Genomic DNA, 144,179 nt, shown 5'->3' with positions numbered 1-144,179 from the left:
TCATGTATGGATGTGAGAGTTGGACTATAAAGAAAGCTGAGTGCCAAAGAATTGATGCTCTGAACTGTGGTGTTGGAGAAGACTCTTGAGAGTCCCTTGGACTGAAAGGAGGTCCAACCAGTCCATCCTAATGGAAATCATTCCTGAATGTTCATTGGAAGGACTGATGTTGAAGCTGAAACTCCAATACTTTGGCCCCCTGATGCGAAGAGCTGACTCATCTGAAAAGACCCTGATGCTGGAAAAGATTGAGGGTAGGTGGAGAAGGGGACAACAGAGGATGAGATGGTTGAATGGCATCACCGACTCGATGGACATGAGTTTGGGTAAACTTTGGGAGTTGGTGATGGACAGGGAGGCCTGGCGTGCTGTGGTCCATGGGGTCGCAAAGAGTCAGACACGACTGAGTGACTGAACTGAACTGACTATGTATCACTAATGGCAACACCCTCTCAGGATGTAGACCATTTTCAGTGCCAATATAATATATTCAACATTTCTTGGTACCAGACTCATGAAAGTCAACTACTTCATGTAGAATTGTCAGATAAAGAAAGCATCATAAATTAAATGATGCTTTAATTTAAGCACCAGATCAAACCATCTTAAATCAAGTATTCAGAATCTGAAAATTAAATTTTGTATCCAAATTCTTCTTCCTTTACTCATCACATGATTCCCACATTCAATATATAAATTTGAATTAATTAACCCAGGCATCTCATTCCTTGGGAGCATGCCTTCTCTCCTTTAATCAAGGCAAGCTGTTTTCTCAGGAAGATTTACACAATGGGTCTAATGTTTTGTGAAAACTTTGGCGATTTTTCCATAGTTTTATGCAATAATGGAGGCTCAGTAGTGTATTTATTAATATTTGCGCCCAGGGTAACATGTGTTGCCAAGTGGCCTGGCTCTGGTGGAAAGCCCAGGTTAAGAAAAATGTGCAGGACAAACTGGATAAGAAACAGCTGGAACTCTCTGAGGACACTCAGATTGAGGTTATGAGAACCTGACCCAGGGCAATAGCATACCAGAAATTTTAATGAGGAGGAAAATATGAGATAAAATGGGACTTGGTAAGTAATTGGATGTATAAATAATTAAAGGGCAAAGGACTCAAATTTGCCTCTATGATTCTCCTTGGAAGCAATAGTAATAACACTCCATTAATTAAAAGTAAAGGCCTCAGGGACTTCCCTGGTGGTCTAGTGGTTAAGAATCCCCTGCCCTGGTCAGGGAGCTAAGATCCCACATGTGCAACTCGGTCCCGTGTGGCACAACTGGAGAAGCACTGGGTCACAGCAAAGACCCAGCACAGCCAAAATACATAATAGTAATAAATAAAGGCCTCAAAGCTACTAAGTCCAGTTAAAAGGCATAAATCCACTTCATGAGATGAGTTGGCCTGAATGAAGTGGGAGGGTATGGGAGCCTGCGGAGAGAAGGACGACAGCTCAAGAAGTGATCTATGAAACAAGCAAGAGAAAAAAATGTAGTGATGAAAGCCCAGTTGAAACACCATGGATCTTCAATGTAATAAATCACTTCGCCATTAAATGACTTTTTGGGCAACATTATACTGCTACTGCTACTGCTGCTAAGTCACTTCAGTCGTGTCCGACTCTGTGCGACCCCATAGACCGCAGCCCACCAGGCTCCCCCGTCCCTGGGATTCTCCAAGCAAGAACACTGGAGTGGGTTGCCATTTCCTTCTCCAATGCATGAAAGTGAAAAGTGAAAGTGAAGTCGCTCAGTTGTGTCCAAATTTAGCGACCCCATGGACTGCAGCCTACCAGGCTCCTCCATTCATTTGATTTTCCAGGCAAGAGTACTGGAGTGGGGTGCCATTGCCTTCTCCCAACATTATACTACCTAGATGCAAAAGAAGATAAAACAGAAGTTGCTGAGAAATGGTATCACAGAAAGTCAAAGAGGTATACAAACCCATGTGTTCAAATGTATTACAAAAGTAGCTCTATTAATACTCACCAAAGACTGTATAGTAGACTCTGGTCAGACCTACACTGGTCAGATTTCCTAAAACTTCCATAAGCTATTGGTTGCAGCCTTCTTATGTGTTTCCTGGACATCATCTGAAATCTGCCCCCATACATGGGGAGCAGAGAGAGACCAAAGAAAGAGGCAAATCACTCCACATTGGTAGCTTTTACAAGCAAGGGAACTTATTTGTGCAGCTTGTCTTCAGCATCCTCAAGACAAGTAAATTTCCATGCCCCACCAAATCTTAAAAATTTATATGGAGGCTTTAAGGGTTCAGTCATATACAGTTTGGATGGTTGAAAATCACAGTACTGTCTCAAAACTGTATCTTTGGGTAGTTTCTAGGGAGGGGAAGGTAGATGGAGCACACATTCCAAGGGCAGGCTGGGGAGTGAGCAGTCTTCCAATACCAGGTTCAGCTCACAGGTCAAACTAATGATCACATCTCTCTTTTTTTTTTAATTGGAGTACAATTGCTTTATAATGTTGTGTTAGTTTCTGCTGTACAACAAAGTGAATCAGCTATATGTATACATATATCCTCTCAGTCTTGAACCTCTCTCCCATCCCTCCCATCCCACCCCTCTAGGTCACCACAGTACTGTGCTGAACTCCCTGTGCTATACAGCAGGTTCCCACTAGCTATCTCTTTTATGGTCATATCTTCTTGATGACCTTTCCCAACACACATCTACAAAGATGTCATCATTTTATGGTTACAATATGACTGGGCATGCTAGATGACTACTCATTATGATATTTTGTTATAAATGTTCCTTTTGTTCTTATAACAGCAAACAATAACCTCAAGAAGATTTATATGTTCAATAATCTTCAACTCAGTCCTTCGAGAATTCACTTCATCTTGTGAAATAGGTTTTTATTTTGTTTCCGTTGTACAAAAAAAGAAGCTGCAATCCCAAGAACTTGGAAGTCAGCTAAGGTCGTGTAGGTACCACGCAGTGGAAGAAGAGTGAGACAGGCCTTCTGCCTCTTTCTCTTTCTACTGCGCCAACTTACGCAAAGGGGGTGAGGATGGAGAGAGAGAATGCTTATTCATGAAAAGGGTAAGGGTGAGATTTAGTGAATGTGAAGAAATGTCAGCTAAGTAGCACATAAAAACAAGTCAGCAATCTGTAGGATGGAGCTGGGTTGGTAATGGCAAAATCCAGGATATGAGAGTAATAAGAGCAATGTGAGGAAATGGAAGTTAGGGTCAGTGGCATTATATTGAGTAAGGAACTTTGATTCAGCATCTCATAAACTGTGGATATTAAAGAAACTGTTTAGTGGGAGGTAAGCAATATGAAGAGTTACTAAGTATAAAACAGATAAGTAGTGAGAACCTACTATAGAGCACAGGGAACTCTACTCAGTGCTCCATGGTGACCTTAAGGGGAAGGAAATCCAAAAAAGAGGGGGTATATGTATAGCTTATTCACTTTCCTGTACAGTAGAAATTAACACAGCATGGTAAAGCTACTGTACTCCAATAAAAAAATTTTCAAGAAAAAAATATGAAGAGAGTAATATAAGAAGTGCCTTCCCTTTGCCAAGAGAGTACACTGGTCACAGCAAACACCCTCTTCCAACAACAAAACAGAAGACTATGCATGGACATCACCAGATGGTCAATACTAAAATCAGATTAATTATATTCTTTATAGCCAAAGATGGAGACTCTATACAGTCAGCAAAAACAATACTGGGAGCTGACTGTGGCTCAGATCATGGACACCTTATTGCCAAGTTCACATTTAAATTGAAGAAAGTAGGGAAAACCACTAGATCATTCAGGTATGACCTTAATCAAATTGCTTACGATTATACCGTGGAAGTGACAAATAGATTCAAGGGATTAGATCTGATAGAGTGCCTGAAGAACTATGGATGGAGGTTCGTGATATTGTAGATGAGGCAGTGATCAAGACCATCTCCAAGAAAAAGAAATGCAAAAAGGCAAAATGGTTGTTTGAGGAGGCCTTACAAATAGCTGTGAAAAGAAGAGAAGTGAAAGGCAAAAGAAAAAAGGAAAGATATACCCATTTGAATGCAGAGTTCCAAAGACTAGCAAGGAAAGATAAGAAAGCCTTCCTCAGAGATCAATGCAAAGAAATGGAGGAAAACAATAGAATGGGAAAGACTAAAGGTCTCTTCAAGAAAATTAGAGATATCAAGGGAACATTTCATGCAAAGATGAGCACAATAAAGGACAGAAATGGTATGGACCTAGCAGAAGATATTAAGAAGAGGTGTCAAGAATACACAGAAAAACCAAACAAAAAAAAGATCTTCACGATGCAGATAAACATGATGGTGTGATCACTCACCTAGAGCCAGACATCCTGGAGTGTAAAGTCAAGTAGGGCTTAGGAAGCATCTCGATGAACAAAGTTAGTAGAGGTGATGGGATTCCAGTTGAGCTATTGCAAAAGATAATGCTATGAAAGTGCTGCACTCAATATGCCAGGAAATTTGGAAAGCTCAGCAGTGGCCACAGGACTGGAAAAGGTCAGTTTTCATTCCAATCCCAAAGAAAAGCAATGCCAAAGAATGCTCAAACAACCACACGATTGCACTCATTTCACACACTAGCAAAGTAATGCTCAAAATTCTTCAAGCCAGGCTTCAACAGTACATGAACTACGAACTTCCAGGTGTTCAAGCTGGATTTAGAAAAGGCAGAGGAACCAGAGATCAAATTGCCAACATCCATTGGATCATCCAAAAAACAAGAGAGTTTCAGAAAAATATCTACTTCTGTGTTATTCACTATGCCAAAGCCTTTGACTGTGTGGATCACAACAAACTGTGGGAAATTCTTAAGAAGTTGGGAATACCAGACCATTTGACCTGCCTCTTGAGAAATCTGTATGCAGGTCAGGAAACAACAGCTAGAACTGGACATGGAACAACACACTGGTTTTAAATCAGGAAAGAAGTACATCAAGGCTGTATATTGTCACTCTGCTTATTTAACTTATATGCAGAGTACATCATGAGAAACACTGGGCGGGATGAAGCACAAGCTGGAATCAAGATTGCTGGGAGAAGTATCAATAACCTCAGATATGCAGATGACACCACTCATGGCAGAAAGTGAAGAAGAACTAAGAGTCTCTTGATGAAAGTGAAAGAGGAGAGTGAAAAAGTAGCCTTAAAACTCAACATTCAGAAAACTAAGGTCATGGCAAATTGATGGAGAAACAGTGAAAACAGTGAGAAACTATTTTTTTGGCCTCCAAAATCACTGCAGATGGTGACTGCAGCCATGAAATTAAAAGACACTTGCTGCTTGTAAGAAGTTATGACCAACCTAGAGAGCATATTAAAAAGCAGAGACATTACTTTACCAACAAAGGTCCATCTAGTCAAAGCTATGGTTTTTCCCGTAGTCATGTATGGATGTGAGAGTTGGAATATGAAGAAACCTGAGTGCCGGAAGAATTGGTGCTTTTGAACTGTGGTGTTGGAGAAGACTCTTGAGAGTCCCTTGGACTGAAAGGAGATCCAACCAGGCCATCCTAAAGAAAATCAGTCCTGAATATTCATTGGGAGGACTGATGTTGATCTGAAACTCCAATACTTTGGCCACCTGATGTGAAAAACTGACTCATTGGAAAAGACCCTGATGCTGGGAAAGATTGAAGGCAGGAGGAGAAGGGGACGACAGAGGATGAGATGGTTGTAATGGCATCACTGACTCAATGGACATGAGCTTCAGTAGGCTCTGCGAGTTGGTGATGGACAGGGAGGCCTGGCATGCTGCAGTCCATGGGGTCACAAAGAGCTGGACACAACTGAGCAACTGAACTGAACTAACTGAACTGAATATGAGAAGTAGCATATAGAATAAGCAAAGGCAGGAAATAGTTGAAATGCAAAAAGCACTGAAATGCAGAGAATGAGTCAAGCCTTCCTGAGTTCACAAGAATCACAAAAGAAAGCAAAAAATCTATCATCTTTGTTCGTATCTAAACATCCATGTTGTTTTCTTTGCGGTTCAGTCACTAAGTCATCTCCGACTCTGAGACTCCATGGACCACAACACACCAGGCTCCCCTGTCCATCACTATCTCCCAGAGTTTGCTCAAATTCATGTCCATTTAGTTGGTGATGCTATCTAATTGTCATCCTCTGCCCCCGACCCCATTCTCTTGCCTCCAATCTTTCCCAGCATCAGGGTGTTTTCCAATGAGTCAGGTCTTCACATCAGATGGCCAAAGTATTGGAGCTTCAGCTTCAGCACCAGTCTTTCCAATGACTATTTAAGGTTGGTTTTCTTTAGGATGGATTAGTTTGACCTCTTTGTGTCTATATTTATGCCTATGTCTATATCTATAGTGTTATTGAGGAAGTCACACAGAGTCGGACATGACTGAGCAACTGAACAACAGCAACATTTCCACTGAACCCATAAAGAAAGTCTGAAGATGAAGGAAAGTTTCTAGTAGTGAAGTAAAGCTCACATAAAAAAGCATGGGAGAAGATAGCTAAGGGACAGGCATGGACAGCCCATGAGTGGAATTAATGGGTAAGCTGAACTAAAATGAGTACTGCAGTGTGGAGAAAGCAAGAAAAAGGATAGACCAGGGAGATAGAAATGGGTGATGTCAGAGCTTGGGAACTATAGAGATAAAAAGGAGTAGTTTTGTGATGTTTTAATTTCAAAGTAAGTGGATGATCACAAGAGTAGAGTTAGGCAGAGACTCCCATCAAATTTCACATAAGGTATTTTTTTACTTTAATGAGCTCTCTTTGGTCATGTACTTTGTACTTTATAGAAAGATCAAGCATTTTATCCTGCCTGTCTTGTTCTTAAATATACCTCAAATTAGAATCAAGGTGTGTGTGCTTACCAGAAATATGCGACACATCAAACTCAAACCATGAATTTTTTATAGGCACAGAAGAATTAAAAGATCAGATTAAATTCAGAGCAATAACTGAAACCCTGCTTAGAATTAATGTCCCTCATTACTTGAGTGAAGTTTTCAAGAGTAAATACTGCTCATTTCACAGTCAGAGCACTGAACTGGTGACATGTTTCTAGTTCGCTTGAGCAATATACTCACACTTTAATATGATATTTCTTAATTATGATAAAATATTCTAGGATGGAAATTATGTTTGGCCATTTATGCAAACTTTCATTTTGTGCAAATTAATACAATTCATGACCTGGTATGCCTCAGGGCTTAAATATTTAAATGATGTTTAATATAATCTTTCCCAGTAGACAAAACCATTCTGGGGAGGAAAAAAAGCAAACTTTGAATGATATTAAGAAAATGTTTACTTAAATCTCTATCTGTTAATGTTGAGAATAAATGCTTCAATTTATTTTACAACCTTCTACTCTGCTTCTCTGTGCTATTTTATTTATTCTTAAGCTATTTGTCATTTGGATTTCTCTGGGCTTTAAATAATCATATACAAATTTTTTTCTATCTGTGGTCAGTCATTTTCAAAGAGAACCTCTCATATACATGCACTATCAAGAGGTGAAGGTTTTTGTTTTTGTTCTTTTCTTCTTCACCTTTTGAATCTAGGCTTGGCCATTTGACTTGCTTTGGCCAATGAGATATTAGCAAGCATGAGATAAACAAAGACTTCAAAAGTACTTGCCCATTAGAGCTTTCTCTATTCCATGCCCAGTTGGGACCTGAAGACTATAATGTGAAAGATCCTGAACTCACCTACTAAGCAGATGATTTAGAGTAGAGCAGAGTACACAAGCTGGACAGTCTACTAACCACCTCCCTTGTGTTGAGGCCATCTTAGACAATCTAGTCCCAGTTAGGCCACTGGAAGACTACAGATAAGTGAATGGCTCCAGGAAGACAATGAGAACTACCCAGCAGAACTCAAAAACTGCCCAAATTGATGACCCATTGAATGGAACTCATGGAATCATTAGCAAATAAAACTTTTGTTGTTTCAGGCTAATAAGTCTTATAGAATTTCTTACACAGCAATAGATAAGTGATAACACTAATACCAATTATCCTCTGAAATAAGTAGCATTCATTTTATAAGGCTGATAGAGAAGAGTCATGGTAAACAAAGTAATGCTCTAACTGGAAGAAAATGAGGAAATTAAAATATGAGCATTATGTTCATTCTCAGTCTGATTCTATTGCCATTTATATCACCACTGACCCTGTTTAGCAAATTCTTAATCTTCTAAATTGGCTTACAGAGTGCCAAAATGATAGAAATATGTAACTTCCAAATGGTTTCAATTCCTATCCTGCCATCTGAGTAATCCATATAGTAAACCCCATTTCCTAATTTGTTAACAATGGGATCCTGGAAAACAGTCTCAGTAGTAGATTAGTTTATGACTGCCTGGCTAGACTGATCACAACACACCTGCCCCACTACCATTCACCTCATATCATGAATAGGAAAGGCTGCCAGGGAACATGGTGCTACCATGAGTTAAACTGAGTTTGGGCCAAGACTGCCTCTAAGACCAGATCTTTAAGACAAGAAAAAGTAATTACTTATCAGGATTTGTGCTAATGGTTTTTAACCTGGGACAGGCATAATAACCACCAGTGAACTTTTTTAAAAACTACCATTTATTCCCCATCTATTGGAAATTTCAATTCATTCAATCTGAGATAGGGTGCTAACATAGGCTTTGGGGTTTTTTTATTGAAGTAGTTGCTCTACAGTTTAGTTTCTGCTGTACAGTTAAATGAATCAGCTGTGTGTGTGTGTGTGTGTATACATATATATCCCGTCCCTCTTGGACCTCCCTCCCACTTCCCCCTCCCACCTATCCAGATCATTCCAGAGCACCACTGAGCTGAGTTTCCTGTGCTTCATAGCAGGTTCCCACTAGCTATTTTACAGGTAGTAGTGCGTATACATCAATCCTAACATCACAGGAAATTGCATGCACACTGCTGCATAAGAATAACCAGTAAAAGCAAAGGAGGACATTAACAATGTGATATGATTTGAGGGGTAACAAGGTGATTGCTTTAATAATACAACTCCCACTTGCTTAATATAATGCTTGAAGTTACACTGTATCTTCTTTGGCTGAAAATATATTATCCAGAGTCAGGGATCTTACAGTCAAAGGGAAAAGCCTGGAATCAAGAGTCTTGGATTTTCTAATTAGTCACCTAATCTTTCCCCCCCAACCTTGGGCTTCATTCTTTTTTTTAAATTTATTAATTTAAAGAAATTAAATTTATTTCTTTTAATTGGAGGCTAATTACTTTACAATATTGTATTGGTTTGCCATACATTAACATGAATCTCCCACGGATATACATGTGTTCCCCATCCTGAACCCCACTTGATGAAGTCATTTAACCTCTCAGTTTCTTCCACAACAAAACAGGGAAAGACATTTCTGCTTCCTAGGTTTCTGTGAATGTCAAATGAGATACATGGGAAAGTATTTGGCAAACTCTAAAATGCCATCTAAAATAATTATTGCACTTCTATAAGAAAAAGGCAGTAATGTCTCTGAACAAACTTACTTACTTGAATTGCCAGCCTGTTACCTAATAAAGTGATGAAGAAAAGAGATAAGGTACAAGTAACTTTGGATTTCCTGGAAGGGAGGAAACCGCTGATGTGAGATAGTATCTAGGAAGGAAGAATCAAGAGTCACCTCCCCCACTTGGGGGACCATCCCCAAGTGCCAGAGGACAACAGATGAATGGAACAGAATCAGGAGGCTCAAAAAGGATGCTAAGTGCAAGCACTTCCTATTTCCCAATTTAGTCCACAATCAGTTTGACAAATGGCCCTAAATCAAAATGGTTCAATGGGTTCAAATTATTCTTCAATAATAGAACAGGTTAGATAGACAAAGAATAAAATAAGATATACCTTGGAATAAAGCGCTTGATTGGATGTTTGATTTTCATAGGTTTCTCTTTATCATTTTCCATTTTAAAATCAAATTATTGCCATTTTTCATATTTGAAAGCATAGACCTATAAAAACAGAGTCAGAGGAGGAATTCTGCAGATACAGTAAAAATAAAAGTGAACTGCTTTTGTAATTGCCTGGCAGACTTAGCTTATATGAATAATTATTCATAATCTTTTTTGATTCTGCAGTATAATAAGAGGTTTTCTTCTTTTGATGGCAATAAAGTAGGTTCCTTTATTAAGGCTATAATGATCAAAATGAAAATTTGAAAAATTACGGGCTTATGCACCAGGAGAAAAAAGAGTTAGAATATATAAAATACTGAACCATAGAAGCCAAGTTTTTCTTACTATAAGCTTTTGAAAATGTTATATAAATCCCATGCATTTGTTTTTTTTTTAATAATATATTTTATTTAACCCAATATATTCAAACATTATAATTTCAATATGCAGTCAATAGCAAAATTGAGATATTTTACATTCATTTTTCACACTTAGTCTTTGAAATTTAGTATGTATTACTCACCTCATATCTCAAATTGGCTTAGCCACATTTCAAGCGCTCAGAGCTGTGCTGGTACTAGAAAATTGGAAGAACAGGTTCAGAATATAAGTATATTCCTAGAAGAAGGCAACAATTTAGCAAAGAAGCTAAGTCAATTTACATAATAACGAGCTCAGAGGTGTAGGGAACATGAAATAGGAAGAAATGCCTCTGGACTTGAGAGGGAAGGTGTGGTGGGGTGGGGAAGTGAGAGTAGGCGCTAAGGAGATGAGGCACTTGGTTGTCCACTTGAACTGAACAGTCCATGGGAGGAGAAAAGAGGGATTTAAAGAAGTATGGAGGGTTTATGGGTCCTTTTCATAGGGTTAAAGAAAAACTTAATGATTTTGTTATTTTATTTATTTTTTAAACAATTTCTAAAGGTTACATTCCATTTATAGTTACTACAAAATACTGGTTATACTCCCTGTGTTGTAGGATACATACTTGTAGCCTATCTTATATCCAGTAGTTCATACCTCCCACTCCCCCACCTTATACTGCCACTTCCCCCTCCCTGCCTGATAACCACCAGTTTGTTCTCCATGTCTGTGAGCATGCTTCTTTTCTGTTATTTTTTAGGTTCTACACATAACTGACATGTGTGTGCATGCTATGTCACTTCAGTAATGTCTGACTCTTTGCAACCCTTTGGACCATAGCCTGCCAGGCTACTCTGTCCATGAGATTCTCCAGGCAAGAATACTGAGGTAGGTTACAATGCCCTTCTCCAGGGGATTTTCCCAACCCAGGGATAGAACCCGCATCTCTTTCACTTCCTGTGCTGGCAGGAGGGTTCTTTACGACTAGCGCCATCTGGGAAGTCCAACAGTTAAGTCATTTAATACACTATTTGTCTTTCTCTGTATGGTTTATTGCACTTAGCATAATGCTCTCCAAGTCCATCTGCTGCTGCTGCTGCTAAGTCACTTCAGTCGTGTCCGACTATGTGCGACCCCATAGATGGCAGCCCACCAGGCTCACCCGTCCCTGGGATTCTCCAGGCAAGAACACTGGAGTGGGTTGCCATTCCCTTCTCCAATGCATGAAAGTGAAGAGTGAAAGTGAAGTCGCTCAGTCGTGTCCGACTCTTCACGACCCCGTGGACTGCAGCGCACCAGGCTCCTCCATCCACGGGATTTTCCAGGTCCATCTATGTCGCTGCAAACAGCAAACTTTCACTCTTTTCTATGGCTGAGTAGTGTTCCACTGTACATGTGTTCCACATCTCTATCCATTCATCTGTTGATGGACACTTAGGTTGCTTCCACATTCTGGCATATTTACAAATATTGTAAATATGTTTAAATATTTAAATTTCTATGAACTTTATTCTTCGTCAGGTGCACTGCTCTAGAACTGAGCCACAAGGGTGAAAGCTTCAAAATATTAACAAATATTATAAAGGAGGGCTTTAAATCAAAGGGCTGTGTGTGGGGAGATAAAATCCCTAATCCATCCATCTTTTCATTTTCATAGAACATGGCAGTGAATACTTCCTGCTGCCTTCTCCATTGTCACCCACTGCCCTCCATCCAGTGGGTGGGGATCTGACACTCACTGGGTCTCTCATTTCTGGTGGAAGGGTCAGATGTTAACAATCACTGGCCCAATATTCTTCCATCCAAGCTGACAGCCACAACACAGGCTCTCCCTTTGTGTTCACCAAATCCTTGCACACCCTCGCCCATGTGATAATGGACATGTAATTCCAATACAATACAGTAACTGCTTTAGTGGAGCTTTGGTCAAAGAAGCATTAGAGCAAAAAGAAAGGAAGGCCCAGGGTTTGGAGGACATGCTTTGTAATCAATGGGACTCTTTCACTATTCACATCACTTTATATAACGTCATTTTGTCTTTCAACATTACTATGGAAATGCTATTTTCTTCCAGCTTTACTGAGATAAAATTGACATTGCAACATTATATTAAAGCAGTGTATATAAGTTTAAGATTTATAACAGAATGGTTTGATATATGTATACACTGCAGGAAAATTAAAGATTCAATTCACATAGTCACAAAGCTGCAAAATCTTCTGTATAGTAAAACCTTTAAATCTCTCAGTGTGTGCTCAGCTGTGTCCCACTCTTTGCAATCCCATGGACTGTAGCCCGCCAGGCTCCTCTGTCCATGGGGATTCTCCAGGCAAGAATACTGGAGTGGGTTGCCATTTCCCCCTCCAAGGGATCTTCTCGACTCAGGGACTGAACCCAAGTCTCTTGCTTCTTCTGCACTGGCAAGGAGATTCTTTACCACTGCACCACCTGGGACACCATTAAATCTCTTAGTGGCTTTCAAATGTAAAATATACTCTTGTTAGCTATAGTTACCATGCTGAACATTACATCCTCAGAACTTGTAACTGGAAGTTTTACCCTTTGACCAGCTTCACCCATTTCCCCTCCTAGTTCTCACTCCTACCCTTGCAACCATCAATCCATTCTGTTTTTATGAGTTCAGATTTTTTTGTTTTGTGTTTTTTTTTTATATTCCACATAAAGTAAGATCATACAGTATTTGTCTTTTTCCACTTGGTATATTTCACTTAACATAATGTCCTCAAGTTTCATCCATGTTGTTGCAAATGACAGAATTTCCTTACTTTTTAATCCCTGGATAATATTCTATTCATTATTTTCTTTCCATTTACCTTTTTTCAAACCATTTATCTGTTACTGGACATAAGCTGTTTTCATGACTTGCCTATCATAAATAATGCTACAATCAACACAGATATCTGCATAGGGGTGCAGATGTCTCTTCAAGACAGTGAATTTATTTCCTTGGGATATTGCAGGGGCATCTCTGAATCATATGGAAGTTCTATTTCTAATTTTCTGAGGAACCTCTATACTGCTGTCTGTAGTAAGAGTTTCATTTGATCTACATCCTCCCCAGCATTTGTTACCTCATATCTTATTGATAGTAGACATTCTAACAGGCACAGTGCTAATTGTTGTAAGCCCTGACAACCTTCTCTGTTTCTATTTGATTCTCAGTAGTCAAGCCCCATGGATTTCCTCAGCTCTCCCTGGGTCTCTTGGGAAGCACCAAGCAGTGACAAGGAAGCTGGATGTCTACCTTGGGCTCTTGGGAGAAACCATAGACCCTCAGTGTATTATTGTGCAGTGCTGGGAGACGGGCAATGCAGTCAGAGTACAGTTACTCCCTTACCCTTCTAAGGTAAGGTCCTTCAGGATCTCTGTGGTCCCTGGGAGCGCTTCAGCCCCACATCTGGGTTTTTTGGGTTTTCACAATGGTACTTTGCCTGTGGATAATGGATAATTGGTCTGAAGTTGGAAATGAGCTATGTCACCATTTTGATCTGTGCATTTGATTTAATTTTTTAAATAAGATGTCAATTTGGGGGGAAATATGACAAATCTATATTTTCTTAATATAAAAACCAAAAATTATATTTTTTCTTCTAAAAAGAGCTTCACTTATCAAATAAATAAAAATTGTTTACTAATTTTGTGAGGATGTATTTTTTTCTCCATACATTTCTTTGCCCTGTAAACTACCATACATTTCTTTGCCTTGTAAACTACCAAAGAATGTCTTTTTATATCTCTCTCCTTTCTTACAAATGGACACAATGACATGAATTTCTTGTCTCCTGTGATGCAGTTGTGGGTGGGGCTCCCCAGGTGGTGCTAGTGGTAAAGAACCCACCTGCCAGTGCAGGAGACACAGGAGACTCAGGTTCTATTCCTGGGTGGGGAAGATACTCTGCAGGAGGGCATGGCAACCCACTCCGGTATTCTTGCCTGGAGAATTCCATTGACAAAGGAGCCCAGTGGGCTATCATTCATGGGGTTGCAAAGAGTCAGACACATCTGAAGCAACTTAGCATGCAGCAGGCACACACTTGTGTGCAATAGTAAAAGATACTGGATAGCATTGTCCAGCTTTTCTGAGTTAGACAAAGACTGATGTCACCTAGCCCAGTGGTTTTCTCCCCTTTTGGACATGTTCTATGAATGTGCATTGTTATTTATGTCTTGATTCCCTGCTTAGATGTTTCTACATAACCTGCGATCATTAAATCAAGCACAATAAACAGACAAGTTAATGATCAATAACAATATAATTTGACAGATATTATAGCAAAAGTAATATAAAAGTAAAACAATATCACAATACATCATGAAGGCAGTCAGAAACCTGTTACTTACTATGTCCAATGAAGGAGGTGCACATTAAAACAGCTATACCCTCACCCCATAGAAGGAACAAGTTTGCTCCCCTTCAGTGAGTGACCAGCAAGGGAAACTGTTATTTGTTCTTGCTCTCCCCGACGCAGCAGGGGCCCTAGTAAAGCCTTACCTGAAAAAAACAAAAACACCTATTGATTATCTTATGGTCACTATGTGCCAAAGTCTCGGTTTGACTTAGCTGGGTCCTCTGTCCAGTGTCTTATCAGGCTGAAATCCAAATACTGGATGAGCTTCATTCTTGTCTAGAGCTCAGGATTCTCTCCCAGGCTTGTGTGGCTGCTGGCAAAATTCAGCTCTTTGCAGCTGTAGGACTGACATCCCTATTTTCCTGCTGGCTGTCAGTGCCTAGAGGCCACCACAGCCCTCTCACAAGCCTTTTCACACATGGCATTTACTTCTTCAAGGCCAGCAAGAGGATCTCGCTCTCCAGTCCGCTAAGACAATCTTCTATAACTTAAGATAACCATGCAGCAACTATCCCATTACCACTGCCATCTTTTATTAGCTAGAAGTAAATCACAAGTTCTGCCTGCAATTAAGAGGGGAAAATATGAAGAATTGACTCATTTGGGAGTCACCTTAGAGTGTGTCTGCCACAAGATGACATGAAAGTTTCATAAAGATGATGTTTAAGATAAACTTGGAGGTTGCCTCTGATTGGACAGCCAAGGTGAGGAGTGAGGAAAGAGATGAGGCAAAGACATTCCAAGCAAGGAGAAAATCATGAGCAACAGAGCAGTGGGGAAAAGTACAAAACATTCTGAGAGAGTAATTTGTCCACACAATGGAATGAAATGACCTCTGTTCTTTCCACCTTGTGTGAATTTCTAGGAATTCCCAAAAAGAAGGCAGATCTCCTGATAACTCAGATGATATATTTGTGTGAATTAGATAAACACATCCTTCTTCCCAGTAGGTGTGTAAGTGCATGCTTATTCGTGTCCAACTCTGCAACCCTGTGGACTGTAGCCCACCAGGCTCATCTGTTCATGGGATCTTCCTAGCAAGAATACAGGAGTGGGGTGCCATTTCCTCCTCCAAGAGATCTTCTTGACCCAGGGATAGAACCCAAGTCTCCTGCATCTCCTGCATTGCCAGGTGGATTCTTTACCACTGCACCACCTAGGAAGCTATATATACCTCCAAGTATATATAGCATCATAAATAGAGCACAGCTCTGTAAGTCATGAGCAGGCTGGATTTCATGCCCCACTCTTTCAGCCACTGCCCTTATCTATTGAACAGGCTACACAGTAATTGTATGCAGTGGCCTTGAAGGAAGGACTGTAGATAAATTTGGGTAGGGGGTAGCATAGTGCTCGGAGAAGGCAATGGCACCCCACTCCAGTACTCTTGCCTGGAAAATCCCATGGACGGAGGAGCCTGGTAGGCTGCAGTCCATGGGGTTGCTAAGAGTCGGACACGACTGAGCAACTTCACTTTCACTTTTCACTTTCATGCATTGGAGAAGGAAATGGCAACCAGATCCAGTGTTCTTGCCTGGAGAATCCCAGGGACAATGGAGCCTGATGGGCTGCCATCTATGGGGTCACACAGAGTCAGACAGGACTGAATCGACTTAGCAGCAGCAGCAGCATAGTGCTAGGTCTCTGCCCCAAACGCCTGACCATAGATCCCTCTGGAACTTTAATGCAGCTTCTCCTAAGGCTTTCTTGCAGTCACCCAGGTGATGGCACATGGGTTGGTCTTCCCTGAACCTGAGCTGATGCTAGGGCAAATTTCAAAGCTGGCAGGTCTGAGCAGGAAGAAAGATGGCAAAAGAGATGCAAAAAGTGAATACAAACAGGAGGAAAAGTGAACTGGAAATCAAATTATAGAAGATGGTAATAACAGTGTCAAGAAGAAATACAGATGTAAAGAGAAAAAAAATTCAAGTTCAAGAATATTGGGATTTTATCAAAGAGAGGAGTTTTGCATTGGAGAGATTCAAAATAGAATACATCTAACCTACACATCAAGAGTAAGAGACTCTCAAGAAGAAGACTTCAGACCTCCAAGGATTTAAAGAAGAAAAGAACTGGGGGAAATGTCCTTTTCCTGAAGATTATTTTGCTTTTTTTATAAAGCGGAAATTTTCCTCAGGCTTTCATAGTTCTAAAATTACAGTTTTACTTCAAAACCAAGTTAAGTACAATGTATTTCAATATTTATGAACTAAAATGACTTTAGAGCTAACTTTGTACATGGTATTAATTACTAAATATATTTTTATTTTTCCAAAATAATAACTACTTTTCAAGTACCTATCATATGGTAGGCCATGAGTTTCATAAACATTGCCTCAATTAATCCTTCCACCTCTGGAAAGTAATAATTAATATGCACATTTTATACAGAAGAAAATTAAGATGTCAGGATATCAGATCAAGCTCCAAGGGCCTCCATTCTATTGCATATTGTGAAGCATGCTTCCCAGGAGCTACACAACCTGGTCGTTTGAAGTGACTTGCCCAAGTCCACCCTTATAACGAGAAGAGGAAGTCTCGTTCCTGCCACTCTTTGTACTGCACCAAAAAGTAAATTTCCATTGCTTCAAAGTTTTAGGGAATTTTACAGTTGTGACTTGAGTAGCAGTTTATGGAGTTACACAATCATTACGTATTTATTGAATCCTCCCTGTGTATTAAGCACAGTATTTGGTGTTCTGCATGTTATTTTCATTTAGTCTTCACAGCTTTCTGATGTAGATCCTAGCAGTACCCTCATTTCACACACAAGGATACTGAGATGGAGGTTAATCATCCTGCTCATGATAGTCAGGCGGGAAGTGATGGATTGAAGATTGAACCCAGGTATCCCTGACTCATTGTGCAAAGGTAATCACAACATACTCCTCAGGTTGACTTCTCTACAATGGTTAATCTGAAAGTAACTTCCATTTATCTCTTTCCATATAAACTGTCAGGCTATTTTACAATGATTTATCACCATATATCAGATTTTATAGTCACCTCCATACAAACCTGTGGTTGATTAATTAACTAAAATTGGAAGACATTTTGATGATGAAAAGCACTAACTATTCCTATGAATAATAATTAGTGTGGGACTGCAACTAAATTATGTATGTCAGTATTGGGAATCAATCAGAGAGGGAGGGTGAGACCTCAGACTCCAGAACTAGGTAAGATGGATTAGTCAGGGCAACATAGATGACTAGAGCAGATATTAGCAGCAAAAAAGCAAACTTACTAGACTGCTAGTATGTTTCAGGCACCACTCAGGACCCTAGAGATACAATGCTAGATAGATAGCCAACTATCTATTTAGAACAAGATAGAAGCCAACTCTGCCCTCAGGGGTCTTACATATCTCTGCCATCAGGGGTCTTACAGTCCAGAATAGAGCAGACTTCAGAGGTGGCCCTATCACAGGAGAGCACTGCGTCAAGGAAATCTTGCTTGGTCAGCAAGCCAACCAGTAGGAAGCAAGTACATGGACAAGGTGGCTGTGATTTAGGGGCCACACTCCAGTCCCTGGGAGGGTTGAGATGGCATGAGGCAAGGCTGCAGTATCAGAAGAGAACCAGGATGGATGAGGCTATATGAGTGGGACTTGGCTACTGAAATAAGGCAGGGACTTGCCCACAGGAAGTCAGCAAAAGCTTAGTTTCTGGAAACAAATCAGGGACTGCCCATCAGTGAGATGAGAGTAAAGTTGGTCTTCAGGACTAGAATTTCGTAAATCTTCCTGCAACCTTCTGGAAACAGAAATGATCTCAGAGGCTAAGGTACCCATGAGGCTCTGTTTTGTGGTACAGAACTGGAGAGTTGTGAAAGGAGGACTCCAAATCAGCCATCTCCCTCTCCCAGAGGGAGCTTTTTTCTCTCTCAGATGGTTCACAACATTTATGTAGCTGTAATGAGAGATCTGGAAAAGGAGAAGGCAACCCACTCCAGTATTCTTGCCTGGAGAATCCCATGGAGAGAGGTGCCTGGCAGGCTACAGTCCATGGAGTTGCAAAGAGTCAGAGGAGGCTTAGTGACTAAACAACAACAACAACAAGAGATCACACCACCAACTAAGTCCCAAACCAGAAGCTGCCAAATAGTAGGCTCCCATTGGACTTTCCTTCTTCCCTACCAAAGAGATGCTTTTTCTAAGCATCAATTAGAAAGATGGCCCACAAGCTTTCTTGATCAGTAATTCCACTCAGAAGCAATTACAGTCTTCTTTCCTAGAAGCTGGACTCCCATCTTGAAATGGAGCAGGACCCTGGTACTCCTGGGCACAAAAGTTTTTTTGTGCATGCGCTCCCCTCCACCTCCCCATTTTCTTGCTTTCAGGGTAAGCTTCATTCAGCCTCCATGACTTCCCTTGAGTTCCAATGGGCAATGCAGATGACACCACCCTTATGGCAGAAAGTGAAGAGGAACTAAAAAGCCTCTTGATGAAAGTGAAAGTGGAGAGTGAAAAAGTTGGCTTAAAGCTCATCATTCAGAAAACGAAGATCATGGCATCTGGTCCCATCACTTCATGGGAAATAGATGGGGAAACAGTGGAAACGGTGGCTGACTTTATTTTTCTGGGCTCCAAAATCACTGCAGATGGTGACTGCAGCCATGAAATTAAAAGACGCTTACTCCTTGGAAGAAAAGTTATGACCAACCTAGATAGCATATTCAAAAGCAGAGACATTACTTTGCCAACAAAGTTCATCTAGTCAAGGCTATGGTTTTTCCTGTAGTCATGTATGGATGTGAGGGTTGGACTGTGAAGAAGGCTGAGCACCGAAGAATTGATGCTTTTGAACTGTGGTGTTGGAGAAGACTCTTGAGAGTCCCTTGGACTGCAAGGAGATCCAACCAGTCCATTCTGAAGGAGATCAGCCCTGGGATTTCTTTGGAAGGAATGATGCTAAAGCTGAAACTCCAGTACTTTGGGCACCTCATGCGAAGAGTTGACTCACTGGAAAAGACTCTGATGCTGGGAGGGATTGGGGGCAGGAGGAGAAGGGGACGACAGAGGATGAGATGGCTGGATGGCATCACTGACTCGATGGATGTGAGTCTGAGTGAACTCCGGGAGTTGGTGATGGACAGGGAGGCCTGGTGTGCTGCAATTCATGGGGTCGCAAATAGTCAGACACGACTGAGCGACTGATCTGAGGGAAGGGATGGGGTGCAGAAACAAGGGAGAAACAATCAAGAAACAATAATACAGCCTTGGAGCAAGGTTCTGGTTCCCCTCAACGGATATCTATGAAATGAAAGTGAAGTCGCTCAGTTGGGTCCAACTCTTTGCAACCCCATGGACTGCCATGCGACCCCAAGGCAGCCTCCTCCATCCATGGGATTTTCCAGCAAGAATACTGGAGTGGGTTGCCATTTCTCTCTCCAGGGGATCTTCCCGACCCAGGGATCAAACCCAGGTGTCCCACATTGCAGGCAGACTCTGAGCCACCAGGGAATCCCATGTATACTAATACATATCTTTGAGCTATTTTGAAGGCACTGAAGCCCCAACCAAGTGGAAGAAGTTAACGGTATGCTGCCCACAAGCAGAAGACCCCAGACTAGTTGGAACAAGAAGGTTGATGATGCTGACTCCCACTTACCTCACCACCAACCAATCAGAAGAATGTCCACGAGCTGAGCACACAGACAGTCTCTTACGGTCATTTGCTATGAAACTCCCAACAAGACCCCCTGGGTCAGGACTCACAGTTTAGAGTGCATTAGCCCACTGTGGCCCCCCTTTGCCTGGAAAAGCAATAAGGTTCTTTTTTCTACTTCACCCAAAACTCCACAAATAAGATTTAATTCAGTGTTGGAGTACAAAGGGTGGACTCAGCTTAAGTCTTTGCTCTAAGTGATGAACTTGCTTTAAAAAATGAAGCAGCCCTGGTCTTTGGAGCCTTACCATTTCTGGGTGTGAAGAGTTTGACCCCACAGCCCCACAGCCAGAAACACCACCCGCCTGCAATACTACTTTGAAATGAAAATATCTCCTACCATACACAAGAAATGTCAGTGATCTGGTTTCCAAATATGAATGAGGGATCCCAAAACCACAATCCAGCAGATGCCGCCAACTTCCCCCCTCGGTGACTGTTGAGGAGCTCAGGGTATACAGAAACCAGTCATCTGCCACTCCATAAGGTGAACAAGGAAACAGGATTTGGCCCCAGATAGCTGAGGACTCTTGCATCTTCCCACACAGAGAATGTTAAATTTCTTAACTTGATACCTGATCTTTGTTGTTCAGACTGCCTGTCCCCCTTGTCGCAAACTTGTATATAGCTGACTCCTGCCTCCTTGGAGCACTTTTTCACAGGTAGTTCAGCTGGTAAAGAAGATGCCTGCAATGCAGGAGACCCAGGTTTGATTCCTGGGTCAGGAAGATCTGGAGAAGAGTTAAGCTACCCACTTCAGTATTCCTGGGCTTCCCTGGTGGCTCAGACAGTAAAGAATCTGCCTGCAATGCAGGGGACCGGGGTTCGATCTCTGGGTTGGGAAGATCTCCTGGAGGAGGGCCTGGCAATCCACTCCAGTATTCTTGCCTGGAGAATCCCCATGGACAGAGGAGCCTGGTGGGCTGCATCCATGGGGTAGAAAGACTCGGACATGACTGAGCGACCAACCATAGCACTGAGATGCTGTCTCCTGGACTTGGAGTCCTAAACTTTCCCAACTCTCTACTTTCAAGTTGTGACTACATTTTTTAGTCAACGCTGATGTGCCATTCAGAAAACTGAGCTAATGGCATCCGGTCCCATCACTTCATGGCAAATAGATGGGGAAACAGTGGAAACGGTGGCTGGCTTTATTTTTCTGGGCTCCAAAATCACTGCAGATGGTGACTGCAACTGTGAAATTAAAAGATGCTTACTCCTTGGAAGGAAAGTTATGACCAACCTAGACAGCATATTTAAAAGCAGAGACGTTACTTTGCCAACAAAGGTCCGTCTTGTCAAGGCTATGGTTTTTCCAGTAGTCATGTATGGATGTGAGAGTTGGACTATAAAGAAAGCTGAGTGCCAAAGAATTAATACTTTTGAACTGTGGTGTTGGAGAAGACTCCTGGGAGTCCCTTGGACTGCAAGGAGGTCCAACAAGTCCATCCTAAAGGAGATCAGTCCTGAGTGCTCATTGGAAGGACTGATGCTGAAGCTCCAATACTTTGGTCACCTGATGAGAAGAGCTGACTCATTGGAAAAGACCCTGATGCTGGTAAAGATTGAGGACAAGAGGAGAAGGGGATGACAGAGGATGAGATGGTTGGATGGCATCACTGACTCAATGGCCATGGGTTTGGGTGGACTCCAGGAGTTGGTGATGGACAGGGAGGCCTGGCATGCTGCTGTTTGGGATCTCAAAGAGTCAGACACAACTAAGCGACTGAACTGAACTGAACTGATGTGCCCAACACTGCTGTAGTGCTGCATAGCATCACCACAGGGCAGGGCCCAGCCACACCAGAGAGCTACACTGAGCTGGTGTCCAGCTTACTGGTCTGGGCTCCTGACTCTTCCACAGCTGAGACCCTAGAACCCCACCCCCAGGTCCCTTCTCCTTCAGACCCAGAAGTCCAGCACCACACCCTCTTCCCTCAAGATCTAGAAGTCCAGGCTCCCCAGCCCCTGGGCCCCCCAGAACTAGGTGGCAAGGTCCTCAACACCTCCCCACCTTCAACGGAACAGACCTCTCTGCTTGCCTTTCCCTAGGACCAGACTACCCCAGGTTCCTGCTTCCTAGGACCCAGGAGCATGGAGGAAGGCATGGAGCAGGATGCAGTCCTGAAGCAAGAGCTCAAGCCCACTGCCCCTTTTCCCTCCAGGCCTGCCTTCCCACCCAGTCTCCTCTTCCCTCACAACCAAATGTCCTGGATGGAAGCTCCCCACCCCAGTCTCTTTCCATCCCTGAAGGCAGGACTCCAGGTGCCTCAGCCTCTCTCAGGACTCATGGGCCCAGAGCCCTCAGCTCTGTCATCATTTGGTGTTAGTCACCCAGTCATGTCTGACTCTTTGCCACCCCATGGACTGTAGCCCACCAGGCTCCTCTGTCCATTGGATTCTCCCGGCAAGAATACTGGAGTGGGTAGGCATTCCTTTCTCCAGGGGATCTTCCCCACCCAGGGATGGAACCCACGTCTCCTGCATTCCAGGCAGATTCTTTACTATCTGAGACACCAAGGAAGTCCGTGTTCATTCAGAGAACAGAAATTCCAGCCTCCAGTCCCATCTCTGCGAATCCAGAATTCTGCCTGCCGCCCCCAGCCCCCACCCCACATCAGGACCACCTCCACCTCCACAGGTACCCAGTCCAAGCATTCAAACTAGCTGCAACAGGTTCCCCAGAAGCTGGAGCGGTGTGGAAGGGCCCCCTGCATCCGGGTGTTCCGTGCACCCTAAGCCCGCCAGGCTAGTGCCTTAACAGGACCAACAACAGCCACGCTGCCATGCTGGTGATCATCATGCCCTCCATGCCTGTGCTTTTTGGCCTCTATTTGATTTCCTTGGGGCCTTAGGTGGAACAAGGGCGGAGACTGAGAGTGGGAGGGGTGGGCACCTGTGAGATGCTCATTCTGCAATTCCTCAACTCAACGTCCCTAGCCCTAGCATTATTCTGCTTGGCTGCTCCTGGCCTCTGTGTGTGTGTGTGTGTGTGTGTGTGTGTGCGCGCGCCCGCGCACACTCCTCAGCCTGTTTGGCATTATCTTTGCACTGCATAACAGTGCAGAGCCCTGGCAGCCTTAATGCATTAGCACTTCCGTGTGAGCACACCTGGTCAACAGGTGCACCCTCCTGAACCCCTATCACCTTAGGATCCATCTTACCTGGCCTGTGGCTGTGCATTGCTAAATTCCCTAGACACTTCTGAGCGCATGACCACTGAATGCTCTACTTTGTACTTCTGATTCCTAAATACATCCTAAATCCTAAATACACTTGAGGCAGGCCTGACAAAGATGTATACCCAGATGTGCGCTGTCTTGCTTTGCAGAGGGCCTTCCCTAAGACCTACTCAGTTCTCTGACTTGAATTCTTATCAGGGAGTCAGTTTCTTCAAAGGCTCCATTTAAGTCTCTTCCAATTCTGTGATCAGTCCCCTTTCCTACTACAGAGGAATTTTCAAATACAATAAGGGAGTAATTTTCCTTCACTGATGCTACATGTATATCTATAGGCTACAACCTCTAACAGTGAAAGGCACAAATTGCATTTATTTGATCCAACAAATTAGAACTATTATCTTTTGCAAAGCTTTGTTTTTGCAATGTTTTTCCAAAAGATAGGATTTTAAAATAGGATGTTTAAGCTGTCACTTACCCCATTTTCTTTAAAGGCATGTCTTCTCAAGAGAGTAATTAGAAGCTCTCATTTGCATCTAAGCCCGGACCTATACATTGCCAAAGCTGTCAAATATTTCACAATAAGTGTTTGTAAATATTTCCATTTAACATATGTATTAAAAGTCTAAGTGACTCTCCCATGAGCACATGGTAAATATTCAAGAGTCAAATAATCTGCATAACCCTGGATGACTTAGCCAATAACTTTCAAAGTTTTTTCATACTTCCAATTATGTTATGCTTGAAACAGAGCAGTCATGATGCCCAACTGGCAGTGACATCTCATGTGAGACACGCGGAGTGTCTATAGTCAGAGTAACTGTAGCTCAGATCTCCTGGCTGAGTTCAGTGTTCCTCACTCAGGTGTCCTATGCTCAAAACCTGTTATCATTTGTCAATATGTTTCTATCCTTTGAGGAAACTATGCTATATTCTGAATTTTTAATAAATCTTTTCCTATGGAAGCTTTATGGAAGAAATAAATAAGTGAGAGCCGAGTTGTCACTTTTTATGACACGCTTACAGGCAAAGCACAATTAATAGTCCATCTCAGTCTGTTCAGGCAGCTGTAACAGAACACCACAGACTGGGTGGCTAATAAACAACAGAAATTTATTTCCCGCCATTCTGGAGGCTGGGAAGCCCCAGGTCAAGGTGCCAACATGATCACATTCTGCTGAAGTTTCTCTGCCTGTTTCTTTCATGAAGGCACCTTCTCACTGTATCCTCACTGCAAGGAAACGGAGAAGGATTTCTCTGAAGCGTTTTATAAGAGCATTGACTTCAATCATAAGGATTCTGCCTCCTAATCTAATCACCTTCCAAAGAACCCACCTCCTAAAATCATGGCCTTTGGGAGCTGCTGCTGCTGCTGCTAAGTCACTTCAGTCGTGTCCAACTCTGTGAGACCCCATAGACAGCAGCCCACCAGGCTCCCCCATCCCTGGGATTCTCCAGGCAAGAACACTGGAGTGGGTTGCCATTTCCTTATCCAATGCATGAAAGTGAAAAGTGAAAGTGAAGTCGCTCAGTCGTGTCCGACTCTTCGAGACCCCATGGAGTGCAGCCCACCAGTCTCCTCCATCCATGGGATTTTCCAGGCAAGAATACTGGAGTGGGGTGCCATTGCCTTCTCCAGGCCTTTGACAGCTAGGCTTCGACAAATGAATCGGGAGTGGGGGCCTAGGATACTGAACATGAACTTGAGCAAACTCCTGGAGATGGTGAGGGACAGGGAAGCATGGCATGCTACAGTCCATGGGGTCCCAAAGAGTCAGACACAACTTGGTGAGTGAACAACAAGCTAGGATACATTCAGACCACAGCATAGTTCTTTGTAGTCTTCTTTCCAGGCTTTTTTATTTTTAACACTTATTTATTTGGCTGTACTCAGCCAGTCTTAGTTGCCTGTGGCGCACAGAATCTTCACTCTTCATTGCTGTCTGCATGATCTTCATTTTGGCATATGGGATCTAATTCTCTGACCAAGGATCGAACCCAGGTCCCCTGCATTGGGAGCACGGAGCCTTAGCCACTGGACCACCAGGGAAGCTCCTTGCTAGGCTTTTTAGTGTCTTTCATATGTGCACCTCCATATTACCATGAGAGAACTTGAGAGACATCCAGATTTATAGGCATGGGTAAAATACAGATTTGTACGAGAAGTTATGTATATTAAAATAGAGAAAGAGCATAGCAACGAGATAAATTGCTGCTATCCTTAGCGTGGCTGGGGAAATTGAGGCTATCTCTGGGTATACCAGGTCTTGAAAATACTGAATCCTTTTCAAGAATGTTCAGTTGGTTACCTTTTTTCTAACTTGGAAATTTTAAAATGAAAATAGATTCTTGAGGATAACCCAGAGTAGACTGAAAGTCTTATTTTTTCCCCTCTAGGCTGATCAAATCCCTCAGGCAAAGCTGGTAAAGAATCAGATAATGTATGTATAGAGGCCATGAAATATCATGGAGAAATAGCAACCCAGTTTTCTCCTTTCTATATTATACCATAAATGATGGAGAAGGGAGATTATCTGTTAAATGATATTAGTAATTAAATATCTACCAAATAATTACGAATATCAGGTACTACTGCTTTTTGATTTTTACTGTGAATTATCACATTTAATTCTCACACCTTGAGATAGGTACTATTATCTCAATTTTGCAGATGATTAAACTACATACAATGTGGTTAGGAAGGTAGCTCAAAGTCACAGTTACTATATGATGTTGCCTGGATTTGAACCAAGTAAGTATAGCTCCAGAGGCCAGACTCCTAACCACTAGACCACCTGCTCCTCACTGATAAGGCAACACACACAGACACCCACACACAATGTGATTTCTACATGCCAATCACCACAATCAGGACTTTTACATGTAATCTCACTGTGTCACCATAATAAATGAGGCATAATTTCATTATTACCTTGTTCTATTTTTGTATATAAATTTCCTAATTTCAGAAATACAAGTGTGAGATGTATTGAACTCCCACTTTTCTAGTAGGTGAGATGAATTATTTAAATTGAGTAAATAATTAGGCATTTTTAAAAAGCAAAAAGTGAAATTGCCCAAAGGAATAAAAAGAGAGGAGAATAAATACCTCACAATGAACGAACTTTCATACCTCCAAAGGTAGTAGAGGGGAGTAATTCAAGACACTAGAAAGATGATAGAGGCAGTTTCCATCAGGAAATTAAGGAATAAACAGACAACACTGCAAAAGGCTTTGTCATAAACTTCAGAGAAAATATATCTACAAGTAAGTGCATTTACAAGCTCTAAAGTGTGAATATTTGGAAGAAGCAGATTTCTGAATTTCTATTAAAAATCAGAGACAAACTCAGATGATGAGTGATAGTAAATGGAAGCCTCAACTTCACGATTCTAAAGTGATGGTAAAAAATCTTTATTCTGTCTTGCTATCTCCATCTCTCTCTCTCTCTCTCTCTCTCTCTCTCTCTCTCTCTCTCTCGAACACACACACACACACAAACACATTTTCTACTATGTGCACAAGTGAGTGTCAGTCTGCTAAGGAGAAGGAAATGGAGGAGCCAAGAGAAAGAGAAAGAGCAGAGATACCACGTAAACCCAAGGGAGGGAGACAGAGCAAGGATGGAATGGATGAAAATGACTTTCCACTTCAGGTGTGGTGTCTGACTTCACTTCATTATTGTGGTTGTTGTTTGGTTGCTAAGTCGTGTCTGACTCTTTGCTACCCATGAAACTGCAGGACACCAGGCTTCCCTGTCCTTCATTTCTCCCAGAGTTTTCTCAAACTCATGTCCATTGACTCAGTGATGTCAACCAACCATCTCATCCTCTGTCATCCCCTTCTCCTCTTGCCCTCAATCTTTCCCAGCATCACGGTGCTTTCCCATGAGTCAGCTCTTCACATCAGGTGACCAAAAGTTTTGGAGCTTCAGCTTTAGCTGAATGGACAATGGATTATCAATGGATAATCAGGGTTGATTTCCTTTAGGATTGACTGGTTTGAGATCAAACCCATCAAATCAGTCAGTCCTCTCCCTGGGTCACTGTATCTTTTTAACATATTTCTATTTTTGCTTAAATTAATTTGAGTGGGCTTCAGTAAGTGGCAGGCACCATTCATGAGTCTGAGGATATGACTACAAAAAACAAAATTATGGACTTTTCTACAGATTGGTCTTAGTACATAAGCATGATGAACATTGGTTCTACAGGGAATTGTGTACTAAGTCCCTGGCAACCAACTTATGGGGGTTTCCCTGGTGGCTCAGATAGTAACGAATCTACCTTCAATGCAGGAGACCTGGGTTCAATCCCTGGGTCAGGAAGATCCCCTGGAGAAGGGAATGGCTACCCACTCCAGCATTCTTGCCTGGAGAATTCCATGAACAGAGGAGCCTGGTGGGCTACAGTCTATGGGATCGAAAACAGTTAGACATGACTGAGTGACTAACACACACACACACATACAACCAACTTATAACATGCAACAATCCCATTAGTCAGCTAAGGAATTTTTATATATCTCTATAACTATGCATATATGAACAGCAATTTCTCAGTTAAACATTTACTACCCCATTTATTCATCCATACACACATAGGTAAATAAATCTTGATGTTTATAATCCACACTCCATAGAAACTGGTGTCCAGATCTCAAATTCCTGGTCATGACCTCTTCTCATTCTTCCCGAAGATATTATATCAAATTTCTAATATATATTTTAAGTCTAAAATAAAGTTCTAAATCTAAAATATTTTTAGATTTCTATATAAAGCATAGTTCTAAAGACATATGTTTTGAAATCAGACAGACTGGTGTCCGAATCTTAGCTTTGTTACTTTGCACAGAGTATTAAACTCTCCTAGCCCATAGATTTCACATCTGTAAAAGGAGGATAATCATCTCTATCATATAAGATTAACATGTGGGTTAAATCAAATTAAGTAATATATAGATTAAACCCATCTCTCCTAGTACAAAGTGAGCATTCAAAACTTACTAATGCAGTCACATGCATGCACATGCACACTCGGGCTTAGTGTCTCAGTCATGTCTGATTATTTGCGACCTCACAGACTATATACCACAATAGGCTCCTCTGTCCATGAGATTCTCCAGGCAAGAATACTGTAGTGGGTTGCCATTCTCTTCTCCAGGGGATCTTCCCGACCCAGGGATTGAACCCCGGTCTCCTGAATTGCAGGTGGATTCTTTACTGTCTGAGCCATCAAGGAAGCCTATAAAGGGGCCACACTTTACTATTTGTTGAGCTAAACATCAAAAGAATTAGTTGACTTGGAAGCCCTTGAGAAACAATAGGCTTCTGTATCCTCTTCTGATGAGAATATATCAGAAAGTTAAAGTAGACAAGTCCTATTTTGTAGCTAAGTGGTCAACTTTATTTTTCTTTCCACTCTAATTCTCATGATTTTATTTCATCCCATGATATGTGGGATATTCTCACATTTCTCCTCTACCATATTTTAAGGAAGCAAATACAGTAATTCCATGAATACAAATACAACCTCAACCTGGGAGATCAGCCAAACTGCAAAAGAACAGCTGAAAGTGATATGTATTTTTTAATTAAACCTCTAAATCCATCTTACCAAACCTAGGGGGCAGATGTGGATACAAATGATGTATGAATTGCCATATAACCCCTCCCCATAAATAATCTCCTTACAGGACCTGGAAATGACACTGATTGAGAAATGACATGCTATTTCTCACTTAAGGCTATTAATTAAGACACCTCTTTACCATTCCTCTCTTTCACCTCTCTCCTCAGGGTAGCATTTCAGTATACAATGCTAGTCTGGAATTGACATTTGTTCTGAAGGAGAAATTCATTTACCTGCAGCTCTTCCTGAACAACTTCTACCTTAAGGAAACAACCTCATATCCTTCCTTCAGTTAGCTTCCTCAGCTTCTGACAAATGAGGAAAAGTTTTTCTAATCATTCAAATGCCAAGTAAGAAGGAATAAAATTGATCTTTAATTGACCTTCTTAGTAGAAAATTAGAACTACCCTTTCCCAATAATGAAAGTCCTCTTAAACCTTAAAAAGGGGAGGAGGGGTCAGTTAAAAGTCAAAAAGCTCAGGCAGAAAGCAAGTCCAGGTGACCACGTGGTTAGAAACTATTCCATCTAGTACATTATTGCAGGTCCTGGAGCTGACGATTCACCAAAGGGTAGAAACCTCTGACTAGGTGGGAAAACATTCAGATACAGAGAGAATTCAGAGTTTATGTTTTCATAAAGCACCCTGGCCTTGAATATAAAATGCAGAGTTTCTTCTTCACCAGAATTTATCAACCTTGTGTTCTGCCTTTCACACCAGTAATTTTTTCTTTTTTGCATATTGTTCTTAATCACTGAATCACTCAGTCTGTTAGGGCTATTTTGAAAATATGAACAAACAAGATTAAAAATAAGGAGTAAGCATAAAATAAATACAGTTGTTTTGTCTTCATAGTTTCTTTACATCTTGTTTTTGAAAACCCCAAGTCCACATATATTAATATATCTTTGCAAGTGCTTTGGGCTTCCCTGGCGGCTTAGACTGTAAAGAATCTGCCCATAATGCAGGAGGCCAGGGTTCGATCCCTGGGTCGGGAAGATCCTCTTGTGAGGTAGTTGGAATAGGATAAAGGAGCCCAGAATGGCGATGGCTAAAAGACAAGGAAGGGAAAAATCCACAAAAATAGAATAAAGGAAGGTCCGAGGAGACCTCAGGTAGAACAAACAGCACTTCTGGCTAGCCCAATTTACATAAGGCAGTCCCAGGGACTAAAAAGAGGAGCCAAAGGGCTGGGGGAGGAGGGGTCTCTCTCTCTCTCTCTCTCTCTCTCTCTCTCTCTTCTCTTCAAGTCTTTTGAGTCAGCATGCCCTCACGCCCCAAGGATGTATTTCCTTTATTTTCTAAATAAAACTGAGCTGTAACAGGGAGCTGTAACGCTGGTCCATCTGAAAGCTGTAACACTGGTCCGTCTGAGGGCTGTAACGCTGGTCCATCACTTCAAATTTTTGTTGTGATGAGACGTAACCAAGGAAATTACACCTCCCCCCCCCACCCACCCAACACTCTGAAGGAGGGCATGGCTACCCATTCCAGTATTCTTGCCTGGAGAATCCCACAGACAGAGGAGCCTGGCAGGCTACTACAGTCCATGGAGTCACAAAGAGTCAGACACAACTGAAGCAACTTAGCACACATGACACAAATACTTTATATGGAAAAATATATTAAAATAGTCTTTTTGCATATCCATCTCTCTTATTAAACTATAAGCTCCTAATTACAAAGTCCATGCCTTATACATCTTTGTAGTAGGGTGTAGGATAACATCTTGGAAATTTTACTTCTGTTTTTCATCTATTTGCATTTAAATAAGCAAAATTTAAGGATGAGTTTGAGTTGAAGTTATTTGAATAGAAGGCAGATTATTAAACCGAACACCTATCTTTGATACCAGAAAAGTTTGTATAAACTTTTGACCCTTAAAAGTATATACGATAAAGGTGGCACTGCAAATTTGTGAGAAAAAGACAGACATTTTTATGTAGGGTTGGAGCAAAAGGCAAACATTTGAAAAATGATAAAATTGAATTTTCATTTCACACTCATACCAAATAAATCAAAGATCTAAAATATAAAAATTAATTTTTAAATTATATCATGGAGAAATAAGAATGAACTTCTTTACAACTTGGAAGTTGGAAAAATATTCAAAATTCAGAAACAATAAAATAAATAATGTTTGACTGCACTAAAATATGAGATTTGTATTGAAAAAATATAAACAATGGCAAAGGATATACTAAGAAAAGATATATAATTTACAAAAGGATGACAGTTCCCAGTACAAAGATATTCTAAAAATTGAAGCAAAACAACCACAACCAGATAGAAACATGGGCAAAAGATGTGAACAAACAGTACATACAAGAAGAATGAAACAGATGAGTTTAGCAACATAATCACAAACCAAATTTTATTACGATATCACTTCTCACCTATAAGATTGGCAAAAATCCAAAATTTTGATCCTGTATTCTTTTATTGTGACACAGCAACTCCTTGACAGTGAGAATACAGAAAGAGATAACACTGATAGAAGAGAAGTTGGCAATAACTAGAATTATTCATGCTTTCTTTTTGACTCAGCAATTTTACTTATAGGTATCTGTCAAGAAACGGAAAAATTCAGAATTTTTTATATATAAAATTACTCATTGCAGAATTATTTTTAATACCAAAACCTCAATGGTTATCAGACAACTCAAATGGTCATCAGTAGGGAATGATTACATAAATTATGATAAATTAAATATTACATAGTCTTAAACAGGATTGAAGAAGATCATATCATATACTGATACACTGATACATAACATACACTGATATATACACTAATATATTATTAAGTGGAAACTTAAAATGCAGAATAACATAGATGGTATGCTATCTTTTATATAAGAAAAGAATTCATATTTATTTGGCAAATTGCATTTGAAGTAAGAATTTGTTATAGTAAACTTGTAATGAGCAGCAATTTAAAAAAGAGAGAGAAGGTAGAGGATGGATGAAATTAGAATTGAAGTAAGAGCCCTTAAATATGAAAAACAATGTGAAAGCATGAATTGAATTGTACTTCAAGTTAGAGACATAAGAAAACGCCAAAGAAATTGTTTTCCACAGTTTTTTTAACTTTTCATATTTAGTTGAGTATAACATATTTTGTGAATAAAAAGAGTTTAAAAGAAATCTTAATAGTAGTATACTTACTGGTAGTTTTACCTTGAAATTATAGATATACAGGTAAATATGTAATTAAATTTGATAGCATTACATAGTAAAATACTTCTTGTAAGAGAAGAAGTACAAGTATAAAATCAAAAAATTAAATTATTTTAATGTTTGATCTGAATTTGAAAAATCATTATAAGCTCCTGATTTTTCCTTACTTTGGAAAACAAATTTCCTAGCTCTGTTCACTGAAGGGGCCTAGAACCAATAGAACCAAATAGAACTGAACACAGTTAACACCTAGATTATGGTTCCTAAATGCCATTTGCTATTAAAACATCTTAGCAACTTCAGATGGAGAAGGCAATGGCACCCCACTCCAGCACTCTTGCCTGGAAAATCCCATGGACGGAGGAGCCTGGTAGGCTGCAGTCCATGGGGTCTCTAACAGTTGGACACGACTGAGCGACTTCACTTTCACTTTTCACTTTCATGCATTGGAGAAGGAAATGGCAACCCACTCCAGTGTTCTTGACTGGAGAATCCCAGGGAAGCCGGAGCCTGGAGGGCTGCCATCTATGGGGTTGCACAGAGTCAGACACGACTGAAGTGACTTAGCAGCAGCAGCAGCTTCAGAGGAATCAGATCAGAGCAGTTGCTCAGTCGTGTCTGACTCTGCGACCCCATGAATCGCAGCACGCCAGGCCTCCCTGTCCATCACCAACTCCCGGAGTTCACTCAGACTCACGTCCATCAAGTCAGTGATGCCATCCAGCCATTTCATCCTCTGTCATCCCCTTCTCCTCCTGCCCTCAATCCCTTCCAGCATCAGAGTCTTTTCCAATGAGTCAACTCTTCACATGAGGTGGCCAAAGTACTGGAGTTTCAGCTTCAGCATCATTTCTTCCAAAGAAATCCCAGGGCTGATCTCCTTCAGAATGGACTGGTTGGATCTCCTTGCAGTCCATGGGACTCTCAAGAGTCTTCTCCAACACCACAGTTCAAAAGCATCAATTCTTCGGCGCTCAGCCTTCTTCACAGTCCAACTCTCACATACATACATGACCACAGGAAAAACCATAGCCTTGACTAGACGAACCTTTGTTGGCAAAGTAATGTCTCTGCTTTTGAATATGCTATCTAGGTTGGTCATAACTTTCCTTCCAAGGAGTAAGCATCTTTTAATTTCATGGCTGCAGTCACCATCTGCAGTGATTTTGGAGGCCCCCCCCCCAAAATAAAGTCTGACACTGTTTCCACTGTTTCCCCATCTATTTGCCATGAAGTGATGGGACCGGATACCCTGATCTTCGTTTTCTGAATGTTGACCTTTAAGCCCACTTTTCCACTCTCCACTTTCACTTTCATCAAGAGGCTTTTGAGTTCCTCTTCACTTTCTGCCATAAGGGTGGTGTCATCTGCATATCTGAGGTTATTGATATTTCTCCCAGCAATCTTGATTCCAGCTTGTGTTTCTTCCAGTCCAGCATTTCTCATGATGTACTCTGCATATAAGTTAAATAAACAGGGTGACAATATACAGCCTTGATGTACTTCTTTTCCTATTTGGAACCAATCTGTTGTTCCATGTCCAGTTCTAACTGTTGCTTCCTGACCTGCATACACATTTCTCAAGAGGCAGATCAAGTGGTCTGGTATTCCCATCTCTTTCAGAATTTTCCACAGTTTATTGTGATCCACACAGTCAAAGGCTTTGGCATAGTCAATAAAGCAGAAATAGATGCTTTTCTGGAACTCTCTTGCTTTTTTCATGATCCAGTGGATGTTGGCAATTTGATCTCTGGTTCCTCTGCCTTTTCTAAAACCAGCTTGAACATCAGGAAGTTCACGGTTTGCATATTGCTGAAGCCTGGCTTGGAGAATTTTGAGCATTACTAGCGTGTGAGATCAGTGCAACTGGGTGGTAGTTTGAGCATTCTTTGGCATTGCCTTTCTTTGGGATTGGAATGAAAACTGACCTTTTCCAGTCCTGTGGCCACTGCTGAGTTTTCCAAATTTGCTGGCATATTGAGTGCAGCACTTTCACAGCATCATCTTTCAGGATTTGGAATGGCTCAACTCGAATTCTATCACCTCCACTAGCTTTGTTCGTAGTGATGCTTTCTAAGGCCCACTTGACTTCACATTCCAGCCATGGCTGCGTGGGCACAGGAGGGCCTAGAGGAGCTATCCCATGCTGAAGGTCAGGAAGGGTGGTGGTGAGGAGATACCCCTTGTCCAAGGTAAGGAGCAATGGCTGTGCTTTGCTGGAGCAGCCGTGAAGAGATACCCCACACCCAAGATAAGAGAAACCCAAGTAAGACGGTAGGTGTTGCAAGAGGGCATCAGAGGGCAGACACACTGAAACCATACTTACAGAAAACTAGTCAATCTAATCGCACTAGGACCACAGCCTTGTCTAACTCAATGAAACTAAGCCATGCCTGTGGGGCAACCCAAGATGGGCAGGTCATGGTGGAGAGATCTGACAGAATGTGGTCCACTGGAGAAGGGAATGGCAAACCACTTCAGTATTCTTGCCTTGAGAATCTCATGAACAGTATGAAAAGGCAAAATGATAGGATACTGAAAGAAACTCCCCAGGTCAGTAGGTGCCCAATATGCTACTGGAGATCAGTGGAGAAATAACTCCAGAAAGAATGAAGGGATGGAGCCAAAGCAAAAAGAATACCCAGCTGTGGATGTGACTGGTGATAGAAGCAAGGTCCAATGCTGTAAAGAGCAATATTGCATAGGAACCTGGAATGTCAGGTCCATGAATCAAGGCAAATTGGAAGTGGTCAAACAAGAGATGGCAAGAGTGAATGTTGACATTCTAGGAATCAATGAACTGAAATGGACTGGAATGGGTGAATTTAAGTCAGATGACCATTATATCTACTACTGTGGGCAGGAATCCCTCAGAAGAAATGGAGTAGCCATCATGGTCAACAAAAGAGTCCGAAATGCAGTGCTTGGATGCAATCTCAAAAATGATAGAATGATCTCTGTTCATTTCCAAGGCAAACCATTCAATATCACAGTAATCCAAGTCTATGCCCCAACCAGTAACGCTGAACAAGCTGAAGTTGAACGGTTCTATGAAGACCTACAAGACCTTTTAGAACTAACACCCCAAAAAGATGTCCTTTTCAGAGGAATAGCTGATTCTAAATGTGAATCTGGAAATATACAAGATGAAATTTTTACTGTGCTAAAAAGCAAGGAAATTATCAAAGAATCATTTCCAAAAGTCAAGGAGCCAACGTGAAGGAATGGCTACTGGCCAAATTTGAGATGATTTGATTAGTTAATATAATAATGAGCATAACTGTTCAAAACATATTGAATATAGATATATTTTAAACAAGTAAATAAAGTGAAAAAATGAAACCTAGTTAATATATAGCATTTTAAAAATCCCTACTTCTTTATTATATGTATATACAATGGACTAATACTCAGCCGTAAAAAGGGACGAATTTGTGCCAGTTATAGTGAGGTGGATGAACATAGAGCCTCTTATACAGAGTTAAGTAAACCAGGAAGAGCAAAACAAATATTGTACCTTAATGCATATATATGGAATCTAGAAAAAGGGTACTGACGAGCCTATTTGCAGGACAGGAATAGAGACACAAACATAGAGAAAGGACTTGTGACACAGTGAAGAAAGGAGCTGCTGCTGCTGCTAAGTCGCATCAGTCGTGTCCGACTCTATATGACCCCATAGACTGCAGCCCACCAGGCTCCTCCATCCATGGGATTTTCCAGGCAAGAGTACTGGAGTGGCTTGCCATTGCCTTCTCCAGAAGAAAGGAGAGGGTAGGCCAAATTGAGAAAGTAGCAGCAGCAGCACTGACATATGTACACTACCATATATAAAACAGATAGTTGGCCGGAAGCAGCTGTACTGTACAGGGAGCCCAGCACAGTGCTCTGTGATGACCTGGAGGGGTGGGATGGGGGTTGGGAGGGAGGCTCAAGAAGGAGGGGATATATGTATACTTATAGCTGATTCACAGTGTTATACAGCAAAAACCAGCACAGCATTATAAAGCAATTATCCTACAATTAAAAATAAATTTTAAAAAATGAAAAATAAATACTTACTGCAAAAAATTTCAGTTGAAAATTGTAAAATTAAGTTCCATCTTGCCTTCACTCTGCTAACTATATTTCAAGGATTCAAAATCTTCCCTCTTAATTAGACAAAGTTCTCCTTGATGGCATAATGTGGATGAAAGTATAGAACTGTGATACACAAAGTATGTACACGTGTGCTCAGTCGCTTCAGTCATATCCTACTCCTTGTGACTCCATGGACTGCAGCCTGCCAGGCTCCTCTGACCATGGGATTCTCCAGGCAAGAATAGGGAGTGGGTTGCCATGCCCTCCTCAACATAGAAAGTAGAGAATTTTTTAAATGATGTTTTATGACCCCAGTGAAATAACTGATTTAAACATCATCAACAGATGAAATCATTGGATGAAAGGGACCTTTACAAGGAGGGATCAGGCTACCACCACCCAAAACCCACTGATCAATCTTGGCACCACAAAAACTTAGACAGTCCATGTACCCTAATATGTTGTGACATGGGACACACAGCACTACCCCTGAGGAATCCTTAAAAAAAGTTTGAGGGAATCGATATGAAGGGAAGGAGGCATTCCTGGCTTAACTATGATGGAGACATCAAAAGCAGATGTCCAGCAGCCATTACCCAGAAATCTACATACCACACACATTCCACAGTCACAGGGTATTTTGAAAATAGCTAAAAATGCTTTCCTGATAACTGTCAGTCACCTCCAGGGCAGGTAGCCTTTCCTGAGATCTGCAGTCAAGCAGAAGGAAGGAAATAATAAGGGGGGAAGTACAAATCAACGAGATACGAAGCAGAAAATACTATAGAGAAAATAAATGAAACCAACAGTCAGAACGATTAAGGAAAAAAAAAAAAGGGAGCAAAGACACAAATTACCAATGTCAAGAACGAAAGATAAAACTTAAATAGAAATCCTACAGACATTATAAGGATAATAAGGGAGTAATATAAACATTCACATTACTTGAAAAACAAAAAAAAAACTCTAAATATTTGTACAATTGAGTAAATGCGCTGACAAGAATATGCAGTTGGAATTGGATTTATGGGTTCTGGGTTGTCTGAAGATTCAGGACTTCCTGAAAAGTCTGAATTTCTCTAATTCATGATTTTTTTCTCCTCTCTTCAGAAAAGAAATAGGAATCCCATAGAAATACACAAAAAGAACCAAATCAAGATATAAAGAAAGCATTTCATGCCAACAACAAAATATTAGTAAAACTTGAAGTTGAGCTACCTCTTGCTTAGTTTAGAGAAATAGTACACATTTAAAGAGGAAAAATCCCAATTTTTTATGAGAATGCAATAAGGTTTTTCCATTGAGTGAGTATGAAATACATTAGAAAAAAATATACTGGTATACCTTTGTCCTTTCCAGAGAATATTAATAAGCTAGATTACAAACTCTCAGAGTTTGATAGATCCTACTCCATGATTGGCTTATAAAGGCTCAGTTCAGTTCAGTCACACAGTTGTGTCTGACTCAACTCCTGGAGCTTGAGTCCAACTCATGTCCATCAAGTTGGTGATGCCATCAAACCATCTCATCCTCTATCATCCCTTTCAGTCAAATGCTGCTCAAATCTAAATACAGCTACCTCACTTTCCCTTCTTGGTAAAGGTGAATTCCATGAATATTTAACCATTGTCTAATACTTTATTATATACTTGAAATTTGGTAAGAGAGCAGATCTTAAATGTTCTCACAACCATAGAACCAAACTGAAACGACGAACACTTATGACAAGAACAAAATGGAGATGGTCAACACAAACATATAACAGAATCTTAAACAAACTTTACAGGAATTTACAACTCTCCTCAGAAATTATCAGAGGACAGCAATCAGTTTCCAAACACCAAATCTTTTCACACCATCTTGGAACTTCCTTGCTCTCCTCACTCACTATCCTGATTCAAATAGGGAAGAAAACCACTAGAGAACTAACTAGCTGAAAAAAGCCAAATAAATTCCATGCTTACCTTGCAAAAACTCCTGAGTCTGTGAGTAACTTGGAATTCATTGCTACCATAGCCTTGATTTTCCTGGCTCACAGGTCGAAAGTCTTTCAATAGACTTTCGACTTTATTCTATTCAGTATGCGGAGTTGGGTTTTTGATAATACAAAAAAGAAATGGTAATTAAATCATGTGATGCCATGGAGGTGGTCTCTAACACTTTATGGTAGTAATCATCTTATATATCAAATCAATAAATTGAACACTTTAAACTTATACAATTTATACATCAATTATATCTCAAAAAAGCTGGCAGAAAAAAGAAATCAAAATTAGCAGTTGTCCATAATGACCCATCCTGTTGTGACTAATGTTCTCACAGAAGCCCCAATATATTATTTGTTGATGACACTGCTCAAGAAGCTATACAAGATGCTTACTCTAAAACAAAACTTGACCTATAAGCCTCAAAGCCCTGGAGAAGTAAAATGAATTGATGATATTTTTAAGTTTTTACATTTTTATATTTTTAAATCCAAATTTATAGCAAAGAACAATAATTTCTGTTCAGTTAATTCCTATATACCCTATACCAACATTCACTAATTGTTAACATTTTACACATTGCTTTTTCTCCTTTCTTTAATAATTACTAACACTGATCTATTTGAAAGTTAGTTGTAGATATCATGACTCATTATTCTTTAATATTTCTGTGTTTATCCCCTAAGAATAGGAACATTCTTTCACATAACCACAATATAGTCATCACATTTAGAAAACCCAATATCCATGTGATATCACAATATAACATATTAATTATCTCCTAATGTGGTGCTGGTGATAAAGAACCTGCCTGCCAATGCAAGAGATGTAAGAAACACGTGTTCAATCCCTGAGTAGGGAAAATCCCTTGGAGAAGGAAATGGCAACCCACTCCAGTATTCTTGCCTGGGAAATCCCACGGACAGAGAAGCCTGGTGAGCTGCAGTCCATGGGGTCGCAAAAGAGTCAGACACAACTTAGCAACTAAACACTCATATGCTAAGCACTCATTTGAGCTCATGCTCAGCCAGTAAGCACTATTATCAATCAATCAATCAATGTTCTTCACATATTATTTTCCTGATCCAGAATTCAATCTAGGATGACTTGTTACAATGAGTTGTAGTGTCTCTTTAGTTTCTCTTTGGTTTCTTTAGAGCAGTTTCTCACCTGTGCTTGCCTTTATGACATTAATATTTGTTAAGAGTGCAGGTGGTTGTTTTATGCACTCGGACTTGTTAATGTTTTGTCACAGTTAGTCTTTGCCTGCTTGTCAGGAATACAAAAGTAGCCCATGCTGTGTCAGTGCAACACATCAAGAGTCACAGGATATCAGTTTATCACATTACTAATGATGTTAGCTTGGTGCAGATGGTGTCAACAAGATTTCTCCATGTAATATTATCGATATTCCTTTTGTACTTAATAAGTAATCTGTGGGGAAATACTCTGACACAGTTTAATTCTCTGGTCCCCATCACACTTTTACCTCATGGTGTTAGCATTTATTAATCATTCTTGCCTAAATCAATTATCACTATGGTACTTGCAGATTGGTGGTTTTTTTCCCAACTCTGTAACACTCTGTGATAAAGAAGAGCTTTTTATTTCATAAGTTCTTATCTATTACTGATATATTTGTGTTGATAAGACTGTCCCATCAAGAGCTCCTCAAACTGGCTCCAGTGTCCTTTTTACAACGTTCATTTCTTTTTAGAACTTCCTCAGTTTTTGACACAATGAAGCACTTCAGACTCATCTCAGATTTTTTCTGTTCCAGCCCTGGAGTCAACCATATTTCTAAGATCTTCAGAAACCATTACATGGTTTGTTTAACTCTACCTAGAAGGTTTGTTCTCTACAATATCAATAAATTTACATGCCCTCAATGTGAACCCTTAGGGAATATTTTTGCCCATGTATCTAGATGGCACTCTCATGCTGGCTACATGAAAAGGTGAGCTTGACAAAATCATCCTGCCCTAGTTCCTTTTAGTGGAGAATTATTTTTCAAAACCAAAATCCAGGTAGTATTGCACAGGGGTATAATTGCCTCTAAGCTCATTCAGTGGATAGAACCAAGAAATACAGACTTTCATCATAAATATGGTATATTTCAAATCATGAATTAGTATAAATTCATTTATACTATGAATTCTTATATCCCTAATTCCAATCTGGGGGCTTCCCTGGTAGTTCAGATGGTAAAGAGTCTGCCTGCAATGTAAGAGAATCTAACACCACAAATTCTTCTCTAACTTCCCCAATTCTGTATTTATATCTCTTTCCTACAGAGACGAGCCTGACTCCAACAATAGTACATTTAGTCAGCTTTTCAATCTTATTGTATATGCAAAAGGATTCCAGGATTTTCACACTCTTACTACACTTACAAGAAACTGCATTCAAAGTTCAAGGTTTGAAGGGTTTTTTTACTTTCTTTGGGTGGGGGGGAGTTTTGTTGTCTTTAAATTGAAGATATATAATCATATCACTATATTTTAAAGTTTTGAACTCATAGTATTTTAAATCAGAACAGTTAATATGTACAAAAGAGTTTAATCCTCCTTATCCTAAAGTTCTATCCTAGTCTTTTTTTAAATAGTACCACTATACATTACAATTATTTTTTAAGTAGATAAATTACAAGTTTTAGTTGGAATTTCAATATCAAACTCTCAAAAATTAATAGAGTGAATGTACAGAGAAGTGTAAGTATATGGTAGACCTATGAACCAGTTCAACCCAATGAAGATTTATACAATTTTTAAAGCGACAAAGAATTTGTAGAATACACATTCTGTTTAAGTTCCCATCAAATGTAAACATATCCAGGGACATAAAACAAGGTGTAAAAACTTCATGGTGTAAAGGTGTTGAAATCATACAGAGTCTGTTCTCTTCTCACTGTGGAATTATGTTAGAGATCAATATCAAAGGATATTTGGAAATAATCCACTAATCTTCAAGTGCAATGTGACATTTACCAAGAGAAATCTTTGACTTAGCCATTGAAATCAATAAAGTTATAAGACTGAAAACCACAGATGATTGCAGAGAAGAAAGCATTTAATTGAGAAAATATCTAAATGAGAAACTGATATCAAAGATACTTTAAAAATCTCATGTATTTGGAAATCAAGTGTCCACTTTTAAATGATGGCTGTATCTAAGTAGCCAAAACAAGTAAAATTAGAAAATATTTTTAATAGAATAAAAATGAAAAGAGAATTTATCAAAACTTTTTGCATGCCTACCCTAGTCTTAATTATGCTATAATCTACATTACAAAACCCCCATAAACTCTCATGTTTTTGCTGACTAACATTACTCTTATTACATCCTGATCTTTTCCGCTGTTTTTAAAACCTTGTATCCTATGCAGATAGGATGTGTACCCAATAGGTTCAGACTGCTTTTCCTAAAGAGATTCCGGTGAATACACGCCTAGTAGGCTTTTATTATTGCACAATAAGTAGACTGAGTTATATAGAGAAAGACAGCCATGAAAGTTAGTCTTAAAACTATATTGAAAGGGACCTTTTCAAGTGTTTCTCATCACTAATGCTGTTCTTAAACTCTGAAACACACAACCCATGGATTTATATTTCTCAACACATATGTACTAAGGACCTTATGATCTGGATATCCATTCCCATTAGAGATCAAATCGTGGGCTCCCTAAAACATCTCCAGACACAGGAAATTTGCAGAAACAAACAGACAATTGCCACAGCTGCCAACATGCCCAATTGTGGAAACTCTTACCTTGTCCAGAAGTGTTAACCCAAACATATTTAACACACATGCCCCAGTTGAACTCAAGTGAAAGTCGCTCAGTCATGTCCAACTCTTTGCGACCCCATGAACTATAACCCACCAGGCAACTCTGTCCATGAAATTCTCCAGGCAAGAATACTGGAGTGGATTGTTATTCCCTTCTCCAGGGGATCTTCCCAACCCAGGGATCAAACCCTGGTCTCCTGCATTGCAGGCAGATTCTTTACCATATGAGCCACCAGGGAAGAATTGAACTCTAGGTCTCCCACAATTACTGCTGTCACATATATCTAGACCTCAAAGTCACCCATGGGATGTAAAGGAACAGGTGACTAATAATATAAGTTATGATTCAACTATTTTGTCATAAACTAATTCAGAACCATCACATGGCTTGTTTAAATCTACTGAGAATGCTTGTTCTTTGCAATTAGACTAATTGCAATCAAGCAGCAACTGATATGAACTGATTTATCTTTAAATCCTCTTTAAAATCCCATGGACAGAGGAGCCTGGCAGGCTACAGTGACTTAGAGACTAAATAACAACAATACACATCCAAGGGATTACTTTTTCTCTGTAATTAGACGGACCTCAAAAATGATCTACACTTTGACAAAATCATGTTGCCTTTCTTGGGATTCTAAACAAATCCCTCTTCTCATATTTTTGATGGGGAGCTTCACATGGTAACTCATCAGAAAAGATTCAAGACACCAGACATCATGCAAATTTCTTCCTCAGACTGAAATATGTGATCCATGAAAGTGGAATAACTAGTTTTGAGGGGGGGATAGGCACATGGTTTTTAAGACTGCCTAAACTGATCTATCAGAGAAGGCAGTGGCACCCCATTCCACTACTCTTGCCTGGAAAATCCTATGGATTGAGGAGCCTGGTAGGCTGCAGTCCGTGGGGTCACTGAGAGTCGGACACAACTGAGCGACTTGACTTTCACTTTTCACTTTCATGCATTGGAGAAGGAAATGGCAACCCACTCCAGTGTTCTTGCCTGGAGAATCCCAGGGACGGCAGAGCTTGGTGGGCTGCCATCTATGGGGTCACACAGAGTCGGACACGACTGAAGCGACTTAGCAGCAGCAAACTGATCTATGAGCCTTACACTCCTGGTTGGTTCTAGGCCAATTAAAATCTAGGTACATAAGAAAGCTGTGGTACATATACACAATGGAGTATTACTCAGCCATTAAAAAGAATACATTTGAATCAATTCTAATGAGGTGGATGAAACTGGAGCCTATTATACAGAGTGAAGTAAGCCAGAAAGAAAAACATCAATACAGTATACTAATGCATATATATGGAATTTAGAAAGATGGTAATGATAACCCTGTGTACGAGACAGCAAAAGAGACACTGATGTATAGATCAGTCTTATGGACTCTGTGGGAGAGGGAGAGGGTGGGGAGATTTGGGAGAATGGCATTGAAACATGTATAATATCATGTATGAAACGAGTCACCAGTCCAGGTTCGATGCACAATACTGGATGCTTGGGGCTGGTGCACTGGGACGACCCAGAGGGATGGTATGGGGAGGGAGGAGGGAGGAGGGTTCAGGATGGGGAACACATGTATACCTGTGGCGGATTCATTTCGATATTTGGCAAAACTAATACAATATTGTAAAGTTTAAAAATAAAATAAAATTTTAAATAAATAAATAAAATCTAGGTACAAATAGAGGGATTTCAAATATTTCTTTTGATAGTTAGGATTTATCTTGCCTTTTCAAGTGAATGATATGCAGGTGCCTAAAAATTACCAAAGTGTCGCTATGCCAGGCTGACACTCAGCTGATGCTACTGTATCAAAAAGACTGAACCCATTATGGCTCACTCAGGTTAACTTTGACCAAATGGAGGACCAAGTTATTCTAATAGAGAAATGGTGCAGTCTTACCTTAACGATACAGGAGAGTTCAGCAGAAGTCCAGCTAAGAGTTCAGCAGTAGCCATATTCAGAAATAAGACATATCACTTGCAGTCACAGAATTTCTCAGAAAACTCATAAATAACTAAAGTGGCTTTCCCTGGTAACTGCCAGTCCTGATGAAGGCCACCTTGCTTCAAGAAAAATGTTCCCCCTAATAAATGTTAACTAATAACTTTGCCTAAGAGCCAAAAATAATATTTTATTTTCAGATGTTGTGTGTGTGTGTTTTATAAACCATTCCTGGGACTTCCCTGGTGATCCACTGGCTAAGACTCCATGCTCCCAATGTAGGGGGCCTTGGTTCAGTCCTTAATCAGGGAATTGACTCCCACATGCCACAGCTAACAACTCACGGGCATAAACTAGAAGATCAAAGATCCCACATGTTGCAACTAAGACCTGGCTCAGCCAAATAAATAAATAATAAAACCATCGCTTGCTTTGTTTCCATGGTTGATCTCTATCACATACGAGTAAATATCAGCTATGATTTTAATCAAACTGAATACATCTGAGTTATTCTTTAGCAAGATGATCCTCAATCTAATCAAGACCCAAAAGTTGACTTCCATTTACAGGAAGCTCAAGAAAAAGTTAAGTGACTACATAGAAGCAAAGAGGTATATCCAGAATGGAAAATAGTTCATAGGACAATTAACCCAGTTTCTATAATAACTCAATGCAAGACTTTTTAAAATGAAGGCAGGGTTGCTCCAGATTAAAAGAGATTTGAGAAACTTAAAACTGAATAGAATGTGTGCACCATAGTTAGGTCCCATTTCAAGCAAATAAACTATAAAAAGGCATTTTCAAAGCAATCATGAAAATGTAATTCTGAGCCAGGTATTACATGTTACCAATGGATCATTATAATTAAGTGTGGTATTAGAATTGCATTTATGTAAGAAAAGGGTCATATGTTTAAGAGAGATACCTACTTTAGATATGCAAGAGAAAATGTAAATAATGTCTATTTTCTCTTAAAGATTCCAACAAAGGTGGAAAAAAATAAAGAAAAATAAGAATAGAAGCAAGGAAATTCTGATTATTTTTTTAACCTGATTGATATGAGTTCATTATTTGCTTTCTCTTCCTTTGTGTCCATTTGAAATTGTTCATCACAAAAATATTCTTAACTTTGAAATCCTTTTTGAAACTCTTTTTTCCAAAAGAGGACATTTCCTGCATTTCCTAAATAAACTCAAAGAGCAAAACTGTGGGAAATGTTTTTTCTGCCACAATAGGCACCATTTGCTACCTAAATCTGCACATTTATCCCTTGTCACTGACCTGAATTCCTGAAAAGTTAGATGTAATTACTTACATTATGATTGAGGAAGCAGTTGCAGGGGGAAAAAAGGACAAATCCATCAAGATATAAAAAGATGAGAAAATACAGAATGAAATTCTACTGTCTATATGAGAACTCAAGGTTAATGTTATGGTAAAATTGAATTCTTAATGAAATCACTTTTAAAAAATTCTACCTATATCTATTAATTCAATTCCATCTGATAATAAAGCAGGATGGGGTGGGGGAAGTTCAGAGGATAAGAGAATGAGTTAATAAATGATTAGTGGGAAAGTATCTTTGTGTTTTTGTTTGTTTTGTTTTTTTAATTGAATTTTTCTTTTATATTGGCATATAGCCAATTAACAATGTTGTGATAGTTTCAGGTGGACAGCAAAGGAACTCAGCCATGAACAAACTCCCTTCCCATTCAGGCTGCCATATAGTATTAAGCAGAGTTCCCTGTGCTATACAGTAGGCCCTTGCAGTTATCCCTTTTAAATATAGCAGTGTGTACATGTCAATCCCAAACTCCCTAACTATCCCTTCTGGAAAAGTATCTTCAGAAGGCAGTACAATAAATTGCTTTTTCTTTTCTCGTTCCTAATTTCCCCTCCTCCTCCTTCCAGATGTGATTTGAATAAGACCAAGATCTTAGGCAACTAATGTTACCTGTATGTATAGTGCAATGCTTATGATGAGGTTTCTATTTAAAAAGCAAAATAAAAAATAAGGCCTGTGGGATAAATGGAGTGAGTCATATTTCTCCTAGATTTCTCTTCCAGGCACTTCAATATTTTGTGTCCACGGTGTTCTCACTAGAGTATTGTAAGCTAAAATGCTGAGTGGAATCCCAAGAGGAATCAATTTCCCAGCTTCAGTGGTATCCTACTAATGTTCTCCTTGGACTCAAACTGCAAATCAGCTCACAGAAAGAAGGAAAACAGTACAGTAGCTGCTGTCAAGATAGCAAATAATTTTCAACATTATCAATTTAATGTAAAAATTCAACTTATTAAATTTATATTAAGTCCTTCTTATGATCAAAGTAAATTCATGTCCCAAAAAGTTCAATTATAAAATTATCAATAAGACTTACTAATTTCAATAAGTCACTTTGCTTCTGGGTAAATTATTCTAATTACTAATATGTATAAGTCCCATTCGGACATAAAAAGAAATCATAGGTACAAAAAAGGAGATAATAATTAACTAAGCATTCTTCTTTTTCCCTGTTTTGGCCACACTGTGCAGCATGTGGGATCCTAGTTCCCTAACCAGGGCTCAAGCCCATGCCCCCTGCACTGGAAGCACAGAGTTTTCACCACTGGACTGCCAGGCAAGTCCCAGCATTCTCCATTATTAATAACCAATCTAAGAGGAAAATAATAAGGTATGTTAATTCACCACTGCAGAATCAACTATAACTCACCAAACAATATAGATTTCATTGAATGAAAATATATTTTTTCATTATATTTTCATTCATTAAATATACATTTCTATTAATGAAAAAATATATTTTTTCATTAATAAAGAACATAAACTCCCTCCGTGGAATGACTTTCCCTTTAAATAAACCATATCGGTGGTTCTTTTAAAGGACATCACTACAAACAATAAATGCTGGAGAGAATGTGGAGAAAAGGGAACCCTCTGACCGTGTTGGTGGGGATGTAAGTTGGTATAGCCTCTATTGAGAATAGTTATGGAGGTCCCTTAAAAAATTAGAAATAGAGCTCCCATATGATCCAGCAATCCCCTTCCTTGGCATATATCTGGAGAAGAATATCATTTGAAAGGATACAAGTACCCCAATGTTCATTGTGGTACTGTTTACAATAGCGAAGATACAGAAGCAACCTAAATGTCCACTGACAGATAAATGGATAAAGAAGATGTGGTACATGTGTACAATGGAACATTACTCATCCACTGAAAGGAATGGAATAATGCCATTTGCTGCAACATGGATGGATCTAGAGATGATCATAACAGTGTGTTAGAGAAAGACAAACATCATATGATACCACTCATATGCAGAATCTTTAAAAAACTGATACCAATGAAGTTATTTACAAAACAGACTCACAGACTTAGAGAACAAATTTATGGTAACCAGGGGGGAAGGATGGAGGGAGGGACAGACTGGGAGTTGGAAATGACATAAGCACACTGCGATATTTAAACAGAAAATCAACAAGGACTTACTGTATAGCACAGGGACCTTTGCTTAATATTCTGTAATAACCAAATGGGAAAAGAATTTGAAAAGGAATGTGGTGGTGGTTTAGTTGCTAAGTCGTGTCTGACTCTTGCGACCCCATGGACTGTAGCCCACCGGGATCCTCTGTCCATGGGATTTCTCAGGCAAGAATACTGGAGTGGGTTGCCATTTTCTTTTCCAGGGTATCTTCCCGACCCAGAGAATGAACCCAGGTCTCCTACATTGTAGGCAGGTTCTTTACCAACTGAGCCATCAGGGAAGCCTGAAAAAGAATAGATACATGTATACATATAATTGAATCACTTTGCTGTGCCCCTGAAACTAATAAAACATTATAAACCAACTACACTCCACTACAAAATAAAAAATAAGGGACTTTCCTTGGTGTTCCACTGGTTAAGACTCTGGGCTTTCACTATAAGGGACACAGGTTCAATTCATGGCCAGGGAACTGGATCCCACACGCTGCAACTAAGCGTTAGAATGCCTCAACTAAAGAGTCCACAAGCCATAAATAGGACCCAGTATGACCAAATAAATAAATAAAAACATTTTTTTAAATAAATTTAAAAAAAAACAAAAAATAATAAAGGATGTCAAATCCTTTTCATTTTTAATTAATCTACAAGAATATGGCAAAATCATCAAAATGTTAGTCAATTAACTTTTTTCATGTGTTACTATTTTAGGTACATCTCTAGATATTTTCAACTTTAACTGAATTTCCAACCACCTAAAAAAATTCTATGATTTTTTTATAAGTTTTCTTTGTGATCAACTGAATTTCAGTCAAAACAATTAATTCAATTCTCACAATATTTTTCCTATCTCACTCACGTTTAATAATTACTTTAAGATTCTTTCCCAGACAGATTATTCTTAGCATAAAATCACCTGAGTATATTAGATGACATCAGTTAAATACTCCAAAGAAACTGTTCTCTTCAGTTTGGAAAGATATCAACACCTCAGGCCTCCTTGAAGAGAGAATACACAATACACCAAAACTCACAGTAATTAAATCTCTGTTAGCACACCTTTGATTTTCACAACTTCCTCTGACTAATGCTAAAGATTTTAAAAATTGCCAAGGATCTTCTATTAACATGAGCTTTATCCCTCTATGACCTTTTGGGAGTAGGGCAGGATATGAATAAAGATACAATAGTAAACAGCTTAGTACCTGCTCCCCAGATGAGCTAAGAAAAGAAAGGTGGTTGAAAGTATTGCTATGGCTTCACTGGGTTTAATCGTTTTGATTTATTTTCAACAGCTTTGAAAACTGTTGTTATTTCACAAACATTTATTGACTATCCACCCATGCTGCAGTCCATGGGGTCACAAAGAGTCGGACATGACTGAGTGACCAAACTGAACTGACCATGTGAATCGTGTAGCCAAGCACTAAAAGGGATCCAAAGATACACACCACCCAGTATCTAACTTTAAAAGTTTAAATGTGTTGAAAACTAAAACATAGTAGCTATAGCTTATTAAATATCCATGGTGGTTCAGGCAGCTTACACATGGCAGCCCTTCAATTTACTCCAAATGCTGTAACATAAGAATTGTTGTCCTTATCTGCATGGCACAGATCTAGTACTTATTGTTTCATTTGGTATCCATCCATTCCCATCAAGGGCTTCCCTGGTGGCTCAGTAGTAAAGAACCTGCCTGCCAATGCAGGAGATGCACGTTCAGTCCCTGGGTCAGGAGGATTCCCTGGAGAAGGAAATGGCAACCCACTCCAGTATTCTTGCTTGGGAAATCCCATGGACAGAGTAGCCTGGTGGGCTACAGTTCATGGGGTCACCAAAGAGTTGACCATGACTCAGCAACTAACAGAGAAGGCAATGGCACCCCACTCCAGTACTCTTGCTTGTAAAATCCCATGGACGGAGGAGCCTGTTAGGCTGCAGTCCATGGGGTCGCTAAGAGTCGGACACGACTGAGCAACTTCACTTTCACTTTTATGCATTGGAGAAGGAAATGGCAACCCACTCCAGTGTTCTTGCCTGGAGAATCCCAGGGATGGGGGAGCCTGGTGGGCTGCCGTCTATGGGGTCGCACAGAGTTGGACACGACTGAAGCGACTTAGCAGCAGCAGCAGCAGCAGCAACTAAACAACAAAAACATCCCCATCAAAACCATTTGCTTCAAGGAAAGCTGATTCTCATCTTCTGACCTCTGGGACCCACTCAATCTCTGTAGTTAGATGAGCCAACCAATCCCCTTTTATTATCAAAGTCAGTTTGCATTTTTTTTCTATTCTTTGCAACCAAAGCATTCTAACTGATACACAGGATAATAACAATCATCCTCCAAAATTAGTAACATTTTCTTAAAGAGGTGGCAGTTAATTGATTTTATAATTTTTATATTTTATAATTTTTAGACAATAAGGAAAAAATTAGCTGATTTCACAATATAAAAGCCTGAAATTTCATTAAATATTTACTGAATGAATTAGCAGAACAAAAGAATGAGTAATGACTGAGCTAGTGATTATGAAATAATTTCTCTGTTCCTATTTTGCCCCTATCATCTCAGGCTATAATGTGTTGAGTTAAAACATTGTTAAGACATTGTTATGCTAAAAGAAAATACAAAACAATAATTGATGCAACTCAGCTCTTTTAACTTAGTTTTTATTAGCCAGTTGATGATGGTCTCCTATCTTTATATTCCACAGTGCTGTGTGCTGTACAGTGCCAAGTCACTTCAGTTGTGTCCGACTCTTTTCAACCCTATGGATTATAGTCTTCCAGGCTCCTCTGTCCATAGGATTCTCTAGGCAAGAATACTGGAGTAGTTGCCATTTCCTTCTCCAGGGGATCTTCCCAACCCAGGGATCTAACGCACGTCTCCTGCATTAGCAGGTAGATTCTTTACCACTAGTGCCACCTGGGAAGCCCGTATTCTATACTAAGTCATATTAACCTACTACCTCCCCTGCTTGACATTATTTGAAAATAATACATAACTTTAGGTTAAGTAGGTAGCTAGGTAAGTAGATGCTAGGTAGCATCTGGAAAGTCAGAAATAGAAAAGATTTACACATTTGATACTTGTCCCTGTGTATACTGACCTCAATCTCACATTCCTATCCATCAGTAGGTAAAGTTCACCAGAGATTGAGAGATTAGACCGTAAAATGTGTGTTTTATTTTGTGTTATTGATAGTGATCAAAAGTGCAATAGATCTTGTTCAGCTGCCAGTGGTGGTTGTTAAAGGCATTAACACCATGACTTAGGGACCTTTTCTCCAAGGACGCTAATAATGGGTAGAGATGACACACATTCTAAGGGGAAAGGGTGTGGTGGGAAGAAGAGGAACACTTTAAAGATATTAATCACACAGACCTACTGTAATCCCTTATCTCATGACTAGTAGCTACTTCACTGAGAAGGAATTAGCTCTCACATTTAAAATGGGAGATGACTATAAAGAAGGAGAAAAAGGTTATTTATTTCCAGACACTGCCAACTTCCATATTGCTCTCTTGCTGTGTCATAGTCACAGACCTGTACAACGACAGGAAAAATAACTTCTAATCTTCCTGTTCAAGAAATGATTTTATTGATCTCAACTCTATCTTTTATTTTTCTTATGATTCAGCAGGTCAGAACTGCACGTGCTCCTGTAGCTTTCTATCATTCAGCAAGATATCCATTGAGTTAAAAATGTCTTACAATAGGAAAGGAAGATATTTATTTCAGCACCAAGGAGAGTACCCTGTTCGTTTCAAATGGTGTTATGCATTCAAAACTGCATATTATTCATGAGGCTAGAAAGAAATTGAAAGGCGGTTTGACAGAAAGCTGCTAAAAACTTATCTCATAAGATAGCTTATGAGAAAAATTCTAACCATTTCTATAAAATTAAAAACTTGCCAAAGTTTTGTACATGTATCTGATTTCAACAACACACTAATCTTTTAGCTTTAAAATACAACAGGATTAGAGATTATTTGTCTATTTTTCAAATGTCAAAACCACAGACTCTGGATGGACTTAGGTTTAAGGAAGTTTCAGTGAAGTCACAGAAGAGTTAAATTAACCGTAATTAAAAACTCCATGATGCAATGAGAGATTATCATCCTAAGTGAAGTCAGTCAGAAAAACAAAGTAAAAACCATGATAGGAATCCAACGAAACTGTCTATGAAACAGAAACAAAATCAGGGACATAAAGAATAAGACTGGTGGTTGCTGATGGGGAGATGGGTAGGAGAGGGTAGGAGAGGGGGCTTTGGATTAGCAGATGCAAAATGGTGTATATAAGGTGGATAAACAACAAGGTCCTGCTATATAGCACAGGGAACTATATTCAATATGCTGTGATAAACCATAATGGAAATCATATGAAAAAGAATGTATATATATGTGTGTGTGTGTGTACATATATAACTGTATATATATATATACACATATATAACTGAGTTTCTTTGTTGCACAACAGTAATAAGCCCAATATTGCAATTCAAATATACTTAAATAAAAAAAAAAAGTCCATGAGGTCCATGTGAACAAGTCCTAAAATCTTGCTCACTGCTGTGTCCTTAGAGCTTGGTACATAGTAAATGCTCAATAAATATTCATGGGAGTCAAGTGAGAAAGAATGAATTAATGAATGGCATTCATTTAGTGAGTAGGAAGGAATTAATGAACAGCTGGCTCATAATGAAAAATCACTTTCTGCAACCGATCTCAGAGGTCCTCATACTGCTCAGCCTGAAACATGGACCCACTTTTCTCTGCCCTGTATCAACAGTGACTCTGGCTCTCAGGCCAAAAATCTTGCTCCAGATCACATTTTTCAACTCCACTAAGCTTTCAGTGTAAAGGGTTGTCCTTAGAGCCCTGGAAAGGTCACTGAGGTTTCAATCGGTGTAATCCTATATCTCCAGGGCACCATAGCATCCACCCACCTGTGGCTCCTCCAATGCTCAAGTCAGCCAGTCAATCTGGGTCTGCCCTGTTACCCGTTGGACAGGAGGTTAACTCATCTTCCCAAAGTCCCCAGAGAGACGATAACTACTTGTCCCTATTCCCTAGCAACCCAGCAGCCCCTTCCTTGTGTGCCAAAAGTAGAAAGCAGCAGATCTTGCTCTGCTGAGAGATCCCCAGGAGTCCAGAGACATTTAAGTTCAGCTGTGCTAGGAGACAAATGACAATCGTGCCTTTCTGCTTTTAGTTGTCACCACAGCCAGACATGGGGTCACCCTGAGAGACTAGAATCTACCAAAGATATGGCCAAAGGTGAAAGAGAAAACACGAACAAGTAAAAACAACGTTTAAATAGACGTTTCCAACAGTCAGCAGGTTGTGAAGACTTCTCAGGCCTCTGAAACCCTTTCCTTTTTCCTACGTCTATTTGTGCAATGAAACAAGTGTGAATCAAGTCAAGCCTCCTGGCTCCTAGGTAGGTACAGCCCAGTTCTTAGCTCGTAGAAGGATTCTGGGCTAAGGCTCCACTCTACTTGGACTGTACTATCAGGCCCCCAAAACGGGGGGAGCTGCCTGGGAAGGACTGATTTCCATTTCAAACTGCATTCTGGTACTTTGTACTCCAGCACCATTGGCCGATCAATATTTAATGCTTGGAGATTCTGACTCTGCGGGAGTCATGTCAGGGGACCTTGGGAGCCAATCTGCTTGAGCTTCTGAGTGATAATTATTCATGGGCTCCTGCCTCTTGCTCTTTCTCTCGCACGGTCCCACTCTGCAGACTCAGTGCCTTATTCAGTCTTCTCTCTCGCTCTCTGCGCTGCTGTAGCCGGACCCTCCGCCTTCGCCACCGCTCAGCATCTGCACCTCCCTACAATGGCTAAAACAGCAATGGGTAAGGCATCGCGCCTCGTTCTTTCTCGGCTCCACCTGAAGCCCACCTCTTACCTTTTCTCTTAGAGCTTGGAAGGCATTCGGAGATATTTTCTAGAAGAAAAGACATTATTGGTAACACAGGAATCGGGAAGGATGGAGGCAGCTCCGGGGTATGAGGGAGGGCAAAGAGGGGATCTTTGAAAATCTAAAGCTAAGGATTTTTTTTTTTTAAGGTGGAAGCAGGTAAGTTGCCGTCCCATGGGGAGCGAATTTATTGTTTCCATATTTAAAATTAAGGCTTAGCCATGGGGGGAGGGGGTTACCTTAACTATATGCCTCAAATGGGTTTAAGGGACATTTTGGAAAGTGCTTTGTAACGTCCTTTATTTCTTCTCTAGTTAAAGATTAAGAAAGTAGGAAAATAGGGAAGAGGAAAGAGGATGGGAGAAAGGAAAAAGAAAAATGTAAAGTCAAAGTGGTCCCATCTAGGCTGTTCGGAAGATGGGTGGAGACGAGGAGAGGCGGGTGAAGAACCGGGCAAATTTTATGGTATTGTCTGGTGGCAAAAACCGCTAGTCCTGGGGCGCGGTGTGGGGAGGCAAGGGCGCGGGGCGGGGTTGCAGGGAGACCTACACTCCTTTGTTTTAGGGAGAGGGAGGGGATGGAGAAAGGAAGTCGGGAGGGCACAGAGGGCGCGGGTGGGCAGCTGCAGGGGCGGGGAAGCGCGCGGTTAGGGAGGGACAGCGGTTTCGCAGGCGCTGGGGTGGGGTTTCTTTGTGTGAAGACAAGCCGTCCCGGGGTGGGGGGGCGGGGGGAAGGCACCTGCAGCGCGGGGCACACAATGCGGACTGCCCCACCCTGTGCGAGCCGCGCCGGCGCCCTCCCCCCACCCCCACCCGGTGCAGCATCTCCCGCGTAAAGGGGGGCACGGGTGCGGAGCGCAGCGCGAAGCCTGGAGCCCGGCCCTGGGTAGACAGCGACGCCACGCCCCGCGCCTCGCGCTCCAGACTCCCAGCCTCGGCTTCCAAGTGAGACCTGACCATTACCCCCGCCTTCCCCACCCTGGCCTCATTGTTCTGTCTATAGAGAGAAGAGGAGAAAAGTGGGTTAAACATTTTTCTTTTCAAAACCACATCACCTAGGGTGATTAGACTTAAACGCGATAAATTCTTCCTTCACTCATTTGATCGGTGCGGGGAAAAGCTTTTGGAAGCTAGATATGAGTACACATAATAATTCAGATACAAAAGAGGTCAAGGTCTTTAACTGAGCCAAGTGATATAACAGTTTTGTAGGTCAAACAGTGCCAAATATCCGCAATTTTCATAGGCTCAGCCGGTATCAAGAGACAGATACCAAACGAGGTTCCGGATCCAAGGCCTCCAACCCCAACCCCTGGGTCTTGCGCCTCCAGGGCCCTTCGGCGGCCCCCGGGGACAGGCAGGGAGGGGCTGGAGCTCGGGCGGCGGCTGGAAGCACCCCTCCCCCGGAGCGGGATGCGTAGAAGGGAAAAGAGGCGAAAGAGGTTTGCTCTGGACCACTCCGCCCTGCCCCACCCTCCCAGGCGCAGCCGGGGAGACCTCCGGCTCAGATTCTTGGGCAAAGGGAAGGGGGCTGGGGAGGGGGGCCCTAGAGCGATCTGCAGTCCTAGTGCCCTCTTTTCCAGCCCCGAGGTCTAGAACAGACAGGACGCCCCTCGATGTGCCCAGACCCCGGACGTTGCTCAAATACGGGCTCGGAGCCGCTCCCAGCCCACCGAGTGGCTCTGCAGAGAGGCCGGCCCGAGCCCTGCCCGGCCACACAAAGGCGCGGCCCCACCCCTGCCGGCCGCCGGGCCGCAGAGGTGACCCCTTTCCAGGAGTGCGAGGGGCGCTTCTCTTGCCCTCCCACAGTCCTGGGAGCCTGGGATTGCTTCCCCCAGCCGAAGCACACGACTCACGCCCTGTTCAGGTGGAGACCCCTTGGGTGGTCTTGGTGCGAGAGACCCTCGCTCCTCGAGCGAGGGCTCGGCCCCACCCTTCCCAGCTGGGGCGCAGACCCGACAGCGGCTGGCCAGATGGGGGCGCACTTGGCGAGCAGGCGCGTGGATCGCAGCCAGCCCTGCAGAGCCCCGCGCCGCGCCCTGCGCGCCCCTCCCCGGAGCTGGGCGCTCGCCCCCCGCGGGTGCAGCCCAGGAGACCGGTTTCTACGCAGTGTCCTGAACTACCCCAACTCCCCACAGGCGTGGTTCACCCTCAAGTCGGGCAAGTGTCTGAGAATGGGGGATGGGGGCGATCTGGCTCTGCGCTCTGCACCCCCACCGAGAGGTTTCTGCTGCAGGAGGACTTCTGCAAACTCATCACCATCATCAGTATTACTGCTGTTATTTCAAATTATTATTGTTTGATGACTCAGGTGCCGTATTTGTTCAAACGGTTTGAATGATCGCATTTCAATGAGGATTAACCCTTGCTGCGCTAGCTTTTCTTCCTTCTATTCCCAACTCCCCTCTCCCAGAAAAGAATGCATTTCTTCTTTAATTATACTTTATAAAACAAGTATATGTTTGGTTGTTGTAGGGATTTTGTATGTTCATAAGTGAAGGTGCTTGCTAAGGGCAGGGCTTGTGTGCCAAAGATTGCTGGAATATTCTCCGCAGAGAATTGTTTGTGGCTGCAATATGCATATATATATATAATTGAAATATTATGATCTTAGCACTTGTATTCCATAGGCCATATCTATAAACATATCAACGTACTTTATGCACAAAATTTTAATTGTTTCTTTTTTATTTTCGAAACTCAATTTTGCACAGAAATGTGGGTCGTGAAACAGTAGCCATCGTTCCATTAATAAAAATTCCACCCCAAATATGATCAATGCAAGGGCCCTTTCTGCCATGAGTAAGCAAATCAGGAAAAGAAGTACAACCTCTGCATTATTAAAATAATGGATTTTGAAATCATTCCAGTTGCAACGCATAATCAATTAATCACCAGGGCGGATGCTTTCTCCTGATTCATTAAACAATTATTGTATTCAGCATGATTGTACTAGATGCGTATAATACTCTCTGTTATCGTCTCTAATGAAGTGGACACCGTCTAAATGGATACATAAATAACTAGAAGTCGAAAGAGGAGGATTTGGTCAAAATTTCAGGATAAGATGGAAAGAGAAATAGCAGTAGCTTATCATTTAATCTTATATGTATAGTTCATACCAGGTGAGTAAGCTGAGCCTACAGTAAGCATTACTGACCCAGTGTAGCCAAAGGCAAGTAACTGTTTTAATGATATAAATTAATACATTTGCTGGTGGTTGTCTTACCTGAAAGAAAATAATTTTTTCAGTGGTGATTAAGATTGGATGGTTTGTCATATTAAAATCTACAACTTTTAAATTAAAGTTAATTAAAATTAATCATGCCTTTGTGGTGTGACTTACAGATTTGTACTAAATTATTCTAAGGAGAAAAGGAGTGTTTTTATTGTCAGAGGAATTGTCTCTGCCCTTAATCATTAACATTTTTAGCCGAGTTGTATAGTTACATTCAAAATGCATTTGCTTACTTTCCTATTTTTTCATTATTAATGGATAGAACCCGGAATAAGCATTTGACACATTGTATCTTCCATCAAATAATTGGTTCTCAGTGGTGAAATGCTGCAAGAGGTTACATTTTCCTCAGATTCAAGAAATGTCCTCTCCCAGTGTCATAAAGCCGGTTCATGCAATGAAATAGTCTTCCTCCCTGTAATTTAGGATCAAAATAATTACTCAATTCTGTGATTATCTAGTTGTAGCTATCAAGCAGAATTTTTAAGCTAAATTTGTAAAATTAAAAATGAAATGGAAGATAAATCAATTGCATAATGAGGATTTTTGTCATTGATAAAGCCAAACCATTTTTAAGAAAATGCCTGATTTATCAATAACTGTGTTTTTTATTCCAGCCAACTATACATCCACCCCACCCCAGCCCCACTCCCACCAGCTCATTGCTCACATAGGCCACCAGCTCATTGCTCACATAGGCTGGAGGAAGCTGGTCTCAGAGCCGAGGGCTACCTTTTTTGGGTGTGGTCACCCCAGGCTGCTGATATTTAACTCCAATTCACTCTAGTTTCCCCTGTGGTCTTAGACAAATACACATTATTCTGTTGTCACACAATCTGTGACCTTGTATAAAAAAAACGCAAGAAATTTTCGGGGAAAAAAAAAAATTTAATTAGCCAGCGACCCAGATGTTTCCAGAACCGAGGCTCTTTGCTGGTTCTTCGAACTGTGAAAGCTTAGTGCCTGCATTAACTTTTCACACCACTAGAGGGCAATCATGTTCTCAAAAAAGTAGATTTGCCTTTTTAAGCAAATTTTACTTGCTTATTTAAGCCCTGTTTCAAATACTTGCTATTTATTATAATAACTTCTTTTGCCTGAAGGATTCACTTGCTTACTGGATAAGTTAATGTCATGCTTCACCTAGTGAATGAAAAGGGTTTGTGCACTTTTTCAAGGAGACATGAAATGAGCCATCTTAACAATCTGAGAGTAGGTGTTCAGTTCAGGAAGTAGGTGTACCTCCTGGTTAATTCTCTGATGATTTTACTTTTCTGGTATCATTACATTGTTATTGTAATGTAATTTATATTATTTGGGGAGTGGATACATAGTAGACAGTGGTCAGTAGTAATATCAAGATTATATAGGTACAGAATGTTTCAACGTTTAAATAAATTAATTAAACAAAAACATTGTTTACTTATTCATTTATTTAAAATGTGCTCATTGTTGTGGACGCATCTGAATGCCACTCTCCACCTTCAGGGATCTTGCAAGTTAGTGGCTAAAGCAGACAGATACAATGTGATACTGAGAGGGCTCCCCCACCCCCCAATTGGCTGTTACTGTTTCCTACTTTTTCAGCTTTTTTCCATTTAAAGGATATCTCTTTTAAATTAAATCCAGTGTGATTTCAGCTCGAATATTTAAATCTAATGTTTTGTCAGCTTTCAATAATTATTGAGTATCCCCTTGTAGTAGTTTTATTAGTTTAGTAGAAAATTGATGTTAATTTTAATGAAATAAGAAGAAACAGATAAGCATAAGCCAATTTTTAGGATTATCAAAATTGGATTTTTTAAATGTTTGCATTGGTAGGGAATTCTTTTTCTCTTATATTTCATGTAACTATAATCCAACCGTAAAATATTTAATCAGTTCATATTACTATGTTCCCCAGATATAATATGCATGTGAATTACCCCCGACTTTCATTAAAATGCAAATTTTAATACTGTAGGTCTGGTTGAAGCCAGATATGCTGCATTCCTAACAAGTTCCCAGAAGATGCTGATTCTAACCACCAAATACATTGATTTAAGAAATATAAAACTGTAATATATACGTACCTTCCACAGTAAGCTCTGACATTATGTCTTAACATTTTCAAGGCTATGGCAATCTTTACAAAATATTTCACCTCCAATCTCATACACTTAGGGATTTTATTCCTCTGGGAGTTATGTGTTCTGTGCCATCCATTCTCTTTTAATTGGACTTTTAAAATATATTCGTATTGCAGGACTCAGCAGAAGACCTTCAGGAGAATGTGGAAATAAGAATTTGTGCATGTGTATGTGCCTGTGTGTGTGTGAGAACAGAATGTAACCTGTGGTACAGCTGAGAAGGATCACAATAATGCTCGTTCCTGTCATTCGCAAAACAACATGCAGAACAAAAAGTTCAATTCAGAACCTTTACTTGTGGAATGTTGTGCAAAAGTCTGTAACCCCATTTACCACATTGACTAATTCATTGCCAGTATTCCACACACTAAAGAAATTAACAAGGAGGATCTAGCAGCACTAAAATTTTCTCTCAATACATCCTGCATTTATCACTTACCAAATTATCTAAGAGCATTTCTTCCTGGACACCATATTAGCAAATTATTAATAATCTACTGAGTATGGATGGATATTTGAAAACAAATTATGTGTGTGTTATCTGCTTATGTAAACTAATAAGGGACTTCTGTTATTCAATGCAGACTTTCTAAAAAGGTGACCTAGAGGTAAAGAAATGTGCCGTCAAGGAATATCATCAAAGATATCCTATGTCAATCCTTCCATGCAGTGGGTTGCTGACCATCCAAACATTACCACATCTCTGGAAATGCTATCCTGATACTATGCATAGAAAAGATACTATGCATGAAATATCTCAAATTATAAATTTACTATTTCCCAAATAGGGCATTAAAAACATGGTCCCAAAATAGAGCTGACCAGAGACAGTACAATACACTGTTTTTCTCCGTGAAATTAGAGTAAGCCTCAAGGTTATCCATTTTTTTGTTCCTCCTGTCCATTTCAGGGTCTCTCAAAAGCTAGGAAACTTTCCATTTTTGCAACTCCTAGTACATTTCAAAAGGAAGAAGACAGCATTATTAAAGTAATACATGTTTTGAACATTTAATCCTAGCAGTCTTGATAGCTGGATGTGTACTTCATCAGGACATAACAAAAAAATCTAAACTAGTGGTCCTTGAAGACTGAGCCAAAAAAACTTGCTGATTGGTCCTTCAATCAATAGTTTTCCTATGATGCTGGTTGTTTTCAAGAGTCATTCTTCTGGCACAGAAGTAAATTTCAGAGTGTCTATAAGAAATTCCTTTATTGATTTCATCCTTACATAGCATATATAACATGCTAGACACTAAACACTTCACACATTTCATTATCCAGGCCTCCTCAACAGTCAGTACCATTATAGATGAGGAAACTGAGGCCCAGAGAAGAGGAATGGCTTTCCCAAGGTCACATAGTTCCTCAGACCCAGAATTTGAACCCACGTGTCCTGGCTCCAGAATCTTCATCTTTAATGGGTAACCTTACATGTCAGAGGTTTTCTCAGTGGGGTTTGAGCCAGTGATACTGCCATTTTGTTTAACAGGCCCAATGGGCTCATCCTTTCTGAGCACAGATGCACCTTGAAGATGAAACACCTTCAAATTAATGACTCGCTATAATAGCTAACCTGGGGCTTATTACAGTAATTGCCATGATTCAGGCTTTTGGAGAAAGAGAGCTATGAGACCTTGGGGGCTGTAATACATGGCACCACCTGGCTCGCTGAAGGCTCAGCTGAGAGCACAGCAGGGACTTCTTATGTGGACACAATGATTTTCTTTCTGGAAAAAAAAAATCTTATCAGTATCATCCCAGTTGACATATTTCAAATGGACTCTCAGCTGTCTCCATAGGCCCTAGATGTATAATTTTAATATTTTGTTTTATAAAATATATCTAGGGCTAAAAGAGATACAGCAGTGGTACCCACATTGAGTATAACCGTTAGACATTACCTGAAGATTTCTCCATCACATTGTCTCAAAAGCAGGCAGGCAGGCAAGACTGATCTGTGAGAAGGTTCTGAATCACCTGTGAAACATTTTAAATTATCTTTTAATAAAGGAATCAGGTCCTGTCATTTGTCAAGGAGACATTTGCAGTAGTAAAATCTGTGTTTATATAGCCCATTTTTATTAGTCGTGATTAAAGATAACAATTTGTGTTCATTTGTTCTTGCAAAACACTTTTATGTGAATATAAAGGTTAATTAATGCATCTCAGCAATCATTTTGCTAGTCATCTGGAAATACAGCTTCTCGAGGAATTGTACTTAAGAAAAGAAGCCACATACTCTACCATAAAACCATAACCAAAATTTTAAGGTTTTTCTCATTTGTAATTTTGTTGACCTCCAGATTAAAATATTTAATACTTTGAAAAATTATAAGATTCCAAAAATTTGTTTTTGTGACCAAACATAGATAATTATAGTTCTTGTATAGTACATTAAATGTAATGCTTTCTGGAATTGATTTTTTAAATTATAAAGTGGTGGCTATAAGAACGCTTATTTAGCAGTTATTCTTCTGGAATAATTGTACTTTAGATGTCTGATTGTTTATCATTCATTAGCACAAGTACTTAGTATAACAATAAATCCTCAGTGATATGAATCTGTCAATCTCTTGGTTATATGTCTATATCAGTATAAAAAGAAATTGATGACATTCATCTAGACATAGTTCCACAAATACTTGTACAAGAAAGTATTTTAAAGTTTAGATTTTCCTTCTACTCCCTATCTTGGAAGATTTTTTTTTCGCCCTTTTAAAAGCAACCATAATGGAGCCAGTTTTGTTCCACTGAACAAAACTGATTACAGTAAGCCTAATAACAGTCTTTCAGTTTGGGCTTTCTAATAAATAGAAGCCTAACTCACATGATAAAGTTCAATCTATAAAATGATGTTTCAGAACTGAGACGAGAAGACGAGAATATCATATCAAGATGTTACTTCTTAACAGTTCTAGACTCTAATGGAGAGGAGCACCAATCATGTCAAGCAATTGGAGGGAGGCTATGCAGCCTGCCTTGGAACCCTGCTTCAGAACATTCAGACTTGTCTTTACTACTCCGTGCTTCTTTTCTTTCCTAACACACTAATGTCTATTGTTACTTAAGTCTTAGCTTTATCTGAGCAGTGTCAGTTAGCATCCTTCTCACTGTAGTTGTTCAAACACAGGAAATATCACGAGTCGATTCTAGCCTTTTGATGTCCCGGTTACATGATCCAAGACTCCTGTCACTTTAAAAATCATCTGTTCATTCTACTTCTGACCTACTTTTTCCTTTTAGAATTAAAAAAGAAGCACATAAACATAGGAGATTGAAAATGTTCAAAAGAAGAATTAGCATGGGACCTTGTGGTTTTCAGAAAATATTCACAAGCTCCATCCTTTTTAACTTTCAAATACTCCCTATGAAATGATCATAGTATACATGTTACTCTGTTTAAAAATGCTCAAAAAACTTACTTAAGCAAGTTTACATATGATAAGTTTTAGAGCTAGAGCCAGAACACATTGCATTATATATGTAATAGTATATATAACATATATATGGTATATATAATATATATTTTTATTATACATATTTATATGTGTAATAAAGATATGTATATGTCTTTATTAGACCTTTATATACATATTTCTTTATTAGAACACAGGTCTAGTAAAAATACACATCTTTATTAGACCTGTATATGACTTTATTGATATATGAAATCTACAAAACAAAATAGAAATTCATAGATAGGTGAGGGGGTGCAGGATTGGGCAAAATAGGTGAGAAACATTAAGTACAAGTTTTCAGTTATAAAAAATAAGCCACAAGGATATAATGTACAGCATAGGTAATATAGTCAATAATATTGTAATAACTTTGTGTTATACATGATGACAGATGGTAACTAAACTTATTGTGGGAATCATTTTATAATGTGTAAAAATATTGAATCAATAGGTTGTTTACCTGACATTAATATAATATTAAAGTGAATTATACTTTGATAAAAAGATGTAGATATCTAATATACATTGTATATCTTAATATTATATGATTAGGTAGAATTAGATTAGATATGATATCTATGATATATATCATATATATTACACCTGTATTAGATATGTTATGATAATATATAATTAAGTAAGCTAATAAAGCTTAGCACTTTCTCCTGTCCAGTAATGAAATATGCACAAGTGAAGAAAGGCAGGCATTGAGTGGGTTTGCCTTCAGTCTAAAGTTATTAATGGTTAATGGCATTAATTAAAATAGATTCAAGCACCCATTCCATTCTGAAGCCTATGCAAGGTGTTGTGAAAATATAAATAATCATGGTCTGCACCCTTGGAGAATTTAGTTTTTTGAAGAAAACAGGACCCTGAACATACAAAAAAATAATAATAACCAGTAATAATAGCTTATAACTATAAATAGAAGTATCTGCCATTTTAACAATTGTACTATACCACCCTGCAGTATCATCACAAGACAGAACATGATACACTAAGACCATCGATTAGGAAGCACAGAGATGCACCCAAAGGCTGTTAAGGCAACTCTGGTAAATCAGAAGTGGATATGCGGGTTAGATGGACATAGTTTTAAGTCTTGCCCCATCTACTCACTATCTGATAATCCTTGAGTGAATTATCATCTCTATACTGCCATTTTCTCAATTATATCTCACAATATATCTCAGGGAAAAATAATACCACCTAAATTACATGGTTGTTGACAGAAAAAGGCAAATACTGTATGGTATCACTTATATGTGGAATCTAAAAAAAGTACAAATAATATTATTTTTGCATACATGCAAAACAGAAACAAACTCACAGACATAGAAGGCAAGTTCATGGTTACCAAAGGAGAAAGGGGAGAGCGGAGGGACAAATTAGGGGTTTGGGATGAACAGATACAGACTACTATGTATAAAATAGGTAAGCAACAAGGAATTACAGCCATTATCCTATAACCTATAATGGAGTATAATATGAAAAAATACTAAATCCCTATACTGTACACCCGAAACTATTGCAATGTTGGAAATCAACTATACTTTGATTTTTTAGAAAATCACATGGTTGTTGAGAGGATTAAGTAAACAATTCAATATTAAGCATTTCATAATCCAAATCCATCACGGCCTTCCCTTGTGGCTCAGACAGTAGAGAATCTGCCTGCAATGCGAGAGACCTGGGTTCGATCCCCTAGAGAAGGGAACAGCTACCCACAACATTATTCTTGCCTGGAGAATTCCATGGACAGGAGCCTGGCAGGCTACAGTCCATGGGGTTGCAAAGAATCGGACACGACTAAGCGACTTTCACTTCACAATCCAAATAGTAATCCCCTTCCCTGCCACCTTCAATGGATGATGAAAACGGTAAACAAAAATATTAATTTAAACAACTAAATTTGTTTACTTTGTAAATTTTACATGTAATAACAAATTTACTACAATTACTTGGAATTTAGAAAATTATCATTACTAAATAATTCCTTGTGGTAGAGGGAGAACTGATAACACTATTTAAGAAACAGCTGCCAATATCATATATCTCTAAGATAAATCCATTCCAGGAAATGCCAGAATCAAAAGTATTGGGTAGGCCAAAAAGTTCATTCAGGTTTTTCCATAAGATGTTAGAGAAAACCTGAGCAAACTTTTTGGCCAATCCAATACATTTCTTCTGAATTTATTTCTCATCTCATGTTTCTCTGTTGTATTTCATATCTCCTCCTCCCTCAAATAAATAAAACTAACCCTCTTGCCTACCTAGTAAGGCTCATCAACATAAAATATCATATTCAATAGAAATAAAAACTGATTCCAGAAGCATTAAAATGTAAAAGTCTTCACTGAATTTTCTTGGAGAGCAGTCTCTTGTTCTTAAAAAGGTTATTAACCTATCAGTTTGGGGGGAAATTATATCACATTCCACACTCAGACACACACACAGAGTCTCTTGTTCTTAAAATCTTATTAGCCCATCAGTTTTATCCAAATTTGACATCACTTGACTATTTCATAATCTCTCTTTCCTGTTTCTTCAATTTGCTCCCTACCTGGAACTCTCCTGCTCTCCTCCATTTTCAACACCCATCCTTTAGCTACATCTTTTCTTTCAGGAATAACTTCAGATATTTCTTACCTGGACCATTTTAGCCTTCCTATTCTCCACCCATTAGTAAATAAGCACAACAGAAATAACTAAAGCCAAGCAGTAAAAACAGAATGCTCCTTAGATAACTCTGGTGGGGAAATGGATACAGAAATGTACAGTTTAGTATTGTTCTCCAAGTCATCCATAAAAATAATACCTTTTCAATCAGTAGTGTTCCAAGTACTGATCAGTAAAATACTGTAAAATATTAGTCAAATGTTATTATTTAAATAATTAAGATAAGTAAGATTAGCATTCATCTGACATCTGATGTTACAGAGACTTAAGGGAGCATAATTGACTACTGACTTAAAGGGGCATTATCACTATTTTGATTTGCCTCCAATCCATCAATTCATATAAATATATGGTACATAAACCTGAAATTATATTTATGACATAATTGCAGGCATATTAATAGAAACGTTTATATTTACAAGTGTAGTGTAGTCCTTTTACAAATTAGATTCTGTTGATGACTACCATCTACATATAAAAATGCTTCATATTGTTCACATTTATAGGCCATAAAATGCAGATGATAAAATATACTTTCTCATACTTTCTACTTTCTCATAAATAAGAAATAATGACAAAGGAGGAGCTTTATATGAAAGCATCAATACAATTTAAACACTCACGAGGTCATAATATATTACACTGAGTAGAAAAGTTCAGCTGTAAAGAAAATGTAGACATTCTCTCCCCTTAAAAAGTCAAACAAGGTTCCAAATGCCTAACCAAAACACAAAAGTACAGAGAAAAGACCTACATCTCTTCCATTAACAAAACACTTGGTTTTAAAAAGAGCTTAGTAGTAGAACATACAAAAGAAAATGCAATTCAGTGTCTAGGATGAACATTTTTTATAAGTTCAGCATTAACACTGAAGAAATATTGAATTAAGCTGCTTTGAAAGAATTGAATTCCATCTGCTGAAATTTTTCTTAAAATGAATTTTTTAAGCATACACAGTAGCAGTCTGTATTGGTTTTGAGTTTCAGAAAGCTATATTCCAACATATGCAAGAGAAGAGTCACAGAAAAATGTAACTTGGGAGAGAAGAATGAATTTTATGACCTGCTTGCAGAGCTGAAAAGAATAAACGCATACCCACTTTTGCTGCTGTGTGTGTGTTGGGGTTTCCCTGGTGGCTCAGGTGGTAAAGAATCTGCCTGCAATTCAAGAGGCGTGAATTCAATCCCTGGTTTATGTAGATCCCCTGAAGAAGGAAACGGCAGCACATTCCAGTATTCTTACCTGGAGAGTTCATGGACAGATGAGCCTGGCAGGCTACAATCCATAGGGTTGCAAAGAGTTGGACATGACTGAGTGACTAACGCACACACACACTTCATTGTCAGTAAAAGAATTGCAGAAAAATATATAAATTGGGAGAGAGCAATGAATTTTATGGCTTGCTTACATAGCTGAAAAGAATAAATGCCTACCCATTTTTGCTGCTACTGACAACAAATAGCCAACATTTTATCACTTTGATAAATTTTAGAAGTGAATACATGGAGTGAGGACCAGTCAGCGAAGTCAAATAAGGTTTCTCAGAACTGCTTCTGAAAAAGAGTTTGGTCTCCTAGAAACAAAGAGTAAGCAGGCTTTGCAAATCAACTTCAAATCTAGCTCTCCTTGATCTTTCTTCCTGTGAACTCTACAGGTTTACCATCTAGCAATGCACTGGGCAATTAGCCACATACTGACTTGTAGCACCTTTTTGTGGTCATCATATTCCCTGTCATTTATTGTCCTCCTACTACGCATGAACCAGTGACATGTATACTCCTCTGCCCTTTTTCCTATTTCATTGTTATGTCAACTCTTAAACAGGTTTCATTATCCCCCCTTGACAAGGAAGGAAGGAAGAAGCCACAGGAAGTTCTGTAACTTTGTCGAAGTCACACACATTGTTCAGGGCAGAGGTGGGTTTCAGGCTTCAAGCTCTCTCTATTCGCTCCAACTGCCTTCCAAGAATGGTTGTTGACTTTGTGTGTTGCTACAGACATTATTTGTCTTATATGCAACTATACCAAGGGTTTCTTTTAGGCCGGAACCACATTTCATGTACCTCATCTCCCCTCATGGCTGGCAGTAATAATACTGTTGGCTAATGTGCATTGAGTATTTAGTGTGCTGAGTGTAGTGAAACTGTGCCAAATACCTTAAGATTATTACCATCCCCATTTCACAGGTGAGCAAGGGAGGGAGGGCAAGCCACCCACAGCTAGTAGGTGCTCGGGCTAGGATTTGAAATAGATCAGTCTGACCCCAGAACCTGCATGGGCAACAGTGCCTACAGCCTCCCTTGGATAGAGCAGGGGCTCCATTTGTGTTCAGTAATTTGATGAGATAAGGATGAAGCTAAGTCTCAGAATTACAAGAAGAAAAATGCCACAGCATTTCACTATAGCCACACTCTGCAGGACTTCAAAAGTCAAAAAGCCAAGAACAAGTTAGAGAGGATTAATCTTTATAACAATATCTTATACTAGTTAGCACTTGAGTTTCACAAAACATCATTTAATTCAGTCTCTACAATGATATCGTATCCTACCCTCATTTTTTGGATTAACTCATATTTAGAAGGTTTAATAAATTTGTTAAAGTCGGATAGATCCTAAAGTAGAGCGTAAGTCTTGAGTTCTTACTCATGTTTTTTCTATTATGCCAAGGAAATATTTACTTATCTTTAGTCAGTATCATGGGCTTCCCTGGTGGCTCAGCTGGTAAAGAGTCTGCCTGTAATGCAGGAGACCCAGGTTCAATCCCTGGGTTGGGAAGATTCCCTGGAGAAGGAAACGGCAACCCACTCCAGTATTCTTGCCTGAAAAATCCCATGGAGTGGATCCTGGCAGTCAGTTCTCCAGGCCAGAATACTGGAGTGGGTTGCCAGTCTCTTCTCCAGAGGATCTTCCCAACCCGAGGATCAAACCAGGGTCTCCTGCATTGCAGGCGGATTCTTTACCAGCTGAGAAAGCAGGTAAAGCCCAGAAAAGCAACAGAACCTATAAATGAATGCAGAGGAAACATTTACCTGCCTCTTTTTTTCTCCTTACATAGAGGGACGTGATTACCAGCTGTGAAGTTGACCTTATGAAAGACAGGGTGAGCTTAAATTTTGCCTGGAAACTGAGCAGTTATTGTTGTGTTACTAACTAGTACCATTTGAAACTATCGCCATAGTTCCAGCTATGGGATAAGAGCTAAGTTACAGAAGCAGGCCACTGCAAAGCACAGAAATTCCTGTCTGTAGCGCAAAAGGAAGTTAATAAATTTACTGGAGAGAATCAGTGAGCTCAGTCTGGGTCAAACATCTGGGCTCTTAACCCCCCACTCTTCAGCTATCCTCTGTGGGGAAGCCAGCTGAGCCACAGAGAGATGGGGGGTGGGGGGTGGGGACAGGGGAACAGTGGGGTGGGGGGGCTGGTATCATTTGCAGCTTGTGACACCTCCTCCCTGCTCAGCCACCAAAAGATTAGAATTTATAGAACACTAACTGCCACATCCCTGGAGAAGGAAATAGCAACCTACTCCAGTATTCTTGCCTGGAAAGTCCCACGGACAGAGGGGCCTGGCAGGCTACAGTCCACAGAGTCGCAAAGAGTCGGACACAACTGAGCAACTGAGCGCAACTGCCTCACACAACTCTGTATGCACACGTTAAATGAGACACCTTCTCTCACCCTCAGAACCTTAAATATGGTTGGGAAGAAATGATTAACAGCAAACACAACAGTAGAGGAATAAGGGCTAAGCTTTGTGAAACAAGCTAGGAATATGACTGTGGCTTTTTTTTTTTACCTGCCATTGCAAAGCCCCTTGCAATGGAAACCATCAAGTTTGAGTCCCTTCTGTGTTTTGGAAGCCACAACCATTAGAGACATTTCTGAATTTTCACCTTAACCTAGTATTCAGATCCTCTGTCCTGCTCTATATATTATTACTTGAACACTTCTTTGAACTTGTGAATAATATCCCAAACCACAAGCACACTTTTTTATGAATGTGTTTAGGCTGAACAAATCTAGGCAAAACAGAACATAAAGGAAAACCCATATTGTGCCTGTAAGTATTATGTATTACCAAGCTGTGATTTTAAAATAATATGAGCAATTTATTATGCCAAATTCTAATTAATATTTATCTATACAGGTCAAATACTAGATACCATTTTGCCTTCAGGTTTTTAATTAGGAATGTTTATGAGCAAGTCAAAGGCCACTTGCTACATAAAATAAGATGCATGTTAGTCTGATCTCACTCAACCAGTTATAATGATATGTAATCTTTCTCATATCTTACGAATGAGTATTAAGAACTCAAAAAGAACTCCAGATGGCATTCAAAACCTTACATTTTATGCATCACCTGGTCTGCCTAATTGTGAAAATAGATACATATTTAAAGCCAAAAACAGATCTTCCATGTACTATGGGGTAAAGTTGTTTGCTTGAATAGTTAGACAATTTGAAATTCAAACCATAAGTAGCTTTATTAATCACATTATATATAACATTTTATGTCTATCATGTAAATATTTATTATGAAATACAAAGTTTTGGTAAGAGGAAAATTTACAAAGCAAAAATATGAAGAGAAAGTTTTCCTTTTCTTTAAGAATGTAATGGCTTAATTTGTTTAAAAGAAGGTAGATAAAGGAAACCCTTAGTGCAGAAAACACAAAAGAATGAATCAGCACATAATGAGAAAGCTAATCCATTTAAAGACAAAATTGCTAAATTTGTAGAATCATAAAATTCCAGAGCTTGGGAATACCAACTATCAATGAGAAGGGAAAAAAAAAAGTCCAGAGACATTAAATAGCTTGTCCAAAGTCTTAACATAAAAATCTTAAGTTCTGAGATGCCTTCAAAATTCTGCTCTTCCTTCCAGTTCTCAGATGCTATGGCTAGTGATTCCAATTGCATTAAACAAAATGCAGACCTAATAATATTTATGTTGATGATCTTAGAGTAAGTTTTTGAGAAAGAGTGCTCACCAATTCAAGTCAACCAGATTTCGTAGAAGCAGAAAAACAATGCATAACCAGAACATAATAATGTTTTGTTACATTATTTCCTCAGTAATAATATATTTTCTCAAAGTATGAACAAACTCTCCTGATCACTCAGTTGTTTTTATTTGTATCTTATAGGTTAAATGGATTGTGAAATCCACCCTTAAGAGAACATAGTTACTTTTTAAATATTTCTGGACTTTTTGTGACATATATTGCTTATTTCAAATAAATCAAAACCCAAATTTCAGTATCTTTAGCCTTTCTGTAGCCATTTGCTTTATTACAAAAAAAAAAAAAAGGCAAAAGGATATTTTGTCACACAAAGAACAATAACTTAACAAAACTACATTTATCTTAGTACAAGCATATAAAACTTTTGTGCCACTGAAAGTGACAATTTCTTAGAAGAGCTTTTATTTCCAGAAGAAACAAAAAGATGTGAAAGAAAATTTGGAAAACTTCTCTTGGACCAAGTTGCCTTTTATATTTTAATCTTGTGTGTAACAGTCATCACCCAAAATTGACTGGGGAATTCAGAACCTTCTGACATTTTACTTACTTGCTTTTTATATTGCTTTTCATCCCTTGCAGAAAATTATACTTATGTAAGTTCAAGTATATGATGGGAAGAATCTTATTTCAGAAAATGAGTCTTTACATGATAAAGCTTGAGAAAGCAGCATTTGATTTTCAAAACAGAAAGCAATTTCCATGGCATATTTAGGTTAACCTCGAAATTCCTTCCATACTCTTTAGCTGCCTCGAAAATAGATGCTGAAGGTAATCACCCAGTGAAAGCTGCACCTTTAAGAGACTTCACATTCATTTCAAATGCTCTGGTACTTTCATCCATTCCCAGAGATATTCAAGAAGAGTATCACTCAATTAGTGTTTTTTAATACTGGTAGGAGTTCTAAATTTTGATAATGTCTATTTTCTGTTTTTCTTTAAATATATATGTGTTCGTTCTATTCTCTGTGACACAGAATGACTGCAGGACATATTACTTAAGTGTGACTAACAAGGTCACAAGATTTGTTTTCATTCAGGGGGAGAAATTTACCTGACTGCTCAGTTTTTGTTCCCTACTCCAGTTACCTAGGCATTTAATACACAGTTTTTGAATGGATGACTAGATTACAACTCTGAGCAACATGCTTTGAAAATCCAGCTTTTAGAGCACCAGTGAGTAAATGTTACAGTCAGACTCTAGCATTCTCCTCAGGTTTTGAGGAACAAACAACATACCGGCTCCTATATGAGGCTTTTGTGGCCTTTTCCTGAAATATTGTCTATTAATCATTTATATACCATTCATTTCCTAAGAAAAACTTTAGAGAGACTGCTGTAAATACAGCATGTGTACTACCCAGATAGGAATTCTAGTCAATGGAAACTTATTAAGTATTATTTAACAATACCAGTAAGTTAAATACTTCTTTTATTCTCAGTTGCAGCTAGTAACTATTACAAGTAGTAAGGGTTTTTTAAGACCCATTCAGAACTAAAACAACAATATGGAACTCTTCAAATGCATAGAAACATTCCAGCATTCCAAGGGAGTAGAGGTTTGTGTGAAAACTTCAAGAACTGTGCTTTCAACTTCTAGCAAATTTTCAGATTGGTAGAGGAATTAAATCAGGATATAACTAACAGGGGACTTCCCAGGTGGCTCATGGCAATCCACTCCAGTATTCTTGCCTGGAGAATCCCATGGAAAGGGGAGCCTAGCAGTCTATAGTCCATAGGGTCACAAAGAGTCAGACATGACTAAAGCGACCAAGCGCACACACACACACACGTAACTAATAGGAATTGTCCCACAAATTATTGCAGAATCCCTGCTTAGTCAGATTGTTTTCTTCTTAATGTTCTGTATAAATTAGCATATTCCATTATCTGAAGATAGGCAACCCCATCTTGTAATGACAGAGAGGACTCCCTTTGAATTCCTTGTATCTTCAGCATCTAAACCATTGATCAATTCAAGGAAAAAGTCAACTGGCCCATTAAGTGAGATAAAGTTATGTGAATCTTATAGATTTTTTTGTTTCTCACTTGTCATAAAAGCCTTGCATTTTTTATTTCTGAAAGTTCTTGCTTGCACTGAGAATATAATAGGAAATTCACCATATATGCAGTTTTATACTTCCTTTTTCAATCTTTGGAAGGAATGATGCTAAAGCTGAAACTCCAGTACTTTGGCCACCTCATGCGAAGAGTTGACTCATTGGAAAAGACTCTGATGCTGGGAGGGATTGGGGGCAGGAGGAGAAGGGGACGACAGAGGATGAGATGGCTGGATGGCATCACTGACTCGATGGACATGAATCTGAGTGAACTCCGGGAGTTGGTGATGGACAGGGAGGCCTGGCGTGCTGCGATTCATGGGGTCGAAAAGAGTCGGACATGACTGAGCAACTGATCTGATCTTGCAATTCAGAAACATGAATCACAGTCAGACTGAATTCTAAAATCCATGGGAAGGGGAACCCAGGGCTTATTTTCTAGAGAAAGGCTACATATTACAAGAAAAAGAATAAAGAAACCAATATCCTCCTCATTGATGACCACAACATTTTTGATTCTAGAATTTATATCATAGTCAGTCTGCATAGGAAGTATGAGTTTTGCTGAATTAAGAATGGGTACAAAGTATCTTTCTACTCTCAGTGAAAAGTTAAAAAGTAATAGGACAAGATTTAAATCAGTTGGGTGTCACATTTGGCCATTTTGGAGACACAATTCAAAAAACATCAAGGCAGCCCCTGAAGGGCCCTTTCATAATGTCTCAGATGGTATAGAATCTGCCTGTGATGCAGGAGACCCAGGTTTGATCCCTGGGTCAGGAAGATCCCCCGCTGAGGGGAATGGCAACCCACTCCAATATTCTTGCCTGGAGAATTCCATGGACAGAGGAGCCTGGTGGGTTACAGTCCATGGGGTTGCAAACAGTCAGACACAGCTGAGCAACTAACACTTTCCACTTCAGGAGACCACAGGGAAGAAGAGAAAAAAAGGGCGAAAAAAAGCCATTGCTCTATGAGAACTTCACTCAGCCAAATGAACAAACTCTCTGTTCTTCCACTCTGGTTTTCTCTCATTTTAGTCCCAACCAATTTAGCTATCAGCCTAGGCTTGTGACTACTGCTGGAGACTTAAGAAAAATATACCCTTTGATACCTAGAATTAGGCTTGGTAATAAAATCTTGACTTGCAGACAAAATAAAGTGCTTCCATTACTCCTGTGTAAACCGTAGTGTAGTTTGGTCTCCATGTAAGACTACAAGAATTTCTTTCATCACGGGGAAAGATAAAAGAACAGCACCCTGCATGATTAAATTCTCATTAAACTCAACGGACGTTTGGCTTGGAAGTAAGAGTAAGGTGAAGTTCCAAGTTGATACAATTTACTGCTTTTATTACAGTTTTGACCACAGGGACTGATTCGGGTCACCCAGTTTCTTTTCCTTGTTACAACTGCTTGACCAATTATCAATGGAATTGTAATTTAAGAGTCTCATATGCTTCTGCAAAATCCAATGATGGGTTGTACAGCTTTGACCTTCTTAAATGTCCCTTGATTTGATTTGATATCTATTCCTACAGAAAAAATATGCTGCTTTGGCTGATCAAAATATTAACCTTTCAAAACCTCCGTGGCTATTATAGCTTAGGAGATCATAATTCTTATGGGGAGATGTGCATGGAATAAATACCAGCTGAATCCATATTTATACTATGCCAATTAGCATTACATCATCATGGCAGAAATATCTAGAACATTACCTCATATCAGAGATCTTCTGGGATGTTAAAATAGATCATGAAAAATCTGAGATTTCTTTTTCATGTAAATGTTAAGTTCTCAATTACATATTCATCAAGCAAAGTTTTTTTAGGGCCCAGATAGAAGCCAATATAGTATGCAAATGTTTTAAATAAAGTCATCTTCATGCATTTCATCCTTCAAGAGGAAAATCAGTGCTGGGGCTCTTGAAAGTATTTCTAAATGGGTTGATAGATTTGACTTTTAGAAAATAATCTGACCTGAGGCTCTAGGACTCCAAAACAATCAGACTACCAAACACAACACACACACACACACACAATATGGTCAAAATCAAGTTAAAGTGAGCAGCAGGAGCTTAATTTATGACATGAATAAAGCATCAAAAAAAGAGCTTATAGGTAACTGATTCTCACCTATTTGAAGACTTATAAAATAGGAGGGCTACAGAGGAAGACAGAGTTAAGAGATCGGTGGTAGAATGTGGGTTCGGTGTTTAATGACTGTGGGTATAAATCTTGAGCCTTTTTAGAACTGATTAGCTTAGGACCCTGTTTCTCCCCTTATGTCATTGAAACCGTGTCACCAGCACCCAAAGGACTACCAAGAATATCCACAACTGTCACCCCCATTGGCCAGATTCTAAAGATGCCCCTACCTGAAAATGCTAGGCCTTTTTTCCTCAAAGAAAGAGGTGTTTTTAATTTACTGTTTATATGTAACAAATTGGAAAACTTCAAATGTTGTCAATGAAATCTCTTAGAAACCAATGCAAATATACTTGCTGTAAACCCAGTGCTAGGGAACTATATCCTACCTTCCGTATATCATCTACCTTGGCCCTTGACTTTCTGCCTAGAGACCTTTCAAAAGAAGAAATTTAGATTGACTCCAAGTTGTGTATTTTAGGACTTGCAAAAAAAAAAAAAAAACCTTTGCTGGACTAAGGTGATCACAGGGAAAACATGAGAAAGGAAAGGAAGAAAGGAAGGTGCTAACAGACCCTGAGCATCCTTCACCAGACCCCCTGAAACACAAGTCCATAGTCAAGTGGTCAGTGCCCTGGATGACTGTTCATACAGATGTTAAGAACACTGTTCTGTGGCGACACAGATAAGCAGCCCATTCAGCAATTATGAAGTATTTCCTCCCAAATGTATATAAATGATATTTCCAGAGCATTCCATAACTGTCATTCATATATTAATAGGAATTCTAATACATATCACTTTATTTTACACTCAGCATTAGCCAAAACTGAAAAGTCAAATAAAATTTTTCTCAGAATGAGTAACCAAATGATATTTTTGTCCAAGCCAAATAACAAAGTGAGTATGAGAAGTCATATTGATGGCCACTCCCACACAAGCCAAGTGAAATACAAAACTGAACATTTTTTAAAAACTCATTTTTAATTATTTGGACCTTTCAAAAACAATGCGGTATATTGCCATGAATAATATACATTATTTTCTTGTTGAAACACAATATGTATAAAATTAAGATGTATTTGAAAGTTTAGGCAAAGGGTTGGAGTCTGATATATATTTAGAAGAATGGGAAAAACAATTTTATACATATATAATATATGTTATATGTTCCCAACCCAGGGACTGAACCCAGGTCTCCTGCACTGCAGGCAGATTCTTTACCACCTGCTTCCCTGGTAGCTCAGACAGTAAAGAATCTCCCTGCAATGCGTGAGACCCAGGTTCGATCCCTGGGTCAGGAAGATCCCCTGGAGAAGGAAATGGCAACCCATTCCAGTATTCTTGCCTGGGAAATCCCATGGACAGAAGAGTCAGCAGGCTACAGTCCATGGGGTCAGAAAAAGTCAGACATGACTGAAGCAACTTAGCATACACATTGCTATTATTCAGAGTTCATTGTAGCCACTTGGAAAAAATGGAAAAACTATGTGTTCATACACCATTAGGTTAAGTGGATATTGCTATAAAATCATTATACATCATGTGGGTTGAATTTTAAATCAATTTACTAGAGAAATACACTTACTTGAAAACATTAATAGTTAATAGCAAATGCAGCCAACAATGAAAACTATTATATGGAATTACCTACCTCTGCCCACATCCTTACAAGCATGTACACTCTGTTTGGTGTTGAGTGTAGTGAAAAGATTAATATATGCTGACTTCCAAAAACCAATGAAGGAAATGATTGTCAATTCAAAGGGTGAAATTTCAATAGTGAAATCTTAATAACATGTTTCTAATAGCCTTTGCCCTTGCTTGGGATTTGTTTTATTGGTAATAAAAAGTTTATCCAAATTATATATATTTCAGTACTTCAACCCATGGTCTGTTTTCTGCAAAGCCAGCTTATCTTACTGGACTCAGTTTTAGCAACACTTTGTCTGGAGAGCTTCCCTTGGCTACCCAGCCATGAGGCTCTCTCACTCTCTTCCCTCTACCCTTGACTCCAGATTTCTATCAATTCACCTTTCATAAAATCCCTTGCATCTTCTCTTTCCTTTCCCTCTGCATTATCATTTCCCAAAGTCACGCTGCCTTCTCTACTGAACTTTATTCAGTTGTTTCTTAACTTTATTCAGTGTGTCTCCTGATGTCTTTCCTGAATAAAATGTCCAAATAGATCTAAGAAGAGCCTTTTATCAGGTAATTCCACTTTCAAAATGTTCAACGACTACCTATTGCTAAGATGACTTGTAACAGACAAATTTTCCAACCGTGAAAGAGGATGTCATTAATGGGCTTCAACCAGGGTGACACAGGCAAACCAGAACTTACAGAAAATCAACCCAATGCCAACTCTGTACTCTCAAACTTTCTCACACAAATATTCCTAAGGGTGGGATCAAACTCTCAAGTTCAAATTTCTTTTAAATTTACACATTTAAAATTCTTAAAATACTAACATTGTAGTATATATTCATTTTTGTTTTAATATAAACATAATGTTTTAAGTCACAACAATCCTTTTACATGAGCAAAAGTTCAAAACATCTTACCCAAAATCCTGGCATACAACCTCAAAGAAGACTTACTATCAGGGCACAACTTCTAACATCCCTCTGTGGCACAGTCTTTGAGAAGGCTGTGTACTGAAACACGGAGAACGCCATTCACAAAGATTAAGTGAATGATGCTCCCTGGAATGAGCTGAGTCATTCATCCTTAAGTGAATTCACTGTTCCACCCATAAAAGTTTTCCATATGGTCTCTTTAGAAGACCATTTCCATGTCAACAATAATAAATTTGGGTTGGTCAAAAAGTCCATTTGGGAACTTGTTATGGAAAAACCCAAATAAGCTTTTTGGAACCCAATAAAATACAAGATAATCAGTTAAAGTTGAATATCAGAAAAGCATAGAATGGCTTTCAGTATGTCCCATGCAATATTTGGATTAAAGTTAACTAGATGTTGGTATTTTTATTTGCTTTACATCTGGCAACTCTAACTATAAAGTCATTCCTGACCACCCTCTCCACAAACCCAGGACTTGGAGGTTCTTCTGAATTTCTAGTACGAATCATCTGTACCTCTATTTGACACTTACCTTATTTTGCATGTGTTTCTGTCGCTTTTTAGCTTCCCTGGTGGCTCAGATGGTAAAGAATATACCTGCAATGAAGGAGACCAGGGTTAGATCCCTGGGTTGGGAAAATCCTCTGGAAAAGGGCATGGCAACCCACTCCAGTATTCTTGCCTAGAGAATTCCATGGACAGAGGAGCCTGGTGGGCTACGGTCCATGGGGTCACAAAAAGTCAGATACAACTGAGCGACTAACATGGTTCAGTTTCACACTATCACTTTTTACATCTGTATACTTCACTTCCCTGACTTGAAAGCTCCTTAAGAATGAGGACACATATATTATATCTCTTTGTAATTCCATAATGCCTCACAGAAACTGTTGACCATGGATAGTGACCATAAATACTTTTTAATTGAGAGACATTCAAAATCAATGAGCAAAATAGCCAACAGTGATTCACAAAGCAACTGCTTTCTGTTCCATTCAGGACTATGCTGTAAATTAGTTTATAAATGAGTAAGATGCAACATTTGCCTTTAAAGAGCTTAGTTTAATAAACAAAAAGTACACATCAAAAACTAGTAATGAAGGAGTCTTGTTGTTCAGTTGCTAAGTCATCTCTGACTCTGTAACCCCGTGGACTATAGCCCACCAGGTTCCTCTGTCCGTGGGATTCTCCAGGCAAAGATACTGGAGTGGGTTGCCATTTCCTCCTTGACGGGATATCTCTGATCCGGGGATCAAACCTAGTGTCTTTTATGTCTCCTGCACTGGCAGGCAGGTTATTTACCACTAGCACCACCTGGAAAGCCCAGAGTTTGCTCTAATTATGTCCATTGAGTCAGAGATGCTATCTAACCATCTCATTCATTCTATACCATCCCATTCTCCTCCTGCCTCCAATCTTTCCCAGCGTCAGAGTCTTTTCCAATGAGTTGGTTCTTTGCATCAGGTGGCCAGAGTACTGGGGCTTCAGCTTCAGCATCAGTCCTTCCAGTGAAGGAGCAGTATATAATCAAGTAGAGCAATATAATAAAGATTAGGTATTACAGCCTACTAAGAACAAGAGGAAATGACAGCCCACTCCAAGTGTTCTTGCCTGGAAAATCCCATGGATGGAGGAGCCTGATAGGCTGCAGTCCATGGGGTTGCGAAGAGTCGGACACGACTGAGCGACTTCACTTTTGCTTTTCACTTTCATGTGTTGGAGAAGGAAATGGCAACCCACTCCAGTGTTCTTGCCTGGAGAATCCCAGAGACGGGGGAGCCTGGTGGGCTGCCGTCTATGGGGTCGCACAGAATCGGACACGACTGAAGTGACTTAGCAGTAGCAGCAAGAACAATAGGAGATCAATGTGGATAGCAGCCCTAAGAGAGGGAAACAGTGAGGAGCGGGGATCTGAATGGAGATTCAGATCTTGGGAAGGATGTAGATGAGAGAGGATTAGAAAGAGCAGTGCCACCTAGGGGAAAGTGTGGGTAGTGCAGCAAGGGAGGAAGAGACCCATCTTCACAGGCTGCCTTTGCTACCTTCCAACTCAGCTGGTGAAGAATCTGCCTGCAGTGCAGGAGACCCGGGCTCGATCCCTGGGTTGGGAAGATCCCCTGGAGAAGGAAATGGCAACCCACTCCAGTATCCTTGCCTGGAAAATCTCATGGACAGAGGAGCCTGGTGGGCTGCAGTCCATGGGGTCGCAAAGAGTCGGGTACGACTGAGCAATTAACATTTAATGACTTACTTTGCTACCTGGCAACAATCAGAATTTCCTTGGGCTGTGGTTTCAACTGGCTTTAAGGGGTTGCCTAGGATTCAGAGCAACTATAGGAATGAAAATCTACGCCATAGCTACTGCCGCTGCTGCTAAGTCGCGTCAGTCATCAGTCAGGCTCCTCTGTCCCTGGGATTCTCTAGGCAAGAACACTGGAATGGGTTGCCATTTCCTTCTCCAGTGCATGAAAGTGAAAGTGAAGTCGCTCAGTCATGTCTGACTCTTAGCGACCCCATGGACTGTAGCCTACGAGGCTCCTCCATCCATGGGATTTCCCAGGCAAGAGTACTGGAGTGGGGTGCCCTTGCCTTCTCCATATCTACTGCTAGACAGAGTCAATTATGCCATGTAGAGTCACAGGCCCTGATTTTTAAAAATAACCAAGTGCACTGTCATGTGTAAAGCAGGTAGCTAGTGGGAACCTACTATATACAGCAGGGAGCTCAGTTCGGTGCTCTGTGATGATCTAGATGGGGGTGGGAGGAAGGTCCGAAAGGGCGGGGATATCTGAACAGACACAGCTGACTCACTTAAATTTACAGCAGAAACTAACAACATTGTAAAGCTACTATACCCCAGTGAAAAAGAAGGATGCTATTAAAGAAATCACACACAAGAAAGAAATCATCCACAGATATCAACTGGAGTTGTCCCCAGAGCACCTTAGAGTAGGAAAAACAGCGTTTCTGTCAGTCACAGTTATACATCACACATGGGCACCAAACGTGCAGGTTCCCGACAACATATACACCCATATCAAGCACAATTAGAGCAGTGAGTGACCTCACTGAAAATTAGTGAGCTGCATTTCCAAGAAACTAAGGACTGATGGTGAAGAGTGTTTTCTTTTGCAGAAAATCTTTTTCTTCTACACCTTTAATCTATTACTGCTATAAGAAGGAAAGTCTCTTTTTTTTAATTGAAGTATAGTTGATTTACAATATTGTGTTAGTTTCAGCTGTACAACAAAGTGATTCCGTTATATTTTTTTCAGATTACTTTCCATTATAGGTTATTACAAGATATTGAATATTGTTTCCTGTGCCATACGGTAAAGCCTTGTTGCTTATCTATTTTATGTGTAGTAGTTTGTACCTGTTAATTCCATACTTATCATTTATCCCTGCCCCCAATTCCTCTCCACTTTGGTAACTGTAAGTTTGTTTTCTGTCTATGAGTCTGTTTTTGTTTTGGATATAGATTCATTTGTATTATTTTTTAGGTTCCACATAAAAGTGATATCATGTAATATTTGTGTTTCTCTGTCTGACTTCACTTAGTTTGATATTCTCTAGGTCTATCTATGTTGCTGCAAATGGCAATGTATCATTCTCTTATATATATATAATGTATTATGGGAATAGTATATAATACATAAATATAGTTGATGGGAACTCGGGTTGTTTCTATGCCTTGGCTATTTGTTGCTATGAACTTTGGGGTGCGTGTATCTTTCCAATTTAGAGTTTTCATCTTTTCTGAATATATGCCCAGGAGAGGGATTGCTGGATCATATGGTAGTTCATTTTCTAGATTTTTTAAAGAAACTCCATACTGTTTTCCATAGTGGCTGCACTTATCCCCACCAACAGTGTAGGAGGGTTCCCTTTCCTATGACACAAAATATCTTTTATTTTGCTTTTGGATTGTCCTTCCCTAATAAGGTTGATATCTTTAACGTGTGTTTCTAATATGTGTTTAATTTTGCAAAGCATTTCAGATACCATATGGCATCCTCTTACTAAAAACCTTACAAGCTACAAAGCCTTGCTGTTTGGTTTTAATCTGTTCATGGAATTATACACAATGAACCACAGAATGTTCTTATGTGATATTGTGATTCACACTGAACATCCATGTGAAGATTGGCTTGAACCTTTATAAGGGACATACTTTTATTAACTAAATAGTCACATAAGACAAAGACACATGGTTTCAGCCTTCTAAAATTCCAGAGGCAATCAATAAAATCTCAGAGAATAGGTATTAGCAGAACTGTTTTGGTACAAGGCAAATTGTGTTGCTTATTATAAGGAAATTAAATAGGGAAGGAGATTCTTTTAGACAGAGGCTCAGGATGTGTTAGGTTGCACCGTATGCAATATGGCAATATTTGACCTTTGTATGCTGTTCACAGGGCTTCCCTGGTGGCTCAGATGGTAAAGAATCTGCCTACAATGCAGGAGATCCAAGTTCGATCCCTGGTTTGGGGAGATCCCCTGGAGAAGGGAATGGCTACCCACTCCAGTATTCTTGCCTAGACAATTTTACAAGTAGCTAGAAACCTCTTGGCAATCTTAAGACCTTGATTTACTACATTTTCTCAAGACCGCAACTTTGTCACTAGTCATATATGACATCAGCCTCTGTGGTCCATTTCCTTTGAAAATTGATGGTAAGGTGGGTGGACAGTTGACTAAATGATCTCTTAGAACCTTCCCAACTTAAATTTGTGTATCTCTAAAGCATCCAAATATTCAATCTATTTTCTACTGGCTAACTGCAGATGCACCTGGCAATAATCCCCAAACAATCTTCTGCGAGTTCTCACCTTCCCAAGGTACTCCTCTCCCATGGGTTGCATAACCATCAGAAGACCCTGCCAAGAGGCACTAGCTCCCTGTGAGGTTCAATATGTTAGGACCTCACCATCTGTTTATATGTTCTCATAAGTTAGTGAACAAAGTCTCTCTATGATTCTTCTTTCATTTTCCTTAATTTATTATTCTTGAGAATTAAGAATCAACAAAGGTTAGAGAATCCCACCTCCTTATCCCCATCTGTTGTCTCAGTGATGGCCAATAGTGATAAGAGGCCCCCACGGTCACCTAGGCAGGAGGCTTCTTGAGGGGAAAAGGGAAAAATGAAATGGGAGTTGTGGGGGCTGAAGGAGGAAGGAGGTCCGAATCCCTGCAGCTGCTTGGCATCCAAACTGAGCGTGCAGAGAGGAAGGGAGATCCTTATCAGATCTCTGGTCCAGGTTTGTTTGTGGAAAGAGGGAGATAAATGAAAGTGCGCTTGGGCATGAAGAGAAGGCAGCAGCACTGGGACCTGGAGGATGTATTTGCTTAATAATTGTCCTGATGAGTTCTCTGCCTCTTCCCAAATGAATATGTGGCCATTCAGATTTAACAAAGCACACCTCCTGAAACTGACTTATATACAACAGACCTGCGCACACATGTATAGAATGAACTTATCTCTGTCCATTTTGTCTGTTTCTGTTTCCTCCATATCTTTCCTGTCTCTCCCTCCTACCTTGCTGGATCTCAATTCCTTCTACCTTCCTGTTTTTCTTTAGCTCCCTTCCCCTCACTTCTTATCTAACCTGCAGTAATTTGCCTTTTATGTCCTCTGTAATAAGAAATATGCACCCCAGAGTTCTGTTTCCATCGAATTTGTGAGAGAGAGTCCCTACCAACATTCATTCTACAGGAGGCTATAACAATCATTCAGGTGAAATGAAGCATTCAGAAGAAATTCAGGAAATGAGAGATACTAATCTTGAGCTGTTTGTTTCAGCCTACAAGGAAAAAATGAAGGAACTGTCCATGCTGTCCCTGATCTGCTCTTGCTTCTACCCGGAACCTCGCAACATCAACATCTACACTTACGATGGTGAGTTGCCTACAAAATGCCCCTGCTGGCTGGACCAGCTTAAAAAGCTTGGATGTGGTTGTTTCTCTTTCACAGCTCCTCATATAATGAAATCAATATTTTGTAGATCTTACTATTGACTTGCCGGATCTAGCTAATGGGTCTTATTGATTGCTATTTGCTGAAAACAATATGAGTTTGATGCTAATAACAGCACATTAATGTCTCTTAAGAAAGATGGCTGAGCTGTTATTAGCCATCTTATCCAGCATATCAATATCCACAATACGTTCAAAGCTTCTCTTTGCAAATAACATAATACACTAAGCTATAATTAGAGATCACCGTTTGCAAGAAAATGCTTTATAGTTAGAAAACTCAGGAAAGAAAATCAGCCACCAACAGTTTATGCTTTAATATAGTCTTTATGAGGGTTTCTCAGGTGGCGCTAGCACCAATGCAGGAGACATAAAAGACGCGGGTTTGATTCCTGGGTTGAGAAGATCCCCTGGAGAAGGACATGGCAACTCACTCCAATATTATTGCCTGGAGTATTATTGCTCCTCTGTCCATAGGACTGGACAGAGGAGCCTTGTAGTCTATAGTCCATGGCATTGCAAAGAGTCGGACGCGACAGAAACAACTTAGTACACATGGTCTTTATAAAATCCCCATATTTTCTGTATGCATCTCAACAACCTAATGTTCCAATAATAAAACTGACTTATGACTGAAGTCCAGATAAAGAGGGTAAATTATTGGCATAGCTGTGAACCTTATTTTGCAGTGAAAACCTTTTGGTTTGATTTATCCTTGTTCATTCTGCTTAGTTTGATGACCATCCTAGTTCTGCCACTATCTGCCTGACCTTGGGTAGGTAACTCAGATTCTTTGAGCCTTATTTAACTCTAGTATCTTCCTACCAGCATTTTTGTGGAGTTTAAATGGTTTAACGCAAGTTTGTGGCATTTAAATGGTTTCATGTTTAGCACAGAGCCTGTCTTCTTGTAAGCATTGAGAATGGTAGCTGTCATTATCAACAATACCATCTTCACTTGACGTGATGTATATGTGCTCAATGCACTCATGTCCCACTCTTTGCGACCCCATGGACCATAGCCCATCAGGCTCCTCTGTCCATGGGATTTCCCAGGCAAGAGTACTGGAGTGGGCTGCCATTTCTTTCTCCAGGGGATCGTCCTGACCCAGGGATCAAACCCACGTCCCTTGCATCTCCTGCATTAGTAGACAAATTCTTTACCACTAGCACCACCTGGGAAGCCCATCTTCACTTATTTCTGTCCACTTATCTAAATGTTTGGTGCTGTTACATGTGTAGTAAAAATGAGGGATGTTTGGCTACCTGTTTGGCTCATGACAATTTTTTCTTTTCTGTGTGTGTAAGGAAATACATTACAGTTAAGGCAAAGGGATGTATGGCAGTTAACGGCTTCTATGCCTTTAAAATACTGCAGGACTCAAAGGAGTTTTTCTTCCAAACTGATTCTATCATGAATATGAATTAACTGTTTCACAAGGGAATGCCTTTCATGCACAAAAGTTTCAGTTTCCAACCAAAATTCTCATTAGCAGGCAGGCCCATGCTTACTTTGCGTAAGTCCATGCAGTCAGCAAATACACTGGACTACTCTTCTGAGGCACTGATGTATCACCGTGTGTTGTCGCTGGGGCTTCAGTGATGACTGTGGCTCAGGAAAGCCAATGACAAGCACGGCTAAGGCCTCTTCCAGGCACTCATGGCCTTGGAGAGGAGAACTACAGCATGCAGATAGCCAGCGAGTAGAGCACAGTGCGGTTAAGACAGAGGTTATACACATTTACTGGTAGGACACAGAAGATAGTGATGGTGTCTGCCTTCTTAGGGATTGCAGAGGGGGAACTGAAAATCAGAAGCTGTATATAAGCTGAGTCTTAGAAGTAAGAAAGACAGTTCACCATGGCTCATGCACTATTTCCTTAAAGAATTGGTAGAGAATTTCAAATTCCCAAAGTCTTTAACCTTGCCTTGTGTTTCTGTACTGGACAATATTTATTGTAGACAACATTACAACAAGCATTTACTGTAGACCAACATTATAATAAGAATTAATAAGAAGAAGAAGAATTGTTTACATTTATAAAGCCTGTGCTTTACATTTAGTATCCTTTAAAATCTTTTTGGAACTTGTTCACAATTGAATTTTTTTAACTGCTGTATTGAGGTAACATACAAAAGCCTGCATATATTTAATGTATGTAATTTGATTGATTTGGACAAGTATCCTTTATCTTTTAATTTCACCATGGTCTTGTGAGAAAGGTGCTTTTCATCTGCATCTTTTAGATGAGGAAAAGAAAATCTTCCCAGTATCACACGCCTAGTAAGAAGGGCTTACTAGTAGTAGTAGTAGTAGTAGAAGTAGTAGCAGTCGCTCAGTCATGTCTGACTCTTTTCGATTCCATGAACTGTAGCCTGCCAGGCTCCTCTGTCCATGGGATTCTCTAGGCAAGAGTACTGGAGAGGGTAGCCATTCCCTTCTCCAGAGGATCTTCCTGACCCAGGGATCGCTATATGGATGCAAATTCAGGCAGTTCTGATTTTGGAGTTTCTAATTCTGTCCATTTAAAATCCCATCACTTTACCAAACAAGTGATTTTTGTTTGCTGCTGTTCTCTTGAAATCCTTTTCCATAAGTTTACATATTTTTTATAGAATTGTACTTAAGGTATAAGTACAAATTTGGATGCCTTCACAAAGATTTTGAATATTTTTATAATTGTGAAAAAACCCACATCATTTTTAATATACTTGTTGAACTGACTTTGTATAAGCACACTTCCCAGGAGGTACTTGTGGTAGAGACATGCCTGCCAATGCAGAAGATGCAGGAGATGCAGGTTCAATCCCTGGATTGCGTAGATCCCCTGGAGAAGGAAATGGCAACCTACTCCAGTATTCTTGCCTGGAGAATCCCGTGGACAGAGGAGCCTGGTGGGCTACAGTCCATGGGGTCACAAAGAGACATGATTAGCAACTGAGCATACACATATGATCTGTTAACATTCACAGATCTAAATAAGTTCAGTTCCTGTTCACCTGGCATCAGTCTAGACCACAACCTCAAAATACGCTAATCAGATTGCTAAAAGAATTTAATGGAAGCAAATAGTCACATCAAGAGAAGTGATATTTCTTCTTTGCTCTGCTCTAGTGAGAACTTGCCTGGAAACCTGGCCAGCTTGGTTACCACAATTTTCAAGGGACATTAATAAATTAGCAAGCCCTGTGAAGTTAGGGAGTGATGTAGCAGTAAGGATCTAAAAACAGTGTCATTTTGGGGCACTGCCAATGTTTTAACCTGGGGAAAAAATTGAAATGGAAGATTGTAACTATTTTAAAATACTTGAAAGATGGTGATGCACAACAGAGAGTAGCCTAAATTTGGGTGGGTTCAGAGGACAGAACAAGAAACAGGGGGCTGAAATGAGAGGGATGCAGTCTGAGGATGAAAATCAAAAACACTGTTGAGAGTTGTCTAATGAGCTTTTTAAAATCAGCATATTTCACTAAGCTGTAAGATGTGTAATTGCATTAATGTCCTAGCAGATGCTAGCTGTCACTCTATTTTATTTTATAAATTATATTTTTATATTTTGAATCATATTATGCATTTATTTTCAGGTTTTTTTCCATTGACTTATTATGCAATTATGCAGTTGTTGAATGTAAATATTGTTCAAAAGTACAGAGTGTACAAATTAGATAACCACCACAATGCTTCTTCCCCCCTGGCTCCTGTCTACAGCGGGGGAATGATGAAGCATTCCAAGTAGCAACAAAGTACAAGCAAAGGCATTACCGTGGGACTCTGCCTTACTGTCTTCATTAGACTGTAAGCACCTTGAAGACAGGGGCTCCCATGACAGTGTCCTCCCCAGGGCTGACGTTATGCTGCTTGATGACTCAGATCAACAGCCACACTGAAAGGCAAAACAGAAACCAGTAGGAAACCCTGCACATTAGCCTTGAATGGGTTGAATATCGTGTTGGCCAAAATGTTTGTTTGGCCAACCCAGTATTTCCAACCATTCAAGGCTAATATTGAATGTAATATTGGTTGTAACCCAGCTCCTGTGATTCCCAACCATAGGATTAGGTGTGAGAACTGGAGGACTTTGCTACTTTCCTCGTTAATTAGTTTCCAACTATGTTTCCAAATGTTTCCAACTAAGGTGATTTCCCAAAAAATAAATAAACCTTAATCTGAGCTACTTGATTTTCACATGAGGCTCCTGTTTATTCAAAAGGAAAATAAAGTTTAGTTTAAAACTGAGTCAGGCTAACTTTTTTCTGGGCATGCCTACCATGATTTAACTCCCTATGGACAGTGTTGAATTTCCTAACACTGTAAGTATTTATTCAGTTAAAATAGATCCTTAAATATACTAAAGAAAGAGGTCTTATATGTTCAAAACAAGGTAGAGCAAATGATCACATGTAGCATTTTATTCATCTTCATCAGAATAACAAGGCCACTTTTCACTGCCAGAGTGCAAATTATTTAAGTAAATGCGTGCCTGTGTTCTGTATGCTTAACCTTCTCAAATATTCATCTCTCAGATATGGAAGTGAAGCAAATCAACAAGCGTGCCTCTGGCCAGGCTTTTGAGCTGATCTTAAAACCACCATCTCCCATCTCAGAAGCTCCACGAACTTTAGCTTCTCCCAAGAAGAAAGACCTGTCCCTGGAGGAGATCCAGAAAAAACTGGAGGCTGCAGAGGAAAGAAGAAAGGTAACTTATTCATAGGTTTTTTTGTTTGTTTTTTAAATTATGAAAGCATAATAACACATTTACAGGAGACTTGGGAAATAGAGGGCTTCACTGGTGGCTCAGGCAGTTAAGAATCTCCCTGCAATGCAGGAGACCCAGGTTCGATCCCTGAGTCAAGTAAATCCCCTGGAGAAGGGCATGGCTGCCCACTCCAGTATTCTTGCCTGGGAAATCCCATGGACGGAAGAGCCTGGAGGTTTATAGGCTGTCGGATCACAAAGTATTGGACACGACTAAGTGGACTAACACTTATTTAACACTGGAAAATACAGAACAAAGTTACATATAGTACTGATATCTATTACAGTTACTTTTTAGGTAGATAAATTAAGATTTTAGTTGGAGCTTCAATATCCATAGGTTTTTTAATTCTGCTCTCCCTTCTTACCTTCTCTCTCTACCCCTCTCTCCCTTCCCTGCCCCCTCCTCTTTCACACACACACACACACACACACACACACACACACACTTCTAGCAGAAGTTCCAAGAGACAATGATGCCTGAACCTGCAGCATTCCAACACATGTAGGTCTTCTAGACGTAGATCCAGACTAGTTCAAGCAAAATCTGCTGCTTTGAGGGTAGTTAAAACCAAAGGTCTCAGACACTGAATTTTAATGCTTTAGTGCCCTTTCCCTATCTTGGGTCCCTTTTGATAAAAGCCTCCCTGCCTTAGCCTATCCTCACTGTCAGGAAAGCACAGCCTTAGATAAGGCGCCTCCAGGGGTTGCATGGGGTGAGGGGCCAAAGCTTTGAGTCCTCCCTCTCAGAGTCCGCATCGTGGATGGTTTTCCTTGGAACAAAAAAGCACCAGGTACCCCGCTAAGATGTTTCCTGCCCAGAAATGCTGTTCACCCCCGGGGCTTGCCCCTGTCCCCTAGGCTTCAGTGCCTGTCCTTGAAGTTAGTTCATCCAAGGTCAGTACCCTCTCTGGAATCTATGAGTATCTTCCTGTATTCATATCTAAGCCTTGATGGCATTTTTTCTCTTTTTTCCATTGTTCTTTATTTGTATCCAGGAGCTTTTCTTACAGAACTAAATCTTTAATTTTCCACAATCAGCTGAATAAAAAAAGCCAAGGGTATTAAAAGTGGAAGACATTCAGAAACCCCAAGGACTATGTACATAGAGACAGAAATTATGCTTGAATATGGGGGTACCAGTTTTGTGATTATGGAAGTCCATCCCATCAAGATGCTCTTGATTAATTCAAATAAAATTACTATGTTGTACTTTTCACTGACTTTATCATGGTACATTTTTAGAACCACATCACTAAAAATATGCTGCATGCATGATCTTATAACGTGACTGGAAATGGCATTTATAATCATTTTAAATTTCATTTAGATGCTTGTAAAAAGTCAGCCAATAAATTAAACACTTCTGTGTTGGATACCTACAAAGAAAATGAAGATAGCTCTTTTCCTAAAAACTGAATTCTTTAACAGGGAGTGCAGAGCAAACCCAAAAGTGTGTGTGTGTTTATGTGCTTGTATATACCTACATATACACACAATCACACAAATGCACACACTTACCTGTGCGTGTGTGCTAAGTCGCTTCAGTTGTATCCGACCCTTTGAGACTCTATGGACTGTAGTCCTCCAGGCCTTTCTGTCCATGGAGTTCTCCAGGCAGGAGTACTGGAGTGGGTTGCCATATATCATCAAATAACAAGACTTAAAGATCGTAAATCCTAGATTAAATTTTCTGAACCCAAAACTACTTTTTGTCTTAACCTTTATAGTTGGAAAGTCTTCCTATATTGTGTCAATCCTGATCACAATTTCAGTTTTTACTCGTGAAGTTCTCTTAACATCCAATGAGTATTTCTTTAAATATTATTTATCGTATTTGGCCAATTATTGTTGTTATACAGTTGGATTTCAAAAGGAGGAAACTAAGTGACTAACCCGAAATATATATATAAGAAGTTGTTTTAGAAAAATTTATCAGACTTTTTGCTGTCCTTTATAACTTTGTTCTCATAGTAAAACTGTATTAATGTAATTACTGTCCTTCGAGTCTGTTTCCAACAGATATTAATAACTAACTACAGTAGTAGAGAACATGTTACAGTCAAGGCAATTTAAAGTTCTCCAAAGCATTGGCATCTTATAGGTAATAGTTATAGGACATAGGTTGAAATATAGGGATGCTATGACTTGATTAGAATTCAAAGCCACTCACTAACCTGAATTTGAAAATTAGAGATGAAAATTCAACATCATGGTTTAAGGTGTTGCTGGCATATTTAATTAGAAGGAAAATATTAAAAGAACACAGAGATGACCAAAATTAACTGGATATTCTCATAAAATTCCCTGAGTTAACTAATTACTGATTATGGTAAAATTCATGTACCCTGAGGACAATAAATTATCAACACTTTTATGTTTGAACAATTGAATTGAACTAGAAATTGGCTGAGTGACTAAAAGACATCTACAAATGTAATCTTTCAACATTGTGACACCCAGGAAAAATGTTCTTTGGAGCCCTTTAAAAATCAGCATTCCTTCACATTTCTGCTCTTATTAAAATTTGCAAGGCAAAAAATTATTATATAGATTACATCCTGGTAGTGTTAATTAGAAGAAAATGTAACTAATAGAAAGTGCCAACTTAAGAAATCATTAAGTGATTTTTTTTTTCTATTGGGTTGTGCTGACTTAATTAGCACTCATTTGAAGAACTTCTAATTCTCTTCAAAGAGCCTTTAGCAAGTGCATATATCTCAGTAACTGAGGACAAGCATATAAGCAAAACACCAACTCAAAGCAGAAGAGACTATGGGACTAAAACCAGCTTGATCCAGGAGATTGATATTTCTTTTTACATTTTTCTTTTCTTTCTGCAACTAATTGGTTTCAATATCAAGGAATTTTTGTTTCAGTCAGTCCCAAATTATTTTTCTCACAAATCAGCAACTCCAGCAGAAAGAGAGCTTCTCTTTCCTAATAGTTCTAACAAAAGTTATAGAACTGAGTCTCAGTGACCTGTCCTGGATCACATGCCCAGCCCAGTAAGATGGTACTAAATAAAGGAGGACAGAGGGAAATGGTAGTTCTGGGGTGAAAAGTGCTCTTCATATGATGTGGTCAGAAAAGGCCTCTTGAATGTAAGAACATTGGAAAGAAACCATGAAGGGAGTGAGGGAGAACATTTGTAAAAAGGCAGGAAGGTGAGGAGTAAGCCACATGACTCTTCTCTGGGGGCAGAATTTGAAGTAAAGAGAATAGTAAGTGCAAAGGTCCTGAGGTAGCAATCTGCTAGGACTATTCTGGAAATAACACAGAGGACAGAATGGCAGGGCAGAAGGAGCAGGGGGAGATGGTAGGAATTGAGGTCAGAAAGTAGCATTTTTAAAGACCGACTTCAAATGAAAAAGGAGGTCATTAGAAAGATAAAAACCAGTTCATTCCCTGTGAATCACAGCATCTTTACAGAGAAATGTCTACTTTAAAAACCTGAGTGACTAGAAAAATAGTTTCAGATAAATAGAGAAGACATGAAAGCATTCTAGAGTAAAGAATGGTTCCCAGAGATGAGAGTACAGAAAGTCTGTTTTCAGGGCAGTGGGAAGACATAGGAGTTTGAGCTAGTGGACTTGGGTAAGGAGTTGGAGAGGAGTGAGGTGAGATTGTAGAGGGCCTTGAATGCCAAGTTAGGTGTTCAAACTCCATTTTATCTGAGAAATGAGGAGTCACTGAAAGCTTTCAAAAATACACAGATGTCCAACCTAGCTAGTGACCAACAACATTTGTTTTGCCCTAGTTCTTTCCTTTCCTACAAGCTGAAAGTTTGTAAAGATTCCGCCAGCCGAACAGGACATTTAAATAGGTATTAAACAGTTCCTTTTGTCATGGTTATGATCAAAGCAATCTATCAATTCAGTTCAGTCACTCAGTCAGTCATGTCCAACTCTTTGCGCCCCCATGAACTGCAGCACGCCAGGCTTCCCTGTCTATCATCAGTTCCCGGAGCTTGCTCAAACTCATGTCCATTGAGTCGGTGATGCCATCCAACCATCTCATCCTCTGTTGTCCCCTTCTCCTCCTGCCTTCAATCTATAACTACCAATTAATATTACTGAATATCATAAAATAAGCATTAACTCACTACACTGACATAATTCTACCTCAAAGTAAATATAGACACAAAGGTGAAATATGATTTTTGATATGGCCTTTAAAACAAAAAGGCTATGAGACCTCTCCCCCTCCATTGGGCTTCCTTGGTGAGTCTCCTGCACTGCAGGCAGATTCTTTACTGTCTGAGCCACCAAGGCCCCTTACCCACTCCAATAATCTTGCCTGGAGAATCCCATGGACAAAGGAGCCTGGCAAGTTATAGTCTATGGGGTCACAAAGAGTTGGACACAACTGACCTATTAACATTGGTACTCATTGGTACTCCCCCTCCATTGGTACTCTTGAAAGATTTGCTCCTGGGACCTGAGTCAAGGGACCACATCTGGGAAGCTGTGACCTAGGCTGTGCTGCTGTAGACTGCTGAATTTAGAACTGGAGGGCTGCCTCTGGGGCATTCCCTGTGGGCTCAAATTCGCTTTGTGTTCAATGCTTTGGCAGTTTCCCCACCTCCCTACTCCATCTGTTGATATGGCAGCACCGACCATCTGGTCACTACATTGAACGCTCCTCCCATCAGGTTCCTCTGAACCAGAATTAATGCTCCATTGGTGAGCTGATAGAAGAGTATTATAAAAGGAAGAAGTCCTTTTCCTGATTTTTTCTTCCTTCTTTGATTATCTCTGAGAATCAGTATTCATCTCCATCAAACCACATTACCTCATGAAGTCAACATAAAGCTCATTATCTGAAGTTAAATATTCCATCCAGCAGCTTACCCACATGGATGCAATGATATGAACACTTCAGTCATCCATCTGTCCATCCATTTATTTATTTACACAGCAAACATTTATTTAGTAAGAGGCAACAGAGCTAAGTCAACCCTAGGTCCCAGTTGGCCCAGGACAACTCCAGCTTATTCCTGCTGTGTAGATATCAGTATTGTCTCAGTTGCATAAGGATCTCAGATTAGACAATAAATTATATGATTATTGTAAGCCGAGCATAGTGTTTAAGAATATCTTTTAAAACATCATGGTTAAGAACACATGGTTAAGAGAATGCCTTTGATCAAAGCCTGGTTTCACCACCTAATGGTTGTGTGACATTGGGCAGGTCACTAATCTCTCTCTGTTTTATTTTGTCCATCCGTAAAATGAGACTAACAGTAGGACCCACATCCTGGAGTCACTGTGTGATTTAGAAGAGTTACTCCACATAAAGGCATACCACAAGCACTGTGAAAGTGTGAGCTACTTTTGTGTAAAAACATACCTAGTTCCCAGCCTCACAGAGATGACAATCTAGTAAACTCATGATTTTATAAATTTTCTCATTAACACAGATATTGAAATGTTACATACATTTTGTGACTATTTTTAAACATTATAAAATACCAGTTATCAAACTATAAGAACAGTTTGATAAGTAACATATATAAATAGTTCAGCCTAACTAAAAGTAGCTGGAAAAAGATTGATATTATGAAAAAATGATGAAAATTTAAGGAATTGGATGACATTGATAAAATCTCATGACAACATAGATTAAATTACAAAGAATACTACTCACCCACTCCAGTAAGCTATAACTGGCACGCAGACGATATCGGCACGATCAACTCCAAAGTCACTGAACCTCTGAAAGAAAGTCGTGTTGCTTATTCTTAATAATATGGCCTCAAAGTGGATCATTTGTCACCAAATCTGATAGGCTTGCCTCTTCTGTCTGCAGGCATCTCACATTGCAGACAGCAATTCAAGTCGAAGTCAGAAAAAGAGGGGGTGCTTTGTATAACAATGGATTGTGAGTCAAAGTGTTAGATTATTCACAATTCAACACTCAGGAAGCATTCTGCTCCTTAGAGAACATAACACGTGCCCTACAGACTCTTCATGCATGTTATCCCCTCTGTGTAGAGTGCCCCCCTCCCCACCTTCTGTGATTCTTTTCCTGGGAGTTAACCGCAGTGAGTGCCTTACAGAGTCTGGCAAAGGGCTCATTCTAAAGGTCTTTGGATTTTAATCATTTTAAATTTCATCTTATACATCTGATTCTTCTACACAAAGTGAATAGTAAACCCTCTATAAAACCCATATTTAACGAGGCTTTATTTGTGACTTTAGCTGGGTTAATACTGTTTTTTCACTGTTAATAGGAAAGCAAATAATAAGATACACATCCTCTAACCTACTACCACAAAAGTACTTAAGAACTAGGATATCTAATGTCTGATAAATGGTTCTAGAAGGCAAGGAATAGTAATATAGCCAAATGATGCAAGGGGACAGGAACATAACAAGTTAGAAATATGCTTACTTCAGAACATACAGAGATAGACACTAGCACTCTCTAAACTATAGTCTTAAATCTGCTCTGTGTACACAAAGTAAAATGAGTTTTATTATACCACTTAACTCAAATTTATCTTCCATTTCATTTATATAGTAATTAAATGCTTATACTCAGTAATATAAGAAATGGTAATGAACCTCTTTGGAAAATTATATAGTTAAAGTGTTCCTAAATGTACAATAACTCTGCTCACTATCTCATTATTTTTCCCTTCACATACCTCTCTTGTAATTATTCCAGCAGTACCAAGTTCAGCGTGAGGAAGTTTATGCCTTGAATAGGCCGTTCATCATTAACAAGCCTCCACTATTACAATAGCAATATGGAGACCATCCGTCCCTTCATCTCCCAGAACGTCATGCTGGATGTCTTAGTTCTGTAAATACTTTGCCTTGACATTTGCATTATACCAGCTGATCATTATCATGCCCTCAGTTTCTATTTCCAAATTTCTGTGACCTTCAACATTAGGTACGTGCTATTCAGAAATGTTTCTCCAGGGTCAGATCTTTTTTCCTTAAGCAATTTATTTTTAACAACTTTCAACAAATCCCGCTTCTCCAGCTTCCCCATCAGGCAATCAAGATTCCTTTCTGCTAATGTGCTCAAGTGAGAAATAAAACAAGAATACCCACTCAACCAGGGCTTCCTAGGGGCACCAGTGGTAAAGAGCCCACCTGCCAATGCAGGAGACATGAGGCATGGGTTCGATCCCTGGGTTGGGAAGGTGGCTTGCCATTCCCCATGGAGGAGGGAATGGCAACCCATTCCAGTATTCTTGCCTAGTGAATCCCAGAGGAGCCTGGTAGGCTATAGTCCATAGGGTTGCAAAGAGTCGGACTTGACTGAAGCGACCGAGCACGCACACACACACACTCAACGATGTAGCAAAATCTTCACTTCTACTGAAATTAAGGAAAGTGTTTCTTCCACTTTTGTGTGCTCGATCCTCACACTCATTTCATGTCATGTTTTAGGGCAGTTCTCTGGACCAAATGCTTATTTGCTCCTTGATAGAAATATGAGAATCAGAACCAGCTAGGCTGTGACTGAGAGATTAAGCTATATTCATGAGAGAAGCAATTTATCCCCAGGAGTAAAGTTAGAGAAGTTATTCTGAATGCCGGGCTTTGTAAGAAGGAAGAATTATGACTTTCTGCAGCAATGCGGTTCCAGAAATCTTAGAAACTGAGCTTGAGGCCCTCAGGTCTGTTAGCTCCGTGGAAGAATTTAAGAGTTGAGTATTTATGAGGAAGGATCAAAATGGGGAGGAAGACATTTTCTCAGTGAGGAATTCTCTCCATAATCATCTCATCCTATATTTGAAACGTATATAATTGTGAGGTCCTACGAATACCTCTGTGAAGGCACTGGTAGCTATAACAGGTGAGCGGCCCTGAAGGGTCGCCTGGCCCAGCTTGGCAGGCCTGCTTCATTTAGCAGCGGCCTCACATGAGAACGCTCTGTTCTGCCTTCTGTTTCTGTTTCACCCCATTAATTGAACTAAAGAAATGCACTTGACACCTAGGCTGGGTAATCTCATTTAGCCCCAAGGACTGCAAAAGTACTAACGCTGTTAATTGAGGCATTTCAAACTGAGCCAAATGCCACACTCCTCTCAGGGCAATAAGCCTGCCTCCATTACTGTTCATGGGCCCCATGGGAAAGTGTGTTCACACAGACCAAATGTGTCCCATTCCGGCAACAGAGTTGAAAAGGAATGTGTTGCTCTATTACCCTTTTAATGCCAAAGGCTTCCCTTCTCCATCCTCTTCCCCTGCTGTCTCCTGGCTGCTTTCAACTCTTTCATAAAAGAAAATTAAAAGTGCAACTATAAACCTCAACCTACAATGCAATTTCACAAAGTTCCAAATTTAAGCATCTGAAATTTAAAAATGATGCAATTGCCTCTTGAAAACTATTAAAACTAGAAATGACACAATTGCCTCTTGATAACTGTCTGTGGTAACTCTCTCCATGAGAAAGGGACACAAAAAAGTCCAGGTAGATCCTCTCTGGGCAGCACTGGAAGCTCTGATCTATGGGAGGAGGTGGAGGGGAAAGGGACTTACTAACTCACTGAGGAGAAGGTTCACGTATCTGCTGCCTTCAGCAGCCTTGGCTGATGGACTTTGTTGTCAGATCAGATCAGATCAGTCACTCAGTCATGTCCGACTCTTTGCGACCCCATGAATCGCAGCACACCAGGCCTCCCTGTCCATCACCAACTCCCGGAGTTCACTGACACTTACATCCATCGAGTCAGTGATGCCATCCAGCCATCTCATCCTCTGTCGTCCCCTTCTCCTCCTGCCCCCAATCCCTCCCAGCATCAGAGTCTTCTCCAATGAGTCAACTCTTTGCATGAGGTGGCCAAACTACTGGAGTTTCAGCTTTAGCATCATTCCTTCCAAAGAAATCCCAGGGCTGATCTCCTTCAGAATGGACTGGTTGGATCTCCTTGCAGTCCAAGGGACTCTCAAGAGTCTTCTCCAACACCACAGTTCAAAAGCATCAGTTCTTCGGCGCTCAACCTTCTTCACAATCCAACTCTCACATCCATGCATGACCACAGGAAAAACCATAGCCTTGACTAGACGAACCTTTGTTGGCAAAGTAATGCTCCGCTTTTGAATATGCTATCTAGGTTGGTCATAACTTTCCTTCCAAGGAGTAAGCGTCTTTTAATTTCATGGCTGCAGTCACCATCTGCAGTGATTTTGGAGCCCAGAAAAATAAAGTCTGACACTGTTTCCACTGTTTCCCCATCTATTTCCCATGAAGTGATGGGACTGGATGCCATGATCTTTGTTTTCTGAATGTTGAGCTTTAAGCCAACTTTTTCACTCTCCACTTTCACTTTCATCAAGAGGCTTTTGAGTTCCTCTTCACTTTCTGCCATAAGGGTGGTGTCATCTGCATATCTGAGGTTATTGATATTTCTCCCAGCAATCTTGATTCCAGCTTGTGCTTCTTCCAGTCCAGCGTTTCTCATGATGTACTCTGCATAGAAGTTAAATAAACAGGGTGACAATATACAGCCTTGACGAACTCCTTTCCCTATTTAGAACCAGTCTGTTGTTCCATGTCCAGTTCTAACTGTTGCTTCCTGACCTGCATACGAATTTCTCAAGAGGCAGGTCAGGTGGTCTGGTATGCCCATCTCTTGAAGAATTTTCCACAGTTTATTGTAATCCACACAGTCAAAGGCTTTGGCATAGTCAATAAAGCAGAAATAGATGCTTTTCTGGAACTCTCTTGCTTTTTCCATGATCCAGTGGATGTTGGCAATTTGATCTCTGGTTCCTCTGCCTTTTCTAAAACCAGCTTGAACATCAGGAAGTTCACAGTTCACATATTGCTGAAGCCTGGCTTGAAGAATTTTGAGCATTACTTTACGAAGGTGTGAGATGAGTGCAATTGTGCAGTAGTTTGAGCATTCTTTGGCATTGCCTTTCTTTGGGATTGGAATGAAAACTGACCTTTTCCAGTCCTGTGGCCACTGCTGAGTTTTCCAAATGTGCTAGCATATTGAGTGCAGCACTTTCACAGCATCATCTTTCAGGATTTGAAATAGCTCAACTGGAATTCCATCACCTCCACTAGCTTTGTTCGTAGTGATGCTTTCTAAGGACCACTTGACTTCACATTCCAGGATGTCTGGCTCTAGGTCAGTGATCACACCATCGTGATTATCAGTCATGAAGATCTTTTTTGTACAGTTCTTCTGTGTATTCTTGCCACCTCTTCTTAATATCTTGTGCTTCTGTTAGGTCCATACCATTTCTGTCCTTTATCGAGCCCATCTTTGCATGAAATGTTCCTTTGGTATCTCTGATTTTCTTGAAGAGATCCCTAGTCTTTCCCATTCTGTTGTTTTCCTCTATTTCTTTGCATTGATCGCTAAAGAAGGCTTTCTTATCTCTTCTTGCTATTCTTTGGAACTCTGCATTCAGATGTTTATATCTTTCCTTTTCTCCTTTGCTTTTTGCTTCTCTTCTTTTCACAGCTATTTGTAAGGCCTCCCCAGACAGCCATTTTGCTTTTTTGCATTTCTTTTCCATGGGGATGGTCTTGATCCCTGTCTCCTGTACAATGTCACAAACCTCATTCCATAGTTCATCAGGCACTCTATCTATCAGATCTAGGCCCTTAAATCTATTTCTCACTTCCACTGTATAATCATAAGGGATTTGATTTAGGTCATACCTGAATGGTCTAGTGGTTTTCCCTACTTTCTTCAATTTAAGTCTGAATTTGACAATAAGGAGTTCACAATGGTCTGAGCCACAGTCAGCTCCTGGTCTTGTTTTTGCTGACTGTATAGAGCTTCTCCATCTTTGGCTGCAAAGAATATAATCAATCTGATTTCGGTGTTGACCATCTGGTGATGTCCATGTATATATATATATATATATATATATATATATATATATGATGTCCATGATATCAGAGGAATACAATCTAAAACCACTGCTGTAGTGGATTTTGAAAAGTTAAGCTTTGTTTTGCTTTATTTTGATTGATTTGGTTTTCTTTGATTTCCTGAAGCTGCCACATGGTTTTCTGCCCAATACAAGAGAAATGTAAGGCTCTAAACTTATCTCTAATTCTTGGATGCATTGCATCCAAGTTTTGTGATAACCCAGACTTCTTTCCCTCTACAAGGTTTTCTGGCTAAGGCTAAGTCACTTCAGTTGTGTCCGACTCTGTGCGACCCCATAGACAGCAGCCCACCAGGCTCCCCCGTCCCTGGGATTCTCAAGGCAAGAACACTGGAGTGGGTTGCCATTTCCTTCTCCAATGCATGAAAGTAAAAAGTGAAAGTGAAGTCGCTCAGTCGCGTCCAACTCTTAGCGACCCCATAGACTGCAGCCCACCAGGCTCCTCCATCCATGAATTTTCCAGGCAAGAGTACTGGAGTGGGATGCCATTGCCTTCTCTGAAGGTTTTCTGGACTGGAGGTTATATAGATTGAATGAACTTTCTGAAATGAAAAATCCAAGTCATTTCCTCTTACTTTTTTGTGGTACTTCCTCAACTGTGACAATTCCTATCAACACAGCCCCATTCAGTGTACTGCAGACAAAGGAGTTAGGGAAGGGCTGGCTGGCACCACGAGGACACCGGAGTCCACTAACTGGTGACAACTAAAGGGATTGGAACAAATATCCTGAACATGTGAGATAACCAAGATTCTACATTTGGGTTTAGTTGTAGCAGGAAGTTCAGTTGCCATCAGCTCCAGTCACAGTGTGTTTTGAGTTTTACTTTCAATAATAATGGCTTCCATTTGCTCAGCACTAACTTACTCGATATGAGACACTGTGCTGAATACTTTGCAAACATTGTTTCATTTGATGCTGGCAAAGAGTCCTATGAAACAGGTACTATCTTTACCAGTATGCAAAAAAATAATAATATAATATAATAATATAATAAATAAATAAAATAATATAATAATACAATAAAATAATAATCCCATGAAGACTTCTCTCAGAGAGAAACTTGAAACACACACACACGTTTAGCCAGTCTCCCTTGCCCCGTGTCGCAATTCTGTAATCCTGGTAGCAAGAGATAAGCAAAATCAATGCAGGATGTTTTACCAATAGTCCCACCTAGAGGCAGGAGGATGAATAAACTAGAAAATATTTTTTGTTTCTTCCAGAAGGATTCCAGAAAGGTTCCATTAGATCTTGAATTTCTATTAATATTTATCATTTTTCATATTAGATTTGTGCAAGCTGTAACACAGCAAGAATGAAATTGGGTCTACTGAAGATGTCAGGAAACTACTATGGGGTTAAACCAAAAAGTGGGGCTAGTCCCCAAAACTGTCTGTTTAATGTCCAGTGAGTCACTAGACATATTCCTGGTAAATGTCAAACACATCCGGAAAGACTCTTAAGGTTATATGATTTTACTGTTCCTGTAGAATTTTATCTGAAGAGAAGTTTCTTCCCCTCTCAGAATTCATATCTTTTATACATCAAAAGCTCTCCAGTAAGGTCCCACAAGCACTCCCATCAACTGAAATGTCTATTAATGTTTTTAATGGTAATCAATACTTAGCCCATGGAATATTTTTTGATCTACCATTGTTTAGATATTCACATTTACAATTACTCCTATGAAAGTTCACCTCAGAGGACCAACTGATCCCAAGGAATTATCCCAGAATTATGAATGTGTAATAATTTAGTCTTAAACCTGGATAGTTCAGTCTTGGGTAAGGCTTCTCTTAGCTGCTTGATTGTGGAGGAAAAGATGAATGTGGAAAGATATTAATGTATCCAGGGCAACCAACACAGGACTGAAACACAGGCTTGACACCAAAGCCCATGCCAGTGTGTTTTTCAGAAAGTAGTCTGAACTGCCTGCATTACAATCACAGGGGATGCTTATCAAAAATATAGATTCCTGGGTCTCACCAAGGAACCACAGAGTTAGAATCTTGAGATGGATACTAGGCCTCTGCATATTTACCAAGCACCCTGTGATGATTAACATACAATCAGCTTCCTGATGCTGCAGGAGAATTACAGTGCACAGAATGTGGGGGCTGTGTGGGAATGGGGTACACAGGGCTCTGATGATTCTTCTGTAATCCCTGAGCAATCTCAGGGTTTCAAAGATGACCCACGTGGCTTTGGCATGTTCAAGACGGGTCCATAAAAGGACTTTCTGTTGTCTGTGGCCACATGGCCATGAAGTTTGCAGTATTCACAAGTCTCCAAAGACAGTTTGGTGCAAGGGAAGAAAGGGTGGAGGTAGGCATGGAATAAAACAAGAAAGAGAATTTGACAATTTTACCGGGGAAAGCTGAAAGGCTCGTTGCAGGGCGGAGCCCACAGCTGATCAAAACAATGAGGCAGGGAAAAGACGGGAACTCGCCCCAGTCCTCACCTAGTTTCCGCAGGCTTCCAGGGATGTTGTCATCCACTGATTGGTTACAGCTTTCCCAGTTACATAGACGCTTAGCAGCAACTCATTAAAACAAAAACAAGAACTCTTTCAGCAGGGTTAAATTCCTTCTTTAAAAGTCTCTTCAAAAGACTCACAGCTGAAAATTCAGCTCACCACTCTTCCCAACTCACTGATTCTATAGAAAACTCAAAGGTGTGAAGATGAGAAGGAAATTGACAATAATGCTCAAGGCTAGAAGCACTATTCATTTGAAAAGAATGCTTTTTTGAATCAGTGGTTGTTCGGCCAGGTTTGTGTCTGGGTGATTCTGAGATGGCTGTGTCTCTCTTCCCCAGTCTCAGGAGGCTCAGGTGCTGAAACAACTGGCGGAGAAGCGGGAACACGAGCGAGAGGTCCTCCAGAAGGCTTTGGAGGAGAACAACAACTTCAGCAAGATGGCAGAGGAGAAGCTGATCCTGAAGATGGAACAAATCAAGGAGAACCGTGAGGCGAATCTAGCTGCTATTATTGAACGTCTGCAGGAAAAGGTAATCGTAACATAGAACCGAGCAGATGCACATTCATATGCAACACACAGCGAGTAAATTCTCAAATACCAGGCATCAGAGACTTAAACTCTGCTGCAGGTGCGGAAGGCACCTAACCCCATGGGCAGTGTCTCCCACTCTGCAATGTGGTTGAGGAATATAAGTGTGACTTACAGCTGGAATTCTCTCAGGTTTTCCAGTACTGAATAGACTGAGGGAGGCTGATTCCTGCTTTTCAAATGTATATGAGGCTTCAGTACAAATCTTAGAAACTCACCTACTGGAAAAATATTAAAATTGGAAATGTTAACTATTTTATATAAACAATAATACATATCAATAATATAATGAATATTTTTTAAAATAACATTATTATAAAACAATAATACAAAATAATATATTTAATATTTGGTCTAATGTTTAATTAATATATAATATTAAATATGTAACTTATTGTCAAAATATATTTGGACATGTTTCCATAGGTTTGGAAAAATATATTTGTCAAAAGAGGACAGAATATTTATGAACAGTGGAAAGCCCTTGTAGGAAAATCTACATGGAAAACTGGGCTTTCTTTGTGGCTCAGTCAGTAAAGAATCTTCCTGCAATGTGGAGACCTGGTTCAATCCCTGGGTTGGGAAGATCCCCTGAGGAAGGGAAAGGCTACCTACTCCAGTATTCTGGCCTGGAGAATTCCATGAAATGTATAGTCCATGGGGTCGCAAAGAGTCAGACACGACTGAGCAACTTTCAAACAAAAAACCATGGAAAACTAGTAGAGGAAGTTCATTACCTCCAGATCTGGCACCCTGGTATTTTTCTTCTCATCAGTCTGAATATACGATGGCCATTCCCATCAGTCAGGATGAGCAGTACTGGAGATCCTCTGGAAATTATTCTCTCAGAACTATAATATCTTTTATTCAGGATAATTATGAGTCAACCTTCATCTCTCATCATAGGCCCTAAAAAAATAAAATAAAACGGCGTTGCTAGGAATGGGGCATGCTGATCTTATCCAGGATTGGCAATTAGACCTCTAATCTCAAGTACAAGATTTATATCACTCCACGGCAATCCAGGAGCATTACTGTTTTTTTTTTAATTACACACACTCGAACACACAGCACATCCTTCTTGATTTCAATTGTAAAAGAGGTCATAAAATTTGCATATTTAACTAGTATTTCCAGAAGTGTTGGTTTTTAATGGGCAATTTGTTTTTCTCTGCATATTTATCTTCACCCACCCACACCCTTCCGCCAGCTCCTTTTTCTGTCTTACCACTGTCACCCAGAATCAGGCTCCTCCATACAGACGAACATACATTCATACGTATATGCATGAATACATACAGTTTGTCCTATAAATATTGAGCCCATGGAATTATTAGTATTCTTCACATCAAGCTGCAGAATCTCCATGGGTGGGACTCAAGCAACCCTATTTTTTTTTAAACTCTCCAGATGATTCCAGTATGCAGCCAAGTCTGAAAACTAGTGGTTTGTAGTCTGTTCTGATATAAATCTCAGCTGACAGCATTCTATCTTGTGCTGAATTATGCAGCTCACATCATATGTAAGGCCACATTTTCCCTTATTCCATGGCTAGTGACACTTGCCGAGATCTGTTATCTTTTTAGTAAAGTGGAGATACTCCTTACAGAATACCAACTTTACTTCCATTTGATGTATTTTAAATACACTGTTTTTTGTTTGCATATGGTATATGTGTTTGTATATACTAAAACTACTTTCCTTTTTCCTAACATAAGAAAAAGTAAATTTTTTATTATGGCCAATATCTAGCCTTTTGTCTGAATGAAATTACTACAGTGAAGTTAGAACTTAAAAAAAAGGGTCAATAATAATACTGAAAGTGTATGAAACTGCCAATATAACATAAGCTCTTCTGTAGTCTCCCACAAAAGATGATCATTACTGAAATGGTACTTAGTAAGTTGTCATGAGGTGACCACACTAAGTGCCTTTTATACATTTTAATTGCCCACCATTTTGACAGTCTTCCCTGGCCCTACCAATTAGCCAAGAGATGTGATAAAATTCCACATGAGGTTTTGCAACAATCTGCCTACCACCCAGCCCTCAGCCCCCCTCCTCCTTAGTGAACTGAACTGAGTATTTGAACAGAGCCTGTCCCTCAGTGGTGGCTACAATGGTGTCCTCCGTGTCATTCGCTCATGAATTCCCACAAACCTCTCAGAGTCCCAGGCATGTTAGCTCAAAGCCTTTATGCTCGTGTTCAGTTACTCAGTCATGTCCAGCTCTTTGCAGCTCCATGGACTGTAGCCCACCAGGTTCCTCTGTCCATGGAATTTTCCAGGCAAGAATACTGGAATGGGTTTCCATTTCCTTCTCCAGGTGATCTTCCTGAGCCAGGGATCCAACTCACGTCTCTTGCATCTCCTGCATTAGCAGGAGGATTCTTTACCAAGAGGGAAGCCCCTCAAAGCCTTTAGCTGAAAGCCTAAAACAAAAACAATTCCAGTTGCACTTTAGAACTTCCTGATGAGCTCTTTTAAATGAGACCTTCTGATGTAATCATCTGGGGCAGAACCCAGAGATCAGCATTATTTTCAAAGCTTACCAGGAGACACTGGTTGGACATGAACAACTCAATGGACATGAGCAAACTCCGGGAGATAGTGAAAGACAGGGAAGCCTGGCATGCTGCAAAGAGTCAGACATGACTTGGCGTCTGAACAACAAACAGCAACAAAGTAGACACTTGTATTTAGCCCGAGTTAAACTCTGAGTTAAAGACTTCTTAAATGTTTTATTTTCTTGTTATAAGTTATCTCGAAATATTTTCATCTTTGTTCCATGAAAGTGTTCTTTCTTCAAAGAATAATGTTACACTCTTTTTTACATATATGACTATTTGTTTATTGAATAAATGAGCAACTATAAAAATATAAAAGCACCAACATGTAAGTAATATGTAGGGAAATCCTGTGTCTATATGGTTCACCACTGAAAACGCAGCACCTAGAATGTTACTTGACACAGAGGAAGAACTCCACAAATATTTTTGAATACATACATACACATCAATGCATACATACACAATTTAGCTCATGGTCCTTCTTTTCTCTCTGTTCTTTTCCGAGGATTCCTCCTGCCCCCCACAATTTCTACTATCTCCTGTATGAGAACTTACCCTCATGATTATTAATCATTAGCTTAAGAATTATTAATGATAATAAATGCAGTTGTAATGATGCTACATTTACCAAACATATATTATGACACATATTAGCCTCGTGCTCAGTACAGTTTTGAATGTTACTCTTTCTAAAATTTCCATTTCTCTTTCCTTAGCACTACATTCTTAACGCTCCCACTTATACAGACAAGAATCAAGTGACAAGGGTGTGGACAAAAAGATACCTGAGCCACAAAGACCTACAGTCGGCTGATGTGTTTTTGTCACTTGAATTGATATAAACGGTCATGCCCAGGACACAATAATGTACCTGGGGATTATGACAAACACTGAGGTGAAATTGAAAATGTTTTTATTCTTTGAATTTCTATTTCTCAAAAAGAGGGGGACGGGGAACACCATGCAGAAAGGATAAGAGACTCTTTCTCCCTCACCCAACACTTCTTTCTTCCCCTCATGCACTAGACTATATCCCTCAGAAAACTCACCGTTTGACACATTAGGCACCATGAGTAGTAGCAGCTTTGTTATCAAACCCGACCAGGAACTGGAGTGAATAGTTAATCATGAAAAATCAGTTAAGGCAGATCTAATCATTTAAGGCATATATTCATTAAGACTTCCCCCGATGGCTCAGTAGTAAAGAATCTGCCTGTAATGCAGGAGATGTGGGTTCAATCCATGGATCTGGAAAATCCCCTGGAAAGGAAATAGCAACCCACTCCAGAATTCTTGCCTGGGAAATCCCATGGACAGAGGAGCCTGGCAGGCTACAGTCCATGGGGTTGCAAAAGAGTCGGACACAATTTAGCAACTAAACAACACCACATAGATGATAGCTAGATTTAGGAGACTGGATAAAGAACATGGAGGGAATGGGGACTACTAACTCACCTAGCAGGTCATTTAAGAAGATTTCTACTGAATCTTGATGAATTCTTCTCTTAATCCAACTTGTAAGACATCTTGGTTTCAAAATTTTACTGAGTCATTCACTAGCCAATGCCAAGACCTCCCAGCCTGAAACTTTGTAACAAATACTGAAGGAGTTTTAGGTGTTTAGGAGTGAAAGAGAAAAAAAGAAAAGAAAACAGACTTCCTTGACAACTACTATAACTTATTCAATCACAAAGTATAGAAATGAGCCTGTTTCGATGTAACTGATACTTTCACCTCTAACAATGGATGAAAGGTCAAGTGAAAGCATAATAGGTACTATCTTAGTGATAATGGTGTTACTAATATGACTTAGTTTAAAAAGATACAAAGATTTTAAGAGAGTAAGATTCTGTGATTCTTTATCTCAGAAGTAATTTTGATAACATATAACTAGGTAGAGATTTCAACCATTATCAATTTCCATTTATTGTAACCTTTCATCCTTCTCATCTGATATTTGGGTTTGGGGGGCGTTTTTTTGTCATTCTGAGTCATGAGTGACATCTATGTAACTATTTCCTACGCAATATGTCTTATAAATGAATCATGAAAGGAAAAAGAGGATCAAAGCTAACCTTCATTGATTTCTCATTGTAAGCCAGGTATTTGGCACATACTATGGAATTTAATTCCAGAAGGAAATATTGTAATCATCCCCATTTCACATCTAAGGAACCCAGTCCTTAGAGAAATCAAGCCATTTGGTCAAGATCACAAAGCTAAGGACTTTGGAGTCTGAACAAGTCTCTCTGACTCCAGACGTTTATGCTAAGTTAAAAATGTAACTTGTGCCAACTCTTCACAGTAAGCAGACTGGATTGAATTTGGCAATAAGGTGTCCATGATCTGAGCCACAGTCAACTCCTGGTCTTGTTTTTGCTGACTGTATAGAGCTTCTCCATCTTTGGCTACAAAGAATATAATCAATCTGATTTTGGTATTGAACATCTGGTGTTGTTCATGTGTAGAGTTATCTCTTGTGCTGTTGGAAGAGGGTGTTTGCTACGACCAGTGCATTCTCTTGGCAAAACTCTGTTGGCCTTTGCCCTGCTTCATTCAGTACTCCAAGACCAAATTTGCCTGTTACTCGAGGTATCTCTTGACTTCCTACTTTTGCATTCCAGTGCCCTATGATGAAAAGGACATCTTTGGGGGATGTTAGTTCTAGAAGGTCTTATAGACAATTACCAACATTTTGCTGATTGAAAAAACAGACTGCTGAAAATGACAAGCCCACTGCATATCTCCATTTGATTCTCCCACATTTTTATATGGAATTGCATTACAATTTTAAGTGTATTTGATGATTTGAATATAAAATTTTCAAATAACAGATTTACTAAAATACCTGAAAATAAACAATATTCTCCCTAGGAGCACAGCCTTTAAATTTCCTGTTTTTCTTTTTTCTTCAGTTCACAGATTATATTTGTTCTCTCCTATGGCAAAATCTATTTCTTTACAACTAATTTTTTAAGTTGAGTAATAAGTGTGCTCCAAAGGAGCCTAATAATACTAATTATAATCTTTCCTGTTATATTGTAAATTTGGGTTTATATGAATCTTTAGACTTGAGGCTGGTTTTTTTTTTCCTAACATAGTGATGGTCTGAGCTTTTTCTCAATTTTTGTCAGAACCGAGCTCTTACTAATTAGTTTCTTCCTGCATGAGAAAAAGATTTTACAGCATCTTTTTCCTCATCAGAGCAGAACAAAAAGAAGAGTCAGCTGCATCCATGCTAATTCCCCCTTGACATTTCCAAACAGGACATGATTTCTCTATACATGCTTTTTTCCCCTTCTCTTCATGGCTTTTGAGTGCAGACAAAAAGCTCATTTAAACCAATTACATAAAATTGCTTTTAAACTCTTTCTCTAGAATCAACTTGCTGCTTACTGTAATTCTGTATTTTTGAAGGAAATGTATGGCTATATATATGCCTTTTTCTCCAAGGACCTACATTTGAAACGACACATTTTTTTCCACACAACTATAAAATTTTCTCTGCTCACTCACACTAAAACTACATAGCAGTGGTTGAGGGGTGGGATTGGCTGCAGAGCCAGGCTCTCTGAGTTTAAGTCTCAGCTCTGCTACTTGTTGGTTATGTGATCTTGGGCAAATGGCTTAGTCTTTTTGTGCCTCAATTTCTTCATCTGTAAAATGGGAACCATAATAGAGTCTCCATCACAGGATTGTTGTGATGATCAAAGGAATTAATACAGGTAAAATCTGTACTTATGCAGAACTGGTACATGTTAAGTGACTAGTAAATGCTTAGTATTATAAAGAACCTATAAGCAAAGACTTCTTGAGATCGATAGAGCTTAATGATAAGATTTACTTTATGGCTGGTCAAGGTCATCGCCTCTAAAGGAATTTGTAGAGCTACAAGAAATTTCTGGAGCTACAGGGGGGAAACAGCAATATAAATAATATTCTAAATAGAAAATACATAATAATAATAATCATTTTCTATTTTAATTTAATAAACATTTAGATCCTATAATAGGCAAGGGACTAAATTAAAATTGAAAAATACTAATATCATTATCAACATTTATTTTTCTATTTAGAATATTAGCTATACCTACCAACACTTATTTAGCCCCTATAATGGACAAGGGGCTTCCCCGGTGGCTCAGTGGTAAAGTGGCTCATTGGCTCCTGCCAATGCAGGAGATGTGGGTTCAATCCCTGTTTCCAGAAGATTCCCTGGAGAAGGAAATGGCAATGCACTCCAGTATTCTTGCCTGGAAAATCTCATGGACAGAAGAGCCTGGTAGGATACAGTCCACAGGGTCCCAAAAGAGTCAGACATAACTTAGAAAATAGACAATAATAGGCAAAACCATGTGCTTAGAAGAACGATGTACCAAAAATAGCATTCCACATTGCCTATCAACTCCCTCCTCAGAAAGTTTAGTTCCCAAGTCAAGTTTAGCACTCAGTTTCTCATGTAAACAAACATTCATTGATCATATACATACGCAAAACACTCTTTTGGGCCCTGCAGATGGAACAAAAGTGAAAAAATACAGCCCTGGCCCTCAGGGAACTTCTAAATAAGCACCTGTCAAAGACAGCAGATGAAACAGGAGCAGCAATGCCCAAAGTACAGGTTAGAATAAAATGGCTGCCCCGTGAAAGAGATTTATGCACATTTACAAATGGAAAGTGAGACAGTTTTCAGTCTAATGAAAATCTTCATGAAGAAAGAGACAACCACTACAGGGATTTAAAGAGTCTTCTGACAGATGGCGATGAGAGACTAGGAATCACAACAATTGAATATCTCATGACAATTCCATTAAACCAAGAAATCAAGTAGGTGTAGGAAAAGAGTAGAGGGTGAGGTTGGAGAGGTCATTTGGACGACTCAAGTTTTGAAAGACTTTGATTAAGGAGTTAAGAATTTAGGAAGCATACATAGGGTCTTCTTCCTACATCTCATCCTCCCAAAGTGTCCATTGGCAGTTACAAATCCCTTAAAGTGTTAGAGAAAAGGAAAAAGACCATCAAAAATCATAGAGAAAACAGTGTGCTATTTTATTGCTATTCTGATAATTTATACAGTAGTCCTAGTAGTCAAAATTCTCTTAACTATATGATCTATATGATCGTTTTGTCATCATTTTAATCAAATACAGGACAAATTTTTTAAAAGACAGACGAGACTGTATGGTATTTCATTGCTGTTCGCTAGATTCAGACAGTAGTCCTGAGAGTCAAAATTCTCTCAATCAAAAAAGAAAAAAAATGAAAAAGAAAATTGTCTTAATCATGTGATCTTTTGGTCACTATTTTAATAAAATACAGGGATAGTTTTTTTTTTTATAGACACTATTAGTTTTCCATGGTCTTCTGTGACATGACGCTTATTGGATGCCATGTTTTACTTTCTTGTGAAATGAGAAAGTTGTCTCCTAAAGGAAATGGCAGCCCACTCCAGTGTTCTTGCCTGGAGAATCCCAGGGACGGTGGAGCCTGATGGGCTGCCGTTTATGGGGTCGCACAGAGTCAGACACGACTGAAGCGACTTAGCAGCAGCAGCAGAGGTAGACACTAAATGGGAAGGAGGTGGGGGTGGGGGAGGAGGAGCTACTTTCTGTCAAGCGCGTAGTATGTAAATTACTGGGAGGGGCGGGCTCTCCTGCTTCTCTGTGGACGAGGCGCGTGATGTCTACTCTCTGGTGTTTTTCAGGAGAGGCATGCGGCGGAGGTGCGCAGGAACAAGGAGCTGCAGGTCGAACTGTCTGGCTGAAGCGACAGAGGGTATGGCACGCCCCACCATTAGTAAACCCCCCTGCCTATATTATAATGGATCATGCGATATCAGTATGGGAAATGTATGACATGGTTTAAAAAAGAACTCATTATAAAAAACAAAAAACAGAATCAAAAATAAAAAAAAAAAATCAATGCGGTCTCTTTGCAGAATGTTTTGCTTGATGTTTAAAAAATACCTTGGATCTTATTTTGTAAATACTTACATTTTTGTTAAAAAATACAAGTATTGCATTATGCAAGTTATTTCATAATCGTACATGCCCTGTAACAGGCTTTCGATGTTGTGTCTTTCCACTCAAATGAATTTGCTAGGTCTGTTCTTTTGGAAGCTCCCCACGTCTGACTCCATTCCCTGCCCTTTACATTCCAACAGAAAAATGAGGTCAGTAGACAGTCTTTGGTGCTAGAAACCCACCATTGCCTAATGACCTAGACAGCTTGGTAATCTTTGGACTTGACTGAGGCCATACTTCGATCACCGGTATTATAACTCCACACAAACCACCACATTTGTTCGCTCATAATCTACTAACTGCCTAGAAACTACAAAACCAGGCTAAGTAACACCACTACTCATAGCATTTACTTCTGCTTCTACTGGATTATGTGCTACAAATGTGCTTTGGCTTTAGAAAGGGATGGATGAAAAAGACAGATCTGAGATCAATCTGGGTAGAAGCAAAAAGCTGAACCTTTTAAAGTGCTGAACACAGATCCCAACCCAAATGGTTCAAGCAGCCGTGAAATTGCTTTTCATGAAGTGGGCTTAATTCTCTAGTTTAAGTTCTTTTGATGGAATGAATTAATGTGTCAGGTGGCTTATTTGTGGATGCCATGGTTGATGATGTTCATTTTAAGCTCTTACCTATAGTACAAGTACATGATGCTACTGAATATTTTTCCACTTGGAAACTGTGAGCTGGTTGTTGCATTCAAACACACACGCAAACACAATCAAAAACACTGCGGATTTTCACTTAAGCTGGTCTTTCTTCCCCAGTGTGAGGCAATCCTGCCAATTAAAAAAAAAAAATTATTCCATCTGTGAGGGCTGATGCAGTCAAGGGGGCTAGGCAGGGCATTTGTGCCAACTAAGAGAATCACCAAATACCCACCGTGAGTACCTATCGCAGTTTTGAAGTCGTTTCTCCCCCAACTCCCAACTCCTGAAGGTTGCTGCCTGCATATTTACTCTTCATTAGTGCTATTTTCCTGTATGTCATTGTGAGCAAGCTGTGATTAATAAAGAATTGGAGTTCTGTGAACTAATACAGGTTTGGTCTGTTCTCTTGCCCTTCTGTGTGTCTGACCCTGGAGTTCAGATTTTACTAGTGTGGCTGTTGGATTAGACGGTCTCAGAAACAGACAATAATTAGAGTTTGAAGGAAACCAGGGCCCCTGCTGATTCACTTCCCTTCTAGAGCAGCAGGAAGCGTCACTTTTCTCTCTCCCTCTGACAGCCCAACACAGCGGGAGAAGTCTTCAATCTGTTCCCCTTGAAAACAGTCAAGATTGAAGGAGACACCACGGTTTCAGACCAGTAAGTCTACGGAAGAGACCCCCTCTCAAAGTGCTTGGAAGGTTCCTGGCACAGCCTCACATTCTCCCACGCGGCCACTGGACACCTTCCGCAGCCTGTTAAAATGCGATTTCCCCGCCACACTGCTAAATTTTGCACTGCCAATAAACACACTGCACACATGGACACAGCAGGGGGCCTGTCAGTGACCCAGATGGATCCTGCAGGACCAAAGGAACCACATCCAGTTCTAGCAGAAAATCATAAATAATTGAAACCACACAGACTTATGAATAAGCAAACTGGGCTGTCATCCATAGGCGTGCTAACAAGCCAAGTTTAAGGTGGAGGCCACCTGGTCCCTATCTTGAATATCCTTTATTTGTGGGAATCTAATACTGCAAACATCGAAGCACATCCTTAAAAACATGAATTCCATGATCTTCCTTTGGGAAATCAATCAGAGCTTCTGATGAGCAGAAAATAAGCTATTTTTTCACAGTGATACTTTTTCCTTATTTATCTACTATTTTTTTTAATTAAAATCCAGTTTGATCTACAATAGTATGTTAGTTTCAGGTGTACTACATAAGACTTGACATTTGCATACATTATAAAATGATCACCACAGAAAGTCTAGTAACCATCTGTCCCCATACAAAGTTATTACAGTATTATTGATTGTTTTCTTTGTGCTATTTGTTAAATCCTTGTGGTTTATTTATTTTTTGTGTGTGATAGCTTTAATAGCACAAAATGTTTGTTGCTACAAGTTATACATGGATTGTAACTGGAGGTTTCTACCTGTTAATCCTCTTTACCTATTTTACACACCCCCAACTTCCTCCCCTCCAGCAACCACTCATTTGTTCTCTGTATCTATGAGTTCTCACAGTAATTTTTATTTCAGTTTGGAAAACATTACTTGAAGGGCTTCCACTGGGGCAGAGCCTATGATTAAGCCCTGGGAATATGAAAACAAATCACTGTGAGAAGCTCATAGTCACATAGCTTGTTTTAGTCCAGAAGTGCTCAGTCCTCAAAATATATTGAGGGAAAGCATAATCCCATCAGTTCTCTGAAACTTTCTGAAATATTAGAAACGATCAACAAACTCCTGGTGTTACTCTGTGGTGCCTAAATTGGAGCTGCCAACCAGCCTGCTGCCTAGTCTCAAAGATGAAGAAACTAAGGCCCTGAGAGGGATAAGTGATTTTGCTCCAGGTCCCAACACCCACTTCTCACAATCTCCTTACTAGTAAGTAGCTCATCAGCAGATCATCCTCAAATCTCACCACGGCGGAGCAGACAGGTTATTTCTGTGTACTTCCCTAGACCAGTGGTCCTTATTTGAGCTTCATTTATGCTTCAGAGTCCTATCTGGAGGGTTTGTTGAAAAAAAAAAAAAAAGTGAGCTTCTGATTCCCGGAATCTGTATAAGCCTGGGGATGTGCACTCTCTCATGGTCCCAGGTGACACTAATGCTACCTGTCTGCACACCCACTTGAGAAGCCCAAGACAATGAAATGGACTTGGTAGTGGAGATTCTTGGTGGCCGCCACACCGAGAGCATCTATTTCGGTCAGGGTATGTTCCATTGGGGAGTGAGGTGGCCATGAAATGAAACATTCGATCCCATTCAAAAAAGTGGGAGTGGAACACAACAGAATCCAAGAAGAAGAAAAAATGAACAATTACACTTAAAAAATAATAAAATGAGAAAGAAAACACCCAGGGGCTGGAGTAGGGTTAAGAGACGAGTGAGGTCAGGGAACCAATGGTCTTGTGTCTTTCATACGACATATGGTTTCAGTAGAGTTCCCTGGTGGCTCAGACAGTAAAGAATACGCCTGTAATGCAGGAGACACAGGTTCGATCCCTGGATCGGGAAGATCCCCTGGAGGAGGGCATGGCAATCCACTCTATCTTGCCTGGAGAATTCCCATGGACAGAGGAGCCTGGAAGGCTACAGTCCATGAGGTCACTAAGAGTTGGACATGACTGAGCGACTCACACACGCTGAAACACCTGAAGATGCCCCTGTCCCTTTAAGAGATGAACTAGGAGCTCTTTGTAGAGATGGTGCCATTTTGTGAAATATGCAGTTTATTTGCCTGGTTACACTTGCAGATTTTTTTTTCATGGAGTCTTGATTTCCTCAGGACTACATTTAAATTGTGTATATGACTTTGAAATGTTCTTTAAAGAAAACTCACATAATCCCATTGATTTGAAGGTTCACCCTCCTTGCATCTCTTCTAGTCTCAATAATGTGTGAAACAGTAGAGGACTGATAAATGTGATTCTCCTCCTTGGATCAGGCATCAGACTTCACAACATTTCAGAGAAGGCAAAGGTAAAAGTGTACTGATCACCATACTCCACCCCTGCCACCACTCTTCCCACTGAAGGAGAGAATGAGAAGGGGGAGACGTGACACCCTTGACTTTAGCAATTAAAGGATCATTCTCAGAATAAGACGAAACAATCATCCTTGATTTCTAATCAGGCAATTTGCTGAAAACCACTAAGGCAAACATGGATCCTAAAGCAAAACTAACAACCCCAAGCTCCCCCAGATTATCTCAGATCATCTTCGATTTCTCACTGTCCCCACCACACACCTCCAAATGATCATAATGTAGCACTGACTGACCTCCAAGTTGCCCCTCTTTCCTTGCTCTTTGACTTCCATGGCCACTGCCCTAACCTGGATACTATTAGACTCTTAAAGCAACCAACTAATAAGTCTCTTGCTCCAGTCTATAGCCTCCGCTACACTCTGATCAAATCTCTCCCATAATCCACTACGTCCTCCCCTTTATCACCAGGATAAAATCTGTACTTCTGTAAGTGTTATTAAAGTGTTCTCAGCATTCCTTTCTTTTCTCAAGAACATCACTCTCCTAAGACACCAAATTATTCATCCTGGCACCAAATTATTCACCAATGACATGCAATTTCTGGCCTCCATGCATAGACTGTACTCTGTCTAGAATCATCTTCCCTACAACATCAGTCTGCAGAGGCTAGATTGAGCTGTGATTTTTAAAAAATCCTTCAAATCTCAGTGAAATAAAACCACAAAAATTCATTTCCTACTCCAGCTGTACAAGTTCAACGTGGGTCATGGTGGACGCTTCTCTGCTGTATTCTTCACTCTGGGGCCAAAGACCTGTGGGGTGACCCATATCTGGAATGTTACCTAAGCATGTCAACTCACACACTGGTTCTCTCAAAGCTTCCACCCAGAAGTAGAACAAGTTATTGATCAAAGTAAGTGATGGCGTGGTGTGTTGTGTGCTCAGTCGTGTCTGACTCTGCAAACCCGTGGACTGTAACCCACCAGGCTCCTCTGTTCATGGAATTTTCCTGGCAAGAAATACTGAAATGGGCTGCCATTTCCTTCTCCGGGGATCTTCCCAACCCAGGGATCAAGCCCTCATCTCTTGTGTCTCCTGCATTGGCAGGTAGACTCTTTACCACTGGCTCTACCAAGTAAGTGACACAACCACATTTAATGCCAAATGAGCAGAAAAGTGTCATTCCATCATAAGCTCAGAAGGAAAGCCAGCATCAATGACTATCACCCTACTGGTCACCAAGTAACAGGTTCACTCTCCTCCCCTCATGTAAACACATTCACTCTGTCCCTAAGATGTAAAATCCCTAAGTCACATTTGGCCATGACATCAAGCTCAATGTCCATTGTGATGCACAGTACCCTCTCCAGCAGATGTGGACATGAGTCCTCTTGTCCAGAGACAAATAAATTAAAAAGACAGCTTATCTTCCCTAACACAGTCAATATACAATGGTGAAATGGGGACAGATAATCAACAATAAACAAGCTTGTTCAAAGGGGAAGCAATAGGGAACACGTGGCATTCACTGATGATAGAAATTCTAGTGTGCTATTGACCAGTCATTGAGAGGCCCCTCTGTCCTTGAGAATAGGGAACACTCCTTGCTTCTATCTTGCTCCCAGAGAGGAGCTTCCCAGTCCATGGCTCTGCTCTGTGACCTAAGCAGATCTTCCTGTTCCTTCATTCTCCTTAGGGCATTGGAGGAAACACCCTCCGTGGAATCTGAGCAGCTCTTAGCCAGCCTGCTGCCCACTAAAACTGTAGATCCAAGAGTCATTACACTTTTACTGATCATATCCCCTGGCAAGAAACAGATAGCATAGTATAAAGGGTAAATGACATATATTTAGTGAAGATTCTCTTTTTATGAGGATATGGACAGATTAAAAGAAATCAGCAAAGGGTGGTAAAGGACCTTGGGTGTACCATCAGAGAGAAGCCATTTCCATCCGAGGACTACAGACCCTAGAGACAGTTGTAGCTATAGAAGAAGCCTGTCTGATTAGGGCCTTTGACCTTGAAGAGAAGAATTCAGCCTCTAACAAATGCAGCCCAGCAAGGAAGGATCCGTAGAATAGATATCCTGGCTTCTTTCCTCCCTAACTCTTCAAACTATAGCCAAAGACTTGCAGTGGTCAAATCCAATGAGAAACCAGAGGGCAAGGGAGCCCAGGAGATGCATTACATAAAAGTCAGCCTCTGGAGCTGAGCAGAGTACAGAAAGACGGAAAGAGAATCAGGAGGGGTGAGCAGAGGCCATGGCCACCTGCAGTCCAGACCACAGTCAGAATCAGAGAATAGTGCAATGACAACTGGGATACCTTCTATTTGTTCGTCATTAGTGCTGTTCACTAAATATTTCTGGCTTCTTTCCTTCTGGGATTGATTCTACTTCCCTGACACTTCTAGTGAGGTGTGGTGTGTGACTTTCTCTGCTCAGTGTTATATGTGCTGGAGTATCTTGTGCCTTTTCCAGGCAGAAACCTTAAAAGTAAATTCACAATTCACCATGCCTGGTTTCCCCCTCCTACGGTGACCTGGAAGAAGATAAAGCAGAGCACAGCTCCCATCTGTGACAGACACATATCAGGAATGGGATGAGCTCTTTTTATTTTATGACCCTTTAACTTTGAGATTACCTGTTATTCACTAATAAATATTAATTAATTGAAATTCTTTTCACAATCACATAACTCATCTCCTAGTCAGCCACATCATCCCTGGTCCAGAATTGAATGTTTCAACCACTTTCAAGTCACTCATATATTTTCAATTCATTTGAATCCTAAATGTCAAAGAAACCAATTAAAGCTGTGATATTGGGAAGCAAACCTGACCTAACCAACTGGACTATTTATCTCAAATACTGAAAGGCAAATTGAATTTCTTCATTGGTTTATTCTGAGCTGTAGTCACCTGCATTGTTTTAAAAGATAACAAAGTGAAAGTTCAAAACCTCGTATGATACACAACATTGTAAAGCAATTATTCTCCAATAAAAAAATCCTTGTATGAATTCTGGCATGCAAAAAGCTTCACATGCATGCTTATACCAACTACCTCTAAAAGTTATACTTTCCTAACCCACATGGAACAACAGACTTTGTTGTTGTACTTTCCCAAATTGGGAAAGGAGTATGTCAAGACTGTATGTTGTCACCCTGCTTATTTAACATATATGCAGAGTACATCATGAGAAACGCTGGGCTGGAAGAAGCACAAGCTGGAATCAAGATTCCTGGGAGAAATATCAATAACCTCAGATATGCAGATGACACCACCCTTATGGCAGAAAGTGAAGAGGAACTCAAAAGCCTCTTGATGAAAGTGAAAGAGGAGAGTGAAAAAGTTGGCTTAAAACTCAATATTCAGAAAACTAAGATCATGGCATCTGGTCCCATTATTTCATGGCAAATAGATGGGGAAACAGGGGAAACAGTGACAGACTTTATTTGGGGGAGCTCCAAAATCATTGCAGATGGTGACTGCAGCCATGAAATCAAAAGATGCTTGCTCCTTAGAAGAAAAGTTATGACCAACCTAGACAGTTTATTAAAAAGCAGAGACATTACTTTGCCAACAAAGGTCCATTTAGTCAAAGCTGTGATTTTTCCAGTAGTCATGTGTGGATGTGAGATTGGACTATAAAGAAAGCTGAGCACCAAAGAATTAACACTTTTGAGGTGGTGTTGGAGAAGACTCTTGAGAGTCCCTTGGACTGCAAGGAGATTCAACCAGTCAATCCTAAAGGAAATCAGTCCAGAATATTCATTGGAAGGACTGATGCTGAAGCTGAAACTTCAATACTTTGGCCACTTGATGTGAAGAACTGACTCATTTGAAAAGACCCTGATGCTGGGCAAGATCGAAAGCAAGAGGAGAAGGGGACGACAGAGGATGAAATGGTTGGATGGCATCACCAATGCAATGGACATGAGTTTGAGTAAAACTCCAGGAGTTGGTGATGGACAGGGAGGCCTGGTGTGCTGCACTCCATGGGGTCGCAAAGAGTCGAACACAACTGAGCAAAGGAACTGAACTGAACTGAACCCGCATAGTTCCATGACTGAGGCTTCAGCAGACCCTTTTGTATGTGAAAGGATGGAGTAAGTTTTACTAACCTACTATAAGCTTGGAATATTGCGTAGGATTCCATTTCAAGCAATGGGGACATCAAGAAAGTCTTCTCAAACCTGCTTGCAATACATATGTTACCTCATATTTATTGTATCTAATGCCAATTAAATAAATGGATCCATTCAGTTCTGTAGGCTAGAAGACAGACACTGAGGGAGATTACATGTTATATGCAAAAGCACACACACTCATTGAACTCATTCCCTCTCCCTCTTTTTTTGAGTCACATTCAACTCTTCTCTAGAGAAGGCAATGGCAACCCACTCCAGTACTCTTGCCTGGAAAATCCCATGGACGGAGGAGCCTGGTAGGCTGCAGTCCATGGGGCCACTAAGAGTTGGACACGACTGAGCGACTTCAGTTTCACTTTTCACTTTTCACTTTCATGCATTGAAGAAGGAAATGGCAGCCCACTCCAGTGTTCTTGCCTGGAGAATCCCAGAGACAGGGAGGCCTGGTGGGCTGCCGTCTATGGGGTCACACAGAGTCAGACACAACTGAGGTGACTTAGCAGCAGCAGCAGCAACTCTTCTCTCTCCTCATTTCCCACCATCCAGCAGGACTATCTTGTACAGAAGGGCAAGGATGTGATGGATATTCTAGAGATCAAACCTTAAGGCAACAGGACCTCTCTACTAACTTTCAGGTCTCTGAAGAAAAAATCCCCAGTGCTAATCTTCTATCTTATTCCCATCCTGTTGTTTTATTTTTTCCCTACCCACCTTAGTCAAGCTTCCAGAGCCTGTTTCTCTTTCTACACCTCCCATGCACCATTTAACCAACCCACCTCCCTTCTGCTCTCACCTCTCCAGTGAAACTGCTTTTACCATTACCTATGCCCCCCTCACTGCTAAACCAGACAGAAACTCCCAATCTGGCCAAATCTTACTTCCTTCCTTACCTACAGATCCTGCTTAAACCCTTTATACCCTTATAGGCTGGTAAGCCACCTCCCCTATGTCCTTCCCAAGTAGCCTGTGCAAAATAGTGTAGTGGTCAAGGGCATGGGATCCAGGGATTAAGGTTCCTAGCTCTTTCACCCTGGGCAAGTTGCTTAACTTCTTTACTTTAAACGTCCTCACTGGCAAGCTGGAGATGACACAATAGTCAGCACCTACGCTTGGTTGAATCACTGTTCTCAGCTCTTCACTCTCATCTTGTGACTGCAGGAACTCTCACTGAAGGAGGCAGAGGACGTCCCCCACCCACTGGTGTTGGGCTTGACCATGCATCAGACCTTGACCAGTGCGGTACTAATGGACTTGCCATGAGTGAGGGCTTTAATATGTCCTGGAGGAACTGCTATAAAAGGGAGAGCACGGGGACACATGAGCAGACCTGAATCCAGTCAGAAGCCTGGAGCCAAGTCCAGATGACCAATAGTCTAAAGCAGAAAAAAAAAAAAAAAAAAAAAACGCAAGAGAAGTAAATATTTATGGTCACGAGCCACTGAGGTTTGAAATGGTTTGTAACACAGCTTTATTATGAGATGATTAACATGGTGTCTGAGAAGACTGCTGACAAGATTAAATGAACCAATGTAAAGGATCTTTACAGAGTACCTAGTGCTTACTAAATATTTTTCAATTTTTAATTATTAACATATGTCCCATTATATTATAATTTCTATTTGCTTAGCTGTTTCTCTCATTTAACCATAAGTTCCTCCAAGGAGGAGAATCTCTGTCTATTTTATTGCTGAATCCCTAGTATTTAGCAAGGATTCGATACACATACTCACAAACACACACTCACACTTTTGGCAAGTTAATGAATGAATGAACAAATGAATCATTCAAATGAGGAAAATATTTACCACAATGCTTGGCATATGTCAGTACTTAATATGAGTTATCTTCTTTCCTTCCTCCATGGTCTAACAGTTTCTTCTTGATTTCAAATTATTTGAGCATGAAATTAATCTTTGCTGCTGCTGCTGCTAAGTCACTTCAGTCGTGCCCGACTCTGTGCAACCCCATAGACAGCAGCCCACCAGGCTCTGCCATCCCTGGGGTTCTCCAGGCAAGAACACTGGAGTGGGTTGCCATTTCCTTCTCCAATGCATGAAAGTGAAAAGTGAAAGTGAAGTCGCTCAGTCATGTCCGACTCTTTGTGACCCCATGGACTGCAGCCCACCAGGCTCCTCCATCCATGGGATTTTCCAGGCAAGAGTACTGGAGTGGGTGGCCATCTTATACAGAAGACCATTTTAGATGATCAGAAAATTAAACCTCTGCAGACAAAGGAAAACTTTTTAACACCAGGTGGTGCTAGTGATAAAGAACCCACCTGCCAATGCAGGAGACATAAGAGACTTGGGTTTGATCCCTGGGTCTGGAAGATCCCTGGGAGGAGGGCATGGCAACCCACTCCAGTATTCTTGCCTAGAGAATCCCCATAGACAGAGGAACCTGGTGGACTGTAGTCCATAGGGACGCAAAGAGTCGGACTCGACTGAAGGGACTTAGCACGCACATAGAGGAAAAACAATAAAATTACTCACAGGCAACTCCTTGATAGGAGTTTAATGGTAACACTTTGAGCAACTGGCACCAATGAAACCAACACTGGTCCCAACAGATCACACCATGTAGGCTGTTGATTCTGTTTGCTCATCATGCCACTTCAGTCAGCAGCTCATCCAGGGCTCTGAAGCCTGAAGCTATCATTTGTTCCTGAGGAAATGGAGTCTAACTGAACTGAGCTCTCTTCCAAAATGGGAAAGTCCAGCACCGGCACAGTTCCCAGGGTTTGGTAACAAAAAGAAAAAGAAAAAAAAATCCCTGGCATTTCTGTGCTGAATACTGTACAAGCATTGTCTCTTTTAAGCCTTAAATTCCCCATGTAAACAATGTCTTTCCCAGTGGAAAGTCCCAGTGGAAACAATGTCTTTCCCTCTCTCCCCTGAGGATTCTGCTTCCCCTGTAGGCTTCTCAAGGACTGCGCTCTTATTTTCCACTTTCAGATCATTCTCACTCCTCCCTAAACACCCACACTTGCACCTCATGTACATGCGTACTAAGTCACTTCAGTCGTGTGCAACTCTCTGCGACCCCATGGACTGTGGCCTGCCAGACTCCTTTGTCCATGGAATTCTCCAGGCAAGAATATTGGAGAAGGTTTCCATGCCCTCCACCCAGGGATCAAACCTTGGTCTCTTATGTCTCCTGCACTGCCAGGCGGGTTCTTTACCGCTAGTGCCACCTGGGAAGCCCCCTTGCATCTCACGTCACCAGACTATTCAACCTCTTATCTTCATTGATAGGGTTCACTACTAACCCCCCAGGGGTGTTTCCCTCATTTCCTGGATCACTGTTGCTCTCTTCAACTCTACTTCTGTGTTAATGGTAATATCCTTCCAGATGAAGTTCCTATATTCTGCTGAGTTCCTTGACCTCCCCTCCTCTAGTGATCTTGCTCCTCAATCATTCAGTCTACAGGTTATTTCCTAGACCTCATCAATAATCATATTATTATCAGTTATTATCAATAATAATATTCCCCCCATTATTTCCATTCTACCAACCTACTCTTTGATCACCACCTCCTGTCTTTCCAGTCTAATCCCTTTGGTACCTGAACTCCTATCTTTCACTCACTCTGAGACTTCAGCTCCTTGATAGAGCCATTCCATGTTCCTTACTTTCCTCAGTCATCCCTTCCCTCCTTACCAGCTTATTTTTCATGGACAACTGCAATCTCTACCTTACACCTCCCTACAACTCCCTCCCTTAATATGTTGTTCTCAGCTGGCCAGACTCACATGCCAGCTAAATTAATTCTATCTAGTCCATGCTTGGACCAACGCAGATGAACACAGCTGTAGATACCACAGAGCTACTCTCACTGGTCTTTCTTTAAATTCATGAACATGAACCCCAAGTGAGCCCTTAATTTTCCCCAGAAATCACACTTTATTTCTCCTGCTTTATTCTCTTTTTTAATTGGAATATAATTGCTTTACAGTGTTGTGTTAGTTTCTGGCTTACAACAAACTGGATCAACTATATATATATCTCGGCTTTCCAGGTAGCCCTCAGTTCAGTTAGTTGCTCAGTTGTGTCCAACTTTTTGCAACCCCATGAATTGCAGCACACCAGGCCTCCCTGTCCATCACCAACTCCCAGAGTTCACTCCAACTCACGTCCATCGAGTCAGTGATGCCATCCAGCCATCTCATCCTCTGGCGTCCCCTTCTCCTCCTGCCCCCAATCCCTCCCAGCATCAGAGTCTTCTCCAATGAGTCAACTCTTCGCATGAGGTGGCCAAAGTACTGGAGTTTCAGCTTTAGCATCATTCCTTCCAAAGAAATCCCAGGGCTGATCTCCTTCAGAATGGACTGGTTGGATCTCCTTGCAGTCCAAGGGACTCTCAAGAGCCTTTTCCAACACCACAGTTCAAAAGCATCAATTCTTCAGCGCTCAGCTTTCTTCACAGTCCAACTCTCACATTCTTACATAACCACTGGAAAAACCATAGCCTTGACTAGATGGACCTTTGTTGACAAAGTAATGTCTCTGCTTTTGAATATGCTATCTAGGTTGGTCATAACTTTTCTTCCAAGGAGTAAGCGTCTTTTAATTTCATGGCTGCAATCACCATCTGCAGTGATTTTGGAGCCCCCAAAAATAAAGTCTGACACTGTTTCCACTGTTTCCCCATCTATTTCCCATGAAGTGATGGGACCAGATGCCATGATCTTCGTTTAGTGGTAAAGAATCTGCCTGCCAATACAGGAGACACAGGAAAGTCAGGTTCAATCCCTGGGTTGGGAAGATCCCCTGGAAAAGGACATGGCAACCCACTCTAGCATTCTTGCCTGGAGAATTCCATGGACAGAGGGGCCTGCCAGCCTGCAGTTTTTGGGGTCACAAAGAGTCAGACATGACTTGAAGCTACTTCTCATGCACACAAGCGGATATATATATATATGTATATATATATATATATCCCCTCCCTCTTGGACCTCCCTCCTACCCATCCCCCCACCATCCCACCCATCTAGGTCAACACAGAGCACCAAGATAAGCAACCTGTGCTATACACCAAGTGCCTACTAGCTATCTGTTTTAAGCACAGTAGTTTACTATTCTTATATTCTCTCAAACCACCTGAAAATTTAAATACCTCCTCTTACCTGTCCTCACACTTAGCTTATGAGTCTCCTTCATCGAGCAGATGAAATAATTGTACGATCATTTCCACACACTCCCACTAACACCTTGCTCCACCTTCCACACTTCCGCTCGGCCATCCTGTCTGTTACTACAGGTGGGCTGTTCAAAGGCAGCCCTTCCATCTGTGCCCTAGATCCCACCTCTTCTCACCAGCTCAGAGAGATCGCTCCAGGTATTCTTTCCTCTCCCTTCTAGTTCATCATGTTTTTCTTTCTACAGTTTCAATATTCAAACGGCCTATTATTTCTCCCACTATAAAACAGTTTTTATTGATTTTTCCCACTAGCTATTGACATTTCCCTCTGGCAGCAAAATTCCTAAGGGTCCCCTCACTACCCTGTGTCTCCTCTTCTCTCATGAACCCTCTCCAATAAGGCTTTTACCTCCATTCTACTACATGTACGCTGTTCTGGTCAGGTTATCAGTGATTTCCAGGTGCCAGATACAAATCGGTAAATACTCAACCCTCATCTTATCTGACCTATTATTTGACATAACTCTCTCCTCCATGGCATCTTTCTTCACTTGGCACTCACTACCCTAAGTTATTTTGGCTTTCCTTTCATCTCAGTGTTGCTGTTTCTCCATCTCCTTTGCAGAATCCTCTGCTTCTGCCCAACCTCTAGGTGTTGGAGCCCCTCAGGGATCAGTCCCTGGACCGATCTACTCTCACTCTTACTCCCTTGGTGTTCTGTACCAGTCTCAAAACCTACAACCTATAGCAAGGAGCTTAACCCCTCTCCCTCTGTTTATTCAGGTAAATTTGGGGAATGATAATAGTACCAACCTCATAAAGGTATCAGTTCAGTTCAGTCACTCAGCTGTGTCTGACTCTTTGCCACCCCATGAACCAAAGCACACCAGGCCTCTCTGTCCATCACCAACTCCCATAGTCCACCCAAATCCATGTGCATCGAGTCGGTGATGCCATCCAACCATCTCATCCTCTGTCATCCCCTTCTCCTCCTGCCCTCAGTCTTTCCCAACATCAGGGTCTTTTCCAATGAGTCAATTCTTCACATCAGGTGGCCAAAGTGTTGGAGTTTCAGCTTCAACATCAGTCCTTCCAATGAACACCCAGGACTGATCTCCTTTAGGATGGACTGGTTGGATCTCCTTGCAGTCCAAGGGACTCCCAAGAGTCTTCTCCAACACCACAGTTCAAAAGCATCAATTCTTCAGCACTCAGCTTTCTTTATAGTCCAACTCTCACATCCATACATGACCACAGAAAAAACCATAGCCTTGACAAGATGGACCTTTGTTGACAAAGTAATGTCTCTGCTTTTTAATATGTCGTCTAAGTTGGTCACCTGCCTCTTGAAAAATCTGTATGCAGGTCAGGAAGCAACAGTTAGAACTGGACATGGAACAACAGACTGGTTCCAAATAGGAAAAGGAGTACGTCAAGGTTATATATTATCACCCTGCTTATTTAACTTATATGCAGAGTACATCATGAGAAACGCTGGACTGGAAGAAACACAAGCTGGAATCAAGATTGCCAGGAGAAATATCAATAACCTCAGATATGCAGATGACACCACCCTTATGGCAGAAAGTGAAGAGGAACTCAAAAGCCTCTTGATGAAAGTGAAAGTGGAGAGTGCAAAAGTTGGCTTAAAGCTCAACATTCAGAAAACGAAGATCGTGGCATCCGGTCCCATCACTTCATGGGAAATGGACGGGGAAACAGTGGAAACAGTGTCAGACTTTATTTTTGGGGGCTCCAAAATCACTGCAGATGGTGATCGCAGCCATGAAATTAAAAGACGCTTACTCCTTGGAAGGAAAGTTATGACCAACCTAGATAGCATATTCAAAAGCAGAGACATTACTTTGCCAACAAAGGTCCGTCTAGTCAAGGCTATGGTTTTTCCTGTGGTCATGTATGGATGTGAGAGTTGGACTGTGAAGAAGGCTGAGCGCTGAAGAATTGATGCTTTTGAACTGTGGTGTTGGAGAAGACTCTTGAGAGTCCCTTGGACTGCAAGGAGATCCAACCAGTCCATTCTGAAGGAGATCAGCCCTGGGATTTCTTTAGAAGGAATGATGCCAAAGCTGAAACTCCAGTACTTTGGCCACCTCATGCGAAGAGTTGACTCATTGGAAAAGACTCTGATGCTGGGAGGGGTTGGGGGCAGGAGGAGAAGGGGACGACAGAGGATGAGATGGCTGGATGGCATCACCAACTGGATGGATGTGAGTTTGAGTGAACTCCGGGAGTTGGTGATGGACAGGGAGGCCTGGCATGCTGTGATTCATGGGGTCACAAAGAGTCGGACATAGCTGAGAGACTAAAGTGAACTGAAGTTGGTCATAACTTCCCTTCCAAGGAGTAAGTGTCTTTTAATTTCATGGCTGCAGTGATTTTGGAGCCTAGAAAAATAAAGTCAGCCACTGTTTCCACTGTTTCCCCATCTATTTGCCATGAAGTGATGAAACTAGATGCCGTGATCTTAGTTTTTTGAATGTTGAGTTTCAAACCAGCTTTTTCCCTCTCCTCTTTCACCTTCATCAAAAGGCTCTCTAGTTTCTCTTCGATTTCTGCCACAGGGATAATGTCAACTACATATCTGAGGTTATCGATATTTCTCCTGGCAATTTTGATTCCAGCTTGTGTTTCATCCAGCCCAGCATTTCTTATGATGTACTCTGCATATAAGTTACATAAGCAGAATGACAATATACAGCCTTGACGTACTCCTTTCCCAATTTTGAACCAGTCCATTGTATAGAATAGGGTATAAATAAATATATTTCCACTCACAATTATTGTGATCACAAAGCCCAAACATGTTAGCAAAATAGATATTCGGCTGAAGGAGTACAACATTTAACTCAACAATAAGAACCACTTATAAATTTAAGCAGTTGTCAACAATTTTCTGTCCGTAATTCATTTGTTTATTCATTAACAAGCACTCATGTCGCCACAATATTTTGCCTATATACCTTTTTTATTATATACTGGGAGGTGAACACTTACTAAATTATACACTATTAAAAATAATGAGGAGCAACAAAACGCCTCAAAGATTTCCCCTAGAGTTTAACCTTTAAATAATACCTCTCTGGCAAACTTTTAATGTTGCTGCATTCAATATGAAATTAATGGTTACAGAAGAAAAAAATCATTTCTAGTCCAGAGCTATAAATCAAGCCTAGTTATATAGTATCACAAAAGGAGTGGGAAATTTATTGTTGTTGTTGTTGTTTAGTTGATGTCATGTCCATGGACTGCAGCCTGCCAGGCTCCTCTGTCCATGGGATTATCCAGGCAAGAATAGTGGAGCAAGTTGCCATTTCCTTCCTCAAGGGATCTTCCCAACCCAGGGGGAGAAACTGTGTCTCCTGCATTGACAACATGAGCAATTATAGAATGCCTATTATGGGAAATAGTTGGGGAAACCGTGGAAACAGTGTCAGACTTTATTTTTCTGGGCTCCAAAGTCACTACAGATGGTGACTGCAGCCATGAAATTAAAAGACGCTTACTCCTTGGAAGGAAAGTTATGAGCAACCTAGACAGCATATTCAAAAGCAGAGACATTACTTTGCCAACAAAGGTTCGTCTAGTCAAGGCTATGGTTTTTCCTGTGGTCATGTATGGATGTGAGAGTTGGACTGTGAAGAAGGCTGAGCGCCGAAGAACTGATGCTTGTGAACTGTGGTGTTGGAGAAGACTCTTGAGAGTCCCTTGGACTGCAAGGAGATCCAACCAGTCCATTCTGAAGGAGATCAGCCCTGGGATTTCTTTGGAAGGAATGATGCTAAAGCTGAAACTCCAGTACTTTGGCCACCTCATGCGAAGAGTTGACTCATTGGAGAAGACTCTGATGCTGGGAGGGATTGGGGGCAGGAGGAGAAGGGGACGACAGAGGATGAGATGGCTGGATGGCATCACTGACTCGACGGACATGAGTCTGAGTGAACTCCGGGAGTTGGTGATGGACAGGGAGGCCTGGCGTGCTGCGATTCACGGGGTCGCAAAGAGTCGGACACGACTGAGCGACTGATTTGATCTGATCTGATTATAGAAAGTCTATTACAAAATCACATACAACCTTCTTGTTAAACTAGTTTTTATTCTTTTTTCTAGGTTTTCAATTTTGTAAAATGCTGGTGTGCATGCTCAGTCACTCAGTCATGTCCAGCTCTTTATGACCTTATGGATTGTAGATTGCCAGGCTCCTCTGTCCGTGGGGTTTTCCAGGATAGGTTGCCATTTCCTCTTCCAGGGGATCTTCCCTACCCAGGGATCAAACCTGCATCTCCTGCACTGCCAGGTGGATTCTTTATTACGGAGCCACCTATGAAAACCTTCGTAAAATGGTCTACAAGCAAATGCAAGAGAAGAGAAAGGAAAAAAGTGTAAAAATAGGACAGCCTTTGCAAAGAAAAAATCTTACCCACCTCTAATCTGTTCTGTGTACGATAGCCAAGGTGGAAATTCATAAAATTGATACCTGATTGGGTCACTTCTCCACGTAAAATATTTTGGTGGCCTCTCATTGCCTTTAAGTTATTCTAAATGCCCTAATCTAATTTACAAACCTTTGATCTCACTGCTTTCATGTCTTATCATTACAGCCCTATAATCTATATGACAACCTTACTTTCTGTAGTTTCTGGAAAATACCATGACACTCTCTCCCAACATTTAACAGAGTGCCTGGTTTGTAGCAGAAGCCCAAAGAACATTTGTGGAGTGAGAAAAAAATGAAAGAAAATGAATGAAACAAAGGGAATGGTTTGATTCATTTCTTCCTTTCACAGTTCAGTGCAGAAGCCTGACTACTGACATTTTAAATTTTGGAGGGTAAAAAAAAAAAAAAAAAACTCAGAAGCAAAAGTAATCTCAAGGGATTAACAAACTGATTTTTCAGACATTGAGCAGATCTGCACATAATGTATAGGAACAAATTGTTGTGTTATAAATCAAGGGCAATAATTTTGAATAGACATATTTCAAAAATTATTTCTTAATTAAAATTCTAAAAGCAAAGGGTGGCTTCCTCTAATTTGAGCAACAGCATAAATGGTTTAAGGAATAATTTTTTTTAAGAAAACATAATTAAGAAGTCTCCAGTTAGAGAAAGATGGAGGCTTGGATGCACTCATTTCTCATTGTTTTTGCCCAAAATTTGTGAAATGGCATAAAAGATAATTAAGATAAAGTAATTCCATTGCAATATGGAAAATAGAATTGTTATAAATGGATCAGAAATTTTGAGCAACCTTTGAAAAACGGTGGCTAGTTGGACTCAGATCTGTACAGAAATCCAGCTAGAGGAAGGCATGTATTTTAAAGATAGGTGCAGCTGAGGGAAGTGCTAAGTCCAGAGTCAAGAGGTAACAGGTGCCAGGCAACCAGGCATCAGGGTGTCTAATTCAGAGTGTACAGAGGAGCTTTCCAGGTTACTCAGATGGTAAAGAATCTGCCTGGGTTGGGAAGATCCTGTGGAGAATGAATGACTACCCACTTAGTATTCTTGCCTGGAGAATTCCATGGACAGAGGAGCCTGGCAGACTACCATTGCAGAGAGTTGGACATGACAGAGTGACTAACACTTTCACTTTCTCTTTCATCTAGACCAGCTGATTTCTTTCCCCTTTCCAGGGTTTAGTAAGCTTTAGGCAGTAAGTCATCTGTGTATTCAAAGGAAAACAATGAGTGTAAGCCCTAAGGACATAGAGGGGGAAAAAAATTTTTATATAGGTGAAAGTGGAAATACAGCATACCAAAACTTATCAAATGAAACAAAAGTATTTCTAAGAAATTTACAAAATTGACAAAACTTTACCTAGACTTACCAAGAAAAAAGGGAGGAGGATTCAACTAAATAAAATTATAAACAAAAGAGAAACCATTACAACTGATACACAATAAACATGACAGATCATAAGAGACTATGAATAATTTATATCCTAACAAATTGGACAACCTAGAAAAAATGGATAAATTTTGAGAAACATACCACCTACCAAGTCTGAATCATGAAGAAAAAGAAAATCTGAGCAGATCAATAACAAGTAAGGATAGACTCAGTAATCAAAACCTTCCAACAAAGAAAAGCCTGGGACCAGGTGGCTTCACTGGCAAATTCTACCAAACATCTGCTGCTGCTACTGCTAAGTCACGGCAGTCGTGTCCGACTTTGTGCGACCCCATAGACGGCAGCCCACCAGGCTCCCCCGTCCCTGGGATTCTCCAGGCAAGAACACTGGAGTGGGCTGCCATTTCCTTCTCCAATGCGTGAAAGTGAAGTCGCTCAGTCATGTCCGACTCTTAGCGACCCCATGGACTACAGCCTACTAGGCTCCTCCATCCATGGGATTTTCCAGGCAAGAGTACTAAAGCAGAACTAATAAGAATTCTACGCAAGCTCTTCCCCCAAAAAAATTAAAGAGGAAGAAACACACTCATCTTACTATCTAAAGCAATCTACCAATTCAATACAGTTCCAATGATATTTTCAATATTCTAATGACAATATTCCAATAACATTTTCCCAGAAACAGAACAAATACCCCTAAAATTTGTATGGAACCATAAAAGACCCTGAATAGCCAAAGTAATCATGGAAAAGGTAACAAAGCTGGAGGCATCATATTTCCTGATTTCAAGTTATATCACAAAGCTACAATAATCAAAACAATATGCCACTGGCATAAAAACAAATCAGTGGAACAGAAAAAGAGTCCAGAAACAACCCCATGTACATATGGTCAGTTAACTTATGACAAAGGAGTCAATAATATAAAATGAGGAAAGCATAGTCTTTTCAACAATGGTTACTGGGGAAACTGGACAACCACATTCAAAAGGTGAAAACGGACCCGTAACTTACACCAAAAATCAACTCAAAATAGATTAAAAACTTGAACATAAAACTACTAGAAGAAAATATTGAAGGTAAGCTAGTTGGCATCAGTCTTGGCAATGTTTTTTTTTTTTTTTTAATTTGACAACAAAAGAAAGGACAGAAGGAAAATGGATTCAGTTCAGTTCAGTCGCTCAGTCGTGTCCTACTCTTGGCGACCCCGTGAATCGCAGCACGCCAGGCCTCCCTGTCCATCACCATCTCCCGGAGTTTACTCAAACTCACGTCCATCAAGTCGGTGATGCCATCCAGCCATCTCATCCTCTGTCATCCCCTTCTCCTCCTGCCCCCAATCCCTCCCAGCATCAGAGTCTTTTCCAATGAGTCAACTCTTCACATGAGGTGGCCAAAGTACTGGAGTTTCAGCTTTAGCATCATTCCTTCCAAAGAAATCCCAGGGCTGATCTCCTTCAGAATGGACTGGTTGGATTTCATGGCAGTCCATGGGACTCTCAAGAGTCTTCTCCAACATCACAGTTCAAAAGCATCGATTCTTCGGTGCTCAGCTTTCTTCACAGTCCAACTCTCACATCCATACATGACCACTGGAAAAACCATAGCCTTGACTAGATGGACCTTTGTTGACAAAGTAATGTCTCTGCTTTTGAATATGCTACCTAGGGTGGTCATAATTTTCCTTCCAAGAAGTAAGTGTCTTTTAATTTCATGGCTGCAATCACCATCTGCAGTGATTTTGGAGCCCCCAAAAATAAAGTCTGACACTGTTTCCACTGTTTCCCCATCTATTTCCCATGAAGTGATGGGACCGGATGCCATGATCTTAGTTTTCTGAATATTGAGTTTTAAGCCAACTTTTTCACTCTCCACTTTCACTTTCATCAAGAGGCTTTTGAGTTCCTCTTCACTTTCTGCCATAAGGGTGGTGTCATCTGCATATCTGAGGTTATTGATATTTCTCCCAGCAATCTTGATTCCAGATTGTGCTTCTTCCAGCCCAGCATTTCTCATGATGTACTCTGCATATAAGTTAAATAAGCAGGGTGACAATATACAGCCTTGACGTACTCCTTTTCCTATTTGGAACCAGTCTGTTCCAAACCATTCTTGGAAAATGGATTGAAGACTCCAAAATTCATCTCAGAGCTCTTCTGGATTACTTGGATGAGTGATGAGCAGTTTGTATAGGAAATAAGAAAAGAAAAAATAGAAGAAAATTTCCTAGCACTACAGGGCTTCCCACATGGCACTGGTGGTAAAGAATCTGCCTGCCTATATGGAATTTAGAAAGAGGGTAAAAATAACCCGGTGTACAAGACAGCAAAAGAGACACTGATGTATAGAACAGTCTTATGGACTCTGTGGGAGAGGGAGAGGGTGGGAAGATTTGGGAGAATGGCAATGAAACATGTAAAATATCATGTAGGAAACGAGTTGCCAGTCCAGGTTCGATGCACGATGCTGGATGCTTGGGGCTGGTGCACTAGGACGGCCCAGAGGGATGGTATGGGGAGGGAGGAGGGAGGAGGGTTCGGGATAGGGAATACATGTATACCTGTGGCAGATTCATTTTGATATTTGGCAAAACTAATACAATTATGTAAAGTTTAAAAATAAAAAAAAAATTATTTATATATTTAAATTTGAAAAAAAAAAAAAGAATCTGCCTGCCGATGCAAGAGATGTAAGAGACATAGGTTCTATCCCTAGGTCAGGAAGATTCCCCTCAGGGAGAAAATGGCAACCCACTCCAATATTCTTACCTGGGAAATTCCATGGGCAGAGGAGCCTGGTGGGCTACAGTCCATGGGGTTGCAAAGGAGTTGGACGCAACTGAACAACTGAGCACAGAGCAACATGAGTCAAAAGATGGAAAGAACCAAGTGCTGAACAGTAAAGGCAAAAAAACCACACTCACATCAATGCTGGTATTTGTAAACATCCACTCTTTTAAATTGCCAACAGAGTTAAAAATAACTTACCTACAGAGGAATGAAAATCAGATTGCCTCTGACTCCCTGTTGGCAACTCTGAATGCTAAAAGATAAAAGAGAAATATCTGTAAAGTCTTGAGGAAATAATGTAGGGTTCTATATCTATCAAATGATCAACCAAGTGAAAAGGCAATCTAAAGATATTTTCATTCATATAAGAACTCATAAAAGGTACTGCCCAATTTTTGAGAAAATCACTCAGAGATATACTCTGTCAATATAAGGAGCCTGTAAGGTTTAGCTCTTCTGGATTATTGCTGATGAATATGTTTGGTATCGTCTAACATCGTTTAGCGTCCTTCTCACCCTCTGTGCTTTCCCTAGGAACTACAAGCCTGTGAACTACACTTCCTATCTTCTTTGCCCGCAGAATTCCTGGTACTCTATAGACTCTGCCAATAAGTCCTTGCATTAGATTTGGAAGGTGGAAGGGAAGTAGAAGCCATCCTTTCCCCCTGGAATTGGCAGTGGATGTGTGCGCTTCCCTGGCAGCTCAGCAATAAAGAACTTGCCTGCAATGAAGGAGACTTAAGACACGTGGGTTCAATCCCTGGGTCAAGAAGATCCCCTGGAGGAGGAAATGGCAACCCACTCCAGTATTCTTGCCTGGAGAATCCCACGGACAGAGGAGACTGGCAGGCTACAGTCCATGGGGTCACAAAGAGTTGGACATGACTGAGTGACTTAGCAAGCACGCACATGTGAGCTTAAGCAAATGTGTAGTAATCACATTTTTGTGGCAGTCACACCTGTGACTTCTACAGCAGTCACATTTCTCTGACGATGCCTTACTTCAGAACAACTGTGACCATGGACACTGGCCTTTCCTGCCATCTTCCGGCTCCTGGGTGATGACAACTACTTCCTAATTTTCTGTTCCACACAGCTGAAGTGCCTCTGACTTTCACTCTTTCAGCACTTCCAAAGTTCTGGAAAACACCAAATTCCCTTAAATCTCTTTCTGTTTGACATAATTAAAATGGTTTATGATTGGATTTTTACCAAAAATGCCCTTTTCAAAAGTAATAACCATTTGGAACTTTTCAGAAAATGCTATCCAAAAAAAGTATTATTTAAAAAGAGAAGCTCTCTGGAGTTCAAATCAAGCTTCTTTCCAAGCCTCTTATCAGACTCCTTCCACACTTAGAGGACTCATTCCATATCATTAAAGAATTCACTAAATTTGAGAATATAGGAAACCTCAGTAAAAACAGATGAGTCTTTAAAATTTTACAAAATCTAGAACTCTTGTAAATTGTTGCACTTGACTCTTAAATTTTCAGGTCTTCCAGAAACTGCAATAAATTCTAGAAAGGTCTTGCCATGCAATGGAATTCATTCTCAAGTAATATGTTTATTAGAAGACCCATGAATTTCAGTTAGTTTCTGCAAAGGGAAAAACATTGAAAGAAAACTTCTACAAAATGAATTTTGTTCTGTTTATAAGTGTAAGGTAATATCCTACACTATGAATAACCCAAACCACAATTTTCATGGTGACACATCCAGAGCAAAGCTTCAAAACTTTAAAGTAGGGGTCAACTTCTAGAAGTTAAACCCAGATTTCAGAGGGTTCTCCTCAGTCATCTCACAGTTGAAACCTTACGAAATGTAGGTTGGTGATGCTTTAGTCACTAAGTCATGTCCGATTCTTGCGATCCCAAGGACTGTAGCCTGCCAGGCTCCTCTGTCCATGGGATTTCCCAGGCAAGAATATTGGAGTGGATTGCCTTAAGCAAATCAATGGTCTCAGTCTTTAAATGGCATATACAACAAAGGCACTAGAGAATGAGCAGAACAACACCAAACTGAGAAGTAAGGTAGAACGTGATCTATTCAACTGGCCCAGTGCCCAGCACATGATAAACGTGGAATGAAACTGCACAATCTGTAGAACTTCACTGCAACAGATTCAGCTCACTGTTTCTCTGGTAATGAGCACTACAGTTCACTGATTCATTCAGCAAACGTTCGTTAGGATCCAGCATGGAGTTTACACAATCTGAGAAAACTGTCACTTACATTCTCCTGCTTTTGCTCTTTCTTCTACGCACGGACTTGTGCCAATTCTCTTCGGTTATTTCCTACTTGCTTTAATCATCCTCAGGATTGTTCTTCTCTTACTCCTTGTTCTTACTGATTCGTGTCTGCATCCAATATTTAGAGAGTGATTCCTGCACACCAAGCCCTGTGTATATAAATGAATAGAACCTGGTCCTCAGCTGTAAGACCATCCAGATGCTAATCTGCCTAAAAAACAAATGTAGAGGCTTCCCTGGTGATCCAGTGGTTAAGACTCCACATTTTCATTGCAGGGGATCTAGGTTTGATCCCTGTAGGGAACAAAGATTCCGCACACCTTGTGATCTGGCCAAAATAATAATAATAAAAGTTATTTTAAAAAGTGAAAACAGATGTAGCTATCTCATGATCTGACAATGGCTGTCAGTTGCCCCCCATCCCTGTTGGTCCTATCCATGGTGCCTCTGAAATGACTGAACTAATAATCACAGCTCATAGAGCTGTGGTTCTTCAGCCTTGGGCTTTTGCTTAGGTAGGTCTTCTGCTTGCTTAACGTCCTCCCTCTGCAGCTCACATGTCCACTGTTTCCTTAGGAACCTATCTTGAACACATCTTCATCCTTTCCCACTTCCCCACATTGGCTGGCTCTCCTCTCAGCTTCTGTAACTCCCTATGTTTGCTTCTATCAACAATTCTCAGGACTTCCTTGACAGTCCAGTGGTTAAAACTCTGCACTTCCACTGCAGGGGACCTGGTTCTATCCTTGGTAGGGGAACTAAGATCCCACATTCTGCACCATGTAGCCAGAAAGTTAAACAAATAAAAACAACACATTGCAACTAAAATTATTTGTTCCAGTTTTATCCATTCACTCCACTATTGATGGACTATTGATGCCAGATACTTGGCTAGCTGCTAACTGCACAATATTGAGTAAAACAGATGGGATTCTTGTTTCCATGGATCTTACATGATTGTGAGGGGAGACTGACAACAAATAAGTAAAAATGTACATATATAAAATCATACAACTTGGGGAAATGGCCATGAAAAGGATGAGATTCATATTCTGTTAGAATAAAGGGATATGTAAGATAAAGTTGTCCAAAGATTCTTATCAGAGGATAACAAATGCTTGACATGTAGTAGACACTTAATAAATGTTTCCTTAACCTTTAAACCTGTGTTTGGCAAAGTTACATTGGAATTAGAAAAGTTATAAATGTTTATGTATAAAAATAAAAACTACAATGTGGCAGTTATGACGGTATAGATAACATGGTGTAGTAGGGAGAACAATAGAGAAAGAAGTTGCAAGTGTGTGACGGGGAGGAGAGACAGAGGGGGGCCCTCAGATCCCTCAGGCTAGGATGTATTACATGTTTCCCTTCAGGGTGTATGTTTCTCTTTCTGGAGCAAATGTGAGATCATTTTAGACCACCAGAGGGCAGTATGTGACCACGTGTGACAACAACTCTTCTGACCCAGACACTCATTTTGTATGGGACCTGCTGCTGTCTCATGTATCAAAAAATAGAGGGAGTGGACATAAAATGCTATTCATTCCTTTCACATTACTAATAAAACATATAATCATCAAAGATGACAAATATTGTAATTGGATTAAATGCATTAAAAAGGAAGGAAAAAAAGAGGCATTTCATATTCATAATTCTATAATTATCCTTATCTAATGGAACAAATCTCTACTTCCTAATCATTTATAATTTTCATCACTCCACACTAGGTCACAGCAGGTATTAATATCAGGTGAGAAGGAATGTTCCGGTTTCCATTCCTCATTGATGTTGTTCAAGCACTTCCAAGGCATACTTCCTTCACGCTGAATAGTCTAGTTTAGCCTCATCATAACTCATTGAGGTAGACGAGAAGCAATTATCATTTTTGCTTGGCATGCCAGGAAGCGCAGAGGAGTGCTCTGCTAGTTGAGGCAGAATAGAAAATGGCCACCCAAGTCTGACAGGCTGCCCAGACTTCACTCCACTCACTGCCAGCCAGATGAACAGGCCCTGGAGCGCTGCCATCTCCTGGCAGAAGTCAATGGCCAGGTGCTTTCAAGAGTGTGTTGTCTGAGACACCTAGAGATGTTATTCCTGTCAGAGCACATCAGAACCCTTATAAAGAGCTTAGAGCCCCTGCTTGGCCCAATGAAGGTTGTCCCAGAAGTCTCAGCAACTTCTTTACTAAGCAGCATTCATGGGAAAGACCACATACTGTTCCAGGAAATAAAAAGCCATAAGAGTTGGAAAGAAATAATCCAGGCTTTGCTACCTGGTTATTCAATTAACGGACACCCATTAAACAGCAGGGCTTCCCTGGTGGCTCAGCAGTAAAGAATCCAACCCTGGTTTGACCCCTGAATTGGGACGATCCCCTGGAGAAGGAAATGGCAACCCACACCAGTATTCTTGCCTGGAGAATCCCATGGACAGAGGAGCCTGGTGAGCTATAGTCCATAGAGTTGCAAAGAGTTGGACACGACTTAGCTACTGAGCACGTTTGCATGTATGTACATTAAACAGCACTGCATGGATCACTGTGGGGATAGCAATGTGTAAAATATTGTCCTTACCCTGAAGGAACTTGATCCAATTATAAGAGCATGGCACATATGCATAAAAACATTTGTTAATAACAATATAAAGGATTCCATTTCTGTATGGTGAAGTTCAAAGAAGATAGTCAGTACATGTTTGTTGGTCACCAGCTAAGATCCAAACATGAATGAGGTACAGGAGTGTATATAAAAGGCACTGTGCGTGCCCTTGCAGACTTTTCACTCTAGGTGTAAAGAGTATGAGTCATTCTATTTATTAATTTAAAAAATATTTTTTTGGCTGTGCCAGCTCTTCAATCTTCATTGCAGCATGTGGGATCTTTAGTTATGGCATGCAGATTCTTAAACAGTGAGAGTGAGGAGTCCCATTCACCATTCTTTTTAAAAATATTTTTATTTATTTATCTGGTGGTGCCAGGTCTTAATTGTGGCTTGAGAGATCTAGTTCCCTAACCAGTGACTGAACTCAGACCCCCTGCATTGGGAGCGTAGAGTCTTAGCCACTGGACCACCAGGGAAGTCCCTCTGTTTATTAATTTATTTAATGAAGATTAATGGACCACCTATAACATATGAAGCATTGTGTTGAACAAGAGGAATATGAATAACCAACAGTCCCACTCATGAGGAACTCAGGCTGGTCGGGGATGTAGACCTGGAAACGCACGGTTTACTTTCAGTGTAGTGAATGTGTCTGTGTAGTAATAAATGTTGGAGAAGGAAATGGCAACCCACTTCAGTGTTCTTTGCTTGGAGAATCCCAGGGACAGCGGAGCCTGGTGGGCTGCCGTCTATGGGGTAGCACAGAGTCGGACACGACAAGCGACTTAGCAGCAGCAGCAGTAATAAATGTATTTGTTATTACTTTGAAGATTGAATTACTTGTAGATAGATAAGTATCTACACATATGTATAATTATTGATAAATAAAAAGATAAATTGTAGATAGATTAGACAAATAAATAATGCTTAAGATAAGTGTGAGAACTAGAAGAAACATCACCAAAAAGGTGGCATTTCAGGAGAGTCTTGAAAGTGTTTTCCAAATAGACTCATGAATGAAGGGTCTTCCAGGTAGAAGGAAGTAAGTGTACAAAGGCACAGACTTAGGAAATAGACTTAATGGACTGAGATCAAGGTAAAACTGAGCAATGATGGGATGTGAGAATGGTAGAGGGGGCAGAAGGGAAGGAGAGTTCGGTTTCACACAATAGAAATCCTGGCTTGCAGCCATAAAAGAAAAACTGTAAGAAAATGAATGGGAGGAGTGGAGGATAAAGATTTCAGGTCTAAGTATGTTGAGTTCAAGTTACATGTGAACCAGCTCGTGGAGATGCCCCATAAATTGAAAGCTAAGGTGGCCATAGGATACTTCCTGGGAAACGTACTAGATTAATTTATATCCAAAGATCAGTAGATTCTGTGGAAGAGAGGTAGGGAAGAGGGAAGGAGTTGAAATGGAATGAAAGACCTTCCAGGCAAAGAAATATTCTTAAGGAGAACAAAGCAGTAGGAATAAGACAGTATATGAGACCACCCTGAACAAAGCAAAGGGGAGAACAAAGCTGACACTTCACAGACAGAAAGAATCCACTGCTGCTAAGTCGCTTCAGTCATGTCCGACTCTGTGCGACCCCATAGACGGGGTCCCTACCTACCAGGCTCCCCCGTCCCTGGGATTCTCCAGGCAAGAACACTGGAGTGGGTTGCCATTTCCTTCTCCAATGCATGAAAGTGAAAAGTGAAAGTGAAGTCGCTCAGTCGTGTCCGACTTTAGCAACCCCATGGACTGCAGCCTTCCAGGCTCCTCCATCCATGGGATTTTCCAGGCAAGAGTACTGGAGCAAGGTCATGTTAAAATTGAGCCATGAGGAAGAGTATCCTGGTGATAAGGTGCAATACATGGTTTAGAGAATCTGGATCAAAGTGGCAAATGGCAGGTTAGGAAACTTTTCAATGCATAAGAATATGAGAGCATGTCATTTACCTTAAGAAAGTAAAATGTAGAACCTCCAAAACTGAGTACCCAAAGTAGAGTTTCCTGGTGGAAAACAGAGGTTGATATAATACTTACTATATGCTAGGCACTGTTCTAAGCACATTACATATATCAATATATTTCATCTTCCCAGCAACCATATTGAGTGTTTATCATTATTGTCATATTATGGATGAGGAAACAGACATAGAAGTTTCTAGTAATTTGATAAAGTTCATACAGCCAGCTAGTAGTGGAACAGGGGTCTGGCTACACAGCCTTTTCACTACATCACCTCCCAAGTACTCTAGGTGATCTGACTTAGGCCCTTGCCTTGAGCCCACCCACTACAACTGGCATGCTGATTCCAGGGGAGCTGGGCTCTATCCCTTTGCAGTGCTCACGCAAGCTAACCCCTATAAAAGTCTTAACTAAATAAGAAGGGAAACTAGAGTGGAAATGCAGAACAAGTACTCAGAAAAGTAATCTCACTTGTGAAACACAAGTCTCCAATCCTTTTCTAACTAGCTTGCCCTCATCTTCCTGATTTTCTCTGAACACCACACTCACTCCAAGGGCTGATAGCTCTGTGTACCACTCATCTGAGATCCGCGCCTTTTTACTTGCTCTATGGGGTCGCAAAGAGTCGGACATGACTGAGCGACTGAACTGAACTAAACTGAAATGATGTGGTAAAAGCGTCTTTAAAACACATGATACAGATCAACTACCAAGACATTAACTCAGAGTTCTCTGTTAGAGGAGTTCCTTCCTCATTTCCACAGATTGATGTGGTCCACTTGTTCCCCAGGTAATTGACATCACACGAGACTTCATTCAACCAGTAAGATATCTTGCCTGCAACCCCTGTGCCCACAACCTTCACCCTGAAGTCTGTCTTCAGCCTTCTAAGATCATTTTCTGACACACGACACCAAACATTGTGTCCAAATGGGAAGAATAACCTGCCTGTAAAACAGTACTTCCTCACAAAGTGACAGGTGTTAGATGGGGGGAGGGGGGAATTGGGGCATACAGAGGGAAAGATTGGCCTTGACAGGGCTAAGATCGGTGCTTTGCTATAAGACTTGAAGCTGAACCCCAGGGTTCAAGTCCAGATGACAGAGAACTAATTGTACTGAGACATTCAGGGAAGTTGGTGTGAGGAACTGGTTTGGGGAGTTAAAACAAAGAATGTGTTCTTACCCAAGTTGTCTGGGAGGTGAGGGAGAGCAATCCAAGTATGGATGTTTGATGCGCAACTGAACGCCTAAGGCTAGAGATAGAGACAAGGATGTCAACAGTGTAAAGGTGAGAAACAACAAAGAATTAATAGATGTTCCAAATTCTGAAGAAGAGACTTTCAGAATCTCCTGACCTGAGATTCTACCCAAGGGGGCAGAATTCATAGCTAGGGGCAAAATGAAGAAGGAGGAGGAAGAGGAAGAAAGAAGAAGGAAATACGTGGAAAAGTAATCATTCCAGAAAAGGGGGAAAAAAAACAGAGATACTGCAGGATCATAGAATCACAGTAGATAAGAGAAAGTGAAAGTGTTAGTCACTGTCATGTCCAACTCTTTGCGACCCCATGGATTGGAGTCAGCCAGGCTCCTCTGTCCATGGGATTCTCCAGGCAAGAATACTGGAGTGGGTTGTCATTTCCTCCTCCAGGGGGCCTTCCTGACCCAGGAATCGAACCAGAGTCTCCTGCATTGCAGGCAAATTCTTCACCATCTGAGCCACCAGGAAGATTCTTTACCCCAGATAAGAGAAAGTTTTCTGAAAACAGAGTGATTACTTTAAAATTGTCTGTGGCAACAGACACCATAATAAGAGCAGAAGGAAAACAACAGACTATGAGAAAACATCTGAACTACATATGGCAGATGAGTTAACTTCAATACAAAAGGAATCTTCCATAGAAAAAGTGCAAATACATGAATAGCAATTTCACAGAAATGTAACTGAAAGTGTCCAGTTTACATATGAAACAGTATATTCATCAATATACTGGGTGGATGAGGTATATATTCAGCCCGGACAGGGACACCTGGCATGCTACAGTCCATGGGGTTGAAAAGAATCAGACACAACTGAGCAGCTGAACTGAACTGATTCATCCATAACCAAGAAAATGCACAGGAAAGCCCATCAGAAATGCTGATTGTAGAAATTCCCTGATGCTCCAGTGGTTGGGACTCCGTGCTTTCACCACTGAGGGTGCAGGTTTGATTGCTGGTCAACAAACTAAGAGCCCACAAGCTGCAAAGCGTGAACAAAAAAAAACAAAATCAAAAATTAAAAAAAAGAAATGTTGATGGCATCCATACTGGCCAGGAGTTCACCATGGAGTCACGCTTTATCGCTTATTGCAGGTGGAGGTGTGAACTAATACAATCTTTTTGACAAACATCTGACACCATTAATAAATTTTCAAAGGCATTTGAAAATTTGTCATTTATCATTTTGACCCCATGACGCCCCTTTTGAAAACCTATCACAAAAAAGTGAAAGCATTGATATATTTAAAGATCCTTGTACTTGATTGTGTTTTTTTGCATCATTTTTGGTGAGGAGAGAGACCTGAAAAATTGAATCCAGGTAAACAGGAAAATAACTGAATAAATTATGGCATATTCAGACCATGAAGCATTGTATATCCCATATTCCATCAAAAAGAATATAAACATTTAAATGAATATGCTATATATTAAAGCAAAATGCAAGTTGCAGAGCAATATTTATTGTGTGATCCCCTTTCTGTATAAAGGCGGTAAACCTCTATTTATGCATATACAGTTGAATGTATTTGCATATGCATAGTGATTGGAGGGGAAGCATAAACAATAACTTGGTTAATTTTTGGTTACTGGAATGGGATGAGAGCAGAGGGAGGGGAAATTAACTTTTTCTTCATATGATTTCTGGGTAGGGTTTGATCTGTTACAATGTACATGTATCTTAAGGGTTTGGGGGTTGTTCTTTTTGTAAAATACAAATGAATAATTGTAACCATGAAGACCTGAAAATAACAGAAGCCACATTCTTCTAGAAGACTGAACATGGAGACAAAGCCACTGGACAAGTTCTTTTCGAAAACACTTCACTCAGGAGAGTGAAGGTCAGTGGGTGACTCAGAAGAATCTGGAAGAATCCTGATTCCAAGAAATGCGAAGGAGGTGAGTAGTAAATAAATAAATTCCTACAGAATGTTCATGCTCCCAAGGGGGTGACTATTTAATAAGTATATGTTTCTGTTTGTGGGCTTCCCTGGTGGCTCAGACGGTAAAGCATGTGCCTGCAATGCGGGAGATCCAGGTTCGATTGCTGGGTCCGGAAAATCCCCTGGAGGAGGAAATGGCAGTCCACTCCAGCACTCTTGCCTGGAAAATCCCATAGACAAAGGAGCCTGATAGGCTACAGTCCATGGGGTTGCAAAGAGTCAGACATGACTGAGCGATTTCACTTTCACTTTCACTTTCTGTTTGTATGACATTTTCCATTTTAAAAATAAACAGTCTTTTTTTTTTTTTAATGAAAGCACTTTCTGGTGTATTATCCCATTTGGCATTTACGGAAACCCTGTCCTGCATAAATATTGCATCTCCATTTGACACAGAAGAGCTGAATCTCAGATAGCTAAGAGACTTTTCCAGGATCACACAGCTATTAAGATGCCCCACTAGCTGGGCAATCAGATCTCCTGGATCAAATCCTTTTATTTTATTCAGCAAAAGCCCCAAATTTAAAGGTTCTTCCTGGACTCCAAGAGAAGTAGGCTGGCTAAGGAGAGCTTACTCTCCTTGCCAGATAGAAAATAAGAGGGATATCCAGTCCACATCAAAATCTGTCTTGCTGGACCCAAGCTGGAGACAGGAGGCCAGAACCAAGAAGGCAGCCTGTTGGAAGTGTCTATTCTTGTCACAAGCTCTCCACAACCTTGAGAAAGTAACTTCACCCCTGTGTCTCAGTTTCCCTCCTTTTAAATAGGATACCCCACCTTCCTCCCAAGAAAAGGCATGCTGAGATCAATGGGGCTTTGTCTGCAATTGCTTTGAACTTGTTGGTAGGAATTACTGCGTGCGTTACCATTACCCACTTCCTTAGAGAACTCACTCAGGAAGGAGATTTATAGTATGGCCTTCCACCCTCACTCACCTCAAGGTGAGAATGAGCCTGCTAAGTGTGTCTAAGGGACTAAATATAAATTGAAACCACACCTGCTGAAAGCTGCGGGGCTGCCAGGAGCTGTGAGGAAAACCCGATATCTTTAGTGGTCACTGTTTGCGTGAAAGAATGCGACAGACCTCAGGCAAGGCCAAAGGGGACCCACCCTAACCCAAGAAAACCACGAGTGGGTGTGCACATGTAAAATTCAGCCACACAGATAGGAATCCAGTTCCACTTGGAAAAACTGAGTTTGCCTTTCACTACTTTGAGAAAACACGTTCTAACACCCTCAACACAGCTTCTTGGGGTTATTGATGAGCTAAGAATGAGTCAACAGCCATATACGCACGGGCAGGTGGTGAGCAGGGATGGATTTGCATGCATTTTATATTCACCCAGCAAGATGGTAAGTTCTAGAAGCCAAAGAGCTGTCTTGTGACGGTCTATCTGGTGTCTGCTCTTCCTCCTGCCCTGGTCACCCTTCACACACGGCGTCCGAGCAGGGCTGCACACAGAGCTTGCTCATTGCTGAAGCTCACATGCTAGCTTTTCATGGCTGGAAGATTTCTGGGAGATTCTACAAGGAAATGCCAATAAGCAGCCATCAGTGAATTCTAAAACATGAGATTATAACTAAAATAATACCCACACTAGTCACACCCATTTAGATGGTTACAGCCCAACCTATAACCATCTTGGTGTCCTTTTGTCATTTTTCTAAAATTATAGCAAAATAAACAGAGTATCTAACACTGTGTGTGTGTTCCCAAAAGCACCCAGAGGTCCTCATACAGCTAAAAATCAATTCTTGGGGACTTCCCTGGTGGTCCAATGGTTAAGAATCCTCCTCCCAATGTCGGGTACACGGGTTTGATCCCTGCTGGGAAACTAAGATCCCACATGCCATGGGGCAACTAAACCACAGGTAGGAAGAAGACCACACTGCAACGAAGACTTGGCGCAGCACCACCCCACCCAGATCAGCTCTCTCCTCACTTACTGAGCATAAGCCATGCTATAGTTTAATTATTGCATTATGTCATATCTAGTGTGGGGGACTTGAAGTTTTGGTTTGGGGATTTTTTTTAAGGCACAGTTCCTTCCTTCTGAAAAGTCCAAGTAGAGTGAGGGAGACAGCCAGTTGAGACTAATAGCCCCAATTTCCACAAAGTTCAATGAAAGTCACTTACGTGAGACAGTAACCTGGATTCCCCAGGGCAAGAGTGTCAAAGGAAGCCCTCCGCTTCCAGAGACAGACTTATAGTCCCCCTGAATGGCTACATTGAGTTTTAGATGCTTGGTTCCACCACATCTTCCCAGGTTCTATTTCTTGCCTATTAAATGTGGAAGCCAAGGCAGTAGATGGCAGAACTATGAAATGAATAAACGTAAAAGGCAATTTTTCTTAATGCCTGCACCCATAATCTTTGGTAGGCATCATAACACAGTCTAGTTTAACTAGGCTTAACTAGAGCACCCAGGGCATCATAAAATGTAATGGATAATTTG

At 40.3% G+C, this 144,179-nt stretch overlaps 1 protein-coding gene, 1 long non-coding RNA gene and 1 other non-coding gene across 3 annotated transcripts; 2 read left to right on the top strand and 1 right to left on the bottom strand.

The window, feature by feature from the left end:
* The first annotated feature begins 53,095 nt into the window (after window positions 1–53,095).
* Window positions 53,096–110,016, top strand: STMN2 (stathmin 2). The gene is made up of 5 exons (XM_086335417.1): window positions 53,096–53,464; window positions 82,650–82,745; window positions 87,346–87,518; window positions 101,275–101,466; window positions 109,799–110,016. The coding sequence occupies exons 1-5, from the start codon at window positions 53,446–53,448 to the stop codon at window positions 109,856–109,858; spliced, it is 540 nt and encodes a 179-aa protein (XP_086191543.1). The 5' UTR covers window positions 53,096–53,445; the 3' UTR covers window positions 109,859–110,016.
* On the top strand, window positions 67,735–67,806 carry TRNAY-GUA (transfer RNA tyrosine (anticodon GUA)). Its single transcript has one exon. It is a non-coding gene; the product is annotated as a tRNA-Tyr (tRNA).
* Window positions 92,467–101,394, bottom strand: LOC147359308 (uncharacterized). The gene is made up of 2 exons (XR_015140226.1): window positions 100,919–101,394; window positions 92,467–93,294 (listed from the first exon to the last, which is right to left on the bottom strand). It is a non-coding gene; the product is annotated as an uncharacterized LOC147359308 (long non-coding RNA).
* Window positions 110,017–144,179: the final 34,163 nt, after the last annotated feature.

Source organism: Bos grunniens, chromosome 14, assembly GCF_055505025.1.
Source record: "Bos grunniens cultivar Pamir isolate PY7600 chromosome 14, Bosgru_T2T1.0, whole genome shotgun sequence".
NCBI lineage: Eukaryota > Metazoa > Chordata > Mammalia > Artiodactyla > Bovidae > Bos > Bos grunniens.
The sequence above is the reverse complement of the archived record's forward strand: the minus strand, read 5'-3'. Positions and strand labels throughout refer to the sequence as shown.

Excerpts from the sequence above, each read along its gene's own strand:
- STMN2 (XM_086335417.1), top strand. Across the intron at positions 82,746-87,345 it reads CAACATCTACACTTACGATG|ATATGGAAGTGAAGCAAATC; the intron begins GTGAGTTGCCTA and ends TTCATCTCTCAG. Across the intron at positions 87,519-101,274 it reads CTGCAGAGGAAAGAAGAAAG|TCTCAGGAGGCTCAGGTGCT; the intron begins GTAACTTATTCA and ends TCTCTTCCCCAG.